At 37.0% G+C, this 144,179-nt stretch overlaps 3 protein-coding genes across 7 annotated transcripts in view; 1 reads left to right on the top strand and 2 right to left on the bottom strand.

The window, feature by feature from the left end:
- nt5c1aa (5'-nucleotidase, cytosolic IAa) overlaps positions 1-22,294 on the bottom strand; it is a 37,937-nt gene extending 15,643 nt beyond the window's left edge. The window contains exons 1-4 of one of the 2 annotated variants that reach the window (XM_028461867.1): positions 21,970-22,294; positions 8,628-8,675; positions 8,310-8,477; positions 851-980 (exon numbers count right to left, since the gene is read on the bottom strand). In XM_028461867.1, coding sequence (XP_028317668.1) covers positions 851-980; positions 8,310-8,477; positions 8,628-8,675; positions 21,970-22,098 — 475 coding nt within the window. In that variant the 5' untranslated portion in view covers positions 22,099-22,294. Of the gene's footprint in view, positions 1-850; positions 981-8,309; positions 8,478-8,627; positions 8,676-21,966 lie in introns of both variants that reach the window. The other variant, XM_028461866.1, reaches the window with a different exon arrangement.
- Positions 22,295-36,024: 13,730 nt separating this feature from the next.
- Positions 36,025-75,203, top strand: slc66a2 (solute carrier family 66 member 2). Of its 3 annotated transcripts, none has more exons than XM_028461869.1 (6): positions 36,025-36,047; positions 36,707-37,193; positions 39,167-39,300; positions 43,314-43,364; positions 51,437-51,653; positions 72,009-75,203. In XM_028461869.1, the coding sequence occupies exons 2-6, from the start codon at positions 36,991-36,993 to the stop codon at positions 72,217-72,219; spliced, it is 816 nt and encodes a 271-aa protein (XP_028317670.1). In that variant the 5' UTR covers positions 36,025-36,047; positions 36,707-36,990; the 3' UTR covers positions 72,220-75,203. The 3 variants fall into 3 exon arrangements, with proteins under 3 accessions (XP_028317670.1, XP_028317669.1, XP_028317671.1); XM_028461868.1 differs by lacking the exon at positions 36,025-36,047 and adding an exon at positions 36,481-36,547; XM_028461870.1 differs by lacking the exons at positions 36,025-36,047; positions 43,314-43,364 and having other exon boundaries at positions 36,506-37,193.
- Positions 75,204-76,903: 1,700 nt separating this feature from the next.
- kcng2 (potassium voltage-gated channel, subfamily G, member 2) lies at positions 76,904-142,468 on the bottom strand. Of its 2 annotated transcripts, XM_028461944.1 has the most exons (4): positions 142,172-142,468; positions 121,520-122,372; positions 77,740-78,567; positions 76,904-77,617 (listed from the first exon to the last, which is right to left on the bottom strand). In XM_028461944.1, exons 2-3 carry the CDS (start codon positions 122,294-122,296, stop codon positions 77,761-77,763), a joined length of 1,584 nt encoding a protein of 527 aa, XP_028317745.1. In that variant the 5' UTR covers positions 122,297-122,372; positions 142,172-142,468; the 3' UTR covers positions 76,904-77,617; positions 77,740-77,760. The 2 variants fall into 2 exon arrangements, with proteins under 2 accessions (XP_028317745.1, XP_028317744.1); XM_028461943.1 differs by having other exon boundaries at positions 77,603-78,567.
- Positions 142,469-144,179: the final 1,711 nt, after the last annotated feature.

Below are 144,179 nucleotides of genomic sequence, written 5' to 3'. Positions count from 1 at the left end.
TGTGTATGTGCATTTCTGATGGATCGTAAGCTGAGGCGACTTTCAGAGGATATGAAGGTTCTCCGAAAGAAGAAGAACTTTTTGTTTGGAGAGTTGGAGGAACGTAAACAACGACTGGAAAAGAAAGCCCGAGGAGATACGGAGAAAAAGGACAGTGAAGAGGAGTAACAACAGGAACAATGACTGCAGACGAGAACACATCACATAAAAAGGACAAAAAAAAAAACGTTAATGAAAAGATGAAATTATGAAGAAGATGAGAATGTTTGACAAGGGAAGAAACGAGGTTTGATGTAAAATTATCTGTGTTCAAATCAGGGGACAGATCTGGATAAGTATAATGCTTTTTTCCGTCGCCCTTTCTGGCATGAAAAAGGAAAAAAAAAAAAAAAAAAAAAAAAAAAAAAAAACAATGATGTGATTTTGCTCTGAATGTCAAAATGAATTTCTGTGATTGCAACCATGTCGGAAATGAACTGAATAAATAAAATAAAAAAATAAAATGATCTGATGCTGCATACTTGAAAAAGTGACCCTAAACACCCCCTGAAGTCAGATCTAACCTTCTATTGGTCGGCCATGTTGGAGATATTAAAAACGAGCTGCTGCTAAACTCGGTTTAACTCAGAGATCAGGATTTTCAACTGGGAAAGAGTTTCGAGTTTCCTTGAACGCAGCATTCCCTGTTTTTCAGTTGGCCCCACCCCTTTTCAAAGAATATCAGGTCAGATTCACTAAACAAACCTGAGGATCATCTAATAGGATCATCTTATGAGAGCAAGATAATCTGGAGTTGACTGTGTGAGGGAAGCACGGAGTGAGCTAAGCTAAGCTAATGAGCAGGACTCACTGTGATGGTTGATGGTGTTGATGAGACGAACACCAACATGAGCGTGATTATACGTCACCAACACCAGATCAAAGAGCTCCTCACTCTGTGGGTAGAGGGCCCTCAGACGACCGTTGACGGCCTCCAGTGCCTGTGAAAAAGAGATGCTTTTATTTTGAAAAGAGGATGTTTGACTGTTATCTTGAAGCCGGTCCGAAGACCATTTTACATTCAGCTCCCATTGCATCATGGGACAGTTGAGTATGACTAGTGTGCCCTCCATGTATACTCAAAAAATGTCCCCATATAGTATACATCCTGGTATTTCTCACATACTCAATCTATTGAATATGTTCTAATGTAAACACTATATACTAATTTAGACACCACACTTAGTATAAGTAGTACGTTAATATGAGTAGTACGTTAGTATGAGTAGTATGTTAGTACGAGTAGTACTTTAGTATGAGTAATACATTTATATGAGTAGTACGTTAGTATGAGTAGTACGTTTGTATGAGTAGTACGTTAATATGAGTAGTACGTTAGTATGAGTAGTATGTTAGTACGAGTAGTACTTTAGTATGAGTAATACATTTATATGAGTAGTACGTTAGTATGAGTAGTACGTTTGTATGAGTAGTACGTTAATATGAGTAGTACGTTAGTATGAGTAGTATGTTAGTACGAGTAGTACTTTAGTATGAGTAATACATTTATATGAGTAGTACGTTAGTATGAGTAGTACGTTAGTATGAGTAGGACGTTAATATGAGTAGTACGTTAGTACGAGTAGTACTTTAGTATGAGTAGTACGTTAATATGAGTAGTACGTTAGTACGAGTAGTACTTTAGTATGAGTAATACATTTATATGAGTAGTACGTTAGTATGAGTAGTACGTTTGTATGAGTAGTACGTTAATATGAGTAGTACGTTAATATGAGTAGTACGTTAATATGAGTCGTACGTTTATGAGTAGTACGTTAGTATGAGTAGTACGTTAGTATGAGTAGTACGTTAGTATGAGTAGTACGTTAGGATGCGTAGTACGGTATGAGTAGTACGTTGGTATGAGTAGTACCTTAATATGAGTAGTATGTTAGTATGCGTAGTACAGTATAAGTAGTACGTTAGTATGCGTAGTACGTTAATATGAGTAGTACGTTCGTATGAGTAGTATGTTAATATGAGTAGTACGTTAGTATGAGTAGTACGTTAATATGAGTAGTACGTTAATATGAGTAGTACGTTCGTATGAGTAGTACGTTAGTATGAGTAGTACGTTAGGATGCGTAGTACGGTATGAGTAGTACGTTGGTATGAGTAGTACGTTAATATGAGTAGTACGTTAGTATGAGTAGTACGTTAGGATGCGTAGTATGTTAGTATGAGTAGTACGTTAATATGAGTAGTACGTTATTATGAGTAGTACGTTAGTATGAGTAGTTTGTTAGTATGAGTAGTACGTTTGGATGCGTAGTACGTTAGTATGAGTAGTACGTTAATATGAGTAGTACGTTAATATGAGTAGTACGTTAGTATGAGTAGTACGTTAGTATGAGTAGTACGTTTGGATGCGTAGTACGGTTTGAGTAATACGTTAGTATGAGTAGTACTTTAGTATGAGTAGTACATTAGTATGAGTAGTACCTTAATATGAGTAGTATGTTAGTATGCGTAGTACAGTATAAGTAGTACGTTAGTATGCGTAGTACGTTAATATGAGTAGTACGTTAGTATGAGTAGTACGTTAGTATGAGTAGTACGTTAGTTTGAGTAATACGTTAATATGAGTAGTATGTTAGTATGCGTAGTACAGTATAAGTAGTACGTTAGTATGCGTACTACGTTAATATGAGTAGTACGTTAGTATGAGTAGTATGTTAATATGAGTAGGACGTTAGTATGAGTAGTATGTTAATATGAGTAGTACGTTAGTATGAGTAGTACGTTAATATGAGTAGTACGTTAGTATGAGTAATACGTTAATATGAGTAGTACGTTAGTTTGAGTAATACGTTAATATGAGTAGTATGTTAGTATGCGTAGTACAGTATAAGTAGTACGTTAGTATGCGTAGTACAGTATAAGTAGTACGTTAGTATGCGTACTACGTTAATATGAGTAGTACGTTAGTATGAGTAGTATGTTAATATGAGTAGGACGTTAGTATGAGTAGTACGTTAATATGAGTAGTACGTTAGTATGAGTAATACGTTAATATGAGTAGTACGTTAGTATGAGTAGTACGTTAGTATGAGTAGTACGTTAGGATGCGTAGTACGTTAGTATGAGTAGTACGTTAGTATGAGTAGTACGTTAGTATGAGTAATACGTTAGTATGAGTAGTACTTTAGTATGAGTAATACGTTAATATGAGTAGTACGTTAGTATGAGTAGTACGTTAATATGAGTAGTACGTTAGTATGAGTAGTACGTTAGGATGCGTAGTACGTTAGTATGAGTAGTACGTTAGTATGAGTAGTACGTTAGTATGAGTAGTACGTTAGTATGAGTAATACGTTAGTATGAGTAGTACTTTAGTATGAGTAATACGTTAATATGAGTAGTACGTTAGTATGAGTAGTACGTTAATATGAGTAGTACGTTAGTATGAGTAGTACGTTAATATGAGTAGTACGTTAGGATGCGTAGTACGTTAGTATGAGTAGTACGTGAATATGAGTAGTACGTTTATATGAGTAGTACGTTAATATGAGTAGTACGTTAATATGAGTAGTACGTTAGTATGAGTAGTACGTGAATATGAGTAGTACGTTTATATGAGTAGTACGTTAATATGAGTAGTACGTTAATATGAGTAGTACGTTAGTATGAGTAGTACGTTAGGATGCGTAGTACGTTAGTATGAGTAGTACGTTAATATGAGTAGTACGTTAATATGAGTAGTACGTTAGTATGAGTAGTACGTTAGGATGCGTAGTACGGTATGAGTAGTACGTTGGTATGAGTAGTATGTTCGTATGAGTAGTACTTTAGTATGAGTAGTACATTAGTATGCGTAGTACAGTATGAGTAGTACATTAGTATGCGTAGTACAGTATGAGTAGTACCTTAATATGAGTAGTACGTTAGTATGAGTAGTTTGTTAGGATGCGTAGTACATTAGTATGAGTAGTACGTTGGTATGAGTAGTACATTAATATGAGTAGTACGTTAGTATGAGTAGTACGTTAGGATGCGTAGTACGTTAGTATGAGTAGTACGTTAATATGAGTAGTACGTTATTATGAGTAGTACGTTAGTATGAGTAGTTTGTTAGTATGAGTAGTACGTTTGGATGCGTAGTACGGTTTGAGTAATACGTTAGTATGAGTAGTACTTTAGTATGAGTAGTACATTAGTATGAGTAGTACCTTAATATGAGTAGTATGTTAGTATGCGTAGTACAGTATAAGTAGTACGTTAGTATGCGTAGTACGTTAATATGAGTAGTACGTTAGTATGAGTAGTACGTTAGTATGAGTAGTACGTTAGTTTGAGTAATACGTTAATATGAGTAGTATGTTAGTATGCGTAGTACAGTATAAGTAGTACGTTAGTATGCGTACTACGTTAATATGAGTAGTACGTTAGTATGAGTAGTATGTTAATATGAGTAGGACGTTAGTATGAGTAGTATGTTAATATGAGTAGTACGTTAGTATGAGTAGTACGTTAATATGAGTAGTACGTTAGTATGAGTAATACGTTAATATGAGTAGTACGTTAGTATGAGTAGTACGTTAGTATGAGTAGTACGTTAGGATGCGTAGTACGGTATGAGTAGTACGTTAGTATGAGTAGTACATTAGTATGAGTAGTACGTTAGTTTGAGTAATACGTTAATATGAGTAGTATGTTAGTATGCGTAGTACAGTATAAGTAGTACGTTAGTATGCGTACTACGTTAATATGAGTAGTACGTTGGTATGAGTAGTATGTTAATATGAGTAGGACGTTAGTATGAGTAGTATGTTAATATGAGTAGTACGTTAGTATGAGTAGTACGTTAATATGAGTAGTACGTTAGTATGAGTAATACGTTAATATGAGTAGTACGTTAGTATGAGTAGTACGTTAGTATGAGTCGTACGTTAGGATGCGTAGTACGTTAGTATGAGTAGTACGTTAGTATGAGTAGTACGTTAGTATGAGTAATACGTTAGTATGAGTAGTACTTTAGTATGAGTAATACGTTAATATGAGTAGTACGTTAGTATGAGTAGTACGTTAGTATGAGTAGTACGTTAGGATGCGTAGTACGGTATGAGTAGTACGTTGGTATGAGTAGTACGTTAATATGAGTAGTACGTTAGTATGAGTAGTACGTTAGGATGCGTAGTATGTTAGTATGAGTAGTACGTTAATATGAGTAGTACGTTATTATGAGTAGTACGTTAGTATGAGTAGTTTGTTAGTATGAGTAGTACGTTTGGATGCGTAGTACGTTAGTATGAGTAGTACGTTAATATGAGTAGTACGTTAATATGAGTAGTACGTTAGTATGAGTAGTACGTTAGTATGAGTAGTACGTTTGGATGCGTAGTACGGTTTGAGTAATACGTTAGTATGAGTAGTACTTTAGTATGAGTAGTACATTAGTATGAGTAGTACCTTAATATGAGTAGTATGTTAGTATGCGTAGTACAGTATAAGTAGTACGTTAGTATGCGTAGTACGTTAATATGAGTAGTACGTTAGTATGAGTAGTACGTTAGTATGAGTAGTACGTTAGTTTGAGTAATACGTTAATATGAGTAGTATGTTAGTATGCGTAGTACAGTATAAGTAGTACGTTAGTATGCGTACTACGTTAATATGAGTAGTACGTTAGTATGAGTAGTACGTTAATATGAGTAGTACGTTAGTATGAGTAGTACGTTAATATGAGTAGTACGTTAGGATGCGTAGTACGTTAGTATGAGTAGTACGTTAGTATGAGTAGTACGTTAGTATGTGTAGTACGTTAGTATGAGTAATACGTTAGTATGAGTAGTACTTTAGTATGAGTAATACGTTAATATGAGTAGTACGTTAGTATGAGTAGTACGTTAATATGAGTAGTACGTTAGTATGAGTAGTACGTTAATATGAGTAGTACGTTAGGATGTGTAGTACGTTAGTATGAGTAGTACGTTAATATGAGTAGTACGTTTATATGAGTAGTACGTTAATATGAGTAGTACGTTAATATGAGTAGTACGTTAGTATGAGTAGTACGTTAGGATGCGTAGTACGTTAGTATGAGTAGTACGTTAATATGAGTAGTACGTTAATATGAGTAGTACGTTAGTATGAGTAGTACGTTAGGATGCGTAGTACGGTATGAGTAGTACGTTGGTATGAGTAGTACGTTCGTATGAGTAGTACTTTAGTATGAGTAGTACATTAGTATGCGTAGTACAGTATGAGTAGTACCTTAATATGAGTAGTACGTTAGTATGAGTAGTTTGTTAGGATGCGTAGTACGTTAGTAAGAGTAGTACGTTAATATGAGTAGTACGTTAGGATGCGTAGTACATTAGTATGAGTAGTACGTTAATATGAGTAGTACGTTAATATGAGTAGTACGTTAGTATGAGTAGTACGTTAGGATGCGTAGTACGGTATGAGTAGCACGTTGGTATGAGTAGTACGTTCGTATGAGTAGTACTTTAGTATGAGTAGTACAGGCTTCAGAAAAAAGCACATCACTATCACTGCTACTATGAAGGTGATAAATGACATTATTGCAGCACTTGATAAAAACAGTACTGTGCTTCACTCTTTATTGATCTCTCTAAAGCTTTTGACACTGTAGACCATGCTATTTTAAAACGCAGGCTACATCTCATTGGACTGTCAGAGCACACTGTCGCTTGGTTTTCAAATTATTTAGAAAACAGGACCCAGTGTATTAAATACGAGGGCCTTTGTTCTGAATTTGTTACTGTTCACAAGGGGGTGCCGCAGGGATCTGTTTTGGGGCCCCTCTTATTTATCTTGTACATTAATAATGTCGAAGAAAATGTTTCTGATGCTAATATGCATTTTTATGCCGATGATACAATTATTTATTGCTTCGGATCATCTCTTGAACAGGCTGTTAATTCCCTGCAGAAAGCCTTTGTTTCTGTCCAGCATTCACTGATTAATGTAAAACTGGTTCTCAATGCTGAGAAGACAAAGCTAATGTTGTTCTCTAACCATAAGAAGGTGCCTCTAACTCCACTGGTCGTGTCCACTCTTGAAGGAAATGTCATAGAAGTGGTACATGAATATAAATACCTTGGTGTTGTAATTGATGATTCCCTCACTTTTAAACTTTTCATTGACAAACTTGTGAGGAAATTAAAACTTAAATTGTGTTTCTTCTTCCGCAACAAGACATGTTTTTCTTTTGGTGTAAAGAAGCTCCTTGTCTCTGCCACATTCTTATCTGTGTTAGATTATGGTGACCTTTTTTATATGAATGCTTCTTGTACATGTCTTCTGATGGTGGACTCTGTTTATCATTCTGCTCTGAGGTTCATCACAAACTGTAGAGCCAAGACATCACTGTGAGCTGTACTCTAGGGTGGGATGGCCATCCCTGTACACTAGGAGGCAGTGTCATGGGTTTACTTTTATTTATAAGGCTCTTCTTGGATTACTGCCCTCTTACATCTGTACATTACTTACTAAGAGAAGCACAAACACTTATGCACTGAGATCCAATGATCAGCTGTTGCTCACAGTTCCTTTTGCCCACACAGAGCTGGGGAAAAAAGCCTTTGCACATGCAGCTCCTTGTGCTTGGAACACACTGCAAAGAGACTGGAAGTTGACTGAATTTTTATCCTTGAATGCTTTTAAAATGAAACTGAGAGAATTTGAGACTGCCTCAGTCTGTAATTGTTTTATTTGATTCTTATGTTATCCTGTCATTTTAATGTAATGTAAATGTATTTCTGTTCAGTGTTGTAACTTTGCTGCCTCTTGGCCAGGACTCCCTTGAAAAAGAGGTTTTTAATCTCAATGGGATTTTTTTCCTGGTTAAATAAAGGTTAAATAAATAAAATAAAAATAAAAAAAATTAGTATGAGTAGTACGTTAGTATGAGTAGTTCCTTAATATGAGTAGTATGTTAGTATGCGTAGTACAGTATAAGTAGTATGTTAGTATGAGTAGTACGTTAATATGAGTAGGACGTTAGTATGAGTAGTATGTTAATATGAGTAGTACGTTAGTATGAGTAATACGTTAATATGAGTAGTACGTTAGTATGAGTAGTATGTTAATATGAGTAGTACGTTAGTATGAGTAGTACGTTAAGATGAGTAGTACGTTAGTATGAGTAATACGTTAATATGAGTAGTACGTTAGGATGCGTAGTACGGTATGAGTAGTACGTTAGTATGAGTAGTACGTTAGTGTGAGTAGTACGTTGATATGAGTAGTATGTTAGTATGAGAAGTACGTTAGTATGAGTAGTACGTACACGGTCCATGTCTCACCTTAACAAAGGAAAAAGCAGGTCCTGGAGCAAAGGGTTTGTTCTCATGCTGGATCTGGTAGCTCAGATATTCTTCTATTCCTTTCTGTTCATAAACCTTCTGCTCACGATCAGTACGAAACAGAACACGAGAGGAAACAGCAACAGTCACTGCGTTCTCAGGCTTTGGCTGTAACAAAAAGACCAAGAGGAGAAAATATGAAGTATGTATTTTGTTACCAATCCATGATATACTCTAGGATCCTTACTTTAGTCTGATTTAAACACTCTCTGGATTGTTTAAAATTTTAGTGTGTGTGTGTGTGTGTGTGTTACTTACAAAGAACACTCCTCCCTCCACTTTTCTACTGCGTCTCGCTGACGTCTCCTGAGAACAAACACAAACAAAGTTTGTTTTAATCATAAACAATAATTATGATTTTTTTTGTTAAAAAAATCTTTTGATACATTAAAAAAAATGAATAATCATTTATTATTTACATTCAAGATTCTAAAACACAGGACAAGATGTTCATCCCCTTTTTGTGCGAGCACGTACAAAAGTTGATGAAAAGAGCTTGACCCAGGGAACAGAACACCCATCCCCCCACAGGGCAAGCAAGGGCCTAGGATGCATCATCAGTAGTGTTCCTCCAGATCATTGGGTGTTTCGGCCATTCACCCCAACCCGCTATTTGGGGGCCCAAGAGGTATCGTTCCTCTTCAGCAAGAGCCACTGGCTGCTTCTCTCTGCTGACTCTGATGCAGCTTTGATGGCTGCGCGCTGGCTCTGGCCCTTGACTCCCAGGTCTCTGAGTAGTTTGGTGGTAGATGTTGCTACAAACCCTCTGCATCCAACCTCCACTGGGCGTACTTCTGTATTCCAGCAGCGATGTTGTGCTTCTGCTGCTAGTTCGGCATAGCGCAGGTGTTTTCGCTCATATGCCTCATCTATGGAATCCTCCCAGGGTACCGTGAGCTCGATGATGTAAACCTTCTTGATGGAGCGGTACCAAAGCACCAGATCAGGCCTTAAGGTGGTGGTGGTGATCTCTGCAGGAAACGCCAGTTGTTGGCCAATATCTACCAGCATTGCCCAGTCACGTGCTAAGCACAGCTGGCCTCTCTCTGATGGTGCCGAGCTGCTCCTGGTTGCTTTCACTCCTTCACCGACAAAGGCAGTTGTCCATGTGGGGTTGGATATTGGCAGTGGTAGGGAGTTGATGGCAGATCTTTTGCCCTCAAAGGTGGCCGCAAGGCTCTTTAGGACTTGGTTGTGGCGCCAAGTGTACCGTCCTTGGGTGAGACTGGCTTTACATCCTGTTAGAATGTCCCGGAGCATAGGGTACAAGCTGGGTTCTCCCCAAACCACTGATGGAGATTGACAGGTGTTGGAAGGACATCATAAGTAGCCCTGATGGTGAAACGCAGACTCTGTGCTTCCATGGCCCACACCTCTCTCCAGCTCAGCCTCCTCTTCTCCACATTGTCCCACCGTTGTTATTGTATGAAATCTTTTAATAGACTGGTTGATAATGTTAATGTATGTTTCCTGTGTCCTGACCTCTGACCCTAACCCATCTAACCAGGTTGAGAACCTCCTCTATTGTTAATATTCCAGGGCAGGTCCACCATAGTCAAAGTTCTGCTAGTGAGACAGAGGCTCAGTTCAAAGCTAAGATGATCTGCTGCTCTAGGTTTATGAAAGACAAGTCAGGCCTCGCCTGGAAATATGGAAACTAGTAGTGAAGTAGTGAACAAAGTAGTGAAGATACAAAGTTCTCCTTCAGTTTTGAACAAATAAAAGATAAACACACATTATATTTTCATTTTCTGCTGAGTCATTAGAGGAGGACCCGAGGTTTGTTCCAGAACCTGATGATTTACACATTAAACTCTGGTAACATCTACACAAACCGTCTCTGGAAACGGCGTTCATTGATGAATGATTTATTGATACGTGCATATGAGGTGATGAATGTATAAACTCAGTCAGTTTCATAGCTGGCATAATTTGAACATTTAGCTCATTTTTCTTTCATTTGAGACAAATTCATGTAAAACAGCATTTTCTATATCATTGTTAAAATGTGAACGTGGTAAATATAAATGTTAAATCTAAATGCAATGTTAAATTTAAATCTAAATGTTAAATCTAAATGTAAATGTTAAATCTAATTGAAAACTTTAAATCTAAATGTAAATGTTAAATCTAAATGTAAATGGTAAATTAGCCACCAACTGAAAGCTAAATCTATCTATAAAAAGGAAGGAATCTTTGTCTATCTGTCTGTGGCTCAAATATCTCAGCGGTTCAAGGACAGACAGAGCTGAGACTTTCAACATGGCTGCTGCTTGGTTCAAGAGTGTGCAACGTCTGATTTGTTTGGACTGCAATGACACTGTTAATAAATAATTTTTGAAAATTTAAAATTGTCTGCTCCTGGTGGACAATTTTATGAAATTTTAGAATTGATGACATCATCACTGTAGGTTGAGCCCTTGCTGGCTTTGATCACACAGCACAGTTGGCCAGGTTAGAGGGAGCCTGTGGGTGCACCAGAGCCAATCACTGTGTTGGCAGTGGGGGAGAGGGCGGACTGTGTCCCAGGCGGAGGCACCGCGGAGGCCTGGGGTTGGGGCACCTCTCTCTGTGTGTGTGTGTGTGTGTGTGTCTTGCGAGCAGAGCCGGCCCTACCACTAAGCAGATTAAGTGGCTGTTTAGGGCCCCGCGGCCACCAGGGGCCCCCCACACAATGGCTGTCACACTTCTTTAAGCTGTTATTTACTGCAAACAAAAACCACCGCCAACGTCACTATGATGCTGAATCAGCATTTATACTTGAAGTCCTCCATGACATAAAGAAAGGCTTAGTGGACGACCAGTCATCAGGATTAACCATGTGGTTGGAAGGCAGATTTCCTATGATGACGTTATAAAATACATTGATAATCAAAAAATAAGACAAACAAACATATCATTATTAAGAAGAAACAAAATAAAAAAGTGGTTGGCGATAATAAGCTGAAATGTTTTTCATATAAGTTCTAAACAATAATTTAATTTATTTTTTTCATTTGGATGGTTAGACTTGAGTAAACTAAGGTAGGGGTCTTTCTTGTCTTCTTTGGCTTTTGTTAAGATGCGTTTTGTGGTCTGCAGTTTTTTCTGTTAAGCCGTTGCTTTAGGGGTAGCGCGGGCTTGATGTTATTTGTTGTTCTGCGAAGCTCCTGAACTCTTGTGAACTGTAGCGTGGTCTGTTATCACTTATAACTTTCTTTGGGATACCATGTCTGGAGAGGGTTGTCTTTCATTTTGTGAATCACGGCAGCAGTGATGTCAGGTAAGCGTTCAAGTTAAAAAAAATCTGCTCAGGTAGTCGCAGATGATGACGTAGTTCTCTGAGTTCCAGGAGAACAAATCTGTTCCAACAGTTTTCCAGGGATTTTCTGGGATTTCTTGCAGTAGCATTGGCTCTTTTTGGTTGGAGCTGCGGTGTATTTGGCAAACATCACATTTCAAGACTTGTTTGCTCATACCCGACAAGAACATTATGTCTCTTGTCCTGTGTTGGCTCTTTTCCACTCCAAAATGTCCTGTATGTATGCGTTGCAGCATGTCAGTACGTGAGGAATAATTATCCTTTTGCCCTTTAGGAGAAGTCCATCAACCTCTGTGATCTCATCACGGTGGTTCCAATACTCAGTGGTGAATGTGGGACATTCCTTGTGTGTCTCCGGCCAGCCTGACCGAATGATGCTCTTGAGGCTGAGAGTTGGTCATCTTGAGCCGTTGCTGCTTTGATGTCCTCCAGTCTTTCTGCGCTGACTGGTGCTGCTCTGAAAATGGTGTGCACTTGTGTCGCCATTGCCTCTTTACACAGTGGGCTGTCGCTGTCATCCATTGATTTTCTTGGCAATGTATCAGCCACTGGGATTTTTTCTGGGTTTGTGGATGAGTGTTATGCTGTACTTTTGTAGTGCAAGTAACATTCGTTGTAAACGTGGTGGTGCAAGGGCCAACGGTTTTCGCAGTATGCTTTTGAGTGGCTTGTGATCTGATTCCTTGGTGATGTGGCGTTCATAGACGTAGTCATGGAACCTTTTGCAGCCATAGAGAACAGCATAGAGCTCCTTCTCTATCTGAGCGTAGTTCTGTTCTGTTGGGTTGAGTAGTTCTGAAGCATATGCAACCGGCTTTCCGTCCTGCATGATTGTTGCACCAAATCGATTTTTTGATGCGTCAACCTGTAGCGCTACCTCTTTTTGTGGGTTGAAGTAAGCCAACACTAGTCCAGGTTCAGTTGTGAGCGTTTCTTTAAATTGTTGGAATGCCTGCTCGTGTGCTTGGTCCCATTTGAACTCTGCGTCTAGGCGTAGTAGTTGCCTGAGTGGTGAGCTCATTTCTGCCAGGTTGGGTGCAAATCTGGCAAGGTAATTCACCATACTGAGGATTGTCTCCAGTTCTGCTGCTGTTTCAGGCGGTTTCATGTTTCTGACAGCCTCTACCTCGTGGAGGTCTGGCTTCAGTCCTTTGGCTGTGAGCTTGTGTCGGAAAAAACTCACTTCAGTAACACAGGTGCGGCACTTTTCTGGATTGAGATTTAAACCTCTCTCTCTGGTGCATGGCCCTGAGGTTTCTCTTGTGTTCTTCCTTTGTCTGTCGGAACACGATGATATCATCAACAATGCCTGCCACTCCATCCAGGCCCTCGTATGTCTCATCGATCTTCCTCTGGAACTCATCCTGGGCAAACACAATTCCGAAGAGGAGTCTGAGGAAACAATACCTGCCAAAGATGGTGTTGAAGGTGGTCAGAAAAGGATGACTCAACTTGATGGCCCAGTAGTCTGACCGTGCATCGAGGATGCTGAAAAACTTTGCTCCAGCTAGTTTGTGAGTTACATCCTTGAGACTGGGTAGTGGGTAGTACGGTCGCAGTATGGCTTTGCTCAGTGGGCGCGGATTCTTGGCACAGGCGTAGTTTATGTGTTTTTGCTTTTTCACAGATCACAAGTGCGTCAATCCATTTGGTGGGCTCTGTAACTTTGTGCATGATCCATCTCTTTCCATATTTGGCAGCTCTGTTTTGAGGCGGTCTCTGAGGGTAAATGGCACTCTCCTTGGTGGACATACGACTGGTGTGATGCTCGGGTCTACTTTGAAACTGCACTCGCCTTAAAATACACCAATGCCTTTAAGAACGTCTGAGTATTCACTTAGAATGTCCATAGCTCTGTCTTTTTTACATCTGTGACTGCATATACTACTTTGATGAGGCCGAGGGCTTTACATGCTTTGAAGCCTAGTATTGGTGGTCCATGGCAGTCTACAACATGAAATGTCTGTTCAGTTTGTTATCTTTGTATCTGCTCACTAGTTCACAGTGGCCCTTGACTTTAAGTGGGTGTCCTCCGTATTCAAACAGCTTGTCTTTGTCTTTCTTTAATTGTGTTAAACTTTTTGAAAACTTTTGCTGGTATAATATTTGCTTGTGCTCCAGTGTCTAATTTGAAGGTTAGTTTTACCTTGTCTGAGTCTAGCTGTATATCAGCAAATGCACTGTCTTTGTTGTGTCTATGAACAGCTCGGGATCATAGTCAGTTGTCTCTTGGACAGTGTGCACATCCCTGTGTCCTGTTTTCCTCTGGTTGCTGGGTTTTGTTCTGCACACTTTTGCCAAGTGGTAAAACTTTCTGCATTTCAGACACCTTTTGCTGGACACTGTTTGTTTATTGTGGTTTCCTCCGCATGCCGTGCAAACTTTGTCATTTGTTTTGTATGTTTGCACCTAGGGGGCTGGCCCCTTGCCCCTGCGACGCACCGCATGCACCTCGTGGTTGTTGTTAGCCATGGCCTTAAGCTGTGATTTGGCTAGCTCATGGGAGAGGGCTATGTCTAAGACTTTGTGTAGCGTTAGCTCCGGTCCCTGGCTGAGAAGCTTTTCTCTCACGTGGGGAGAGTTGGTTGCAAAAACTATGCGATCTCGGACCATTTCATTTCTTTTATCATAGGCACAGTCTTTACGAGGAGCTTTAGCTCTGTGACAAAATGTTCAAATGACTCACTGCTGCCTTGCGTTTTCTCGTGGAACTTGTATCTGGCGAAAATGGGGTTAGCTTTTGGGGTGATGTATGTTGAGAAGCCATTGTAATACGCTTTAAGTAATTTAGCTTGGTCATGTCATTAATTTGGTTCTTAATAGAATACGGTATTGGCCTTTATGTTCCATAACTGTCCATGGTTGACAGTGTGGGGCCCTCAAAAGTTATCCCGCTTAGGGCCCCAATTTGTGTAGGGCCGGCCCTGCTTTTGAGCACACATGCAGTGGGCCGGCAGAGGCTCTGTGTTGGGGTAGCAGAGCCGAGACAGGGGGGCTCCAGGAACTGTGCTTCATGGCCGCCCCGTGGCGTCCCGGCCGGCAGAGCAGCCAACGCTGGGTGAATCGTGTGTGTGTGTGTGTGTGTGTGTGTGTGTGTGTGTGTATAATTCAGAATTAAATTTGCATTAGGAGTGTTTACAAGGTCAGTTTAAATAGGATTTAACTTTTATTCTGAATTAAAGAGGACTTAAAGCTCCCATGTAAACCATCCATGAAAAAGCTACTTAACCTCCCACATACTTCCATACGTCCTCCTACCTGTGTGTGCGTGTGTGTGTGTGTGTGTGTGTGTGTGTGTGTGTGTGTGTGTGTGTGTGTGTGTGTGTGTGTGTGTGTGTGTGTGTGTGTGTGTGTGTGCGTGCGTGCGTGCGTGCGTGCGTGCGTGCGTGTGTGTGTGTAGGGCAACTCTATGAATACACACAGAGTTGTAATGTGATAGCTGGTGATACGTGCCTGGCCTTTTTCAACAGCTCAGTTACTGTTAACTCATAAATCAACGTAGATCTTCAACAATAAATACATAGATTGAGGTTTTATTCCTTCATGTGATGAGAGATTTTTGACCAATTATTAAGAGCAATAATGACATTTCATAGGATTGATCCACTAAGTTTATTGTCACTTCAAGGCTATGACACAGCGGGGGGGCGCGCTGGAGGGCGAGCACAGAGACAGGATGGTGAACAGGTATTAATAGATAAGGTAAAGGTCAGTGCGAACTCTGGACAAGGAGACGTGGCCAAAAAAACATATTATTACACGTCTATATTACAGCATCAGTATATCAGCTTTATTTAATATGTGCACCACACGGAAGGTTTCAGACATTAGTGGAGATATTTACAGATTAGTGCAGCTGATATTAGTAAATAAACATGTTTAATGCTTGTATATATATATATATATATATAAAAAATAGAATATACTGTATATATACTTTAGTTTATTCTTTAGTTTATTTTAGCTTGACCAGGGTCTCAGTCCCTTTTATTTTGTTCTGTTGGTACTTTTAATAACTTTGTGTTAATAAATACTTGTTGTCTGGTCAATTTTTATTTTCAGAATGTCTGTTGATCATTAATTTACTCGGTAACAGTTGGGCGTAGAAATTTAACTAATTACTTTACTTCTTTAAAAAAAATATTTAAGTACAAGTAAAATTACTCAGATACAGCAAGGCACGGCAAATTTATTTGTATAGCGCATTTCATACACCAGGCAACTCATTGTGCTTTACAATTTCAAAAAGTGCAACAGAAAACATTCAACGGCTTAAAATCAATAAGAACATTTAAAATCATCAGTAAAATCATTCCCTCTCTATCAATCATATACAGTAGAGAAAAAGAGTTCATTTAACTTTGATTTAAAAATGTTCACATGTGATGCTGACTTCAGCTCTGCTGCAGTTTGTTCCACTTCTTTGCAGCATAACAACTAAACACAGCATCACCATGGTTACTGTGAGCTCTGGGCTCCACTATCTGACCTGTGTCCATAGATCTCAGAGACCTGCTGGGTTCATACCTGACTAACATCTCACTGATGTATTCTGGACCAAACCCATTCACACATTTATAACCAGCAGCAGAACTTTACAGTCTCCTCTGAGGATGACTGGGAGCCAGTGCTTTTCAATTACAGAAAACAATGTGCGAGAATTGTTGACATTTTTAGCAAGAATTTCAAAAAAGTTTTGCTGCTTCGCTTTGAACAAGCCATCATTGAATTTACGTAGACTTATTTTGTACAGTTCTAGATGAATTTAGAGTTTTGTTGATCTCCATTTACGCTCAGCTCTTCTACAGTCAGATTTCAAATTCTGCATACTAAAAACAGAACTCGGTAGTTAAAGGATTTAGATATTGGCCAACGTTGCGTGATAATGATAAAAATAAGGTTAATTTATTATCATAAGCTGATAGCCACTTGACTTGTGGACTCATTTTACTCATTTGAGTATTATTTATTTGTTTATTGATGGCTCATTTAGGTATTGTTTATTCTCAGCAGGTAATAATTAAAGTCACACGTGTAACTTTTGGCTACTAGGAACTAGGAGCGCTAGACTGGTAACTTTCACGCAAGCGCCCCTAGTGGCCATGAGCGCCGCAGCACTGTCGTAAAAATCAACAGTCAGTCAGTCAGTAGGGCCAGCCACCCTCTCCTCGGGCGACCCCGTGCACGCTGGTTTGACCATCCCCTCCGACTCCCGGCGAAGGGTCGACAACAGCGGCGAGGTCAAGGACTAGGGGGGAAATGCCACCGACGCGGCAAGGTGGGCCTGCTTCTCCGGCGGCGGGGAGAAGAGTACGCCGGTGGCGGCTGCTCCTCCAGCCCATAGACTGTAGCCAGCCCTACTTTGCACCCCAGCCCTGAGAGCCAGTCCTTATCCCGAAGTTACAGACCTGACATGCCGACTTCCCTTACTAAAGAATCCACGTTTAACTGAACTATCACAGTGATTAGTGAACCATTAACCCAACACTAAACTACCATGTTGTGCTCTTTTGGCTGTAAACAGAGACTAACTCGTTTCAGCAGCCCACAACAATGGCGCCGGGTTGGGAAATGTCCGTATGTTGTGACATCACGTGGGAACTACATACAGTATATCCAAGACTGTGGTCACGTGACTGCCGTAAAGTGAAACATTCTCCAGGCATTTCCCAGGTCACATGACCTCTCCAAACTTACATAGTCAGTATTTCCAGAGAGAATCTCTGCTCAGAGCATTGATACTGTCACTGCTGTATATTGGTCTGAGGAATCATTAAGGGTGAACTCACACTGGTAAGTGGGCAGTTCCAAGCTCACAGCAGGAATCCCCCCCCCTCCCTGTCCCTTTTCTGACACGGTAGAACGGACGTGATCACCAGCTCAACTCGGTTCCCACAGAGAAACATATCATCACGTTAATTTATGACACACGTATGGCGTTACGTCACCATTAAGCGACTCTGGGTTTGTTGTTGACAGTACATTCTGTTGATTTCATATTTTCTGTTGCGTAGGGTAACTATAAACCAAGATTTACCCAGACACGTGCTCTTTTCACGGACTGGGTTTCCCAGGGCCCCTGAACGCATCACGTTAATTTAAATGACTGTAATTCTGCTCATATTTGTTCTATCGGAGAAATTCCACCAGTTTATGAAAGATAAGAAGTTGCTCTTTACAGCCAGTGTTGGTACATTGTGGTAATTTTACTCACACGTAACGGAAACATTAAAGATGCCGCTTTGTTTTGACAAAATCGACACAAGGAACAGAGAGAACCAAGTGAGTGAGAAAGAAAGATTAAAACAGACCAAATAACGGTGGATTTATTAAAAATGAAAGACTCTCTGATGATAAAAACCACCATGAATGGAGGTTCAAATGGATTTAAAAACAAAGGAGGAAACTGAGCCTATAAAGGTAAGATCAGTTTAATTTATAGATCAATAAATGTCGTTCTGATTTTGTGGAGCTAGTCTTTGTGTACATTAATATAAGTGTAAATAGATGATTTTAATGTGTGAGACAGTTTAGGACAGAGTATTTGTGTGTTTGTTTAAACTTTGTGTGTGTGTGTCCATCTGATCATATTTATCTCCATCACTTTCAGTTTTCCTTTTGATGAACATGACATTATCTAACTCTTCTTTTATTTCTTCTTCTTTAAGTCCATACAGAGTGGCCACGCCCCTCCCTGGATATTAAAACCATGAGCTGATCCTAGTTTCATCATCAGGTCTAGACCCATCACTTCTACAGACAACAGACAGAATGGGATGCACTTATTTATTGAAATGTATATTAAATGATTATTTCATTTTCTGTCATTTTATTTTTTAGGAGATGTTTTTAATTGTTTCAATAATTTACAGACTTAAGGAACAGATTGTTATAATGCATAATAAAGGTGATTTACTGAGTCAGCACTAATTTCAGATTGTTTTTAAGTCTTTGTATAAAAATACTTTAACAGGACAACAATGATGTGCAGAGCTGCAGTAATGTTGGCTTCATACAATAACAATAATAATAATAATAATAATAATAATAATAATAATAATAATAATAATAATAATAACAACTGCACACACCACCAGAGAAGCTTCCAGTGAATAATTTACAAATAAAAAAAAGTTCACTGATGACATTGAGATGTCAATGTCATCAGTGAACTTTATTTATTTATTTTTTTGTAAATTATTCACTGGAAGCTTAGATATTGTGTGACAAAGATATCAAAGTTTGTTGTTTTGAGAAGAGTCATATTTATGATTAAAAGTTATGATTGTATTATATTCTAAAGTTTATAATTATCTGGCTCGTCTTCCTTTCTTTCTGTTCACATCATAACTTTATATTTAGTTCTACAAAATGTGTTTACAGCTAATTTTACTGATTATTGTTACACATCATCCTGTATGTGTATTATATACAGTATAAATGTGTAGATTTAACTGTTAGAGAAACTATTTTATTAAATACAAAGCAAACGACATGTAAACAGAAAAACAAAGGTAGAAATAGTTTATTTAAATTATGAAATTAGTGAGTTGTTAAAGTGCTGAGGTGCAGTGGAGGGTCTTCTTCTGCAGAGACGTGATGATGAGGGGTTTGAGTAAAACACAAAATTCCATGGTAATGTTGAGGGTATAAACATGCATATAAACACATTACTGGTATATTAACCCATATAAACCAAAACATATAGAAATGGGACATTTTACGGCTGTAAATGTGTAACATATTACTGGTATTATGAGAACAGGACACGTGTAGATTTCTGATCAATTCATTATAGTTGTGCAGGACTAACAGGAACTCCACATACTGATAATTGGTATTATCACATGTTCACTAACACGACACGACCTAAGAAGAGAAATAAAATAAGATTAAAAATAAATAAATAGTTTACAGTCTTGTTCCAGGTTCTGCTGTCATAATATTCCCATCCTTGTACTTCCAATGTTTAAATGTTTTGTTTTTAAGGTTCATGTTACATTTTGCAAAAGGTTGCACTTTATTTCTGGCTTATTGATTTTTGTTTGGAAAATTATGACCTTTCTTTCAGACATTTCATTTATTTGGGCTTGTATTTGTGATGTTCTGTTTTTGGTTACATTTAGATGAATAAATTACACTACACTTTGCTCCTCAAGACAGTGTGTTTGTTTTCATTCTACAGAGTTAGTGAGTATGTGTCCCAGAACACTGAAACACCATATATATATATTTATATTATTTATACATTAGCAGCAGTACAATGTACCATTTCCATTTTTTTCTGGGTTATATAATAACCAACCACATGTGTCCTGTCCACAAAATACCAGTAATATGTTACACATTAGCAGCAGTAAAATGTCCCATTTCCATATTTTCTGGTTTATATGGGTTAATATACCAGTAATATGTGTTTATATGTATATTTATACCCTCAGAAATACCCGGACCTGATGATGAGCTGCTACACTCCGTTACTGTCCCGCTGTCGGCTGAACAAAGAGAAGTCCTGACGGTCATGTTGTCCTCTTCCTCCATGAGTTCTCTGTGGTGTTGTTCATATATATCAGGAAACGAGCACTTCTGACACCGCTATCATTGTGGAATGTGGATGTTTATGTGCCGTAAAGCGTCGTGCGGTACCAACGTCATCACATTTTGCGCACGGGTCGAGTCGAGTTGTGTGTGCACATGCGCGGCCAACCGTGCTAGTCTAGCACGGTGTTTGGACCACCTCTTCTAGCAGGACCATCGGGCCGTTACCCCCCCTGTGGTGCAGTTCACACCTACGCAGGCCAGACAATGGCCCCCCATGGTTTCACACATGTACAGAGCTGGTTAGGAACGGCCCTGGTTGCCAGTGTGAGTACACCCTTAAAATAACTCTTTACGTCACAAAGTCCACAATGTGCCTTTAAGATTTATATTTATGAACCTGATATTTATTTTAATAAACCAAGCTGTATTCTTTTTCTGTACTCATGTACCACTTGTTTTTCAGCCTATTTGGGAATCGATAAAAAACCAGATCGATAAGCAGGAATTGATAAAGCAGTAACATGAGTTACTGTCACAGCTCTGATTAGTTCATCTTTACACCTCAGCTTTACAGGCTTGTGTTACCATGGAGATAAAACCTGATCTACCCCAGTTACACACACACACACACACACACACACACAGTATTTATAATAAAAATATACTAAATGATTAAAATAAAACTAAAAACTAAACAATATTTGTACATAAAGTACACAAAATGACAACAGAAATGCACAAAACTACACCAAAAAACATACAAAAATACACAAAAATCACCAGAATCACTACAATGGCAACAAAAACAATAATTATACAAAAAATGCACAAAAACACAACAGAAAGATACAAAAATACTCATATTGACTCCATAAAACATACATTACAGAAAAATACATCAAACAAAAAATATATAAAAATGAGTAAAAAACAAACACATTTATCATATTCATGTCTCATAGAATTAAACCAGATAAATCACACACACTATTTTATTTACACCCATAAATAAACCCTTTATAACACCACAGAGTACAGTATGTACACCTCTATGTACATCAATCTTCACACACATACTCATTTGGTCATAATTGAATGCATACTTCAGACGGGGACTGTACTCGTGTTAGTAAACACAGAATAAAGCACACACACACACACACACACACACACAGTATTTATTTTTCCATATATCAGCTATTCTCTGCCCTAACATCATTACCTAAGAAGAGAAGCTAACATTAGCATGCTAACTAGTAACAAGTAACATCGTGTAATCTATTGATTTTAACAATGTACCTGTAATCTGATTACCAACTATTTAAACTGTATTAAACTGATTACAGTTACTCATAATTTGTAATCTGATTATGTAATGCCGTTACATGTAATCTGTTTCTCCCCAACACTGTTTATATATATATTATATATTATATATAACTGTTGCTCTGAGATCACGTTAGAGTTTAGGTCATGTGACTCAGTTTAAACCAACCAGTGGAACCAGATGTTCTCCACATGTGAACCTGGTTCTAACATAGATTTATTCTTCATTTTTTCACTAATTTGTTCATGTGGATTCGTTTTTTCTTATTATAGACTTTATATTTTATATTTTATATTTTCTATGACATGACTTTGTTGTAATTTTCGTTATATAAATAAAGTTGAGTTGAATATAATTGAGTTTAGATGAATGATTGTTAGCAATAAAAAAAACATTTTACAGACATTAGTGAAATATCTCAGACTCACCACCTGTAGTTTGGAGCTCAGAGCGTCCTGGTCCTCCCATGATCCTCTGCTGTCCCTGATGGATGAAGGAGCGTTGGATGAAGCAGTGAGCTGGACGTGTCCACTCATCAGCTGCAGTGCGTCCATACTCATGGTCACATAGAGTTCCTCAGAGTCCTGTTAGATCCAAAGATCCTGAAGTAGATCCTGAAGGACCCCCACCACCTGCCCCCCCCCTCCCCCTGAGTATCACCTATCTACAGCCCTGCACTGACTCATCAATCTGATCTGATCTGATCTGAACTGATCTGATCTGATCTGATCTGGTTGTCACTTGTCCAGTGTTTCCTCTGGGAGTGAATACAGTAGCAGTAACAGGCTGAGCTTTGACATCAGCTGCTACCCCCCCCCCCCCCCCCCCCACGACCCCCGTCCCTTTCACAGCTTCACTCCCTCAGCCAGTCACAGCCTCGCTTCCTGACTCCTCCCTCCCTTCTATCGTTTACCCCAGAGGCTCATGGGACGCATCATAATGAGAGATTTAATCTGCAGGAAACACTATTACATCTATCTCTATTCCTTTAAACCAGTGGTTCTCAACCTCTGACCCCCAAAATAAAGGTCCCAGAGAGCGGGGACCCTCCAAAATAAAGGTACCAGAGAGTGGGGACCCTCCAAAATAAAGGTCCCAGAGAGTGGGGACCCTCCAAAATAAAGGTCCCAGAGAGTGGGGACCCTCCAAAATAAAGGTCCCAGAGAGTGGGGACCCTCCAAAATAAAGGTCCCAGAGAGCGGGGACCCTCCAAAAATAAAGGTCCCAGAGAGCGGGGACCCTCCAAAATAAAGGTCCCAGAGAGTGGGGACCCTCCAAAATAAAGGTCCCATAGAGAGTGGGGACCCTCCAAAATAAAGGTCCCAGAGAGTGGGGACCCTCCAAAATAAAGGTCCCATAGAGCAGGGACCCTCCAAAATAAAGGTCCCAGAGAGCAGGGACCCTCCAAAATAAAGGTCCCAGAGAGTGGGGACCCTCCAAAATAAAGGTCCCAGAGAGCGGGGACCCTCCAAAAATAAAGGTCCCAGAGAGTGGGGACCCTCCAAAATAAAGGTCCCAGAGAGTGGGGACCCTCCAAAATAAAGGTCCCATAGAGAGTGGGGACCCTCCAAAATAAAGGTCCCAGAGAGTGGGGACCCTCCAAAATAAAGGTCCCAGAGAGTGGGGACCCTCCAAAATAAAGGTCCCAGAGAGTGGGGACCCTCCAAAATAAAGGTCCCAGAGAGTGGGGACCCTCCAAAATAAAGGTCAATGTAAAATGTCACTGTTGTCATTTTCTGAAACTTGGCAGCCCTGCACACACACACACACACACACACACACACATCACATGATGTTTTATTTATTTATTTTTATCAAACAGTAGTTTTATTTCTAACATTATAGATGTAGATCATTTAGTGAAACACACTGAGAGGTTGATCTACATTAAAACATCTACTGACGTCTGTAGTAAAGTTCACTGAATACAAACCTGTAGATAATATAAAGTAGAAGATGATCATTTAAATTAATACACAATTAAAGATTCGATTATTGTTTTATATTGTTATACAGTTAAATCTGTAGATCATACATCTATGAAGATATGATGTCACAGTGAAGTGTGACGCTGCTCTTGAAAGCGATGTGTCACTGTTTCGTGTCCCACTTCAGTGTTTATTATGACATATTTTATGACGTATAGATGAATCTGGTGATAATATTACATTAAAATCAATATAAATGATTAGATATGAAGCATCAGTCACTGTGTTTATATCCAGTGTAACAGGAGGACTCTCTATACAGACATCCTATGATACTGACACGTCTCCTCAGACACATTTTATTATTATTATTCACCACTCGTCACGTCACTGAAGAGATAAAGTGATCATAAAGTGTTATTAATTACAGGTGATTTAATCACTATAATCACTGAAGACTGAACACACCTTTAGAACAGGATCATATTCATCAAACACAGGATTATTTCATCATCAGGGTGAATAAATCACTATTTTCCGGGTGGTTGCCATGGCAGCTCGAGTCATCTTCGTTCCAATGATGATGGTTTTTTATCATGCGTACACGTCAGTAACCCAAGGTTTACATACTCAGGGTTTATTAACCCACTTCATACCAATTGTAATGAATCAGATACACAGAGTTTACCATGGAGGGTATGTTGACCTAGAGTTTATGGATAGACTCAGAGTTTGTTAAACCTCCTTTATGGAACACACCTCTGGACAAACCAAACTATCTACTGTCACTAAATCAATATTTCACAAACCCTCTGGAGTCAAACTTTAGATTTGAGTTTTTTTTTAATTTGACAGAGAAAGAAAAAACAAATCAGTTCAGGAAGGATTTCATTTGAAAATAAAAAAAAATAAAAAAAATCAAAACAACGGCTTAATGTTAAAAAATAAAAATAAACACCCTGAAAAGTTAAAATAACAAATTAAGTATAATTGGTAGGATAAAAGTTTGATCTAAAGTTTATTTTTATTGTGATTTGGGCTTTAAAATGAATAAAACACACACTCTGTAGAGCTGTGGAACTAAATCAGAACAGCTGATCTGTGGCAGGTGGTTTAATTAACAGTTAAAATAAGTAATGTTACATTATATAGTTAAAATACAATTTTAAAAGGATGGACAATTTATTTAAAATATCTGGAAACCAAAAACATTTTCAGTAATGATGAGACGAATGGTTGGTAAAAAGTTTAGTTAAGAAGACTGAAAATATTGATTCATTATAATTCATTAATGCTATTTATTGTTAATTGAATAAGGTATAATAGAATATAATAAAAAATAAAATATTGAATTGAGATTGAATAAGTTAAAAATTATTTAATAGATGTTGAAATGTTAAAAGTTGAAATATTTTCTTTGATGTTAATATTGTATTGAAGAGAAATATTTAGTTTGGTGATTTATGTCTATTTTATGTTTCACCTGCCACAAATAAATATATAAATAAACCGTTCATTAATTAATACAAAGTGTCAATAATTAATTAAATCAATTTTACATTTAATTAATTATTAAAGTTAAGTTATATAAAGTTGTATCATAATAAAATTGTAATTTTATTAGATTGAAGTTGTAATATTTCAGTTATAACTGTTGGAGTATGTTTTCAATCAGTCTTGTCTGTGTGATGTTAAATGTTTCTTTATGCACTTTATTTTGATAGGCATGGAACGTGGTTCTAGATCCTGCTGAGTGTGTTTTTACTTCCTTTTGTTTGTAAGTGTTTCCAGTTCCGTTTGAACGGGAGGGAGGGAGTGAACTTCCAGAAATGTGTTGCAGTGATGTTCTGATGAGGATGCTAAGCTAAGAATAAAAACCACTCAAACAAGGAACGTGTGGTTCATTGAGAGAATGAGTAACGAGGCTGAACGCACAACAATAATGTCCTAATATTTTGAGATTGAAATCGTATTATTTCAAGATTAAAGTGTTAATTTTCTGAGAATAAAATATAAATCCAAAAAGGATGTTGTGTGTGTTGTTATGGAGAATGTGGAACATTTAGTGAGATTCTATTAGTCTTTTTTTTAATAATAACAGGTGACTTAAATATTCATGTAGACAATAACATGGACAATACTGCCAAAGAACTGTATGCTTTAATGGATACTTTTGGTCTTACACAACATGTGACTGGTCCGACACACACTCAAGGTCACACTTTGGATCTGGTTATCTCTAAAGGTGTTGATATCTCTGCTGTTGATGTAAGAGACTTAGCTCTATCTGATCATTTCTGTGTCTTTTTTGACCTAGAGACTGTAACATCTGTTCCCCCTAGTTATGTGTGTTTAAAGAAAAGGTACATAAATGACAACACGTGCACAGTTTATGGAAGCCATAGCAATGACACCAACATTGAGTGCTGAGACAGTTGATGATCTTCTGGATGAGTATAATAGAAACGTCTGTAATGTCATAGATGTGGTGGCTCCAATCAAAACTAAGAGAAAACCAAACACACAGAAAACACCTTGGAGGAGGACTGAGATAATGCAGAATTTGAAATCTGACTGTAGAAGAGCTGAGCGTAAATGGAGATCAACAAAACTCCAAATTCATCTAGAACTGTACAAAATAAGTCTGCGAAAATTCAATGATGGCTTGTTCAAAGCAAGGCAGCAATACTTTTCTGAAATTATTGCCAAAAATGTCAACAACTCTCGCACGTTGTTTTCTGTAATTGAAAAGCTCACAACCCCCCCAGATCAGATAGCCCCTGAATTACTGTCAGCTGGAAAATGCAATGAATTTACTGTATATTTCAATGAAAAAATACAATCAATAAGGTCAAACATCAGAACAAACCAGCAAAATAACAAAAAGCTTGAACAGCTTCAACCACTGAGGGAGGAGTCAACTACAATGTTAGAGTTTATTACAGTGAACCCAAAAACAATAGAGGAAACTGTTCAGCATCTGAATCCATCATCGTGTTGCCTTGACACAAAACCCTCAAACTTCTTTAAAACTGTTGTAAAGTCATTTATCACTGATTAGTGTCAGATAATTAACTGATCATTCCAATCAGGCACCGTACCAACATCCCTGAAAGTAGCTGCTGTTAAACCTCTGTTAAAAAAGAGAACACTGGATGCCTCTATACTGGCTAACTATAGACCAATCAGAACCTTCCATTCATGGCCAAGATCATTGAGAAAATGGTCTTCAACCAACTGAGTCAATTCTTAACATTCAACAAAATATTTGATAAATTTCAGTCAGGTTTTGGTTCTCATCACAGCACAGAAACTGATCTGATCAAAGTGATCAATGACATAAGGTTGATTCAGGAAAAGTATCTGTTCTCATTCTATTGGATCTAAGTCTACATTTGACACTGTAGATCATACAATTTTGTTGCACAGATTGCAAACATGGGTCGGACTAAATGGAAAAGTAATGCAATGGTTTAAGTCATACTTGGAGGAGCGAAGCTATTTTGTAAGCATTGGAAACTTTGAATCTGACAGATTACCAATGTCCTGTGGGGTTCCTCAGGGATCTGTTCTTGGACCTCTTCTGTTTAGCCTTTATATGCTTCCTTTAGGACACATTTTACACAACTGTAAGGTTGATTATCAGAGCTACGCAGATGATACACAACTATATCTATCACTGAACCCAGATGACTATGGTCCCATTGAGGTGTTGTGTGACTGCTTAGAAAAAGTAAACTGATGGATGAGTGAAAACTTCCTTCAACTAAACCATGACAAGATGGAGGTGATTGTCTTTGGTAACAATGAAAAGAGGACTGCTGTCAGCAAGTATCTGAGTCTGGATCTTTAGAAGATAAAGACCAAGTCAAAAACCTTGGTGTTCTGATTGACTCAGATCTGACATTCAGCATTAGATCAAATCTATCACAAAAACATCTTCTACCACCTAAAGAACATCTCCAGAGTGAAAGGTTTAATGACTCAGAAAGATCAGGAGAAACTGGTCCATGCTTTTATCTCCAGCAGACTGGACTATTGTAATGGTCTTCATCAAACATCTACAGCTGGTTCAGAACGCTGCAGCTCAGGTCTGAACCAGAACAAAGAGGTCAGAACACATTACACTGGCTCCCAGTCAGCCTCAGAGGAGACTGTAAAGTTCTGCTGCTGGTTATAAATGTGTGAATGGGTTTGGTCCAGAATACATCAGTGAGATGTTAGTCAGGTATGAACCCAGCAGGTCTCTGAGATCTATGGACACAGGTCAGATAGTGGAGCCCAGAGCTCACAGTAACCATGGTGATGCTGTGTTTAGTTGTTAATGTAACCAGGTTGAAAACATATATTTGTTTTATGTTTGAAATATCACCAAATCCTGATTAATATGGTTTTATATGGTTAAGAGGTTTTTTATTGCCAGTAAGTATGTATAAATGTTGTTTTCAAACTAAAATGTTAATCTCTGTACTGTCACTTTAAGAGGCTTCAGGCCTACTACCGACATCCCCAGGCTCCTCCCAGTCTGTGCAACACTGAGCTGAGAGGAGGTAGGTTAATATTTTACTCGTCAGTTTTGAACAATTATTTTGGATTTATAATGATGTAGACTTTGTTTTATCCATGTACAAATGTTGGTCTTTAGGTTATGAACATGTAGTTAATGTGTCAGTTGAATTTAAACTTTGTAAATTGACTTTTTTTGTAAGTTTTATGGTGCACATTTCCACGTGTTAGCTTACAGATTCTCTTGTGCATCTGCTAACAGGAGCTTGAGGCCTGTTTGCTGTCACTGTGTGGAAGAGACTGCATGTTACAGAGCCTTATGTGTTTTTCTGTTCATTTGTACAGACTACATCACTCTGCCTGTATTAAAAGACCAACCAGCAGCTGATTGTGGCTCTTCTTGATTTCACCACAACACAGAACACAACGCAGAATAGACAAAGGTTAACGGATGTGCATCGAACTTAAATGAAAAACTGATAAAGACTAAGCACACCCGTTACAATGGTGCCGTGACTTTTCAAGGATTGGTCTGAAGATCGACGTCAGCTCGTTCGCCGTGGGAAGCTGCAGTCACTCACTCTTTTTTTGTGGTCAGGTATTTTTTTTTGGATTGCTACTGGTGGTGTTTATCTACATGTGTGATTATCCACTTTATTATTTTCACCCTTCCCTTTTGACTTTTCAGATTTAATTTTATTGTTTTTTTTCCATATTTTTTTTGTGTGTGGGGTGACTGAAATATGGCAGAAGGTCACACATATTTTGTGGAGGGTGGAAGTGTTGATGCTGAAGATGGTTCTCTGGAGTACCAGTTTGGTGTGGGGAGGGGTATGTCTTTTCGACACTTAGAGTCCAGAACACCAGGGCCTAGTAATGCAGTATTACACACCCCACAGCTTACCTCCACATGTTATGTAGATCGAGCCATGTCAAACGAAGTTGAACAAAATCCAGATTTAGCCTCACTCCTTACAAAAGCTGACAAGCTAGGTGAATCCATAACGGCTAAGCTACTCTCTGACAGAAGCACACACATCAGTACTCCTGTTCAGCCCTCAGAGGTGACGTTACCTAATGTCACAGTACTCATGCAATCAGATGCAAAGGAGCCTCCGATATTCAGAGGTGATGGCTCAGACAAGTTTACAGTTCGTGAGTGGGAAAATCTTATGACTCTGTACTTAAAGAAGCGAGCTCTTCCAATTTATGAGCATTCACAAGAAGTTCTGGCAAGGCTTATGGGCAAAGCAGGGGATGTGGTGAGGATTAAACTGCGTAATGATGCATCCATTGACCACATTGCGTATCCCCATTTGATTTTTGATATCTTGAAACGTCACTTTAGTGAAGTAACATACTCCAGCATGCCTTTGGCTGACTTTTACAACACACTGCCCATGCCAGGTGAAGATCCTATGGAATACTGGATAAGGCTAAACAAAACTGTGGAGGTAGCGTGTGAATGTCTTAAAAGACAGGGACGAAGCATTGATGACCCAAGCCATGAGGTCAGCATGATGTTCATTAAACACTGCCCAGACCAGTCACTTGCAAGTGTTTTCAAGTTCAAGTCTGCGGAGAAGTGGTCGGCATGCGAGATTCAGGAGAGGCTTGATGAGCACATGCAGGGAAAGAAAATTCGAGCTGCATCTGTTAGGCCACCTTAGTCGAACATAACAGAGCACAAAGTTAATTCCCAGTATCATGTGCCTATGTCTGATAATACAATAGTCTCAAACACCACTGTATCATCAGCATCATCTCCATTACCCATGACTACTGCATGCGTTGACAATGACTGTATGAGGAGTCTGGTGAACTTGTTAGACAGACTGGTTACGCAACATACACAGGTGCCAGCTAATGTCAGGGCTCAAGCTACAGTTCCTCACTTTTCTCAAAAGATGTGCAGGGTTTGTGGGGCTTCTGATCATTCTACACTATCTCACTGCAGGCGAGAGAACAAATGTTTAAAGTGCCTAGCGCCTGGTCACTGGAAGGACTGCCCTGATCGGACCAACCAGCGCCGCTCTCAACCTTCTAACAGTGTTGGTGAGCAAAACCAGCAGTTAAACTAGAAAACCCAGACCACAAGAGGGGCGGTGTGGGTAATTTGGATGAATCCCTCTCTACACATGATCCAGCTCGTTTATATGAGGACTGCTGTGCTAGATCACCTGTGGGGACCCGAATAGTCATTCAAGCTACACAGAGAATCGAAGCTTTCAGTGAGTTGTTTTATGCTTCTGTCCTTGTGAATCACGGTGTGCAGCTTAAAGGCATGTTAGACTCTGGCTCCATGGCATGTAGTATCGGTGAACATGCAGTAGAGAAACTCACTAAAGATGGTGTTTTGCCTGAGAAAAAGCACCCTCAAGAAAACATTGTTTTAATTGGCTGTGGTGGTCTGCAGACTCGACCGGAGGGCTTTTATGACTTGGAGATACAGCTTTACGGTGTTCCTTGTGTGGTACCCACCTTGGTTGTACCTGGTCAGCACGACAATCTCATCTTGGGCTCAAATATCATCAAACATGTAATTTGTGTCCTGAAAGGTGAAGATGACTATTGGAACATGGCACACAGACCTGAACATCCGTCTGATCCCAATGTTGAGTTTTTTTTGTCAATGTTCACCAATGTTGAGCGCTGGAGAGGGAGTATGGTTCCTGACAAAATAGGCACCATCAAGCTCACACAAGCAGTGACTCTGCTACCCAGACATGAACACTTAGTGTGGGGCAGACTCCCTGCTAACGCTCCAATGTCACCTGGAAGCACTGTTGTTGTAGAACCAACCAACTCTAAAGCCATGCCACGAGGTGTTCTGGTGGGTCGTGTTGTCACACCTCTCTGGGGTGATAGATGGATGCCGATGACAGTTGTGAATCCATCTGACAAAGTCGTCACACTGAAGAGAAATTGCAAGTTGGCTGATGTGTTTCCATGCTTGGCAATCGAAGATTTAGATGCTTTCCAGGGTCTACACGTACTCTCAGAAAAACAACCAGACACAGACATTAAACGATCAGACAAACTAAACCGGCAAACCGACACCCTGCTTAGTGCCTGTCCTGTTGATCATTTGGCAAAGAACCTGTCAGAGTTAGGTTTAAGCGACATTGACATAGACTCATGTCAGGTCAGTGAAGACTGTAAGTCTCAGCTCACACAGCTACTAAATGAATACCAAGACATCTTCTCTAAGCACTCATTAGACTGTGGTGAGGTCAAGGGGTACACACACCGCATTCGTCTCACTGATGATCGACCTTTCCGCTTGCCATACCGAAGAGTTCCCCCCACCCACTATCAGAAACTAAGGCAGGTTATCACTGATATGGAGGAGAAAGGGATCATAAGGAAGTCCTCCAGTGAGTTTGCTTCGCCGCTTGTGATGGTGTGGAAGAAGGACGGCGGGTTGCGGATTTGTACTGATTTCCGGTGGCTGAATGCTCGAACCATGAAGGATGCTCATCCCTTGCCGCACCAGTCTGACTGTCTAGCCGCTCTCAGCGGCAATTGCCTCTTTAGTACAATGGACCTCACTTCTGGCTTCTTCAACATCCCGATGCATGAAGATGACAAGAAATACACAGCTTTCACGACTCCCCTGGGACTGCATGAGTACAATCGCATGCCACAGGGACTGTGTAACAGCCCAGCGTCCTTCATGAGGATGATGATTGGAATCTTTGGAGACATGAACTTCACAAAACTCCTGTGTTATCTTGATGATCTTCTTGTCTTTGCACCATCAGAGGTTGAGGCCCTGTCCAGACTCCACGCTGTATTTCAGAGGTTGCGAGAGAATAACTTGAAACTGGCCCCTAAAAAGTGTCATCTGCTTCGGAAACAAGTAGAATTCCTTGGCCATGTTATTAGTGGTGAGGGTGTGGCTGTTGATCCTGCCAAGGTGGAGGTCATCACACAGATGACAGTACAAGATCTCATGGAGGATGATGGATGCACGCCTTCTGTTCGGAAAATCAAATCATTCCTTGGCATGGTGTTTTACTATCAGCATTTCATTCCAAACTGTTCCTCTATAGCGAAACCCTTGTTTGCACTCACAGCTGGACAGAAAAGACGGGGGCGGTCAGCTAAAGACAAAAAACCTTTAGGTGCCTATCGTAAACTTACAAATGCAGACTGGTCGGTGGAATGTGCAAATGCTTTTGACCAACTGAAGACCATGTTGGTTGAATGCGTGGTGTTGGTCCATCCAAACTTTGACGAGCCATTTATTCTGTCAGTTGATGCATCATTAGATGGACTTGGAGCGGTGCTCTCTCAAGTGCCACAAGGAGAGTCCAAAGCCAGACCGGTCGCTTTTGCAAGCAAGACCCTCAGTGCATCACAACGAAGATATCCAGCTCACAGACTGGAGCTCATGGCTCTGAAGTGGAGTGTATGTGAAAAGTTTAGCCACTGGCTGAAAGGTACGAGCTTCACCATCTGGACGGATAATAATCCGCTCACCTACCTCCTCACAAAGCCAAAGCTTGACGCATGTGAGATCCGCTGGGTGTCTAAACTTGCATCCTACTCTTTTGATCTAAAACATCTGCCCGGAAAGAGCAATGTGGTGGCTGATGCTTTGAGTCGTGACCTTTTCGCAAAACCCATTTGTCAGAGGCTATTGCAAGAACCATATCCCACCCTGGTTCAGGAAGCTAGTGAAATAGAGGGTGATTCGGTACAGGACGTTTTCAGAGCCAGCTGCCAAACTCAAAACTGCAGATTGGGTGATCATTCAGAACCAAAGGTAGCATGTGATTCAGCCGAGTTCAAAGCTCTTTATCAGGCACACTGTGACTGGACTGATGCAGCAGAGCTCAGAGCGGTCTGTCTTTCCCAACATGTTCAACAACTGTCTGGTGGTCAAGATGTTTCGCCCACATTCTCCATCCAAGAGTTGCAGCTGAAGCAAGAACAAGACCCATGCATCTCTAAGGTGTTGCCCTTTGTTGCAGCCAGAAAACGACCATCTAGGCGTGAAAGGCATGGTGCTGACTCAAAGGTCCTCAGGTTGTTGAAGCAATGGGAGAAGTTGGAAATTCATGATGAAGTGCTGTATCGGGTGACGAAAGACTTGTTGTCCAAACAGAGAAGATTTCAATATGTGTTACCTCTGAGTCTAAAGGAAAAGGCGTTGTTAGGCATTCACGATCTGGCAGGTCATCAGGGTCAAGATCGTACTCTCTCACTTGCAAGACAGCGATTTTACTGGACTGATATGGAGAGAGATGTGAGGGCACATGTCAGATGCTGTCAGAGATGTGTGCTTGGAAAGTCGCCGGAACCTGCTGCTCGTGGGCCTCTGGAAAGCATCAAGAGTTCTGCTCCAATGGAGTTAGTATGCATAGATTTTTGGTCGGCCGAAGACAGCAAGCAACGGTCCGTAGATGTCTTAGTGGTCACCGACCATTTTACCAAACTTGCCCATGCATTCCCGTGTGTCAATCAGACAGCAAAGCAGGTCGCCAAAAAGCTCTGGGACAACGTGTTTTGTGTGTATGGTTTCCCTGAGAGGATACATTCTGATCAGGGCACCAATTTCGAGAGTAAATTGATCGCGGAACTTCTACATTTGGCTGGTGTTTCAAAATCTCACACAACGGCCTACCACCCCATGGGAAATGGAGGAACAGAGCGGTTCAATCGCACCTTGGGCAGCATGCTTCGTACCCTTCCCCTCAAAGAAAAACACCATTGGCCACAGCAAATTCAGACCCTCACATTTGCTTATAATGCAACCATTCATGAGACTACAGGCTATGCACCCTTTTTTCTGATGCTTGGGCGAGTACCTAGACTGCCTGTGGATATTCTGTTCAAGCAAGTTTTAAATGACCCAGGAGTTGTTGACTATAACTCTTATTCAAAGTCCCTGCTTGTTTGCCTCAAAAATGCAATGGAAATTGCTCAGAAACATTCCTCTGTTGAGCAGCAGCACCAGGCCCGGCAATATAACAGACGTGTCAAGGGTACTTACCTGTCAGTGAGAGATCGGGTTTTGGTGGCGAATAAGGGAGAGCGAGGGAAGAAAAAGCTGGCCAACAAATGGGAGGATAATGTGTACACAGTTGTTGGTGTAAATCCCAATATCCATGTCTACAAGATACAAGATGCAGAGGGACGCTCGCGAGTTGTGCACAGGAATCTTTTGCTGGAGGTCAACTTCTTGCCACTCTCTGGGATGGATGTGCTCCAGGATGCCCAGACAGATGATCAATCAATGACCGGCGAAGAATCTGACGAAGACTGTAACAGTGTTGATACAGCCTCGGTGTCTGAGTTAGTGATTCAAGATGACGGTGCACAGAATCTGTCAAGTTCCAGAGATCCGGGGAGGCTTGCAGTTTTGTCTCCCGAAGTTCCACCTGATTCTGAGTCAACTATTTCAGAGGAGCTGGTCCAGCCAAGTTCAGTACCCTGTCCTGTTAGCGCCATTGCTTGTGACCCACCCACTCCATCTGCATCACACTCTGATACTTCACGCTCACCACAAGCGGACGCATTGGTTCACACTGATTCACACACGCGCACTGCAGCTGATGATCATGTGAGAACACGTGCAGGGAGAGTAGTGTAGTCCGTGAACAGACTGATAGAATCTATGGTCCAGAAACCATTTTTGAGACGTTCAAATGTTTTATTTGGGAGCCGATCTCAGTCTCTCCTTGCTTTGAAGTTTTGAGCACGTATATATGTTGATAATTATATTGGGATATGTTGTGATTTTGTTTTAGTTTTTTGGGGGGGGACTGAATTATGAGCATTGCAGTGTGCATGTGTCTGTAGGACGAGTTTTTATGCCAAATGTGGCCATTTGTGCCTAATACAAGTGTCAGTAGTAGACAAATTGTGCAATCCTTGCAGTCCTGAGATTTTTCTTTATCAGGATGTTGGTGAATTTCAGGAGAGGTGAATGTAACCAGGTTGAAAACATATATTTGTTTTATGTTTGAAATATCACCAAATCCTGATTAATATGGTTTTATATGGTTAAGAGGTTTTTTATTGCCAGTAAGTATGTATAAATGTTGTTTTCAAACTAAAATGTTAATCTCTGTACTGTCACTTTAAGAGGCTTCAGGCCTACTACCGACATCCCCAGGCTCCTCCCAGTCTGTGCAACACTGAGCTGAGAGGAGGTAGGTTAATATTTTACTCGTCAGTTTTGAACAATTATTTTGGATTTATAATGATGTAGACTTTGTTTTATCCATGTACAAATGTTGGTCTTTAGGTTATGAACATGTAGTTAATGTGTCAGTTGAATTTAAACTTTGTAAATTGACTTTTTTTGTAAGTTTTATGGTGCACATTTCCACGTGTTAGCTTACAGATTCTCTTGTGCATCTGCTAACAGGAGCTTGAGGCCTGTTTGCTGTCACTGTGTGGAAGAGACTGCATGTTACAGAGCCTTATGTGTTTTTCTGTTCATTTGTACAGACTACATCACTCTGCCTGTATTAAAAGACCAACCAGCAGCTGATTGTGGCTCTTCTTGATTTCACCACAACACAGAACACAACGCAGAATAGACAAAGGTTAACGGATGTGCATCGAACTTAAATGAAAAACTGATAAAGACTAAGCACACCCGTTACAATGGTGCAAAGAAGTGGAACAAACTGCAGCAGAGCTGAAGTCAGCATCACATGTGAACATTTTTAAATCAAAGTTAAAGGAACTTTTTTTCTCTACTGCGTATGATTGAGAGATTTATGGTCATGTTGATGATGTCATGTGTTTGTTGATGATTTTACTGATGATTTTAATTGATTTTACTGATGATTTTAAATGTTCTTATTGATTTTAAACAATTGAATGTTTTATCATGTAAAGCACATTGAGTTGCCTTGAGTATGAAATGCGCTATACAAATAAATTTGCCTTGCCTTTATGTTTCACACACTATCTGTGTTGTCACTTTAAGGACATTAAACATACTTTGCACATGTTTGTGTTTGTTCCAAAGAACCACAATGATTTGGAGCTAATAGCCTCTTTTATTGTGGAGGAGGAAGTGGCAGGAAGTGGTCAACTTCAGGGATATCAAGGTGAGTTGGGTTCACTTTAACTGGGAATTCTGAGTGCTGAAACATTACCAGATTATTAAAATACGTCTTTAACCTCATAAAATTATGACTTTATTCTCATGAAATTGTGACTATAACCTCGAAATATTACAACTTTAATCTCGTATTTCTCAGATTTCTTTTTATTTTCATGTAACACTAATAGTTGTTGTAGTAATAACATCCCTGGAGAAGTTAAAGCAGCTCGTTACGTCAGAGAATTTAGTTTGTCACACAGGAACATACATGATTAAAGTAAAACAGTCGATTAAAGATTGGATACAAGTGCATTATATACACTTATATTATTTAATATTTAAAAGAATATGAATAAACATGTTAAATAGTGTTGAACTAAACCCAAAATGAGCGGTTGGTAACAATAACTAATGCGGGGAAACGTTTTCAGTGTTTGGCAACTTTCAATGAACGCGTTACGTTTACGGAAGTAAATCTGCAGCGGAAACCAAACACAGGAGCCGGTAATGAAAGTGTTACAATGTTAGCTTTTCCTCCTCATTTACACTGATTTGTTGATTTAATTTACTTCGTTTGACTGAAGACGCTTTTTATACACTAGAAATAAAACAGAACTGGAGTTTGTTTAACGGGTTGTCGTCGCTGTGTGTTGTCCGCGGAAGGTTTAATGGTCCCGGTGTTAACACCGGTAACACCCGGGATGGGTCCGCACTGACGGATGAGCGTCTCCGGTCACACCAGGCATCCTCACAGGGAAGCAAAGAGCTCCAGGGACCGGGGACAGAGATCCACAGGCCGGGGATAGAGATCCAGAGGCCTGGGATAGAGATCCAGAGGCCGGGGATAGAGATCCAGAGGCCGGGGACAGAGCTCCAGGGACCGAATACAGAGATCCAGAGGCCGGGGATAGAGCTCCACAGGCCGGAGACAGTCCGCTGACCGCAGCATGGAGGAGGAGCTGATCATTCAGATCGTGTCCATCGTGAACACGCTGGTGTCGTGGGTGGCCGCTGGGGCCATCATGTTTGGGGGGGTGGTCCCCTACATCCCCCAGTACAGACACATCAGGAGGAGCCAGAACGCAGAGGGGTTCTCCACCTACGTGTGTCTGATGCTGCTGGTGGCCAACATCCTCAGGATCCTCTTCAGGTGGGTGACGTCATCATTCACTCACCTGCAGTCATGGGGGGTCAGAAGGGTGGGTGACCCTGTTTTATCCATACGTATTTATATAATGCATTTTAAAATATTTTGATATTGTTTATATGTGATTGTTTTAAATAAGATGGTTCTTAAGAACAGTTTTACACTAAAGACAATGATTTCTGCTGCATCAGGGCCCTAACTACACCCCCCCCCCCCCCCCAATCAGTGAGAATGGTACAACCCTGGTGTGCTGCTGCTGTGACAGATAGAATAATTTATCTATCTATCTGTCTATCTATCTATCTATCTATCTATCTATCTATCTATCTATCTATAATATCTATCTATCTATCTATAATATCTATCTATCTATCTATATATAATATCTATCTATATATCTATAATATCTATAATATCTATCTATCTATAATATCTATCTATCTATATATCTATAATATCTATATATCCATAATATCTATCTATAATATCTATATATCTATAATATCTATATATCTATCTATCTATAATACCTATCTATCTATATATCTATAATATCTATATATCCATAATAGCTATCTATAATATCTATATATCTATAATATCTATATTTATTTAGTGAACTGTGGATGTGACAGAGAGTGGGAGATAGACAGCAGCTGGAAACCATGTCTTTACTCAACAAAGGCGTAACTAGCTGTAAATGCTAGTTTTCACTAGTTCCACTGTGAGTTTAGCTCTACTTCTGCTGTGCTGAGATTGAAAATTCCATTTCAAAGCTACTGTTATTTAACGAGTGCTGAAAGGCTCATTTCATGGGGGAAAATGTTCAACTGCTGAATATACGAGGCAGGAGATGTTCCAACATCACAAAGAAAGGATAGACTTCTTCATGGTGAAGGGTTATTTATTTTCCAATTAAAATATGATGATAATGTACATTGCAATAAATAACAGTTAACTTAATGTAACTTTACAATAATAAGCTGTTGTATTCATAAAAATCTGATCATAACAATCATATTTTTTTATTATTATTGGTCAATGCTTTATCTGGTTAGGGTTCTATGTTTGTATTTTCTACAGTCTATGTATGTACCGGTGAAAGCCCCGCCCCCACCCTCTGTCTGTGTTTATAAAGCAGCATGAGCTCAGCTACAGAGTGGGTGGGCCGTCCTCTGGCCCTACGTCACTGTAGGGGGAGGAGGAAGTCAGTGTCCCATCTATAGACACGCCCACTCATGAATATGCATAAGTTGGCCATAAATCAGCCTGTTTCTGGAGTTGGTCAGAAAGTGACTTTTCAGAGGCTAAAACTGTGGAAAACAGGAGAGTTTGTGAAAATGAAATTTAAATATGATGTTTTTGGATTCTTAGAACAAATGGAGATGGTGAAAAATAACATGATATGGAACGTTAAGCATTTTGAACAATCTCTGTGCACGGGTACATCTCAGTACGTAGCAGTGACGTACTGAGAATATCAAACACTCTGTCCCCCCCCAGTGGCAGGTCAGCAGAATGCAGTGGTTTAATGACCCTTAAGTCATTGTTAAAAAACAACAAACATCATACCATACATACACACAGGAGGGAAAAAGGTACGAAAAAATCAATTATGGAGAGAAATAACGATTTTTATCAGGGTTTAAAAGGATTTTATTATATAATAAACTATATATAATCTATTCTTTGAAAATGTCTATCTATGAAAAGAAATAAATATTTATTTAAATTTTCTTTGTGTCATTTTTAAAATGAATATAATTATTATTAAACTAATGAAAGAAGTAAATATTCCCTCTTGTTTATTACTAGTATTGAGTGTTATTTCTAAATAGGTTTTTGTTGTATCATTGTATTCCTATATAGTCACTGTGTGTGTTTACTGTATGGACTGTATAAAGTCATGCTCAGAGGTTGCTTTGATATATGAAAGCGTACAGTAATGCTGATGTTTCTGCTGCTCTGCTCTTCAGATTTGGCCGTTACTACGAGACGCCGCTGCTGTGGCAGAGCATCATCATGATCTGCACCATGCTGGTGATGCTCAACCTGTGCACAGACGTACGCTCAGCCAATGAGATCAACACAAAGAGGCGGGCCTTCATAGGTCAGACAAGCAGCATCATCATCAAACACTACATTTATTTACTCAGCAGTTCTTCCAATATTTATTTAAATATTAAATAAGAATACATGTCTGTAATAATTACATGTATTATTACGTTACATGTATTATTCTAAATCCTACGTGAAACAGGACGTGTCGTTCCTGTAAGTAACTGAGGAAGTTTTTAACTGTGTGCATGAGCCCCACCCACCCCCACCCCCTCCTCATGCGTGTGTTACTACATACTTACACGAGGCTCCGCCCCCTGTAGTGGGCTGGTTCTACTGGGAGACAAAGCAAACTCGTGAGTCCTTGAATGCACCATGTGTTTTAAAATGAGCTCTACTATGACCTCTTGTGGTGGAGCTGCAGAAAGCATCTATAGAGGAAACGTGTGCACGCTTTCTTTGATGAATCATCATTTCTTTGTTATTGCCTCAGATTAAAATACATTTATAGAAAGTAGGGCTGGGCGATTAATGGAAAACTAACCCACGTAAAACAGCAGTTGGTTTCTTCCCTTTGTAATAGAACTAAATAATCAGACACTTGTTTAGTCTTAAAGGATCCTCCACTTTTTACAAGTTTGGTCTAAAACCTTCTAATTGTCTTTATTAGTAGATTTATGTCTAACTAAACACATTATTATACTTTACAGTTTAAAGCCTGTGTTCCTGATTACTTGCTAACTTCATCCACCAGAGCGTGTCAGCACACTGTTTAAGGGAGAGTAAAGTCCCCGAGGAGAGCTCTTTTTCTCTGCTTCACTGTCTACTACTGAATCTCAGAGTTGGTTGTAAGAATGTGCGATATGTTGTCAGAATCAGAATCAGAAATGTTTAATGGCCAAGTACAGTTTTAAAGACAGTACAAGGAATTTGTCTTGGTAGATGGTGCACGAAACAAAACAACAAAACAAAGAACAACCCAGCAACAATAATAATAATAATAGTGATAAATATAAAGGATGGGGGATAAATAAAGGATAAATAGGATATGTGTATATATATACTGTATATATATGTATATACAGTGCAGCAGATAATGTCATCAGAATCAGAATTCCTTTATTAAAGGTGCAGTCCGCAACTCTCCACTGCCTACAAACTTTCCAAAGGCCCTCCCTCAGAGGAGCTAACAAGCTAACGTTAGTCAGACAGCAACATCACAGTAATATAACATTCTCTGTTAAAAGCATATCACTGCAGTGCTTCTCTCTCTATGTGCACACACCTCAGCAGCATTATCACCAACACAGTGTCACTTACAGCAGCCAAACGGAGGCTGCTGCGTACACATGTGGGTGGGGGGACATAAGCCTGTTTTTTTCACACAAACTACTAGTTTGATGTAAAGCTGTCCTTACATAGTTACAGCTTTAGAAAATATGACAAATAGTTACTTTTATGAGAGTTGCAGACTGCACCTTTAATCCCAGGGGGAAATAGCTTTTGTTACAACAACAAAATCACAAATAAAAGAATGAAATGTTTAATAAAGACAAAAGAAAGAATAAACATTAAATAACTGTTTAATTAAGTAAAAGAGATCAGATACACACACACGACAGTAGTAGTAAATAAAGTAGGATAGATAATACTAATAATAATTATATTAATAATAATACAAATAATATACAAATATGATACAGATATTTACAACAATCAAGCTATGAGGTTACAGTGATCAATTATACAGACAGACAGACAGACAGACAGACAGACAGACATACACACAGACAAACAGACAGACAGACAGACACAGACAGACAGACACACAGACAGACAGACACATAGACACACACACACACACACACACACACACACACCCACACCCTGTAGCAGCATTTGTCTGACTCACAATCACAACAGTCTCCTAAATATCCCAAAAATAGCAGAATACTGGACCTTTAACACGTCGTGTGAAATAAATGTTAGCATTAAGCTAACGTCACTATTCATCCGTCCCAACTTGTCAAACGCAATATTTTTAATTATATTTTACGTGTTCACAGCTGGTCCCATTAGACAGTAATATAAATATTGTAATTATTACACTATTAGTTCAGCTCTCAGTAATTAATGATTAAATCATCAAGTCTGATCTAGTTTAATTATATGAGAGATATTTATCAACCATAACTTAATGTAACTCATCACATATAAAATAAACAGTGGTTTATATTAAACAGTAAAAACACTATTGGAGTTATTCTTGCTTTTCATGTAGTAATTTGATTATAAATGAGGAAATAAATGAATTACATACAATAACACTAATAGTGACCCATATGCACTAATATATGGTATAAAATATCAGCCCATATAGAATAGCTCTGAGTCAGCAGATATTGTAGCTTTTTAATGTATAAATGTGTTACTGCAGCACATTCTAGTGTTGATTTAATCAGTTTAATTTGTGTTTGTAGTGAACCTGTTTGGACTTTAAGTTGGCAATTGTTTTATTTATTTAGTCATTGTTTTTATTAATTGTAATTTGTATTGTTACCGTGATAAATACCAGAAGTTATGGTGAAACATTTTTTAGTCTATATCATCCATCTCTAGTTGGAACTGTCGCTCCCTGTGGTCACAGATTATTTTATGTTCTTTCTGTAAACAAAGAGGTTTACATCGACATCTTTAACACTTCCTGGTTTTTTAGAGCAACCACAAGCAGAACAAGTTGGTATTGTGACTGAAAAAGCTGCTAAATAATCTAAAATGTTACTAAATAATCTAAAATGTTACTAAATGATGTAAAAAGTTACTAAATAATGTAAAAAGCTACTAAATGATGTAAAAAGTTACTAAATGATGCAAAAAGTTACTAAATAATCTAAAAAGTTACTAAATAATCTAAAATGTTACTAAATAATATAAAATGTTACTAAATGATGTAAAAAACTGTTAAATTGTGTAAAATAGTTAGTAAATGATGTAAAAAAATAAATGATGTAAAAAAAATAAATGATGTAAAACGTTCCTAAATTATCTACAAAGTTACTGAATGATGTAAAAAGCTACTAAATAATCTAAAATGTTACTAAATGATGTAAAAAACTGCTAAAAGATGTAAAAAGCTACTAAATGATGCAAAAAGTTACTAAATAATCTAAAATGTTTCTAAATGATGTAAAAAGTTACTAAATTATCTAAAAAGCTACTAAATGATATAAAAAGCTGTTAAATTGTGTAAAAAAGTTAGTAAATGATGTAAAAAAATAAATGATGTAAAACGTTACTAAATAATCTACAAAGTCACTGAATGATGTTGTTACCTTGATCAATACCAGAAGTTATGGTGAAACATTTTTTAGTCTATATCACTATCTCTAGTTGGAACTGTTGGAATTATCTAAAAAGCTACTACATGATGTCAAAAGCTGCTAAATTATCTAAAAAATAATAATGATGTAAAATGATACTAAATGATGTAAAAAAAAAAATCTGTAAAATTATGTAAAAAAGTTACTAAATGATGTTAAAAAACCTAAATGATCTAAAAAATTAGTAAATGATGTAAAAAGCTGCTACATTTTGTAAAAAGTGTAGCAGCTTTTTACGTAAAAACATACAGTAACCCTAACATAGATTTAAACTGGAAAAATATTGCATCTTTAGTAAAATATTGTTATGATATTAATTTAGATGAATTAATTACAAAGTCTAATTAATTAATAGATCATTTTAATGAAGTCCCACCACTAATAAATATACACAGAATGAAGTGAGCGTAGAGAGGGACAAACATGGATATTGTTTATAATAGCTCAGCCTTAATACAGAGAGGTTGTAGATTAAACCTGGCATGCTTTATGTTTACATGACTCACAGTTTGGTCATTGAAACATTGACTTTATTGATCAACCTGAGATAGTTGTGTGTTCTCTGGCTTTGTGGTGTCTATTGATTCATTTAGTATTTTCACACCTTGGTGTTTCACTTCAATATTCTCTGAAGAAGTTTAGAAAACACTTCTTTTCTTTTTCCTCCATTGTTCTCCGTCTGTAGCGACAGATGGTAAGGACCACGAGGTCAGAACCCCTCAGAGGCTGTTTCTGGGTACGTACGCACCTGTCTGTCCTCCGCTAGCTCCTCCCCCTCCTCATCCACCACTAACTCATGTTCCTCCTGTTTAACACCAAGCATGTACTCGCATGTTCTTATAACACGTTGATCCTTTGACTCCGCCCACTGCATGCACCGCCATGTTTGTGCTTTATTTCACACACATGGAAACTGACTCAAACATTTAAAGGATTTTCAACTGTTTTTATGAATGTGTCATAAAACCTTCTAAATGTCCTTATTAGTAGATCTATGTCAAACAAAACACATTATTATGCACCATATTTATTTATTAACTTTAGTAAAATAGGACTACTTTATAGTTTTAGAGCCTGTGTTCCTCCAATAATGTGTTTTATTAGACATAGATCTACTAATGAAGACATTTAGAAGATTTATAAAAACAGGGGAGGATCCATTAAAACTAACATCTGACCAGAAATAACGTGTGTTTTAGGAACGTTGATGCTGATTGATCTCATACAGCGGAGCATTACAAATCATCATTAATGTAGGGAAAAACATTTTTACAAAGCATATATTAGAAGATCTTTCAGACTATAGAGCTCGTCTGTGTGACTCTGGAGACGTTTCTGCTGGCAGTCACTTTGTTTTTAAAGGTTGTGTTTATTGTTTCCAGTGTGATTTTATTTGTTGATGATTTGACGGATCATTTAGTCTTGGAACACATCCTGAAGCTTAAAATAGCAGATGTTTCAGTTTGGAAACTGAACCATGAAGGAACGTCTGTCAATGTTTTTTAATGGATGTTTTAAATCAACGTGTGCTCATTCCTGACCTTTAGACAAACACACAAAACAACTATAACTAAATAAAATGTTCCTGAATGGATTTATCATGGAACAAGCTGCTGAACAATGTGAGTTCACGCTCAGTCATGGCAGAAAAAAACAAGGAGAAAGTGTTTCAGAAGGGGGGGTGGAGCTTAGAGTGATGGGTATCGTATGAGATTAATCAGGCTTCATTTCCCCTAATCAACAAAATCTTTATTATTTTAATGCTATGTTTATTTTGTAAATCACAAAGTTTGCGTGGAAAGTGTTGTGCACATCTTTCAGGCCCTGTTTTGTGTGTGTGCACTGGTTACAAATGAAGCACGTCATGTGTAACACGTCATGTGTAACATACGTCATGTGTAACATACGTCATGTGTAGCACGTCATGTGTGTAACACGTCATGTGTGTAACACGTCATGTGTGTCATACGCCATGTGTAACACACGTCATGTGTAACACGTTGTGTGTAACACACGTGTAACACACGTCGTGTGTAGCACGTCATGTGTAACACATCATGTGTAACACACGTCATGTGTAACACACGTCATGTATGTCACACATGTAACAGACATGATGTATGTTACACATGATGTGAACATATGTTTCTCAGTGGGTCCAGTTCCCAGTGTTGATGCTGAACCAGTGTAGTACCATGTTTAGTCTCTACTAGTTAACTAGTTGAACCAGTGTAGTACTATGTTTAGTCTCTACTAGTTAACTAGTTGAACCAGTGTAGTACTATGTTTAGTCTCTACTAGTTAACTAGTTGAACCAGTGTAGTACTATGTTTAGTCTCTACTAGTTAACTAGTTGAACCAGTGTAGTACTATGTTTAGTCTCTACTAGTTAACTAGTTGAACCAGTGTAGTACTATGTTTAGTCTCTACTAGTTAACTAGTTGAACCAGTGTAGTACTATGTTTAGTCTCTACTAGTTAACTAGTTGAACCAGTGTAGTACCATGTTTAGTCTCTACTAGTTAACTAGTTGAACCAGTGTAGTACTATGTTTAGTCTCTACTAGTTAACTAGTTGAACCAGTGTAGTACTATGTTTAGTCTCTACTAGTTAACTAGTTGAACCAGTGTAGTACTATGTTTAGTCTCTACTAGTTAACTAGTTGAACCAGTGTAGTACTATGTTTAGTCTCTACTAGTTAACTAGTTGAACCAGTGTAGTACTATGTTTAGTCTCTACTAGTTAACTAGTTGAACCGGTGTAGTACTATGTTTAGTCTCTACTAGTTAACTAGTTGAACCGGTGTAGTACCATGTTTAGTCTCTACTAGTTAACTAGTTGAACCGGTGTAGTACCATGTTTAGTCTCTACTAGTTAACTAGCTGAACCAGTGTAGTACTATGTTTAGTCTCTACTAGTTAACTAGCTGAACCGGTGTAGTACTATGTTTAGTCTCTACTAGTTAACTAGTTGAACCGGTGTAGTACTATGTTTAGTCTCTACTAGTTAACTAGTTGAACCGGTGTAGTACCATGTTTAGTCTCTACTAGTTAACTAGTTGAACCAGTGTAGTACCATGTTTAGTCTCTACTAGTTAACTAGTTGAACCAGTGTAGTACCATGTTTAGTCTCTACTAGTTAACTAGTTGAACCAGTGTAGTACTATGTTTAGTCTCTACTAGTTAACTAGTTGAACCAGTGTAGTACTATGTTTAGTCTCTACTAGTTAACTAGTTGAACCAGTGTAGTACTATGTTTAGTCTCTACTAGTTAACTAGTTGAACCAGTGTAGTACTATGTTTAGTCTCTACTAGTTAACTAGTTGAACCAGTGTAGTACTATGTTTAGTCTCTACTAGTTAACTAGTTGAACCAGTGTAGTACTATGTTTAGTCTCTACTAGTTAACTAGTTGAACCAGTGTAGTACTATGTTTAGTCTCTACTAGTTAACTAGTTGAACCAGTGTAGTACTATGTTTAGTCTCTACTAGTTAACTAGCTGAACCAGTGTAGTACTATGTTTAGTCTCTACTAGTTAACTAGTTGAACTAACTGATTCACACTAGTACTCTAGTAAAGCAAATGCAAAGGATGGAGGGAATTTATAACCAAACCAAGCTCTTTGATTGGTTGTAATATTTTAGGAAGCCAATGGATATCCAGACTTTACTATTCCCCGCCTCTTTAACCCTTTGGTATTTAAAGTGGTTTCCATGGTAGTTGTATTAACATCCTTTGATCTTAAAGTGGAAGGAGACACACGTACATTAACGTAAACATTTAAAACCTTAAACTATAATCTGTAGTTCACAGGATCAATAGTTTGTGACTGAACTTAAACCTGACGCATAAATAATAATGTGGTTAAAATCTAGAGTTTGAATCATTGACTTTGTTCTTTTTCATATTTATTATAATTATGTTCTAGTTGTTCTGTGTTCAGACACCAGGTGGCAGTAGAAACCAGTGATTGGAGAGTTCATACTGTGGACATGTAGCATCAGTTATTAATCAGTCATTGATCAGTTATTAATCAGTCATTGATCAGTTATTGATCAGTTATTAATCAGTCATTGATCAGTTATTAATCAGTCATTGATCAGTCATTGATCAGTTATTAATCAGTCATTGATCAGTTATTAATCAGTCATTGATCAGTCATTGATCAGTTATTAATCAGTCATTGATCAGTCATTGATCAAACATCTGCTAATTACTTAATTACGTTATTACTCAGTCTGTTTCACTTTATATCAAGTTTAAATGATTTATTAACTTAACATTATTCATTTCTCCAGAGTAAGTTCATTAGTTAATATAGTTTATATTTTATAATAAGTGATGCTAACAACATGATGCTCTATTGCACATGTGTCAAACTTAAGGTCCGGGGGCCAAATTTGGCCCTAAAGTAAAAATGTCAGATATCATATCTCAGTCCGTTAATATACACACATTCAATGAAGCTCCACAACATTTACAGCTCACAGTTTTCTTATGATTATATATCACATGATGAAGTCATTTCAATCACTTTGATAAAATAACTAAATTATTCTAAAATCCTGCAGTTTTTCTCAAATTATTCCACAGAATTCCCCTAAATTACAACCAAACTAAGTATTTGTAAGTAAAACTCCTGCAAAGAATGAAATCTGTCAATTATAGTTTGGATATTGTTACATATTTTATATCATTTATACGTGCAAGGACAAATCTGACGTGAGATCAAATGTTTAACTTTCAACATTTAATTTAATCAAAAATACATTAGAATTAAAAACAACCATTTACATTCAAAGAAAAACTAAATGTTTTTTTTGTGTGTTTTATTCTTTTGGAATTTAATAATAAAAACAAAGCACAATATGACCCAAATCAAAAACATGATTTTCAATAAATTTTAATTCACTTGAATAAAAAAAAAAATACAAAAAATAATGTCAGTCAAATAAAAAAAATGTTCAAATGCAATTATTTGGGGTGTCAAATATATTTGTTTGCATTCAAACAAAAATAGTTTATTTGATCTAAATAAAGTTGTGTTTTTGGTTAAAGCTGTTTTTCTATGAAATGAAAAGATAAAATCTCTTCACATTTTGTTCTACTGTAATAATATTGTTTGTTGTCCAAGCCTTTGATATTTGATAATGAATCTCACAGCTTTGCATCACAATAATGTGAAGTTTGTGGCTAATTTATTCAAGTTTTTTTAAATTTTTGGTTTGAAATTAGAACACAGAGCTAACAAACTTTATAAAAGAGGTCATTTCTTTAATTGTAGTTTCTATAGTTTTAATCCTGTATTAAATTAGATGAAATGTGTAGACCTGTGATTAGCATGCTAATGTAAAATGACTACTGTGTAATTATGTGATCCCAATGGAACACAGATTCTTTAAGGTCAACATGAAAGGAGGATTTAAAATGTTAGCATAATGCTGCCTTTGATGTCATTACAAAGTTAGCACGACATGCTAAAGCGTCTCCATTTGTGTTAAATCCAAACGTTCACCATGAGAGGAAACTTTTTGTATTTGCTCCACTTCTTGTCACGGTTCTTTGAGCAATGATGTGCCGTGTTACCATGGTAACGACATCACTATATGATGTTAGGACTCAGGCTCACTCATTCAACCCCCTTAAGTTAAGATTATTTTATACATGATGACAAAGTTAAGCTAATGTTAGCTTTGTTAGTGTAATAGTGAAGCTAACAGGGTGGAGCTAGTTTTCAGTCTCACACACTATAACATGCACGTTCATTGTTGAGTTCCAGGAAGAGCAGCAGGTGCTTTTCACGTACACGATGTGAGAGCACAGAGCTGTTAGTGCTGACTGCAGCTTTATTTATCACCCTTTGTTTTCACTAAACTCTAATCAATGCTCCTTTGTTCCCATAAAGCACCGTGTCGTTATGATGACTGACAGATCCTCAGATAACACATTGTTTTATTTATAAGGTTACTATGGTTACATGGGGGCACAAGGTTTCTGGAATATTCCAGAATATAAACCTTAGATGGGAGTTATTCATTGGAATTAATCAGTTATTGTGTTTAATTTTAAACAACTCTATCATAACTATTAGCTTCCATGAAAAATAATATAATTTAAATACATAGCGTATTTCTGTACCTGAGACTTGATAGTTTGTAATGATGGGAGTGCAGTGCAGAATCTAGAAAAACATGAATATATCTGAGTTAAATGTAAGTTAGTGCTTTGTGAACAATGTAATCATAATATTATTTATTAATATTACACATTATGTTAGCACTCAGTGATAGAAATAATAAACACTATTTAGTTGTTTAAGATCATTTCTTGTTTTCATTGATTCAGTCATAAACCAACATACATTTAAACTGGAAAACATTGCTTCTCTTGTCAAATATTTTTAGGAAAATAATTTATATTCATTAATTACAAAGTCTCTAATTAATTAGATTTTTTTTTTTTTAATCTAGTCCAAACTCTAATTTCTATATTTGCATTTTGCATGAAGTCCTGTGATTACACAGTGTTTGACATATTGGTCCATTTATACACTAAACAGTGTAAATGTGTGATATTGTCCTAAAACATGCATCTGAAGCATTTCTGTGTCATGTTTGGGCCTCATTTATAAACAAAAATAAAACTTCAGATTGTTTTATTCAAAACGTGAATTCTAAACTTTCCGTCTGTTTTCCGTTTTATTTATTTAGTGTTTTTTAAGTCATTGTATGTGTTTACCTTGTTTCCCAACATGTCTGCTGTAGAACAAATCATCTTAAATACTGTATAATCACTGTTTTTATATTGATCCTGATGTTACTGATCAGTCAGAGGAACATTGTGACAGGTGTAATTCTTCTTCTTCTATAGATATTAGTGACAGGCTTTAACAACGCAACAACCAACAGTGTGTGTGTATATAAACAGTCTTCTAAAGGAGGAACTATAGCTTTAGAGCTACACAGTGACATTTCATCTTCATGACATCCATTGTTGGTGACGGTGCTACCTAGGTAGAACGGTCTCTCCATGGTTTTATTTACAGTATTATCACTGGTCCCTGATGTAAGGGGTGGGGGGAGGGGAGGGAGGGGGTCCCAGACTCATCATCAGGCCAAACCGTGACATGAAGATAAAAGGTAGTAGATGTTATCATGGCAGGATGACTGCATGTCATAGATGTTTTAGGTAGTGATGTAGTCCTTCACCACCCTCACTGCTCCATAGCTACAGGTTCTACCACGTGTGTTCACTGGTAGAATTATAAACACTTTTATGCATCGTTGACAGGACTACGCCTCCCACAATGCACTGCACCAAACTTTACAGTGGAGATGAAAACTAACATTTATTTAAGTAAATAGTGTTTGATGCTACACTGAGTCTGTATTTACACACACACACCTCCAGGCCTGGTTCTGTCTCTAACACAATAAACCATGTGATCACTGAGCAGCTCTGGGTTTGTCTCAAACCATCAGGGATGTTGATCCTAATCTTCTCTGACATTGATTGTGCATGTGTTCCTCTGTGTGCTGTATGAGGTCCTCTCTGGAGGCCATGGATGTGCTTCACAGATAAGGAAACGCTTGGTTTCAGCATAATTGAGTGAGTGGGCTCCATGTGTTGTTTAGCTGTGAGCCATGATTACATTCCATGGTTTACTCTTTCATCTTCTTCTTCTGTGTAGTTTTACAGCGTTTGGCAACCAAAGCAAGGAGCACCACTGTCCACACTCTAACATCTCATTCAGCTCAACGTATTTATGGGCCTTTCTCAGCATCTCACCCACAACCATCTACTGCATGTAAAATCAGAGGAAGGAAGCCTTAGCATCACTGGCGCTACATGTGTTGAAGTGTTGTAGATTAATGAGAACCTGTAAGTTCACCTCACATACCCTGAGCCATGATTCATTGATTTCCTTCCGTTGTGAACGTGGTGTGAAACGTCTCAGCTTCAGTGTGAAGTTAGGTTAAAAAATAGAGTTTTGGCTTTGCTTCGTTAGTGCAAAGAAGGAGATGTGAAGTGAGAAGTTTGGTGCCTCAGACTTTGTTAGCTGCTCTGGAACTAGCATAGTAGCATAGTAGCATATTTAGCTGTGACCGTATTGATAGAGAGCTGAATTATGTCTGACTGTTTCATTCACTCAGCCTTTACTGAGGATCAGTTGGAACAGGGGCCACATGTGGCCCTTGTGTGGTGTGCTCCAAAAACACACAATATTACAGAAAAATACACAAAAAAATACACTAAACACAACATATAAAATATAATAACAAAAATTTACAAAATGACAACAAAACCACTCAGATATTACAGAAAATTTCACAAAAGGACAACAAATATATGCAAATGAAATTCACTAAATTACACTTACAACACACCCGATGACAACATAACACAAAAATACACAAAACCTAGAAAAGGAGCAGAAATTTACAGAATGACAACAAAAATGCACAAAATGACACTAACAACTCACCAGTCAACAACATGATGAAAAAAAATAATGTGAAAATATACAAAACAATAAGAAAAATACACAAAATGACTCCAGAAACACAAAACAACAACAAAAACAAGAGCTAAGCGATGACAGGTAAAAAAAAAATACACACAAAGCTCTTTGTAGTTTCCTGTTAATGCTCTGATTGGTCATTCATCTAAATGTTTACATGAATGTTGATCATGTGACCCTCAGATCAGATTCAATCATGTTTGTGGCCCCGCCCCTGTGATAAACAAAAACTATTTTTTTTCTAATTTATATCTAAAGTCTTCTTCTCTTCTTTTCTGTGCGTGTTCAGACTTTGACTGGAACTACTTCTGGTCATGGAGCCACTTCCTGGATTACGTCCAGTGTGTGTTGGCCTTTACGATGGTGGCGGCGTACATCACCTACATCCTCCTGGACTCAGCGGTCTACGTGGAGGCGTTGGGTTTCCTGGCTGTGTTCACTGAGGCCATGTTGGGTTCACCACAACTCTACTGTAACTACCACAACAAGTCTACTGAAGGAATGAGGTACACAACCAACCTCTACACACCTCCTAGCATTAGTCTAAACACCACCTAGCATTAGTCTACACACCTCCTAGCATTAGTCTAAACACTACCTAGCATTAATCTACACACCTCCTAGCATTAGTCTAAACACCACCTAGCATTAGTCTACACACCTCCTAGCATTAGTCTAAACACCACCTAGCATTAGTCTACACACCTCCTAGCATTAGTCTAAACACCACCTAGCATTAATCTACACACCTCCTAGCATTAGTCTAAACACCACCTAGCATTAGTCTACACACCTCCTAGCATTAGTCTAAACACCACCTAGCATTAGTCTACACACCTCCTAGCATTAGTCTACACACCTCCTAGCATTAGTCTAAACACCACCTAGCATTAGTCTTAACACCACCTAGCAATAGTCTAAACACCTCCGAGCATTAGTCTACACACCTCCTAGCATTAGTCTAAACACCACCTAGCAATAGTCTAAACACCTCCTAGCATTAGTCTAAACACCTCCTAGCATTAGTCTAAACACCTCCTAGCATTAGTCTAAACACCACCTAGCATTAATCTAAACACCTCACAGCATTAGTCTAAACACCACCTAGCATTAATCTAAACACCTCACAGCATTAGTCTAAACACCTCCTAGCATTAGTCTAAACACCACCTAGCATTAGTCTAAACACCTCATAGCATTAGTCTAAACACCTCCTAGCATTAGTCTAAACACCACCTAGCATTAATCTAAACACCTCATAGCATTAGTCTAAACACCTCCTAGCATTAGTCTAAACACCTCCTAGCATTAGTCTAAACACCACCTAGCATTAGTCTAAACACCACCTAGCATTAGTCTAAACACCACCTAGCATTAGTCTACACACCACCTAGCATTAGTCTACACACCACCTAGCATTAGTCTACACACCACTAGGGTTGGGCGATATGACGATATAAAACCGTCTTACGATCTCCAAAGCTGACGATCTGTATTTTTTGAGAGATCGTAGGATCGTGATATAAGCATATATTTGTGAAAGCCGAAGGCGCTGCTCTTTTCCTTCCTCTCCCTCTCCCCCTCCCCCTCCACTCTGGCAGTGGTGACATGTGACCTTTAACCAATCAGAGTGATCGGTGCACGTAATCCCCTCCCCTGTGTTTCATTCATCAACAAGCACGGAGCATGGCGGTCGCAGCGGAGAGCGGAGATTATGTCCCGAAAAGAAACTCCACGTCCATAATTTGGAACTGGTTTGGCTTCGCCCCACACGACAAAGAGCATAATAATATAATATGCAAAGTGTGCACGGAGACGGTAAAGGCAACAGACGGCAATACCACGAACTTGTTTAACCATTTGAAGCGAAAACATAATAAACAGTATAGTGAAAGTCGAGCTGTACAAGCAGCTAAATCACCCCCCGCAGCGGCCGCTTCAAAACTACAGCAAAAGATATCAGATGCCTTCGCTAAACTTACACCTTATGATAGAGGCAGTCAACGCTGGAACACTATTACAGATGCTGTGGCTCTTCATATAGTAAAGGATATGTGTCCGCTACAAACGGTGGAAGGAGTGGGCTTTAAGAAGATGGTAGAAGTTTTGGATAAGCGCTTCCAACACCGTCATCCCACGCATGTATACAGACTGTCGAAGTAAAGTTGCTCAAAAAATACTAAATGTGCAGTTCTATGCCACAACAAGTGATCTATGGTCCAGCAGAACATTTGAACCATATTTGAGCATAACAGTTCATTACATCGACAACTGGGTGCTGCGCAATGCGACTCTGCAAACTACGTATTTCCCAGAGGATCACACTGGTGAACTAATAGCTGCAGGATTAAGAGAGGCTCTGGAGTCGTGGGACATGGATGAAAAAAAAAATGACGTGCATGACGACAGACAGCGGGGCTAATATGGTGAAAGACTTGCACTTTCTTTTAACCAAAAGTTCATTTGTGCACTAAAATTATTTTGCCTCATTGGATGAGCCCTTATACGATTGTTGTCATTGCAAGTTGCACTAATTTACACTTAAAAGTATTACTTGAAAACTTGACAGTAAAAAACTAGACTGTGAATTTTGTTAGTTTATATGTAATCTTATAGTTGATGTGAGTTTGTTTGTGTGTTCATAAGTTGTACAACATTGAAATAAATTGAAAAAAAAAAATGTTTTTGCTTGTTTCAACAAAAATTAGCATGTTAATTAAAAGTGTGCTTTATTAAAAAAAAAAAAAAAAAACCGTGATAAAATCAAAATCGTGAGTTTGACTTTGAAAAATCGTGATATTAATTTTTTTCCATATCGCCCAGCCCTACACACCACCCAGCATTAGTCTAAACACCACCTAGCATTAGTCTACACACCACCTAGCATTAGTCTACACACCTCCTAGCATTAGTCTAAACACCTCCTAGCATTAGTCTACACACCTTCTAGCATTAGTCTAAACACCACCCAGCATTAGTCTAAACACCACCCAGCATTAGTCTAAACACCACCTAGCATTAGTCTACACACCTCCTAGCATTAGTCTACACACCACCTAGCATTAGTCTAAACACCTCCTAGCATTAGTCTACACACCTTCTAGCATTAGTCTAAACACCACCTAGCATTAGTCTAAACACCACCTAGCATTAGTCTAAACACCACCTAGCATTAGTCTACACACCTCCTAGCATTAGTCTAAACACCACCTAGCATTAGTCTACACACCTTCTAGCATTAGTCTAAACACCACCTAGCATTAGTCTACACACCTCCTAGCATTAGTCTAAACACCACCTAGCATTAGTCTAAACACCACCTAGCTATAGCATACACCAGTGGTTCCCAAACTGCGTGGTCCAGGTGTGCAGCAGGATTTTGGTACAACAACCAGACATTATATTATTATTATTTGGTGCTCTATAAAATCCTTGTTAACAGAATTGACCAATGAAAACTGAATACACTGTTGAACGCGGAGGATAAGGAACGTTTTTTTTATGGGGAAATGTTTCCGGGGACGGTTTATTAGGTAGAACATGAGCAGTTTCACTGAGTCAGAGCGTTTACAACATCTGTGCTACACAACATCTGTGGATAAAGTTGTTTGTTGCTGAGGACGAGCTCATCCATTTGTTGTTGTTTAATTATTACGGCCCGGAATGATGTCATTAGGATCATTTGAATTAGTGAATTTAAATTAAGTTGATCAAAACTTAATCAATAAGCCTGATCTGAGTCAGTAAATCATTGATCCCTGAGTGGAATTTGCAATTATGTGACATTAATGTTGCTCTCATATATATTTATATGACATATAAATATAATAGTGTAAATAATGTGAATAGTGAGAATAGTGTAAATAATGTGATTAGTGTAAATATAATAGTGTAAATAATGTGATTGGTGTAAATAGAATAGTGTATATAGTTAGATTAGTGTATATAGTGAGATTAGTGTAAATAATGTGATTAGTGTAAACAGAATAGTGTGTATAGTGTAAATATTATAGTGTGTATAGTGAGAATGGTGTAAATAGTGTGTATAGTGTAAATATAATACTGTGAATAGTGAGAATGGTGTAAATATAATAGTGTAAATAGTGTCTGGTTGAAACTGGTTCATTTTAAAGAGACAGTGTCTTCATTCTGGTCAGACGTGTTCATGTCGTGTTGTTCAGATTAAAGATCTTCTCCTGCTGCTCATGGTTCAGTGTCTGAACCAGAGACCGTAATGTCTAAACAAGCGTCCCTAAAACAGTCCCAGCACCCCCTTTTGTTTAATCAGAGTATTGTGTTGGATCCATTTTTATCCACTGATTATTCTCCACCACAAAGTGTGAAGGAGGACATAGGTTTGAGCTCCAACTGTTTCAGATATGATAATCAGTGTGTTTCAGGGTATCAATACTTTGATAGTTTTTATTGTCCTTGTTCTGTTTCTTTTTATGATTGATCCTTCCAGCACGTTTCCATTACACAATGACTCACTGTCATTATGAACATTGATTCTGTTGCATCACATTAAGCCATCATAACCCATTAGTGATGTTCATCTCAAACAGGAAGTGGAATATTTATTATCTACCAAGTTAATGACAATGGGATATTGAGTCATTTTCTAAAGTGGAAGACAGCAGCAGTCGTGTTAAAAAAAAAAAAAAATATATATATATATACAGTATATATATATATATATATATATATATATATATATATATATATATATATATATATATATACAGTATATAAATGAATAAAGTGACATGTCCTCCCTTTGGAATCTGTTGTTTGGTAGAAGACATGTTTTTTTTGTTTGTGATGTGTTTGGCCCTTTAAAGCATATATATTTTAATGTTTAGCATTAAAACACAGATGTTAAATATTGGTAAATAAAGTGCTGGGCTGGGATAGGAGTGTTGTGTTAACAGCAGGATGAACTAAGCTATACAAGATAAATCACATCGAAACCTGTTCTTTCAGCTCTTTATGTCTGTGATATTATTTATTTATCTCTTAAATAAGCACCTCATGTTGTCTGCTGCTGATGATGTTGCAGTTAAAGTCACACTAACACTTTATTCATCATTTAACACATCAACACAAACACTATTAAACACTTTTCAATGAAATATAAACCAATAACTATACTGTATGATGAACGTCCTACTGTGTATAATTCTATACATTATAGTTCCAAAGCAGCCCAGTGTGGATGTTGTTCTGACATCACACACACCAAAGTAAACACACACAATGACTACAAAAAATATATATATATATATATATATATAAGAAAAATATACAAGATGTCAACAAGAGTACACAAAAATAACAGAACATTATCTACTAAAACCTACAAAATGTCTAAAAACAACAATAAAAACACAGAATAAGAGAACAATTATCTAGACACAAAAACACACAAAAACACAAAAACTCAAAAAGAACAACATGAAATGGAGAAAAAATGCACAAAATGCCAAAAATAAATCACAAGATGACTACAAATATACATGAAAATAAGAGAATAATTTACAAAATGACAACAAAAACTGAAATCCATCCATCCATCCATCTTCTTCCGCTTAGCCGTTTCTGGGTCGCGGGGCAGCATCCTCAGTAGGGAGGCCCAGACTTCCCTCTCCCCAGCCACCCTACGGAGGAAACTCATTTCGGCCGCTTGTACCCGTGATCTTGTTCTTTCGGTCATGACCCAAAGTTCATGACCATAGGTGAGGGTTGGAACGTAGACCGACCTGTAAATCGAGAGCTTTGCTTTTTGGCTCAGCTCCCTTTTCACAATGACGGACTGGTGCAGACTCTGCATCACTGCAGACGCCGCATCAATCCGCCTGTCGATCTCTCGCTCCATCCTTCCCTCACTCGTGAACAAGACCCCGAGGTACTTGAACTCCTCCACCTGGGGCAGAACCTCATCTCCAACCCGGAGAAGGCACTCCACCTTTTTCCGGTCGAGAACCATGGACTCGGATTTGGAGGTGCTGATTCTCATTCCGGCCGCTTCACACTCGGCTGCGAACCGATCCAGTGAGAGTTGAAGGTCACGGTATGTTGGAGCCAACAGGACCACATCATCTGCAAAAAGCAGTGATGCAATACTGAGGCCCCCGAACCGGACCCCCTCAACGCCCTGACTGCGCCTAGAAATTCTGTCCATAAAAGTTATGAACAGAATCGGTGACAAAGGGCAGCCCTGGCGGAGTCCAACCCTCACCGGAAATGATTTCGACTTACTGCCGGCAATGCGGACCAGACTCTGACTCCGGTCATACAGGGAACGAACAGCTCCTATCAGGAGGTTCGATACCCCATACTCCCGGAGGACCCCCCACAGGAATCCCCGAGGGACACTGTCAAATGCCTTTTCCAGGTCCGCAAAACACATGTGGACTGGTTGGGCAAATTCCCATGACCCCTCAAGGACCCTGCTGAGGGTGTAGAGCTGGTCCACAGTTCCACGGCCAGGACGAAAACCACATTGCTCCTCCTGAATCCGAGGTTCAACTATCCGGCGGACCCTCCTCTCCAGTACCCCTGAATAGACCTTACCGGGGAGGTCAAAAACTGAAATAATGAGAAAAATATTTACTGAATGAGATCAGAAAGGCTTTAAACAACAACAAAAGTACACAAGACATGACAACGCTGACTTTAGATTAGCATGTAAATGTTGATCACACGAATGTTGATCATCATGAGTAATGATGATGTTTTTTGGCTCTGATGTGATGAAAGTCCAGTAAATGGTCATTCTGTAGATTTCCACCTTTTAAACTAAATGTTTATGGTTCTCTTGTGTGTTTGTCCTCAGGTTAATATCTGTGTTAGAATCTGTTAGTATATGTCTGTAGACCATCTGCACACAGCTGTGTCTTTGAACCGTACGGTTGTTCCTGCTGTGGGAGTGTGACGAGGGTCTTGATCCAATAATGTTTCTTTAGGGCTCTGTGACTATCATCCTAGTGTAAATAGACAACATGTCACATGAAAGTGTCTATGATGATTACATGTGTTCTGTCTGGTCAAAGGTCATGATGTCCATGTGTGGTCAGATCAGTAGAAGGTAGATCTATTACGCTATCCTCTCTAGAACGTGTAGAACATCTGTAGACTTTTTCTACACGCTTCTCCATCAGCTCTTACTTTCTTATTTATTTACTTCAATAGTTACAGTTACTTAGTCAGCAGAAATGCTGGCTCCTGATTGGTGGATGACTTGTCATCATCACTTTTATTTATTTTAATATTGTAGTGATGATTGTTTCCAGATGGTGAAAACTTATTAATATTCCTATTAAAAATCAACCTGATCAGACAGACACATAATAATAATAATAATAATAATAATAATAATAATAATAATAATGATGATAGTAATAACAAATAATAGTAATAATAATAGTAATAATAGTAATAGTAATAATAATAATAATAATAATAATAGTAATAATAATAATAATAGTAATAATAATAATAATAATGATGATAGTAATAACAAATAATAGTAATAATAATAGTAATAGTAATAATAATAGTAATAGTAATAGTAATAGTAATAATAATAATAATAATAATAGTAATAATAGTAATAATAATAATAATAATAGTAATAATAATAATAATAGTAATAATAATAATAATAATAATGAGGAGGTTATTTCTCTATCATTTATTGAACATTGAGTTAAAACTAAAATCCTGAACAATGAGCAGAGCCTCATGGTTTATTAATTATTCAGATATTTCTTTCTGCCTATTAGTCAGCCACTATCCTTCTTTTATACACACCACCTAAAATAATAATAAGAAACAAAGGGCTCCTCAGGGACTTCCCTCTCACACAAATGTCCTGTCAAAGCTGCTTCTAATCTTCCAAAGTTCTTGTTGTGTTTAATGAATCATAAAGTCCAGCTGAAGAGTTCTGAATTATTGAAATCAAGGACATTCTTCCATTTCTATTCCCTACGCGTATAATTAACTGTTTTCTGTGCTTTGGCATCAGCATGTTTGTTAGAGTACAGTCACAGTGTTATAATATATATATATTTATATATATGTGTGTGTGTGTGTGACTAGAATATATAATACTAGTAATCTATATAAACCAGGAGGATGGTTTATCTATTTATTTCAGTAATAACGGGACACATTTCATTTTACTGAACAAATCTTTACTAAACATCAGAAACATTAATAATAATCATAATAATAATAATAATAATAGGCTTAAATCACACTTTACTGTTGCACTGAGGAAGAGATTTAAATGGTGCTGCTAATTATAAAATCATTATATAAACTAGAATATACCAACAGAAACAAACTCACCCCGTACTGTATATGTTTGTTCACATTGTCTTCTTAATAAGTGATGTTTTAATCCTAAAATCCCTGAGTCATGTTTACTGAGATCTCTATCTGTGTAACGTCCTCTGTTGTATTCATCTGTAATACATGTTCTTTAATGTGTCTAAGAACATTACAGATAGGTATAGTTCAGTGACGTGCCGTCAGGGTAGGCAAGGTAGGCAGTGCCTACCCGAGGGTGAATTGATATTTTGATTATTTAATTATAATTAATTAATTAATTTTTTTTTTTAATTAGAAATTATTTATTTTTCCATTTTCAATAGCCTACAGTACCTATAAGTTTGACAGTGTCCGAATTTTGTGCGTTTCATAGCCCAAATTACTAAACGGCGCTATTTCCTGGAACAGCTGCAGTCTTTTTTTTTTTTTTTTTCGCTCCGCTGTAAGACAGAGGGAGGCCACGCCCCCTCCCAAAGGCACGTCGCTCCTCTGCCTCCGTTCCCATTGCGTGATTTTACGTGTTTGCGCATGTGCAGTCAGGTCCCCAAGATGACAACCATTTACGCGTAAAGGCATCGTAGAGAGCTGCCTTTGGACGTAACAGTGCTATGCTAAATGCTATACGTAAGTTCACAGTGCATTAGTGAATAGATGATACGTGACCGCTGCTGCTACGTTCTCTAGCTAGTGGGCGGGATAACACTACAGTCATGATGACAGCGCTAGAGATGATAGAGAAACTTTGTTTTGAGGAAAAACGACATCTTTTAAAAGATGGAGACCAACACCTGAGTTACCCTAACCCTAACCCTAACCCCAGCTAAGGTAAGGTCAGAACATGTTTCATACTTTTCACAGTGAATGGAACAAAAGGAAGGATTGACTTTGTGGATGCTCCTCACTGGAAGTTGTCATTTTCTCCATGTTTCTGTGTTTCCAACACAAACAACAGATGTGCTGTCGTGTCATGAGATATATGTTGTTGGAGAGTATGGAGGCTATATTAAATAATGTTTATGTTAATTTAATGGTGTTTATGATGTTGATTTTGTTAGATGGCTTTCTTATTATGAATTTTATATTTTGTGGGTTAGGGTTAGGGTTAGGGTTAACGTTAACCCAAGTGCATTGAGATGACTTTGTTGTAAATTGTTTTATACAAATAAAATTGATTTGAATTGAATTAACACTTGACAGCAGAAACATATGAAATTGTCATTGGTGGTCTGGATTTGCAACGTGCCTACCCAACCCTAGTGGTCACGGTACGTCACTGGTATAGGTATAATGCTTTGGATCAATAACTATAGACAGCGTCTAGCTTTAGGGTTGTTGGTCAGATGCTGACTCAGCATTTATCATATCAAAGGGTTCATGGACGTACAGACGGTCTGGGGGTCAGAGGTTAACCACCTATCAGTCTCTCAGTGTTACATGTGTGGCTGATAGCAGTAGTCATAACATAGCAGAGCCTCCTCAGGCAGAGACCCTGGTGAGTGCTATCAGTGTGCTGTGGTATCTGGTCTGCTTAGGACAGTCTGGCCATTAGATAGTTATGTAATTACATCCTGTACCATGTTGATATGTTGCTTTTAGTGGAACAAAGTCCTCAACCAATGAGAATATTTTTAACTCTTTTTCTCTTCACTTTTATTCCTTTTACAGTAGATTTTTAAACTGTGTATAAATCATACTTTTATAGAAATCCTGATTTTATCATTTCTTTAATCATTTTAAGCTTTTCATATGAAACATAAACAAATGTTGCCTTTCAAACTAGATAAAGACATGAAGCGTTATACAAACAGATACAATGTAAGGAGTCACTAAACCTTTATTTAGACGTGGAACAACGCTACTTTCATTTAATGCTGACAAAGGGAAAATAAACTGAATCGTGACTGAAGCAGTTCAAACGTCTCAGCAGTTCCTTTCATGTTGGTTCTCGTTGTGCTGACTTAGCACTTTAACATCCTGGAGCCTGAACCACAGCAAACAACAAACCTGAGTTAAAGCTGCTTTTCTTTCCTCTGCTCCAGCTGGACCTCGCTCTCCTTCCATTAGCTCAGCTCACAGTGTGTCTTGGTGTCACTTAGGGATAAAGTCTGTGCTGAAGGAAATACAATCCCACGTTTTCCACTTGTTTACTGTAAATATCATGTCCCAGGCTCAGCATTATATTACATTTATAAATGGAACGCTCCAGGTTTTTTCACTATTTCACTTGTTGTGGCAAATTCGCAATTTCCTCCTCCCTGAGCTGCAAATTACATTCTGCTGACCTGATTAGTTTCTGTGGTTATTGTGCGCTCCAGGTGACCAAAGTGAATTGATAAATGCATTGCAAAGCCAGATGTAAATGTATCTAATGTATCTTTGCCTCAGTTCAGTGCTGGCAATAGGGATTTTCTTTTTTTAAACAGCAGAGGGTGCTATATATGTATCCCTCTCTTGTCCAAATGCTGAAGCGGCGGGCGGAATCTGCTACTACTTTCTTTTTGTCCGCCTTCATTACCCCTTTAGCACTGAAAGAATATCTGTAGTATTACGTGAATGTCTGTAAAAGTCATGTTTTTCTATTAGCTCTGTCTGCTAGCATAGCATCTCTTCTTCACTGCACAGATTAGCTGCATCCCAACTGACCACTGGGTTTCCAGCGCCCTCTGCTGGTCCAAACAAATATCTGACGTAAATACAATGCAGACTGGTTCTTTTTTTTTGTAAAGTCCAATTGTTAAGGCACAAAATACATTTTCAGTTGCACTTTTAAAAAGAAAAATACTATTATGCAGTTTTGCATTGTTTACTATAGAACCAAAATCTAAATTAATTGGTTTCTTCTTCATCTGTATTATTCCTTTATTTATTTCATTCAAGATTTATTTTTAGTTGAATTACATTGTTTTGAATAGTTTATGAAAGGATTCTTTTGACAATGAAAAATAAAAGGAAAATATTACAGTATTTTCTAGTTTTTTTCCCCAAAAAAATATTGGAATATTTTTCAGTCATCATTTGTCTACAGTTCCATTTTGTAAAATAAATCGTGAGAGAATCGTATCGTGAACCCAGTTTCATGAATCGAATCGTATCGGGAGTTGAGTGAATCGTTACATCCCTAGCTGGCACATTTACTACGTTATCACTTGTGATCTGGGATTGGTTTCATGCCAGTAATTCCTGGATCTACAAGTGTTTTTGCTTTTGGACATTTTTGTTTATCCTCGCTCTGTGTTCTTAGTTTTGCCTTTTGTGTGTTTTTTTATACCTCTGTCTCCCTGGACTGATCACCCGTGTACCAAATCCCCGTTTGTCTGACCATGCCTAAGAGAGCAATAAATATTGGTTTAATGCACCTGAGCTCCGCCTCCATCCCTGCATTTGGGTCTGCACCTGCATGTGACAGATTCAAAGTGTTTGTCATTTTCACAGTAAAGAAACATGTTGAAATGTGGCGTCGGGAAATGCTCCAAGTCTCACCGCTTGTTGATCATGTTCTAACACGATGGACACACCCCTAATAGTCCACCTAGAGCCACACCCGCTCTGATCTGAGTGTGCGCTGATTTAAATCTACCTCCTTCTGTGCTGTTTATAACCATCGGCTAATCTCTCAACCCAAAGTACGGTGCTGCCATCTACAGGGCAGGAGTTGGTCACTACACCACAGCAGAAGTCTGCTATATAATGGGAGACCTCCGCCACAGTGTTTCCTAGCAACCCCTGTGAAAAAACACAATTGACGTATAATTACGTCAATGGCAGTGAGTGAGTTTACAGTGATGAGGCATATCTAACAAGAGGACAAATGCGCTAAAATATACATAATGACTCTAAAAAAACATACATTACAGAAAAATACACCAAACGACAAAAATCACCAGAATCACTACAATGGCAACAAAAACAATAATTATACAAATGATGCACAAAAACACGAGAAAGATACAAAAATGCACATAATGACTCCAAAAAAACATAGATTACAGAAAAATACATCAAACAAAAAATATATAAAAATTAGTAAAAAACAAACACATTTATCATTTATCATATTTATGTCTCATAGAATTAAACCAGATAAATCACACACACTATTTTATTTTACACCCACAAATAAACCCTTCATAACACTACAGAGTACAGTATGTACACCTCTATGTACATACAACCTTATAACACATACTCATTTGGACATAGTTAACTCTACTTAAGCTCCTCCCACTATATGAATACATACTTCTGACAGATACTGTACTAGTTCAATCAAACACAGCAACACTGATTACTGAGAAAAATGAGGCACTAAACATAGTTTTCTGTGTTGATTTAAACGAGCTTCATTCATGGTTTGATCCAGTTATTGAACGTTATTGTACGTTATTGTACGTTATTGAATGTTATTGTACGTTATTGAATGTTATTGTACGTTATTGAATGTTATTGTACGTTATTGTACGATATTGAATGTTATTGAATGTTATTGTACGTTATTGTACGTTATTGAATGTTATTGTACGTTATTGTACATTATTGAATGTTATTGTACGTTATTGAATGTTATTGAATGTTATTGTACGTTATTGAATGTTATTGTACGTTATTGTACGATATTGAATGTTATTGAATGTTATTGTACGTTATTGTACGTTATTGAATGTTATTGTACGTTATTGTACATTATTGAATGTTATTGTACGTTATTGAATGTTATTGTACGTTATTGTACGATATTGAATGTTATTGAATGTTATTGAACGTTATTGTACATTATTGAATGTTACTGTACGTTATTGAATGTTATTGTACGTTATTGAACATTATTGAATATTATTGTACGTTATTGTACATTATTGAATGTTATTGTACGATATTGAATGTTTTTGAACGTTATTGTACGTTATTGTACGTTATTGTACGTTATTGTACATTATTGAATGTTATTGAATGTTATTGAATATTATTGTACGTTATTGAATGTCATTGTACGTTATTGAATGTTATTGTACGTCATTGTACGTTATTGAACGTTATTGAATATTATTGTACGTTATTGAATGTTATTGTATGTTATTGTACATTATTGAATGTTATTGTACGTTATTGTACGATATTGAATGTTATTGTACGTTATTGTACGTTATTGAACGTTATTGTACGTTGTTGAACGTTACTGTACGTTACTGAATGTTACTGTACATCATTGTACGTTATTGTACGTTATTGTACGTTATTGAATGTTATTGAACATTATTGTACGTTATTGTACGTTATTGAACGTTATTGAACGTTATTGTACGTTATTGTACGTTACTGAACGTTACTGAACGTTACTGTACGTTATTGAACGTTACTGTATGTTACTGAACGTTACTGAACGTTACTGTACGTTATTGAACGTTATTGAACGTTATTGAACGTTATTGTACGTTATTGAACGTTATTGTAGGTTATTGAACGTTATTGAACGTTATTGAACGTTATTGTACGTTATTGAACGTTATTGAACGTTATTGTACGTTACTGAACGTTACTGTACGTTATTGAACGTTACTGTATGTTACTGAACGTTACTGTACGTTATTGAACGTTATTGTACGTTATTGAATGTTATTGTACGTTATTGTACGTTATTGTACGTTATTGAACGTTATTGTATGTTGTTGTACGTTATTGTACGTTATTGAACGTTATTGTACGTTATTGTATGTTATTGAACGTTATTGTATGTTATTGAACGTTATTGTATGTTATTGTACGTTATTGAACGTTATTGTATGTTATTGAACGTTATTGTACGTTATTGTACGTTATTGTACGTTGTTGAACGTTGTTGAACGTTGTTGAACGTTATTGAACGTTATTGAATGTTATTGAACGTTATTGAATGTTATTGAACGTTATTGAACGTTATTGAACGTTATTGTACGTTGTTGAACGTTGTTGAACGTTGTTGTACGTTATTGTACGTTATTGAATGTTATTGAACGTTATTGAACGTTATTGTACGTTACTGATTGTTACTGAACGTTACTGAACGTTACTGTACGTTACTGTACGTTACTGTATGTTACTGAACGTTACTGAACGTTACTGTACGTTATTGTACGTTATTGAACGTTATTGAACGTTATTGAACGTTATTGTAGGTTATTGAACGTTATTGTACGTTATTGAACGTTATTGTACGTTACTGAACGTTACTGTACGTTATTGAATGTTACTGTATGTTACTGAACGTTACTGTACGTTATTGAACGTTATTGTACGTTATTGTACGTTATTGAACGTTATTGTACGTTGTTGAACGTTGTTGAACGTTATTGTACGTTATTGAATGTTATTGAACGTTATTGTATGTTGTTGAACGTTGTTGAACGTTATTGTACGTTATTGAATGTTATTGAACGTTATTGTATGCTGCTTCACATTAAACGTGTTCCTGACCACCTCATTGTTCTAATGCTGAGTAGAGAACTCAGATCTACTGAGGATGGTGTAAACGCTGTAGGATCTGTTTGGTCTGATTGGACTAACAGACCTGTGAACACACCCTGAGACAGATGAACTGGAAGTAGAACACATGTATTATCTAATATTGTTGTACTAATGTCCATCATGAGGATGTGATGACTTTGATTCATAATATTCTGCTTTCATTTCATAAAGAAACTCATAGAACATTTCATTAGCCTTGTTTTCTGATCCATGTGATTTATTTTATAAAGATGTGAAATCATTTAAATATGATCAGATGATAAAAGGACCTTTGCTACAGGGCTGTGATATAGTTAATATGTAATAGAACCTATTGATGTTCTGTTACTGTGGCGACTTTCATTTAGTTTTCCAAAAATGTTGCCGGTGCTGAATATTTACAGTGGAACATAAATATTTACATCAAGAGAAATAAAAACCCAACCTGGTCCCAGCTCTACTTCCAGCTGAGAGGCTTTCAGAAATGTTCAGGTACATTGGTCCACATGCACCTCCAGAGAAACACTGCTTTTAACAGGTTAGCCCCTCCCATGGGTGTGGTTTAAATTAAACCAAAAACAATATTCACATCCTTTTCAAATGATAACTGATTTTATAATAAACAAATGCATTTTTCAAATCACATCCTAAATTAATCCCCAAATAAATGTAAAAACAATTAAGACAAAATAACCCCTGATCACATGATCTCCCACCCTGCGCTACTGCCTTACATAATCCCTGAGTTAACTCCGCCCCGTTTTGTCCGTCAGCTGCTTAGAGACGTCATGTGACCGGTAAGAGTTTCCGTGTGTGTGTGTGTGTGTGTGTGTGTGTGTGTGTGTGTGTGTGTGTGTGTGTGTGTGTGTGTGTGTGTGTGTGTGTGTGTGTGTGTGTGTGTGTGTGTGTGTGTGTGTGTGTGTCTGTGTGTGTGTCTGTGTGGTGTCTGTGTGCGTGTCTGTGTGCGTGTCTGTGTGCGTGTCTGTGTGTGTGTGTGTGTGTGTGTGTGTCTGTGTGCGTGTCTGTGTGCGTGTGTGTGTGCGTGTGTGTGTGTGTGTGTGTGTGTGTGTGTGTGTGTGTGCGTGCGTGCGTGCGTGTTGCTGCTCGGTTAGTGACGGTGCTGCTCCGTCACAGTTACTGAACAGTAACAGCTCAACAAAAACCTAAATCCTGTCACTGGATGCTTTTCATTTCACTGAATGAATATTAGATGAGATGTGTTCCAGATCACGGTCAGAGGAAGGTCGTATCCCATCACTGTGAGCTCTGCTTATTGTAACTAAACACACTTCTGTTCCTACATGAGCTCACGTTTATCATCAAAGCGTTTATTCTAGAGATGGACGATATTTACCATCAAAAATAATATCAGTCAACATTCATGTTGGTTTTTCCACAATTTCCTGTCAAAACAGGAAGTAGTGGAATGTTTTCCTGACAAGATAAACCCTTCTAAACAATGGATTAACATGGAACTCTATTCTCCCGTGTGTAAGTCCAAAAAGTCACACAGCAGCACTGTTTCTGGCTGTATGCTATTCTCTTACTGTACTTAAGTCAGTCACTGCACGCCTTCATCACAGTTACACACTGTGGGTGGAGCCTCCCTGAAATGTGGGCGTTCCCATTCAAATCTAGCTTTACGCGCATTCTCCGGTGTGTTTGTAAGTCCTTTTCCTCTTACGTTCTTCTAACTCTGGAATAAGTGCAGCGCCCCCATAAGGTGAAACATTATATTACACTAGAAATATGGACTTAGTTACATTTGAAGCCACACAGACTTGTGTGTCGTGCAGCAGCAGCTGTGATCACTCAGCTGCTGCTGTGTGATTAATTAACTCTTTTTATTTTATTTTTTTATTTTTTCACTTTGTCTGCACATGATTTCAAAGGTCAACACTACTAGAAGTGTAATCTTTTTTAGACAGTAGGGATTTAACGATTCACTCAACTCCCGATACGATACGATTCTCTGGCGATTTATTTTACAAAATGGGACTATAGAAAAATGATGACTGAAAAATATTCCTTCATTTTTTTGGGGGAAAAAAACTTTACTGTTTCCTTTTTATTTTTCATTGTCAAAAGAATCCCTTGACAAACTATTCAAAACAAAGCAATTTAACTAAAAATGATTGAAATAAATAAAGGAATAATACAAATGAAGAAGAAGCTTATTAATTTAAATTCTGGTTCTATAGTAAACAATGCAAAACTGCGTAATAGTTATTTTTAAAAGTGCAACTGAAAATTTATTTTGTGCCTTAACAATTGGAAAAGTAATTTCACTGATTTATGTCAGATATTAGTTTGGACCAGCAGAGGGCGCTGGTAACCCAGTGGTCGGTTGGATGCAGAAATTCTAGCAGTGAAGAAAAGATGCTATGCTAGCAGACAGAGCTAATAGAAAAACGTGACTTTTACAGATATTCATGTGATATTACTGATATTCTTTTGGTGCTAAAGGGGTAAAGAATCATTTATGAACATGTTTAAAAGTAGAAGGTGGCCAGAAAGAAAGTAGTAGCAGATTCCGCCCGCCGCCAACACTTCTAGATGGTTAAAAAACCTCTGCTGGTTAAAAAAAGTACTGCAATTCAGTTTTCACAGTATCGATGTGAATCGTGATACTTATGAATCAATTTTTAACTACGTTATGATTAATCGTTACATCCTTATTAGACAGTAATGCATGTTTTGTCATTGCAATTAAATAAATGAATTTATTTTATTGTATAATTGTGACTATGACCAGCCCTCCCTAAGGAAGGGTAAGAAACATTTTATTATAGGGAGGATATAAAAAGGGAGAGCAGTGTTACACATGGGTGAGGGGGTGGGGGGAGCAGGGAGGAGAGACTCAAGGTAGAAAAATGGAAGAGTTGATTATTGGGTTAGAATTAAAACTGTGACAGACACAGACTTCTGTCCACGTTGGTCACAGTGATTCAACTATTTTATGTCCAACGTAAAGTCACAGTTTGATCCACTACAGAGTGAAACATGCTGTCATATGCAGATGAGGATGGAACACAAACTGTTCCCACACATATTTTAATGAGGCTCAGGTCACTTTAAAGTATTTATATTTAAAACTGTGTATTATAGAAGTTAATAATTCTGTTTCACTGTAAACATCCCTCTGTATTAAAGCAGGACGATATGTGGACACGTTATTACATCATATCTACATCATCTAACTCTGTCACGCTTTACAGTGATGATGATGATGATGATGAAGAAAATAGATTTTAACTGTGACTCAGTCACACTGCTATAATTTGATCAATAATTTGATCAATAATCTGATCAATAATCTGATCAATAATCTGATCAAATCAACCTGTTACATTGTTCATCATTGAAGGCGTTTCAAATTAAAAGTGAATTTTATCATTTTCACAGATTTCAATAACATTTACAAACGTTGGTAAAACTCCAGGTTCTGTGATTTCTAGACAGCATAAAAAAATGACATCACCGCCTCCTTTCCTTCAGCCCGCCTTCTTTCACACATACACACTACATCACACCTGGACCAGAGAATACACATAGGAGAGAAGTGTGTAACTGCTGGTGCACAAAAAGTGCTTAAAGGAAACATTTCATGCTTTTAAATCCTTTCTTTTTACATATAAATCATACAGTTGTGGTCTATATAAAGCAGAACTACAATGCTTGGGTCTGAATTCCTCATTATTATAGCTCCACCCCTTTTCTGATGTGCTTCTGAGAGCAACTCGTTTTGGTGCTGTCTCTTTAAATGCAAATGAGACACTTCATACCCCGCCCCCTCTTCAGGTTGTAGAGGTGACACTTGGTTCAACTCCACCCTGTTCGGCCATTTTTGTAGTTTGATAGAAGAGATACGGCTATGTAGCGGAGCATAAACTTTTTATTCAGAGGTTATTTACAAAATGTCAACAACGTTAGACTTGTCCATCCAGCCTTACATGTTCCAGCCAGAGTCTGACCCAGTGGAGCGAGATGAAAATGAAGATGATGAACCTGCAGAACCCTAACAAGTGAGCTAACACAAGCACCGAGCTAACGCTAGCGCCAAGCTAACGTCACGAAATGCATTTTAATACAGTCTTTTCAAAGACAAAAACGTCAAAATGAAATGACTAATGAAAACTTTAGACTTAAATTAAATCACGTAGGCCACATCATCAAGGATCTAAAACGAGCACACAGCGCTAACATATGAAGACGGTGCAACTGCTAATGCTAACAAAACAATGACAGGGACGTATTATCATCACACTTTTTAGCGTTATTTACAGCTTACCGAAGTGCTCTGTTCATCGTCTCCAAAGATAGAAGGAATTGAACCCTCAATCAGACAAAGTCTTTCTGTAAATCCTTCTTTATACTGGTGGAGGTTGATGAAGCAGTCATCATTGAAGTGCTTCACACACACAAAAATGACCTTATCCACAGATGTGGTACATTTCTATAAAAAATAAAACTCAACCAGACACTTTGAAAAGGTTCTGATGCTGGGAGACGGTGTAATGAAGCGTGTGGGTTACTACATCCAACAACCCAACATTTAGACTTATCCTCTCGTAACTTCTGCATCCTGGAGCTTGGACTACAAAATAAAAGCCAGAAATAAAAATGGTGGATTGCTCGAAGTGTTGGACCTGGAGTTGATGAACTAATTTCTGCTGACGTTATTGTTCAAAAAACATAATAGAGAATAGAAAAATCTAAACAGATTGAAAAATATGAGCAAAACAGAATATAAAGATATCTACGGAGCACCTGAAGAGATTAATTTGAACTTTTCTGTACTTCTAAACAATCTAAATATACAACAAAATGCATTTAAGGGCTAAAAAAGTGGATTTAACATGATATGTCCACTTTAAGTCCAGATGAGAGAATAGAACCCATAGTGACTGACTTTACAAACACTTTTGTTATTGGTGAATGAAGTAAAACACGTGGCTACTTAAGCATCTATTCAGATTATGAGTCAGACAAATGCTATGTATGTTTATCACAACAGCAGTAAGTCATAAAGTCAGCGGTTTGAAACCCTCACCAAAGCAAAGTATTAGTACAGTGTGTTTCATAAACAAAGTAATTCAATGTGCTTTACATGATTAAAAAGTGCAACAGAAAACATGAAACACTTTAAAAATCAATAAGAACATTAAAATCAGCAGTAAACACATTAAATCAACAATAAAATGATGATAAATCTTCCTCTCAGTCGTACGCAGTAAAGACTGTGATTTTTAAATGTGATGCTGACTTCAGCATTATGCAGCATAACAACTAAAATGTTTGCTGTGAACTCTGGGCTCCTCTATCTGACCTGTGTCCATATACAGTAGTAGATCTGATTATCAACCTTACAGTTGTGTAGAACGTGTCCTAAAGGAAGCATATTAAACAGAAGAGGTCCAAGAACAGAGCCCTGAGGAACCCCACATCTGTCACATTGTTTCCTCCTCCTCCAGGGTGGGGTTATCAATGATGATGTAGCTGTAGCTCCTCTTTGGTACAACCTCCACACTCCATCCACCTCCTCACCCACACCCCCATCACTCCTGTCCTCCTGAACCTCCACTGGCTCCTTGTTCCTCAGTGTATCAAGTTTAAACTCCTCCTTCTGACCCATACAGCCCTTCATAAGCCCCTCCCCCTCTGTTTCCTTCCTTTTTTACTCATTCATGTTTCTTTGTTTCAATCACTGTTTTTGCTGTTGTTGTTTTAACTTGTAAAGTGTCTTTGAGTGTCCTAAAGAGCCTTTTTAAATAGTGTATTATTATTATTATTATTATTATTATTATTATTATTATGTGTGTGAACCCAGAATCCACAGTGTTTGTTGCAGAATATTGATTGTTTCTTTTCTTCCAGTTTCCTAGTAAATCTAGTTTGTTCTGGAGTTCTTCCAACAGTTGAACTGTTTATAATCAGTCTGGACCACGACTGGGGCCCAGACCACAGATTACAAACCAATGTGTAACTTTAACTATTACTGAACATAAATAAAGTGTGAGCTCTGTGTGTGTCTGTTTCCTCTCTGGCAGCATTAAGATGGTTCTGATGTGGACCAGCGGTGACACCTTTAAGACCGCCTACTTCCTGCTCACACAGGCGCCCGTTCAGTTCTGGACGTGTGGTTTGCTGCAGGTGTGTGTGGACGTGGCCATCCTGTTCCAGGTCTACTACTACAGCCGCTACCCACAGAAGCCTGTGTCGCACGCCGTGACCCACACCAGCAGCGCCAAAGCCCTGTGAGCGCTGTCACCACGCCCACACTGACCACACCCACTAAGCTAAAGACGCTGTGGTGCAGGTGGAGAACAGAACAAAGTGAATACATGATGAACCAGGAGTCTTCATGGTCCATGACACACAGTGTTGGGTGAAGCTGCTGCTGCTGCTGCTCAGATCGACCAATAGAAACACAGATGAGCTCAGAGCCAATCAGCAGCTTTAGAGAAAGACTCACTAACAGGAAACAGGAAGGAAAGGTTTCTGCTTCTTTTTTTTTTACCTGCACGATTTGAAGCTCAAAGAAAAGGAAAAACAATAATAATAATAAAAATAGTTATTAGTATTGTTATTGTGATTATAATCTCTCACCACTGAATTTAAACGTAATAACCATAATATGTCGATCAGATCAGGTCAAAGTATCATCTGCACGCTTTAGAAGATAAAAAGATGACTTTATGTTTTAAATGTCAGCAGCATCAACTCTTCTGTTTCTTTAGAATCAAACAAATATTGGTCATAAATGTTAATGTTTCTGAACAAAAGGTCAATATTAATGTTTTTACAGATGTTGGTGTAAACGTTGAGGGCAGGTTGTTGTTGTTGTTGTTGTTGTTGTTGTTGTTCGGACTCCGTCCACCAGAGGCATTAGAGGTGGGAGGGGCCTCCTATAGAGGGCGTGTCCTTAGATGGAATTTAAGGTAAACAAACATTTGAAACATTCAAAGTTCTAAAAAATAATTTAGTCCAAGTTTTGGATTTTTACGTTTAAAAGAAAATTCTCAAATTCAGCTTTTCTTAAAAATGTAAATGAGTTTTTGAGGATTTTGTGACGTTTGTGATGAAATATTACAGCAGTCGTGTCACATGGACTTTTATTTTTTTAGAACTTTTCATTTAAATGTTTACAGAACATAAATCAGGATCAGTGATGTAACATAAATAAACATAAATATTATCAATAATCAGGTAAAACAGGAAGTGTTTCTTAAATAATTCACATTTTCAGCCTCAACCTCACATTTAACATTCTCACATTTTTCAACCAATAATAAAATATATTCAAACATGTTAATAATAATGAAATATATTTGCTCAACATTAAAAATGTTAATAATAATAAAATGTGAAATAACCAAAGGATTCTGAAAAAATCTGGTTTTGAGTTGAATTTGTTCCACTGTTAATTATAACTGTTCATATTCCTATTTCTCTTTAACATTATACGTATTATCATAAAGTATTTTATAGAGATGGGAAACATGTTTACATTTAAAAAAAAACGTTTTTCCCAGATTGTAATAAAATATAGTTTTATACTATTTGGGTTTTTGCCAATCACTCTTTTTCTTTATGATTAATAATGTAGTGCCTGATTGTAAATACGTGTAAAATAAGTTGAGGGGAAATAAAAAATGTCTATTAAACATATTTTTAATATTTTATTCATTTATTTCATTGTGGTGTTTTGTTGAATTTGGAGAAAGTGAATTATGTGATTTATTTTTTACTTTAATAATGCTCTGGGGGCCAGATTAGGGCCGCACGCCTCCAGTTTGACATCCGTGTTTTTAAAGTGTTGTTGTACTGGGTGAACAGGTCCATTTATTATTGATCACAATATGTAGAAACATTCAGCCCTAACGAAACAACCAATCAGAGGCCTTCATGTCTGGTCCAGGAGGGGGGAGGGGCCTGGAGTTTGTTTTGTTTTACTTTGGCGGGGTTTGTTCTTTTTATATCGGCTGGACGTTGAAGCTTATGAAGGGCGTGGCTTAGGACAGAGCCTTGATTGGAGCATACAGGAAGAGCGGGCGGAGCTTAGATGAGGTCTTCCAAACTCAAATTTTGTTCGTTTTCCTACGTTGAAGAGTTTACTTTTAAAACCAGAAACATCAAAGGCTTTAAACCATCCAGACCTAAACACGTGGTAGTGCTCAGTGCTGCCCCCTGGTGACAGGGAGGAGGAGGAGCTAAACATTTAGTACACACGTGTTGTGATGCTTCCAATAAGTGTTTGTGTGCGTTTGTGTCTCTGATGCAGTTTGACTCACAAACATTTTGTTTTTAAACCAATGTCGACTCACGAGAACGAGTCGTAAGGCTTTTAATTATTTAGTGTGTGTGTGTGTGTGTGTGTGTGTGTGTGTGTGTGTGTGTGTGTGTGTGTGCACACGTCACTGCCCACAAACCAAGCCATGTTCACTGATTATTGCTGAGCTCCTCCTCCTCTATGTTCTATGTTCCACGTCTAGTTTCTGTGTGGAGGAAGGGGGAGGAGCCTAAAGATGTAGTCATTAAAAACAGGAAGGATTGAAAGTGTTTCCTTCCTCTGTGTTTGGTTCCTCTGAGTGATGATGATGTTTACATCACTTCCTCCTGTAGTTTGTCACAGTTTAAAGTGTGTGTGAAGCTGTTCATAGTGTTTATACACATGAAATACACCAGGAGAGAAGAATGGAACATCTACTAGTATCACATTTAATGAAATCACTACGAGTACACTCTACGTCTCACTAGTAGAGCAAATGTAAATGAAGTAGGAGGAGCCAGAACCAAATCCAGCTCTCTGATTGGTTGGCATACTTTAGAAAGACAGGCCTCCTTATTAGCATATAATGCTATCTATAAAAGCAAGGAACTGTGTGTGTGTGTGTGTGTGTGTGTGTGTGTGTGTGTGTGTGTGTGTGTGTGTGTGTGTGTGTGTGTGTGTGTGTGTGCGTGTGCGTGCGTAGCGAATATCTCCTCGACACTGTGTCTGTTCGACCTGAAACTTTGTCGACGTCTTCTAAATACGTTGTTCATTTTAAAACCAGTTTGAAACCAGTTTGAAACCAGTTTGAAATGACCAATTCACTGTGGAAACATGGTTTTAGGACACTGATGATGTCATCAACAGTGACTTCATCATCAGTGTTCTATTCTATGCTAATGCTAAGCTAATGCAGTGCTATGTACACGATAACTTGAGAAGTTTTAAATGGATTTTGATGAAATTTTCAGGAAATATTGATAATGGGTCAATGAACAGCTGATTACATTTGGTGATGTTCTGGCTCCCAAAAGAAAAAAAACCAATATATATGTATATGTATATATATCCAAACATTGTACTCATACAGTACTAATGATACCTTTTAGATCATTAGTAGCTTTAAATGTGATACTAGTAGTAATTTATCTAAGGGTTAAAGTTACTTTACAATCATGATCTATTATTATATTATTATGAAGTATTTCTCATGTATCTGTTACTTCTTTGTACTTTTATTCATGAAAACTTGATTTTGTACCAAATATGGTTTTACAAAATTGTTCATTTTTTTATTTCCTTCATGTTGGTTTGTGTTTATTTTATATTTGGGATCAAATAAATGTGTTTTATTTCACTGGAGGGTGTGTGTGTGTGTGTGTGTGTGTGTGTACATTAGTAAACATTCATGCACGTTCATTATGTTCAATTTTTCACACCATTACCCATAATGCCTCTGTGCGAGGGATTAAATGTGCTTTTCAAAGCAATCGTTGAGTGTTGGATGTGAATTAATGAAGTACACACACACACACACACACACATAACCAATGCTTTACTTCTTTATAAATAAACATTTATTCTTTATTTAACCTTAAAAAGATGAAAAAGTGAGGTGAACTTCTTTTCTACACATTTATCCTAAAACATCTTTAATACAACTTTCCTCTCATTTTAAATCAAACAACTTGTTCAACCAATGACATCATGTCAAAGATCAAAGGCCAACCAATCAAAACCAACTAACAAGAAATAAAGTGATGCACGTTAAACACACACAGGTGAGGGGGCGGGGCTTCACTCTGTCTCTAACATCTGTGTTGTAAATGTCCCACTAGCGTACTATAGAGCAGGGCTTCTCAACCTAAGCGTCAGGACCCATTTGGGGTCACGAGATACTGTGAGGGGTTCGCAGATCATTCAAGAATCTAAGGATATTTTCTGAACAATTTGAGCAAATTTTTGCTTATTTTTAACATTTTTCTGCAACTCCACCAAACTCACCATATTTTAACCTATTTTCATCACTTTTTATTGTCATATTTTTCTTCTTTTAATGTATTTTTGCTACAATACTCACATTATTCACTTTTTTAATGTATTTTCTACACATTTTTTCCACTTTCAGACATGTTCATCACTTATAAACCCTTTCTATCACTTTTACACCTAATGTCACATATGTTGATCCATTATTGTCACTTTTAACCTCTTTTCACCAGATTTCATATTGTTTTGCCAATTTAACCACATTCACCATTTGTCGTGCCTATTATTTGCCAGTTTAAACTAATTGTTTCAATATTGACACTTTGAACCATTTTTATCACTTTTTCTGTCTGTTTTTATCCACTTTAATTTACAACTTTTTACTAATTTCTGTGGTTTTTAAAATCCACCACTTTTGGTCACTTTTGACCCATTTGATGGGTTCAGTGTGTTTTGGTTGTTGTTTTGTGTGTTTTGGAGTTAGTTGTGTAATTGCATTGTCATTTAATGTAATTTCTTGTCCTTTTTGTGAGTTTTTCTGTCATTTTCTGTATTTTTATCATCATTCAGTGTGTTTTAGTTGTTGTTTTATCCATTTTTATTCACTTTGAACCATTTTATTAGTGATTAAAACCATGATTTCCATCTTTAAGATGACTATAATAATAATAATAAATGTTCCTGGATAACAGTGGATATTATTCAGATGAATAAATAAATGTGGTTATCACAGATTCATAGAACAATGGACCATCATTTTACTGACTTTATGGATGGACCCCAAAAATCTCTCCTTTATTCCCTTTATATAGGACCAGTAAATAGTAGACAGTTACAGTACAATATTTTTGAAAAAACAGATTTTTTTGTGTACTCATATATTCACACATTAAATGTGTTCTAACAATTTGGAGTATGAACTTAATGTGACCCTGAAGTGACCCGTAAACAGTAAACAGTGCTATCACCATCATCATTGTGTGATGTTTTGGACATATTTCTATCTTATATTAAACTTTATTAGAGGAATAAGATTAATCAATATTAATTATTGATCCATTATTGTTAATTCTTCCTTAATGTTGGTGGCGTAAAGTTCTATAAAAGTCTTTTTATCAAATGTGTGAAAGCTCTGTTACAGTTTAAAACTGTGATGTCACAGCGGTGCGTTCAGGGTCACAGTTTAAACTGTGATGTCACAGCGTTGCGTTCAGGGTCATAGTTTAAACTGTGATGTCACAGCGGTGCGTTCAGGGTCACGGTTTAAAACTGTGATGTCACAGCGTTGCGTTCAGGGTCATAGTTTAAACTGTGATGTCACAGCGGTGCGTTCAGGGTCATGGTTTAAAACTGTGATGTCACAGCGTTGCGTTCAGGGTCATGGTTTAAAACTGTGATGTCACAGCGTTGCGTTCAGGGTCATAGTTTAAACTGTGATGTCACAGCGGTGCGTTCAGGGTCATGGTTTAAAACTGTGATGTCACAGCGTTGCGTTCAGGGTCATGGTTTAAAACTGTGATGGCACAGCGGTGCGTTCAGGGTCACAGAGCTGAATCGTACACTCCAGGTCTGGTCTCTGTGACCTGAGCAGCCATGGACCTCCTTCTGTGGGCGGGGCCCCCGTGGTAGCTGTCCGTCTCTTCGTCGCTGTTCTGGGACTTTGTGCTGTCCTGGGAGTCGGGGCGGTGGGCGGAGCCTCTATTCAGCTCCTTCAGCTCCAGGTAGGAGCGAGAGAAGGTGTGAAAGATGGAGGTGACGGGGAACGCCATGAGGAGGATCCCACTCAGGATGCTGCTGAGGGCCACCACCTGGCCGGGGATGCTCCTGGGAACCATGTCCCCGTAGCCCACCGTCGTCATGGAGATGACGGCCCACCAGTAGCTCCCTGGGATGCTGGTGAACTCCTGCTTGGCCCCCAGTTCGCTCTCGGCGAGGAAGACGAGGGGTGAGAACAGAGCCATGGCGACGCAGAGGAAGAGCAGCAGCAGGCCGAACTCCCTGGTACATCTCCTCACGGTCAGCCCCAGGGTCTGCAGCCCCAACGAGTGGCGGGCCAACCTCATCACGTAGAAGATCCTCAGAGCTCGCAGGACACGCAGAACCAGGCCCACCTTCTCCAAGTAGTTGTTCCCCGAGCCCGCCGGCTTCTTCCCTCCCGACAGAGCGTCCACCACCAGGGTGACGTAGTACGGGAGGATGGCCAGCAGGTCGATCAGGTTCAGGGGCGTCCGCAGGAACCCCCACCTGTTCGGGGTCTGGATGAAACGCAGAAGAAACTCCAGGGAGAACCAGCCCACGCACACCGTCTCTAGGACGAAGATGTTATGGCACCGCTGGGAACATTCACCCTGCACACAGGAAGCAGGAAGTTACACACAGGAAGCAGGAAGTTACACACAGGAAGTAGGGAGTTACACACAGGAAGCAGGAAGATACACACAGGAAGTAGGGAGTTAAACACAGGAAGCAGGAAGTTACACACAGGAAGTAGGGAGTTATACACAGGAAGCAGGAAGTTACACACAGGAAGTAGGGAATTAAACACAGGAAGCAGGAAGTTACACACATGAAGTAGGGAGTTACACACAGGAAGCAGGAAGTTACACACAGGAAGTAGGGAGTTAAACGCAGGAAGCAGGAAGTTACACACAGGAAGTAGGGAGTTATACACAGGAAGCAGAAAGTTACACACAGGAAGTAGGGAGTTAAACACAGGAAGCAGGAAGTCACACACAGGAAGAAGAGAGATACACACAGGAAGCAGGAAGTTACACACAGGAAGTAGGGAGTTAGAGTCACACACAGGAAGTAGGGAGTTACACACAGGAAGTAGGAAGTTAGAGTCATACACAGGAAGTAGGAAGTTAGAGTCACACACAGGAAGTAGGAAGTTACACAAAGGAAGTAGGGAGTTACACACAGGAAGTACGAAGTTAGAGTCACATACAGGAAGTATAAAGTTACACACAGGAAGTAGGAAGTTAGAGTCACACGCAGGAAGTAGGGAGTTAAACACAGGAAGTAGTAAGTTACACACAGGAAGTAGGGAGTTAAACACAGGAAGTAGGAAGTTACACACAGGAAGTAGGGAGTTAAACACAGGAAGTAGGAAGTTACACACAGGAAGTTGAGAGTTAGAGTCACACACAGGAAGTAAGAAGGTATTTATTTTATTTATTTATTTGAACAAACAAAAAGAAAATGGATGAAAACAAAAGCAAATAAACAAATCATAACACATTTGTTTCGTTCAACAATGGACAGGAAGAAGTTTGTCCTCGTTCTTCTTCACTAACAAATGCAAAATCCAATGAAATAAAATACAAATAAACAGTCAAATCGAGCTATTGAGAAAAACAGAACAAAAACAATAAGAACTAGAACTGCAAGCAGTTATGAAAGGGGGCCAAGCCTTCCCGCGCGACTCTACCCCCAGGTTTCGCGGAGCCCGTGGAAGTATGTCATGAAGGATGACGGGCTCGTGGTGAGCGTCAACGTGCCATTTGCTGTGAAGTTTTGGAAGATGTGATTTAAAGTGTGAAAGTTAAAGGCCAAAATGCATTTGCACCCATTATAGCGCCACCTAGTGGTTCACTTTTTGGTATGGGTGATCTGTGTGGTCTTCTATAGTTACCCTGTAAATTTCACTGCCCTCAACATAATAATTCAGCAGAAATAAATGTTTGTTTATTTGTGTTATGATGTAAAAAGCCACGCCCACTTTGACCAATCACGAATAACTTTGAGATATCGCCTCAGGAGGGACCCAAGATCATACCCTCCAAATTTGGTAAAAATTGGTCGTGCCATTTAAGAGATATAAATATTCGTTATTTGTAGCGCCCCCTAGTGGCCTACCTCATTCAAATTTGGCGCATTTCTTCACAGTCACATGTCAACTAAGGATCTCAGATTTGGTGTTGTTAGCATTTATTTTGATCGAGATATGCGCCAGTTTGCGTTTTCATAGCTAGATAGAAAACTTTACTCGTTAATAATTTGTGCATAATTTACCCGAACAAACTTATTTTGATAACTGTATATCACGTCCAACTGAAGTTTCACGCTGATTGGACAAAACCCCAAGGAGGACTTCGAAAAAGTAGGTTTTCCAGTTTTTGCAATTTTGCTCCGAGAAAAGTTCAGGCGGAAATGGGCGTGGCCTAGCCCAGGTGATTCAGTGCTATTCAAGGAATCTGTGAATATGAAGGTTTTAAATTTGCAACAAACGGTGTTGGAGTTATTGGCCAAAACGCATTGACTTTGGTTATAGCGCCACCTGCTGGCAGACATATGTGAATTGTTGCATCCAAGGTACACGGGGTGGTCTGGACCCAACCCCCAAAGGGCACCGCCCTACCTTGTACGGTTTAGCCTGCAGCAAACAGGGTAAACATAATAATAATAATAATAATAAATATAATAAAAATTACAATAGGGTTCCACTAGTTCTACTGGCACCGCTGGTCCTAGACGTGGTTCCCTAATGAACATCTGTGAGATTTACGTTCTCCTTCTTTATTGCTTTACTTTTCAAAGATATATTTTTTGTAATTTTTTTAACTGCATTATATTTCTACTTAGTTTAATTGTTTCATCAACATTGTTCCACAAAACACAACTTTTTAAATGAGTCTGTGCGTACGATAGTTTCATGTTTAGTTTCCCTCTGAACGTATAATAATATAATAATATAACCACTGTCTGTCTGTTTCTGTATGTTTGTACCAGACTTTAAAAACAGTAAACAGTGTGTTTATAATATCCTACATTGTGTACTATACGATGGCTCTTTTCTTTACTTCATACCTCACTAATTTAAATATGGCAACACAGGTGAACTATAGAGAATATAATCAGAATCAGAAATGTTTTAATGGCCAAGTACAGTTTTTAGGACAGTAAACAAAACAAAACAAAGAAAACATGAACAAAGAACAACTTAGCAACAATAATAATAATAGTGATAAATATAAAGGATGAGGGATAAATATATTTATAAATATACTGTATACAGTGCAGCAGGTAATGTCATCATGGAGGTGGTGATTGGGTGGTTGGTGGTGGGGGGGTGGGTTCAGTGGGTGACTGGGGGTGTGGTCATGTGGCAGAGGGAAAGAAGCTGTTTTTTTTGTCTGGAGGTTCTGGTCCTGATGGACCTAAACCTCCTTCTAGAGACTGAAACAGTTTATGACCGGGGTGGGAGGAGTCAGCCTCAGAGTCCTGGAGGGGTACAGGTCCTGGAGGAGAACAGGTCCTGGAGGAGAACAGGTCCTGGAGGAGAACAGGTCCTGGAGGGGTACAGGTCCTGGAGGGAGGGCAGATTGCAGCTGATGACCTTCTCTGCTGAGTAGATGATACTCCGCAGTCTGGCCTTGTCCTTGGCCGTAGCTGCAGCGTACCAGATGGTGATGGAGGAGCAGAGGATGGACTGGATGATGGAGCTGTAGAAGTTCACCATCATCTTTGTTGGCAGACTGAACTTCTTCAGCTGCTACAGGAAGTACATCCTCTGCTGAGCTTTTTTGATAAGGGAGCTGATGTTCAGCTCCCACTTGAGGTCCTGAGTGATGATGGTCCCCAGGAAGCAGAAGTTCTCCACAGAGCTCACTGTAGAGTCTCCCAGGGTGAGGGGGGTGAGGGGGGCTGGGTTCTTCCTGAAGTCTGCTATCATCTCCACTGTCTTTAAAGCGTTGAGCTCCAGGTTGTTCTGGCTGCACCAGGACACCAGCCGGTCTGTCTCCACCTGTAGTCAGACTCGTCTCCATCAGAGATGAGACGATGATGGTCGTGTCGTCTGCAAACTTCAGGAGTTTGACCGACTGGTGAGAGGAGGTGCAGCTGTTGGTGTACAGGGAGAAGAGCAGAGGAGAAAGAACACAGCCCTGAGGAGATCCAGTGCTGATGGTCCTGGAGCAGAGATGGTTTTTCCCAGCTTCACGTGCTGCTTCCTGTCAGACAGGAAGTCTGTGAGCCACCTGCAGGTGGAGTCTGGCACGTTCAGCTGGGAAAGCTTGTCCTGAAGGAGAGCTGGGATTATTGTATTAAAAGCAGAGCTGAAGTCCACAAACAGGATCCTGGCGTAGGAGCCTGGGGAGTCCAGGTGCTGGAGGATGAAGTGGAGAGCCAGGTTCACTGCATTATCTACAGACCTGTTGGATCTGTAGGTGAACTACAGGGGGTCCAGGTGGGGGTCAGTGATGTCCTTGATGTGGGAGAGCATGAGGCTTTAGAAGGACTTCATGACCACAGATGTCAGAGCGATGGGTCTGTAGTCATTAAGTCTTGTGATCCTCAGCTTTTTAGGGACAGGAACGATGGTGGAGGCCTTAAAACAGGCTGGTACGGTGCATGTCTCCAGTGAGGTGTTAAATATGTCTGTGAACACTGGAGACAGCTGATCAGCACAGTGCTTTAAGGTAGAAGGAGAGACAGAGTCCGGTCCATAAGGGGAGGCGGGGGGAGGAGCTTCTGTAAGCAGCTGTGGTGAGACTCTAGCTGTGATGTGGGGGGTGAAGGTGTTGGAGTGAGGCTGGTCAGAGGGGGGAGGAGTCAGGTCTGTCCCATTGTCTATCAAATCTACAATAGAAGTTATTCAGACTGTTGGCCAGGCAGAGGTCGTTAGCAGCCTCAGGGGCTCTGAGCTTGTAGTTTGTTATTTACCTGAGCCTCTCCAGACAGAAGCAGTCGTTAGCAGAGAACTGATGTTGTAGCTTCTCTGAGTACAAACGTTTGTCTTTTCTCACCTCCTTTCCAAACGTGTACTTCGACTCTCTGTACCTGGCTCTGTCTCCACCCCTGAAAGCGTCCTCTTTGTCTGCCCTCAGCCCTCTGAGCTTAGCTGTGAACCAGGGTTTGTCATTGTTATAACTCACCCTGGTCTTTGATGGAATGCAGCTGTCCTCACAGAAGCTGATGTAGGACGTCACAGCGTCTGTAAACTCATCCAGAGAACTGTTCACAGACCTGAAAACATCCCAGTCAGTCCAGTCCAAACACTCCTGGAGTTTCTCCACTGCTTCACTGGTCCATTGTTTAGATTACTTCACCACAGGTTTACAGAGCTTCAGCCTCTGTCTGTATGAAGGAATCAGGTGGACCATCACATGGTCTGATAGGCCCAGTGCAGCGTGGGAAACAGTGTGATAAACACTGCTTAGTGTAGTGTAACAGTGATCCAGTGTCTTCTCCTCTCTGATCAGACATTTAATGAACTGTCTGTATTTGTGGAGCTGGTGTGAGAGGTCCCCTTTATTAAAGTCATTAAGCACAATGATAAAAGAGTCCAGGTAGGTCTGCTCTACGCACAGAATCTGATCTGTGAGTGTGTGCTGTGCCTCACACACATCAGCTGATGGTGGGATGTACACACCAACCAGGATGGATGAAGTGAACTCACGGGAGAATAGAAGGGTTTGTTGTTGATAATAAAATATTCCAGATGAGGAGAGCAGTGCTGGAGGATCACTGTCACGTAGTTACACCAGTTACTGTTCACATCAAAGCAGATTCCTCCACCTTTCATCTTCTCTGTAGCTCCATGTCTCCAGCTACTGTCAGTAACCGTCCCCTCCCCTCCATCCCCGCACACACACCATCAAAACCAATCACAACTGCTAGCTAACGAGCTAAACATGAGTGAGTCCGACAGTGCGGACACACAGAGAGGTCATTAGAGCTGGAGGACTTTTCACCTCCAGAGGCTCCTCCCACCAGTCACAACCACGAGGGTCCGGAGCCAGATATGTTTAAGCCTTTAGCACAGACAGGAGGGAGGGGGGGGGGTGTTTCAGAGTGGTAGATAATGGCCCCACCAGCAATATTTTATTGTTGTGATTAATAAAATAACCCTGTTTTGGGCGGGGCCAACAGTTAAAGTGATGACTTAGGGTTTTCAAGAGCTTACCGTTCAACCAATTGCAAAATGCAGTTGTAATAGCAGCGTTCAACCCTTAGTGGGCAGTATACCGGACATTTTACAGCTAAATATGCAAAATTAAAATACTTTTACTAAAATGTGAAGAGTGGGACTAGGATCAATCAACAGCACTATTTAATACTCAAATACACATATATTCAGCAGAAAAAAGTTGGTTTGGGGTTTAGTTACTCTTTAAAAAAGTTATTTTATTTTTAGAAGATAATGTAAATAAATGTAAATTTATAATAACTAAATCCATATTTATAAATGTATACAAAGAATTCCATTCATGTAATTATTCACTCCTTTAACTGAGCAACTCTGAGTTAGTGGAAGTGGAACGCTGTCCTGGATATAATCCTGTTCTATATTGTTTTGTGAGTCGCCTTGTTTTATTGTTGTGATATTTTTTACATCCTCCTGTCTCGGGACAACAGATGGAAATTAGCCTTGTTGTATGTTCATATGTTCTGTCCCTACTCAAATAAATAAATAAAATAAAAATAAACAATGTTGGATAAGATGTTAAACTGCTATCCTGCTCATGTAGTTTGTGTGAATGAATCAGAAATATTCTATAACATCTCATTGTCACATTAATACCACGCGTCACGTCTCCTTTAGAGATATTTTATAAAGTGAGACCATGAGAAACAAAGTCTGTGGAAACCAGGAACCGCTCACCACCCTACAGTGAAGCATGGTGGTGGCAGCATCATGTTATGGGATGTTTTAGAGGAAAGATGAATGACATAGTGGATGAAAACCTGCTCCTGAGCTGGAGCTGTATTACTATGTTTCTTTTGTGCTGCAGTTCCTGAAATATTACAAACTGAAAATGGTAAAAAGTCTATTGAGAGATAATATGTAATAATATGTAATGATCCAGTGATTGGAGGAGGGTTCAGCTCTTATTTGAAGATATTTCAGACGTGGTTTGAAACTCGTGCAGGAGGACATTTGAGGCCGACTCCAGTGTTTCACTCTGACTCATGTATTTTTTAGCTTCTACACACAGAACACTTTAACTCATGGGACTGGGAACGAGGGAAATCCATTAAGGAGGATGCAAAGGACTGATGGGTGGAGCTTATTCTCACAGCAGCATCAATAAACAATGCTGAAGTAGAAACATGACAAAGTCAAAGGTTTGAACCTCAAACGATGGGAGCGACTGGTTTCACTGGAACAGCATTAACGTACTGGTACAGGAAGTCTCATCTAGTGTTCTTCTATTAAAAGTCCTTTCAAATGTTGCTTACATTAAAAAAAAAAAAATTTTATGCAACCCCAGAATGAATATTAATACATCATAATAAATTCATATAACACTTTATCATAGACACCCAAAGTCGCTTTACAGAATTAAGACATTATTCTTTCACTCCACACTTAGTGGTGGTAAGCTACTGTTGTAGCCACAGCTGCTCTGGGGCAGACTGACGGAAGCGAGGCTGCCATAGTGAACCATAGGCCCCTCCCACCACCAACACTCACTCACACACTACATTCATACTAGACAATGTGGGTGAAGTGCCTTGCCCAAGGACACAATGACAGATACCACTGGGGGGACTGTCCCCCACCCTGGAACTCTCAGTGGTCTCCATCATCTACTGACCAGGACCAGACCTGCTGATCTAACCAGATCTAACAGGACCAGATCATCTAACCAGATCATCTAACCAGATCATCTAACCAGATCATCTAACCAGATCATCTAACCAGATCATCTAACCAGATCATCTAACCAGATCATCTAACCAGATCATCTAACCAGATCATCTAACCAGATCATCTAACCAGATCAGCCAATCACAGGCTGGGATGGACACAAGAATGCACCACTCGTCGACCCAAAGTGTTTTTTAAATGATTATTTTGACATCCATCAGACGCTGATGTGGGTGGGGCAAGTTTCTACATTTTCTCCTATTGGTCAACCTGCCACTCATCATTGGCTATCACATATTATTGGTCCATCAATCATTGGCTGATTAGCTGTCAATGACTACCTCAGCCAGGCTGGGGGCGGGGGCTCATGGCCAGGACAGGTAAACAGTTTACTAAGTTAGTCTGCTGCTGACCAGCGATGACCACGAGAGTCTATAAACATTTACAGACCTTAGAGTCACTGTTAGCTTATCAATAAACAGGTGTTATATTTATAATAAGTGCTGACTAGGCACTAGGAGTGAGGTCTAAGACCAACACATGATGACCTGATAATAATGTATCATGTTTTTCTGCAGTCAGTGTCTTCTCCTCGTTCTTCTCTCTCTGCTCTGTTTCAGGTGAAGCTGATGATGTCACTTCCTGATCTGTGGTTCACGACTCAACTAGTCTGGAACACTCTGATGTTCTATCTCTCTATCATGTTCTGTTGGTCCTTCTGTCTACTAACCACAACCAGTCCACGCAGATGGCTGCCACCTCTGAACCTGGTTCTAACAGAGATTTATTCCTGTTAAAGGGACTTGTTTCTTCTCATTGTCACTAAATACTTGTTCATGTGGATCTTGTTGGTTTTTTCTTTCTTATTATGAATTTGATATTTGATATATATATATTTATTGTTTATTCAGTCTAAATGTAATTTTTTGCCTCCAACAAGGAGTTGATATTTTCATCAGCATGTGTTTGTTTGTTAGCAGGATTGTATCAAAATGTTAATATAAACCTCAAAACATGGAAGATTCCATGAAATGTTGGAGAGGATCTGGATCAATAAACTGATTCTTATTCATTATTGACTGATCATCAATTAACTCATTGAGTTTCAACCCAAACTGTTTCATCCTGGCTCTGCAGAGAAAGGCTGTGTGTGTTTTAGAAACATAATATATATGATATATATAGATAATGTATATATGCGCTGTATAACAGTGGATGAGCCAAAATAGGCTCCGCCCCCTGTGACCCGAATGTTTGCACTTATTGATCACCACTTCTCATAGGAAGTGATAAAAGATGATGGATGGAAGTGTTTCATGTTGCCATGGCGACACCAGCACATTGTATCCATGTCCTTCATGGTGTTATTGACAGTAACCAGGATTCATCTGAAAATAAAGTCATAGAAATGATTTTCATAAAAACAACATAAAATACACAAAACGACAACAAAAATAGACAAAATGAGAGAAAAATACAAACAAACCCTTTGTGTATTAATGCTCATTTTTCTGTGATAATGATAATAATAATAATAATAATTATTATTATTATTATTATTATTATTATTATTATTATTATTATTATTATTATTATTATTATTATTTTTAATAATCAGAATCAGAATCAACTTTATTGACCAAGTAATGTATGTTATACACACAAGGAATTTGACTTGGTGAACTATGCTCATTCTAATAGTGTAAACATTAAATAATAACAATCAACTAGAAAAAATAATAATAAATATAAACAGTAGTTAGACTAGAATGTGCAAAACTAAATAAAATAACAAGATAATAATAATAATAATAATAATAATAATAATAATAATAATAATAATAATAATAATAATAGTATAAAAATAAAAAAATTCAAATAATAATAAAATATAATAATATTAAGATAATAGTGCAGTAGTGCAGGTGAACATTTAAATATTATATGTTTATGTACATGAACATTTACAGTGTCAGGTTGATCCAGGGTTGTTATGTTAGTTCCAGGTTATTTCACAGTAACAGAAACAGGTCTGACTCTCTATGACTGTTTAGTATTGATCACAGTCACAGCCTGGAGGAACAAACTGTTTTTATGGCGTACAGTGATCTGTAGCGTCTGCTGGAGGGGAGGAGTTTAAACAGATTGTGTGCAGGGTGGGAGGAGTCTGCAGTGATGTTTCCTGACCCTGGACAGATTTTATATCATGCTTTTTCATAGAAACTTTAAACGCTTTATATTAATGTGCGTTATTCCTTCACACACAGTGGTAGTAAGCTAGTAGTGTAGCCACAGCTGCCCTGAGGCAGACTGACAGAAGTGAGGCTGCCATAGTGAACCATAGACCCCTCCCACTTACTGGCCCCTCCCACCACCACCACCACTCAACTTCATACTAGACAATGTGGGTAAAGTGCCCACAATGATCATGTGACCATCAGATCAGATACAATCACATGTGATGACAGTTGTCCATCTGTGATACTTACAGTAAACACATATTTACATATACTGTACTGTAAATTACTTTTACTCTTTTAAAAATCAGCTAAAAGGTATTTTAGGACATGTGGGAATGATTACATTTACAGTAGCAGCTCCAGGAATGAGGTCATGAGGTGACTTTCTCAGAGCTCAGTCTACTAGTACAAGGGTTCTCAACCTTGGGGTCAGGACACCATTTAGGGCGTGAGACACTGGGAGGGGTCGCCAGATGCCTTCAAGAAACTAAGAATATATTTTTTAACAATTTGCTTATTTTTACCCGTTTTCTGCAACTCCACCAACCACATGTTTTATTTATTTAAAGATGTTTCAGTTTTACACAAACAAACATATCAAGACTCAAACTTATTTTACACCACAATGTCAACCAGCGGCACATGAAAAATTAAACACATACACAATACACCACACCTCCTCAACCATTGAATTATGCATTATTCATCCATTACAAGGCAACATATGCAATGACCATGTCCTATGATATTTATTTATTGACCCACGTAACTGTAACTTAGATGTTTGATTTGCAAACACATCTCGTACCCACTGAATAAAGGAAGGAGGTTGTGCATCTTCTACTTTGTTAAAAAGAGTCTGTGGGCCAAAAGTGATGATAGGGCGATGGTACTGATCTGGTACGAGGTCAATCACGTCCAAACACGACAGTAATCGGGTTGGGATCAATCGTTCTGCCACACATGTGAAAAAGCATCAAATATAGAACCCAAAACCTGCCCAATACCATATTTTAACCTATTTCATCACTTTTTATTGACATATTTTTGCTCCTTTTAATGTATTTTTGCGACATTTCTCCCATTTCTGACACTTCTACATCACATTTTAATGACTTTTTTACACAGTTTTTCCACTTTCAGACATGTTCATCACTTATAAACCATTTCTACCACTTTTACACCTAATGTCACATATTGACCCATTATTGTTTTAACCTCTTTTCATCATATTTATGATTATATTTGCCACAATCACAATTTTAAATGCCCAAATGTTGCTAGTTTAAACTAAATATCCTTACATTTCTAAATGCTATTACACACGATTTACAATTTTTAACCAATTTCTGTGGTTTTTAAAATCCCATTTCACCTCCTTTTCTACCATTTTTGGTCACGTTGAACCATTTTATTAGTGATTAAAACCAGGATTTCCATCTTTAAGATGATTATAATAATAATAATAAACGTTCCTGGATAACAGTGGATATTATTCAGATGAATAAATAAATGTGGTTATCACAGATTCATAGAACAATAGACCATCATTTTACTGACTTTATGGATGGACCCCAAAAATCTCTCCTTTATTCCCCCTTATAGATGGTCCTGTCTCCACATGACTGTTCTTCAATGTTCATGTCTGTGTTCAACCACCTTCAGCTACAGTGGGGGTCCCTGCTCTCTGGACCTTTATTTTGGAGGGTCCCTGCTCTCTGGAACCTTTATTTTGGAGAGACCTCGCTCTATGGAACCTTTATTTTGGAGGGTCCCCGCTCTCTGAGACCTTTATTTTGGAGGGTCCCCGCTCTCTGGGACCTTTATTTTGGAGGGTCCCCGCTCTCTGGGACCTTTATTTTGGAGGGTCCCCGCTCTTTGGGACCTTTATTTTTGAAGGATCCCCGCTCTCTGGGACCTTTATTTTGGAGGGTCCCCGCTCTCTGGGACCTTTATTTTGGAGGGTCCCCGCTCTCTGAGACCTTTATTTTTGGAGGGTCCCCGCTCTATGGAACCTTTATTTTGGAGGGTCCCCGCTCTCTGGGGCCTTTATTTTGGAGGGTCCCTGCTCTCTGGACCTTTATTTTGGAGGGTCTCCGCTCTCTGGGACCTTTATTTTGGAATTGGGCTGAAAAGTTTGAGAACCACTTGTTTAGTAGATATTGTAGTGATACTATTAGTGAGGACTAGTGTGACTCTCGTTTAGCTCATTCACACACATTAACTTCTCTCTGTCACAACTCATTTATCTACACACGTGTGGCTCAGTAACAGACAGAACATGTCCATCTGTCCATGATGATCTATGGATGGATGGACACCTGTCAGACATCTGTTAGACATCTGTCATACATCTGTCAGACATCTGTCATACATCTGTTAGACATCTGTTGGACATCTGTCAGACATCTGTTAGACATCTGTCAGACATCTGTCATACATCTGTTAGACATCTGTCAGACATCTGTTAGACATCTGTCAGACATCTGTCAGACATCTGTTAGACATCTGTTAGACATCTGTCAGACATCTGTCAGACATCTGTCAGACATCTGTTAGACATCTGTCAGACATCTGTCAGACATCTGTTAGACATCTGTTAGACATCTGTCAGACATCTGTCAGACATCTGTCATACATCTGTTAGACATCTGTCAGACATCTGTTAGACATCTGTCAGACATCTGTTAGACATCTGTTAGACATCTGTCATACATCTGTTAGACATCTGTTAGACATCTGTTAGACATCTGTCAGACATATGTTAGACACCTGTTAGACATCTGTCATACATCTGTTAGACATCTGTCATACATCTGTTAGACATCTGTTAGACATCTGTTAGACATCTGTCAGACATCTGTTAGACATCTGTTAGACATCTGTCAGACATCTGTTAGACATCTGTCAGACATCTGTTAGACATCTGTTAGACATCTGTTAGACATCTGTTAGACATCTGTCAGACATCTGTCAGACATCTGTCATACATCTGTCAGACATCTGTCAGACATCTGTCAGACATCTGTCATACATCTGTCAGACATCTGTTAGACATCTGTTGGACATCTGTTGGACATCTGTTGGACATCTGTTGGACATCTGTTAGACATCTGTCATACATCTGTCAGACATCTGTCAGACATCTGTCATACATCTGTCATACATCTGTCAGACATCTGTTAGACATCTGTCAGACATCTGTCAGACATCTGTTAGACATCTGTCAGACATCTGTTAGACATCTGTCATACATCTGTTAGACATCTGTTAGACATCTGTCAGACATCTGTCATACATCTGTCAGACATCTGTCAGACATCTGTCATACATCTGTCATACATCTGTTAGACATCTGTTAGACATCTGTTAGACATCTGTTAGACATCTGTTAGACATCTGTCATACATCTGTCAGACATCTGTTAGACATCTGTTGGACATCTGTTGGACACCTGTTAGACATCTGTCAGACATCTGTCAGACATCTGTCATACATCTGTTAGACATCTGTCAGACATCTGTCAGACATCTGTCAGACATCTGTCAGACCTCTGTCATACATCTGTTAGACATCTGTCAGACATCTGTCATACATCTGTTAGACATCTGTTAGACACCTGTTAGACATCTGTCATACATCTGTTAGACATCTGTTAGACATCTGTCATACATCTGTTAGACATCTGTTAGACATCTGTCATACATCTGTTATACATCTGTCATACATCTGTTAGACATCTGTTAGACATCTGTCATACATCTGTTAGACATCTGTCAGACATCTGTTAGACATCTGTTAGACATCTGTCAGACACCTGTTAGACACCTGTTAGACATCTGTTAGACATCTGTTAGACATCTGTCAGACATCTGTCATACATCTGTTAGACATCTGTTAGACATCTGTTAGACACCTGTTAGACATCTGTTAGACATCTGTTAGACATCTGTCAGACATCTGTCAGACATCTGTTAGACATCTGTTAGACACCTGTTAGACATCTGTTAGACATCTGTTAGACATCTGTTAGACATCTGTTAGACATCTGTTAGACACCTGTTAGACATCTGTTAGACATCTGTCAGACATCTGTCATACATCTGTTAGACATCTGTTAGACATCTGTCATACATCTGTTAGACATCTGTTAGACATCTGTCAGACATCTGTCAGACACCTGTTAGACATCTGTTAGACATCTGTTAGACATCTGTTAGATATCTGTTAGACATCTGTTAGACACCTGTTAGACATCTGTTAGACATCTGTTAGACATCTGTTAGACATCTGTTAGACATCTGTTAGACATCTGTTAGACACCTGTTAGACATCTGTTAGACATCTGTCAGACATCTGTCATACATCTGTTAGACATCTGTTAGACATCTGTTAGACACCTGTTAGACATCTGTTAGACATCTGTTAGACATCTGTTAGACATCTGTTAGACATCTGTTAGACACCTGTTAGACATCTGTTAGACATCTGTTAGACATCTGTTAGACATCTGTTAGACATCTGTTAGACATCTGTTAGACACCTGTTAGACATCTGTTAGACATCTGTCAGACATCTGTCATACATCTGTTAGACATCTGTTAGACATCTGTCATACATCTGTTAGACATCTGTTAGACATCTGTCAGACATCTGTCAGACACCTGTTAGACATCTGTTAGACATCTGTTAGACATCTGTTAGATATCTGTTAGACATCTGTTAGACATCTGTCAGACATCTGTCAGACACCTGTTAGACATCTGTCAGACACCTGTTAGACACCTGTTAGACACCTGTTAGACATCTGTCAGACATCTGTTAGACATCTGTCAGACATCTGTTAGACATCTGTTAGACATCTGTTAGACACCTGTTAGACATCTGTTAGACACCTGTTAGACATCTGTTAGACATCTGTTAGACACCTGTTAGACATCTGTTAGACATCTGTTAGACACCTGTTAGACATCTGTTAGACATCTGTTAGACATCTGTCAGACATCTGTCAGACATCTGTCATACATCTGTTAGACATCTGTTAGACATCTGTTAGACATCTGTTAGACACCTGTTAGACATCTGTTAGACATCTGTCAGACATCTGTCATACATCTGTTAGACATCTGTTAGACATCTGTCATACATCTGTTAGACATCTGTTAGACATCTGTCAGACATCTGTCAGACACCTGTTAGACATCTGTTAGACATCTGTTAGACATCTGTTAGATATCTGTTAGACATCTGTTAGACATCTGTCAGACATCTGTCAGACACCTGTTAGACATCTGTCAGACACCTGTTAGACACCTGTTAGACACCTGTTAGACATCTGTCAGACATCTGTTAGACATCTGTCAGACATCTGTCAGACATCTGTCAGACATCTGTCAGACATCTGTCATACATCTGTTAGACATCTGTTAGACATCTGTCATACATCTGTTAGACATCTGTTAGACATCTGTCAGACATCTGTCAGACACCTGTTAGACATCTGTTAGACATCTGTTAGACATCTGTTAGATATCTGTTAGACATCTGTTAGACATCTGTCAGACATCTGTCAGACACCTGTTAGACATCTGTCAGACATCTGTTAGACATCTGTCAGACATCTGTTAGACATCTGTTAGACACCTGTTAGACACCTGTTAGACATCTGTCAGACATCTGTTAGACATCTGTCAGACATCTGTTAGACATCTGTTAGACATCTGTTAGACATCTGTTAGATATCTGTTAGACATCTGTTAGACATCTGTCAGACATCTGTCAGACACCTGTTAGACATCTGTCAGACATCTGTTAGACATCTGTCAGACATCTGTTAGACATCTGTTAGACACCTGTTAGACACCTGTTAGACATCTGTTAGACATCTGTTAGACATCTGTTAGATATCTGTTAGACATCTGTTAGACATCTGTTAGACACCTGTTAGACATCTGTTAGACATCTGTTAGACACCTGTTAGACACCTGTTAGACATCTGTTAGACATCTGTTAGACATCTGTTAGACATCTGTTAGACATCTGTTAGACATCTGTTAGACATCTGTCATACATCTGTTAGACATCTGTTAGATATCTGTTAGACATCTGTTAGACATCTGTTAGACACCTGTTAGACATCTGTTAGACATCTGTTAGACATCTGTTAGACACCTGTTAGACATCTGTTAGACATCTGTTAGACATCTGTTAGACATCTGTCATACATCTGTTAGACATCTGTTAGATATCTGTTAGACATCTGTTAGACATCTGTCATACATCTGTTAGACATCTGTCATACATCTGTTAGACATCTGTCAGACATCTGTTAGACACCTGTTAGATATCTGTTAGACATCTGTTAGACATCTGTTAGACATCTGTTAGATATCTGTTAGACATCTGTTAGACATCTGTTAGACACCTGTTAGACATCTGTTAGACATCTGTTAGACATCTGTTAGACACCTGTTAGACATCTGTTAGACATCTGTTAGACATCTGTTAGACATCTGTCATACATCTGTTAGACATCTGTTAGATATCTGTTAGACATCTGTTAGACATCTGTCATACATCTGTTAGACATCTGTCATACATCTGTTAGACATCTGTTAGACATCTGTTAGACACCTGTTAGACATCTGTCATACATCTGTTAGACATCTGTTAGATATCTGTTAGACATCTGTTAGACATCTGTTAGACATCTGTTAGACATCTGTTAGACATCTGTCAGACATCTGTTAGACACCTGTTAGATATCTGTTAGACATCTGTTAGACATCTGTTAGACATCTGTTAGACATCTGTTAGACATCTGTTAGACATCTGTTAGACATCTGTTCCAGCTGCTGTAAGGTGGGAGGCAGCGTTTATCGTGAATATAAGAAGCCCAACGAGCCCATGCTGAAGCTAATTAAAGTGACGACTTTAGACCGTGGGAGTGAAGTGGAGCAGCTGTAGAAAACCCACACAGCAGCTTCAGACTGGATCCTTCCCATAATGCACCACTTCATCACTTCATGGTTATTATCCATGCTGTATCATACTCAGAGACAGACACATGCTGCAAACACTGGAAAGAAGAGAAAATGTTCTAGAGGTGACATCATCATCATCATCATCATCATCATCATCATCAGTCGTTTCACAGCAGAGCTAAGCTAAATGCTAACACATTGTTTAAGATCTGTATGAACAACATGAAGTTTATCTAAACTAAGTGATGATCAACTTTTACCACAAATGTGATCGTATCTGATGTCACATGATCAATATTCATGACATAGCAAATTTATTTGTATAGCACATCTCATACACAAGGCAACTCAATGTGCTTTACATGATCAAAAAGTGCAACAAAAAGAACATTAAAATCATCAGTAAAATCAATTAAAATCATCAGTAAAATCATCATGACATCATCAACATGACCATAAATCTCTCTCAATCATACACAGTGGAGAAAAAAAGTTCCTTTAACTTTGATTTAAAAATGTTCACATGTGATGCTGACTTCAGCTCTGTTGCAGTTTGTTCCACTTCTTTGCAGCATAACAACTAAAAGCAGCATCACCATGGTTACTGTGAGCTCTGGGCTCCACTATCTGACCTGTGTCCATAGATCTCAGAGACCTGCTGGGTTCATACCTGACTAACATCTCACTGATGTATTCTGGACCAAACCCATTCACACATTTATAACCAGCAGCAGAACTTTACAGTCTCCTCCGAGGCTGACTGGGAGCCAGTGTAATGTGTTCTGACCTCTTTGTTCTGGTTCAGACCTGAGCTGCAGCGTTCTGAACCAGCTGTAGATGTTTGATGAAGACCATTACAATAGTCCAGTCTGCTGGAGATAAAAGCATGGACCAGTTTCTCCTGATCTTTCTGAGTCATTAAACCTTTCACTCTGGAGATGTTCTTTAGGTGGTAGAAGATGTTTTTGTGATAGATTTGATCTGATGCTGAATGTAAGATCTGAGTCAATCAGAACACCAAGGTTTTTGACTTGGTCTTTATCTTCTAAAGATCCAGACTCAGATACTTGCTGACAGCAGTCCTCTTTTCATTGTTACCAAAGACAATCACCTCCATCTTGTCATGGTTTAGTTGAAGGAAGTTTTCACTCATCCATCAGTTTACTTTTTCTAAGCAGTCACACAACACCTCAATGGGACCATAGTCATCTGGGTTCAGTGATAGATATAGTTGTGTGTCATCTGCGTAGCTCTGATAATCAACCTTACAGTTGTGTAAAATGTGTCCTAAAGGAAGCATGTAAAGGTTAAACAGAAGAGGTCCAAGAACAGATCCCTGAGGAACCCCACAGGACATTGGTAATCTGTCAGATTCGACCTACGTAGGTCGCTGTTTCGTGAGGAAGGCGAGTCCTAGCACGGCTTGTCTGAATGTGGATTTTGACGTTTATGTGTTGATTTTGAGACATTCTGCTCATTTGTGCTTTCTTACATGATGTGGGAGGGAACAGTGCTTCATTTGGCCATAATTTGGCTTTTGATCATGACTCTATTACACGTAAATGGACAATGTTTGAAAACGCTGACAAGACCAGCATTCACTAAACCAGGAAAGCTCATCTACTCCCGGGACCTCCTGCTTCTGCTCCGTGGCGTGGCATCAAAGCCAGAGGAGACGCTCCTCCAAAGTTTACCCTCAGAATTACATCACAGACAAAGGCAAAGCAGGTAAGAAGGAAGAGGGGTTCCAGAGGAGGAGTACGCAACAGGTTAAAGAGAAGGGCTTTTTTACCAGCTGTCACCTTGTCAAACGTACAATCGCTCCAGAATAAGACAGATTAACTTTCGGCACTAATAAAGTCCGATCCGGATTACCAACGGACCGGTCTCTTTTGCTTTACAGAGACCTGGCTCACAGGAGACGTGAGAGGGGTCCAGCACATGCCCCGGCCCGGAAGCTAACTCTCCATATATGGGCTCCTGCGCAGCAGCTTTTCTCCTGAAGGTGGCAGTAATGCAACACTTTGGGTGCCAAATGCCGTCAACGACCAAAGAAGAAGAAGCTACTCTTCTTCTGCTATTGTTAGATGAGACAGTAGTGGTACATGTGTGTTTTTTCTCAAATCAACCTTTCTTAGAACATGGTAGGTAAAGAGTTTTGTTTATGTTAAATTATCGATAAAATTATTAATCCTCAACGTTCACAGTGTTCAGACCTGAGTGGTCCAGCTGTAGATTATTACTATTAGTTTCTTCAGATGATCTGTTGATGTAAAATACAATCACAACTTTAGCACAAAGCATATTTTTTAAATGAGGCTGAGCTAACGTGGGCTATTTTTCTTTAAAATAGGTAAAATTTTAAAGCTTTCTATTATGTCATACCATTGAAATTAGTCACAAGGGTTAATTTTGATACCAGTAGATTGTAATAACAGTCATAATCGAGTGTGTTTTTATAATAACGGTTTCACAGTTTACCCTGGGAAATATAAAAATATCGTTTGAGTTATTATTGTATTTGTGTTCATTAAAAAATGATGGCATGGTTTGTCTTATTAAGCAGAGGTTTCATTATAATGTAAATTAAAACTGTACACGTTTTTAATGTAGATTTGAAGGTTTTGTGTCGATTGTTACATAGAAATTATTCTGAGCTCTGAAATCAGCTTTTTGTTTCTTAAACTGTAGAAACCTCTGTCAGTCTGTGGACCCAGGAACCTGGAAAGAAATGACTGGTTTGGACATAAAGGTAATTTTATACAGTTATTTCATAATATGCCAATGCAAACTACAGTAGAACCACTAATTAATTTGTTTTTTTATACTCAAGGACTTTCCAAGACAACCATATGGGGTTGACTGTGGAATCTTCATTTTGATGGTGGGTTGCATTTAATTTATGTAGCCCATTCACTGTAATTGTTGACCATAAAATATATTTTCATATACAGTAGACCCTTTACACGGTACTGGAAGCACCCCATGACTTCACAGAGGTAAGTTCATTTGCTCTTTCAAAGTTTTCAATAGATGAAAAGTTAAACAATTTACTACAGTTAAACTTCATTTACTTTTGATTTGACCGCCTGATTTAAATATATATATATATATATATATATATATATATATATATAGGCTGATATGCTGGCTTTGAGAAAATGGTGGTGTGTCATGTTGATGGAGAATTTTGATCTTGGAAGTTAAAGTTTAAGAAAACCTCATTTATTTGACAACAAAATTGATTTACTTGAGTGTCAGAATGAAAAAGAGGAGACTAGAAGCCAGCTCTGAGGTTTGTCATTTACATGTATATATTCCGTATATCATTACCTACATCAGTGTGGCCGGCTTCTGAATGACTCTACACATGAGGACATTGACGACAATGAAAAAGAATTGATTTTGGAGCCATTCAAGTTTGTTTTTCAAAACACGTTTTAGTGTTATATATTTCTTTCCTTTTTCAATTTTATTTGTGTGTTTTGTCATTCATGGACAGCACCTTAACTCACTCAGAGCCATTGATGAGATAACTCGTCATTTGTGTTTTTTCACGGGGATTACTAGAAAACACCCTGGCGGAGGTCCCTCATCAATATCTAAGATGTGGGGTGTTGTAGTGACCAACTGTACCCTGAAGATGGCAGCAGTGCACCTTTAGATGAGAGATTAGCCACTGATGTTACCATTAGCTGGGGAGGAGAAGCAGGAACGAGTGAGATTATGGCGCTACAGAGTGATATTGAGACGTATCCATCAGCTCACAGCTCTACATACTAACACAAAATACCCCCAGCCTGTGAGCCAGATAGCAAAATAATAGGTGACATATAGGAGGTAGCAGAGCACCTTTGGATGAGAGATCATCCATGCTCAGCAGAGCTCAGAGGGAGAGGAGGAAAGGTGTTTACGAGACAGAAAATCGCGCTACGTACAGAGTTGACGTTCCCAGTAGCGCACACTGGACCAGAGCATGTGTGGAACTCATGGATAATGTGGCGATGGTGAGATAAAACAATTAAAAAAACGGGAACGCAGTGACTCTCTATGTCGGGGAGGAAGAGGAAGTTACGTGTGTGCAGACTGACGGGAGAGAAAGTTGGAGGAACGCCAAAATACAGTAAGAAATACATTCAACTCTGACCCAGATAGATAAATAATAATAATTTGGTCTGTGTTTTTTTATGTTTTATATAAGGAAACAATGTTCAGATGTTAGAGTTGTCACTAAAGCAAAAAAATAGCTTTAAAGTCACTGACAGGATTTTTTTGCTCTGAAACTGAAGATTTGTGTAAAACTTGCTCTATTCAATGACTGATTACAAAAAATGAAATGAGCCAGAAACAAATTCTTTCTTTTTTGATGAAAGTAGAGGCTTTGAGCATTTTTGAGCAGTCAAAATGCTCAAAAACGGCTGGCACTGAGGGGGGTAGAAAATCTGAAAATGGTTGGCACTGAATGAGTTAAAGTCTTTGTACATCTGTACAATGACAATGTTTTAAAACTGCTTGTATTATAAAAGTGAGGATTTTTCTTCTCCCCACTGTAACTGATGCTTGTTTATGCAGAATTGTTTTCTTCTTAATTTTATATTTGGTTATGAGCACTATGATTCTTTTAGTTGGCTTTTTATTCTCCATGCTACTTGCTTATATCTTCAAAAATACTGACGTAATACTTTGGAACAAAATTGTCCTCAAGGTTCTCTGTAACATTTACTGTTAGTGCTCACCAAGGTAAGTTTTAGTGGTTTAAATGTACTGTATTTGTATCTGGCATTGTATTATTAAGCTTAATAACAGTGTGCCTAAGCACAATTGTAACACAATGTACGTTTCATATTTAACTGATATCCTCAATATTAGATTTATGATATATATCACAGTGACTATATTCCTTGAGGTCTACTTATACGAGATCTGTGCTTTTACTTAAAAACAATATTTGATTATCAAGCCATGTGATTCTACATATGGGAACTCATTTCTTGTGTAGTTTAAATGCAGATGTTTATAAATTATGAGCACATGAGAGACCATATATCTATACTGTAATTCAAGGGAGGTCTGTGTGGATGTGTGTGAGTGTGGGAGTGTGTGTGTGTGTGTGTGTGTGTGTGTGTGGAGCAAATATCTCCCGACGCGATGCCAGTTCGACCTGAAACTCGGTCGACGGGTTCCAAATACCCCGAGTGTGTGTATCTGTTATTTTGGATTAATTTGGTCATTTCAAAATGTTTATTTTAATATTATTTCACTTCTGGACGGCCCCGAAATGAAACCTATTCAACTTTTGACCTCAGGGTGTGAGGGGGCGCTAGCGCACCATCTATTGAGAGATGACTTCCGGCATCCATTTTGAAGGCGAAACAGATGAACTGTGAATCAACTGCTATTCATCCACGTTCCAAATACCCCGAGTGTGTGTATCTTGGTAACGCAAAACGGTCAAAACATTAATTTTATAATTACGGCTCCCTCGGTAAGAGCGCACCACTTCCGGTTCTGGGTTCATGACGTCACCGTGTCACCGGGTTAAAAAAAAAAAGGTCGATATTAAAAAGGTTTTTGTAACGCTAAAAGTCATTTAAGTTAATATTTCATGGTTATTTAATATTATTCCCGTGATTCCAAACTTACTTTAAATCTCGGTTCACAGACGTCACTTCCTCCGTCTCCATGAGTGTGGGCGGTGCCTGTGCTGATGGTCATTACCTTATCACAAACATTCTGCTTCTTCAGACAGAGGAATGTAACGTTATTGTGAGCGGATGGGTCCATTATAATTATTGTTTGTTCTGCACAACGGTGAGTGTTCCTTCTCATATTCTACTATGTGCTAAGAAATATGCTAGCAGCTACAATGTAAACAAGCACACACACACGGCTGATGCGCGTGCGTGTGTGCACTACATCGGGATGTACATGGTGAACTCACACAGAGCCGTTGAGAGAGATTTGCGACTTTGGTGTTGAAAAACGTTTATTTTTTGTGGTACTTTCGGGTCTCTCTTTTTTACACACACACACACACACATTACTTTTATTACTATTACTACTTTAACTATTAATATTATATCAACATATTTATTATTATCAGGGCTCTACACAAACTTATCCAGTGGGGGCACTGGTGTGACAAACTGCCTCTGTTAGACGAGGGGTTGTACAGTATAGACATATATGCTGATGATTAGTTGACTTAACTGGTTACCGTAGTTACCGTGTCTCTCTTAACGACCTGCGATGGTTTATGTGCAAGAAGCGCGAGTGTGATAGATAACGCACGGAGGAGATGGCTGACACACACACACACACACACACACACACACACGCACACACACACGCACACACACACACAGTAGTTATAATAAAAATGTACTAAATGAGTAAAATAAAACTAAAAACTAAACAATATTTATACAAAAAGTACACAAAATGACAACAGAAATGCATAAAAATATACAAAATGGCTCCAAAAACACACAAAATTACTCCAAAATACATACATTAAAAGAAAAATACACCAAACAACAACAAACATATGAAAATGACTCAAAATACACAAAACTAAATATTTATACAAAAATACACAAAATAACAACAGAAATGTACAAAACTACACTAAAAAAGATACAAAAATACACAAAAAGATTCCAGAATCAAACTGCAATGGCAACAAAAAACTATTATTTTACAAAAAATGCACAAAAACGCAACAGAAAGATACAAAAATACGCAATTATAGCCCTTATGCTCCCACATGAATGCATACTTCCGACGGGCAATGTACTAGTCTATACTATAATTCAAGGGAGGTCTGTGTGGATGTGTGTGTGGATGTGTGTGTGTGTGTGTGTGGAGCAAATATCTCCCAGACGCGGTGCGAGTTCAACCTGAAACTTAGTCGACGGGTTCCAAATACCCCGAGTGTGTGTATCTGTTATTTTGGAGTCATTTGGTCATTTCAAAATGTTTATTTTAATATTATTTCACTTCTGGACGGCCCCGAAATGAAACCTATTCAGCTTTTGACCTCAGGGTGTGAGGGGGCGCTAGCGCACCGTCTCTATCTATTTCACTGCACTCACGAGCAAGAGTCACGTGTGCAGCCAGAGCCAATCGCTGCGCACACAGCCAATCAGACACAGACTGTAGACACCAGTGAGAGAGAAGAAGATAGTTTTATACGGAGAGGAACGTCTGAGCAGCTGTGTTTACACTGATAAACTAGCAAAGCTCTTAAGTCTCACTTATTGGGCCTGATGTGAGTCACTGATGTTTGTGTGTGTGAGCTACTGCAGACTCCACTTCCTCCTGTGTCATGCTATTGTTAGCTTCTCAAACACGGAGCTCTCTGAATAGATGATTTGAAACCATCAGCCACTGGTGAGTCTTTTACAGACACGTTTACCATTGTATAAACTATATAACTGTTGTTCAATAACGCGCTGTTTCACTAGAGTCGGTTTTGACCTCAACCTGTTCAATTCTCCATCTGATAAACTACAGATTCTCTGTGGTGCCGTGCATGGAAGCTAAGCTCTGACCACTCGGTTCGAAGGTAAAAAATGATTTTTGTTTTTTAAAAAAAGACAGCCGAATTGTAGATAATACTTTAATTTAATTACTCACTCATGTAGTTTGGAGCTTTAAGTTTTGTTTTGCAAAGTTTTGTTACTTTTCTGATTTGCACTACAATGTCTATGGAGTTTGGTTATTAGCGTCTCAAACATTCACGGGAACACACACACAGTATTTATTTATTTGATGCGCGTTCACGGAGTCCTATGTAGACACACACACGGTTGATGCGCGTGCATGGAGGAGATGGATGTAGACACACACACACACACACACACACACACACACACACACACACACACACACACACACACAGTATTTATAATAAAAATATACTAAATGAGTAAAATAAAACAAAAACTAAACAATATTTATACAAAACATACACTAAATGATTCCAGAATCACTACAATGGCAACTGTTATGGCAATTATTATATTCATCATCATATCATCAAATGTGTGTTCATGTGTACAATTTGTCATGTTTTAATACATGATGACTGCATTACTCTTTGCACTTTTGAACAGCTGAGTCATGTTAGATTACACAGTACAGATCGTATTGTATCCACAGTGCAACTCACAGTCTCTGCTGAAGGCCAAACTCAAACTCACATGCAGCTATACACGCACACACACTATCAAGGACAGATAAGAGTGGCGCCCAATTTTCCTCATAATATACACATCTTCATCATCCTCAAACGTTTCCACTGTTGGGCATCTGACTCCCTCCTTCTCCTCACCTCAGGGTGGAACTTTTTCTGTTATCTGTATAAAAGCTTAAGCTGTGAAACTGTTAGTTAGAGTGGGTCTTGCCTTTTTGCTCTGCCACGAGCCTTTTGCCTTTCATTCTTTCAGGATGGAAGCTTCTTTTTTACTCCTTTTTTATTTCATTTTATAATAAATCTTTTTTATAAAATCATCAATGCTTCGACTGGACTCCATCATTCAACCAGAGCAATAAATCATGTCTCCAAATGAGGTCAACTGCAAATTTGCCGTGACACAACAAAAACAATAATTATACAAATGATGCACAAAAACACAACAGAAAGATACAAAAATACACATAATGACTCCAAAAAACACACAATACAGAAAAATACACCAAACAAAAAAATATAAAAGTGAGTAAAAAAAAAAAAAAACAACAAACACATTTATCATGCTCATACCCCATAGAATTAAACCAGGAAAATTGCACCCACATTTTGCACCCGCAAATATGCACCTTATGCTCCCACATAAATGCATACTTCCGACGGGCACTGTACTATTTATACAAAAATACACTAAAATGACAACAGAAATGCACAAAACTACATAAAAAAAAACACACACACAAAATGACTCCAGAATAACACTACAATGGCAAGAACAAACAATAATTAAAACAAAAAATATAAAAATGAGTAAAAAAAAACCCAACACATTCATCATACGCATGTCTCATAGAATTAAACCAGGGAAATTGCACACGTTATTTTACTTTGCACCTGCAAATATACCCCTTAATAATGCTACAGAGTATGTTATTATTATGCCCGTAATTGACAACTCTCCTTAAGCGCCCACTATATGAATGCATACTTTCGACGGGTACTGTACTAGTCCCAGTAAAACCTTAAAAAGTAGAACATTTAGCTCTGGACTGTAACAATTACTTTAATCACAATAAAATAATATATATAAAGATACTATACATGACTGTGACAGTTACAAAACAGACTTAATGAAATATTTTACAATGCTGTGAATCTTTAAACATTGAATTTATCCTACATTTATCCCCGTTTTAAGGTTAAAACAAAGAGGTTGTGATAGAACTGCAGCACAAATAAAACCATTGTGTCTCTACAGGAAATCCAAACCATCGAAATCATTCACGCTGATCAATTTATATGTTGTTGATGAGGTGATTATACTTTTTCAAGATACAATTTATCTTTAGTGTACACTTCAATCATTGAATCCATCCTCACATACAATATATCTTCCTGGTTCAACCTTCTCACCCTCAAACACAAAACCAAACTCAAAAGAATAGTAAACCAGCCTGTCATTGCCCGATCCTGTTAGATCTGTGAAGATCAGCAGGTCTGGTCCTGGTCAGTAGATGATGGAGACCACTGAGAGTTCCAGGTGCCACAGTGGGGGACAGTCACCTCAGTGGTATCTGTCCTTGGGCAAGGCACTTTACCCACATTGCTTAGTATAAATGTTGTGTGTGTGAGTGTTGGTGGTGGTGGGAGGGGCCTATGGTTCACTATGGCAGCCTTGCTTCCGTCAGTCTGCCCCTGGGCAGCTGTGGCTACAATAGTAGTTTAGTACCACTAAGTGTGGAGTGAAAGAATAATGCCTTAATTCTGTAAAGAGCTATATAAAATTATTATTATTATTATTATTATTATTATTATTATTATTATTATTATTATTATTATTATTATCAATCCTTACAAAATAACTTTGATCCTCCAAGTAGAACTTAAACCATTGCATTACTTTAACATTTAGTGTTATGTTTAGTGTATGATGTACAGTGTGAAATGCAGCACTTAGATGTAATAGGATGAGAACAGATACTAAATAATTCAGATAATTCACATCAGCATTAGAATAACGACCAATCAGAGCATTCACAGGAAACTACAAAGAGATTGTGTTTATGGGGACTGTACTACAAAACTAGATTTCCTCTTATCATGTTAACTTCCACTTCACTTAATCAGTGTATGCTGTACTACAACATTGGCTAACTTTTTAGCGAGCTAAATCACCATGGTAACTTAGGCTAAATCAATCACCATGGTAACGTAGGCTAAATCACCATGGTATCTTAGGCTAAATCACCATGGTAACGTAGGCTAAATCACCAGGTAACTTAGGCTAAATCAATCACCATGGTAACGTAGGCTAAATCAACCACCATGGTAACTTAGGCTAAATCACCATGGTAACGTAGGGCTCTATTACATTGGTGTGTAAATGAGTGGGATTATTGTGGGACTATTTCAGTGAAGGCATAAAAGTCCGTTTCCACGCCTCTATTGTGCACCAACTATGTGTTTACAGTTGAGATCAAAACAAACTTTCAAGCATAAATGTCAATCTTTTCTCTGATTTATCATTATTTATGAGTGAAGCTCAACTCAAACACAGTTTTTGAGCTTGTGATGAAAGCTTAGTCTGCAGAGACTGAAGCCTCAACACATTCTGATTCCATTTGGCACAAATGCATCATCATCATCATCATCATCATCATCCTTTCTTCACCACTTCCACACAGCAAAGTGCTTCCTTCATGGTTTACTGACGTATGGAAGCTTTCAACAGATCTGCTCTTTCTGTCTGACTGAATACTTTATAATGTATAACAGAACAGGGACGTGACACTAAGGAAAAAACATACAATAAACTGATTTAAATGTAACGTTTGTCCTCTGATCTATTCATTTACATTAACTCAGTAATTTGGAAGAAATGTGGCGAAATACGGAAATGCAAAGAAATACAGAGGTGAAGCTCACACAGTGAGCCTCAGATTGAACAATCACTCAAACATCACTGCTGCTCTCTGTATTTCACCAACATATTAAAAGTAGGGCATTCATTACAATTAATTATTTAAGAGAACAAACGCACTAAAAACAGAGAGAATTGGGGTTTTCTTCACTTCAAACATTGTGGAACCCTTTTATTTAATGAGTTCCCGATATACCCATAATACTGATGCACAGATCACAACACAAAAAACAGGAGAACTAGAGGAGAAGAAAATAGTTTCAATAAAAACTAAAGCCCAGTTGGGTGAAAATTGTTTGAGAAAGACTTTGTGGATCAGTGGAGCACTGCTAGCCTCAGCTAGCACCTCAATGCTAAACATATGGCAGCTAGCACCTCAATGCTAAACATATGGCAGCTAGCACCTCAATGCTAAACATATGGCTGCTAGCACCTCAATGCTAAACATATGGCAGCTAGCACCTCAATGCTAAACATATGGCAGCTAGCACCTCAATGCTAAACATATGGCAGCTAGCACCTCAATGCTAAACATATGGCAGCTAGCACCTCAATGCTAAACAAGTAGCAGCTAGTACCTCAATGCTAAACATGTAGCGGTTAACACTCAATGCTAAACATGTAACAGCTAGTACCTCAATGCTAAACATGTAGCGGTTAACACTCAATGCTAAACATGTAGCAGCTAGTACCTCAATGCTAAACATATAGCAGCTAGCATCTAAATGCTAAATATGTAACAGCTAGCACCTCAATGCTAAACATGTAGCAGCTAACACCTCAATGCTAAACATGTGGCAGTTTAGCATAGAGCCCCTGTGGGACAGGACTGTGATTGGCTTTAAACAAACTTTAGCCATTCTTTTCTATATTTATTCTTTTCTATATTTATTGTGCTGTTTGCTGTTGGCCCCGAGAAACAAATGTTGTTTTAATGGAAACATGAAAATAACAATGAAAAACCTTGAATCAGAATCAGCTGAAAACAGCAGATAAAATGATTCCAAAGATTTAAATATTACACTGTGATTCGTCATAGATACAGTATTTGGTTCTAGTTCTCAGTGTGATTATTGTTTGGTTAACAGAGGAACTGTGAATATTTTAAAATCTAAAACAATGTTGGATTGATTTGTTTATGACAGCATTATATCAGATTATATTACTAATATGTTCTCTGTACAAATAAATAATTGTTTATAAACTAGCTGCTGTACATTATGGACTCATGGGTTAAGAACCAGTGTTTCAACCTCAGTTAAACTCTACAGTTCCACATTAGGAGAACGTTCTCACAGAGGATGACATGTGTTTGGTTCCTCTCTGGTTGAGTGATGATGATGTTTACATCACTTCCTCCTGTAGTTTGTCACAGTTTAAAGTGTGTGTGAAGCTGTTCATAGTGTTTATACACATGAAATACACCAGGAGAGAAGAATGGAACATCTACTAGTATCACATTTAAAATAGTGCACTAGTGATGTAACAGGTATCACTATTACTACAAGTTAGCATTATATGTTAGTAGTAGTGAGATATTAACTGTACTAGTCATAGTGAGATATTAACAGTACTAGTCATAGTGAGATATTAACTGTACTAGTCATAGTGAGATATTAACAGTACTAGTCATAGTGAGATATTAACTGTACTAGTCATAGTGAGATATTAACTGTACTAGTCATAGTTAGATATTAACAGTACTAGTCATAGTGAGATATTAACTGTACTAGTCATAGTGAGATATTAACTGTACTAGTCATAGTGAGATATTAACTGTACTAGTCATAGTGAGATATTAACTGTACTAGTCATAGTGAGATATTAACTGTACTAGTCATAGTGAAATATTAACTGTAAACTGTACTAGTCATAGTGAAATATTAACTGTACTAGTCATAGTGAGATATTAACTGTACTAGTCATAGTGAGATATTAACTGTACTAGTCATAGTGAAATATTAACTGTACTAGTCATAGTGAAATATTAACTGTACTAGTCATAGTATAATATTAACTGTACTAGTCATAGTGAGATATTAACAGTACTAGTCATAGTGAGATATTAACTGTACTAGTCATAGTATAATATTAACTGTACTAGTCATAGTGAGATATTAACTGTACTAGTCATAGTGAGATATTAACAGTACTAGTCATAGTATAATATTAACTGTACTAGTCATAGTGAGATATTAACTGTACTAGTCATAGTGAGATATTAACTGTACTAGTCATAGTGAAATATTAACTGTAAACTGTACTAGTCATAGTGAAATATTAACTGTACTAGTCATAGTGAGATATTAACTGTACTAGTCATAGTGAGATATTAACTGTACTAGTCATAGTGAGATATTAACTGTACTAGTCATAGTGAGATATTAACTGTACTAGTCATAGTGAGATATTAACTGTACTAGTCATAGTGAGATATTAACAGTACTAGTCATAGTGATATATTAACTGTACTAGTCATAGTGAGATATTAACTGTACTAGTCATAGTGAGATATTAACTGTACTAGTCATAGTGAGATATTAACTGTACTAGTCATAGTGAAATATTAACTGTACTAGTCATAGTTTAATATTAACTGTACTAGTCATAGTGAAATATTAACTGTACTAGTCATAGTGAGATATTAACTGTACTAGTCATAGTGAGATATTAACTGTACTAGTCATAGTGAGATATTAACTGTACTAGTCATAGTGAGATATTACTGTACTAGTCATAGTAAGATATTAACTGTACTAGTCATAGTTAAATATTAACTGTACTAGTCATAGTGAGATATTAACTGTACTAGTCATAGTGAGATATTAACTGTACTAGTCATAGTTATATATTAACTGTACTAGTCATAGTGAAATATTAACTGTACTAGTCATAGTGAAATATTAACTGTACTAGTCATAGTGAGATATTAACTGTACTAGTCATAGTGAGATATTAACTGTACTAGTCATAGTGAAATATTAACTGTACTAGTCATAGTGAGATATTAACTGTACTAGTCATAGTGAGATATTAACTGTACTAGTCATAGTGAAATATTAACTGTACTAGTCATAGTGAAATATTAACTGTACTAGTCATAGTGAAATATTAACTGTACTAGTCATAGTGAGATATTAACTGTACTAGTCATAGTGAGATATTAACTGTACTAGTCATAGTATAATATTAACTGTACTAGTCATAGTGAAATATTAACTGTACTAGTCATAGTGACATATTAACTGTACTAGTCATAGTGAGATATTAACTGTACTAGTCATAGTATAATATTAACTGTACTAGTCATAGTGAAATATTAACTGTACTAGTCATAGTGAGATATTAACTGTACTAGTCATAGTGAGATATTAACTGTACTAGTCATAGTGAAATATTAACTGTACTAGTCATAGTGAGATATTAACTGTACTAGTCATAGTGAGATATTAACTGTACTAGTCATAGTGAAGATTACTGTAACTGTACTAGTCATAGTGAAATATTAACTGTACTAGTCATAGTGAGATATTAACTTACTATCAGTGAATATACTGTACTAGTCAGTGAAATATTAACTGTACTAGTCATAGTGAAATATTAACTGTACTAGTCAGTGAAATATTAACTGTACTAGTCATAGTGAGATATTAACTGTACTAGTCATAGTGAAATATTAACTGTACTAGTCATAGTGAAATATTAACTGTACTAGTCATAATGAGATATTAACTGTACTAGTCATAGTGAGATATTAACTGTACTAGTAATAGTGAAATATTAACTGTACTAGTCATAATGAGATATTAACTGTACTAGTCATAGTGAAATATTAACTGTACTAGTCATAGTGAGATATTAACTGTACTAGTCATAGTGAGATATTAACTGTACTAGTCATAGTTAGATATTAACTGTACTAGTAATAGTGAGATATTAACTGTACTAGTCATAGTGAAATATTAACTGTACTAGTCATAGTGAGATATTAACTGTACTAGTACTAGTGAAATATTAACTGTACTAGTCATAGTTAGATATTAACTGTACTAGTAATAGTGAGATATTAACTGTACTAGTGAAATATTAACTGTACTAGTCATAGTGAGATATTACCTGTACTAGTCATAGTGAGATATTAACTGTACTAGTCATAGTGAGATATTAACTGTACTAGTGAAATATTAACTGTATTAGTAATAGTGAGATATTAACTGTACTAGAAATAGTGAGATACTAGTTGTACTAGTAGTAGTGACATAATGGTTGTACTAGTAGTCGTGAGATATTGGTTGTACTAGTAGTAGTGACATATTGGTTGTACTAGTACTAGTGGGATATTGGTTGTAGTAGTGACATATAAGTTGTACTAGTAATAGTGACATATTGGTTGTACTAGTAAAAGTGACATATAAGTTGTACTAGTAATAGTGACATATTGGTTGTACTAGAACTAGTGACATATTGCTTGTACTAGTAATAGTGACATATTGGTTGTAATAGTGACATATTGGTTGTACTAGTAATAGTGACATATTGGTTGTATTAGTAGTAGTGACATATTGGTTGTACTAGTAATAGTGACATATTGGTTGTACTAGTAGTAGTGACATATTGGTTGTATTAGTAGTAGTAAAATATTGGTTGTACTAGTAATAGTGACATATTGGTTGTACTAGTAGTAGTGACATATTGGTTGTAATAGTGAGATATTGGTTGTACTAGTAATAGTGACATATTGGTTGTACTAGTAGTAGTGACATATTGGTTGTAATAGTGACATATTGGTTGTAATAGTAATAGTGACATATTGGTTGTACTAGTGATAGTGACATATTGGTTGTACTAGTAGTAGTGACATATTGGTTGTACTAGTAGTAGTGACATATTGGTTGTACTAGTAATAGTGACATATTGGTTGTACTAGTAGTAGTGACATATTGGTTGTACTAGAAATAGTGACATATTGGTTGTACTAGTAGTAGTGACATATTGGTTGTAATAGTGACATATTGGTTGTACTAGTAATAGTGACATATTGGTTGTATTAGTAGTAGTGACATATTGGTTGTACTAGTAATAGTGACATATTGGTTGTAATAGTAATAGTGACATATTGGTTGTAATAGTGACATATTGGTTGTACTAGTAGTAGTGACATATTGGTTGTACTAGTAATAGTGACATATTGGTTGTAATAGTGACATATTGGTTGTACTAGTAATAGTGACATATTGGTTGTATTAGTAGTAGTGACATATTGGTTGTACTAGTAATAGTGACATATTGGTTGTACTAGTAGTAGTGACATATTGGTTGTAATAGTGAGATATTGGTTGTACTAGTAATAGTGACATATTGGTTGTACTAGTAGTAGTGACATATTGGTTGTAATAGTGACATATTGGTTGTAATAGTAATAGTGACATATTGGTTGTACTAGTGATAGTGACATATTGGTTGTACTAGTAGTAGTGACATATTGGTTGTAATAGTGAGATATTGGTTGTACTAGTAATAGTGACATATTGGTTGTACTAGTAGTAGTGACATATTGGTTGTAATAGTGACATATTGGTTGTAATAGTAATAGTGACATATTGGTTGTACTAGTGATAGTGACATATTGGTTGTACTAGTAGTAGTGACATATTGGTTGTACTAGTAGTAGTGACATATTGGTTGTACTAGTAATAGTGACATATTGGTTGTACTAGTAGTAGTGACATATTGGTTGTACTAGAAATAGTGACATATTGGTGTACTAGTAGTAGTGACCTATTGGTGTTATAGTGACATATTGGTTGTACTAGTAATAGTGACATATTGGTTGTACTAGTAGTAGTGACATATTGGTTGTACTAGTAATAGTGACATATTGGTTGTACTAGTAGTAGTGACATATTGGTTGTACTAGTAATAGTGACATATTGGTTGTACTAGTAGTAGTGACATATTGGTTGTACTAGTAATAGTGACATATTGGTTGTAATAGTGACATATTGGTTGTACTAGTAATAGTGAGATATTGGTTGTAATAGTGAGATATTGGTTGTACTAGTAATAGTGACATATTGGTTGTACTAGTAGTAGTGACATATTGGTTGTAATAGTGACATATTGGTTGTACTAGTAATAGTGACATATTGGTTGTACTAGTAGTAGTGACATATTGGTTGTACTAGTAATAGTGACATATTGGTTGTACTAGTAATAGTGACATATTGGTTGTACTAGAAATAGTGACATATTGGTTGTACTAGTAGTAGTGACATATTGGTTGTAATAGTGACATATTGGTTGTACTAGTAAGAGTGACATATTGGTTGTAATAGTGACATATTGGTTGTACTAGTAATAGTGACATATTAGTTGTACTAGTAGTAGTGACATATTGGTTGTAATAGTGACATATTGGTCGTACTAGTAATAGTGACATATTAGTTGTACTAGTAGTAGTGACATATTGGTTGTACTAGAAATAGTGACATATTGGTTGTACAAGTAGTAGTGACATATTGGTTGTAATAGTGACATATTGGTTGTACTAGTAAGAGTGACATATTGGTTGTAATAGTGACATATTAGTTGTACTAGTAATAGTGACATATTAGTTGTACTAGTAGTAGTGACATATTGGTTGTAATAGTGACATATTGGTTGTACTAGTAGTAGTGACATATTGGTTGTAATAGTGACATATTGGTTGTACTAGTAATAGTGACATATTGGTTGTACTAGTAATAGTGACATATTGGTTGTAATAGTGACATATTGGTTGTACTAGTAATAGTGACATATTGGTTGTACTAGTACTAGCGAGATATCGGTTGTACTAGTAGTAGTGACATACTGGTTGTACTAGTAGTAGTGACATACTGGTTGTACAAGTAGTAGTGAGATATCGGTTGTACTAGTAGTAGTGAGATATTGGTTGTACTAGTAGTAGTGACATATTGGTTGTACTAGTAGTAGTGACATATTGGTTGTAATAGTGACATATTGGTTGTACTAGTAATAGTGACATATTGGTTGTAATAGTGAGATATTGGTTGTACTAGTAATAGTGACATATTGGTTGTACTAGTAGTAGTGACATATTGGTTGTACTAGTAGTAGTGACATACTGGTTGTACTAGTAGTAGTGAGATATCGGTTGTACTAGTAGTAGTGAGATATTGGTTGTACTAGTAGTAGTGACATATTGGTTGTACTAGTAGTAGTGACATATTGGTTGTAATAGTGACATACTGGTTGTACTAGTACTAGTGAGATATCGGTTGTACTAGTAGTAGTGACATACTGGTTGTACTAGTACTAGTGAGATATCGGTTGTACTAGTAGTAGTGACATACTGGTTGTACTAGTAGTAGTGAGATATCGGTTGTACTAGTAGTAGTGACATATTGGTTGTACTAGTAATAGTGAGATATCGGTTGTACTAGTAGTACAACCACTTATAAATGAATATAAGTGAATATAATTGAATATAAGTGAATATAAGTGAATATAAGTAAATATAATGAATATAAGTGAATATAAGTGAATATAAATGAATATAAGTGAATATTAATGAATATAAGTGAACATAAATGAATATAAGTGATTATAATTGAATATAAGTGAATATAAGTGAATATAAATGAATATAAGTGAATATAAATGAATATAAGTGAATATAAGTAAATATAAATTAATATAAGTGAATATAAGTGAATATAAATGATTATAAGTGAATATAAGTGAATATAAATGATTATAAGTGAATATAAGTGAATATAAATGAATATAAGTAAATATAAATGAATATAAGTGAATATAAATGAATATAAGTGAATATAAATGAATATAAGTAAATATAAATGAATATAAGTGAATATAAGTGAATATAAGTGAATATAAATGAATATAAGTAAATATAAATGAATATAAGTGAATATAAATGAATATAAATGAATATAAGTAAATATAAACGAATATAAGTGAATATAAATGAATATAAGTAAATATAAATGAATATAAGTGAATATTAATGAATATAAGTGAACATAAATGAATATAAGTGATTATAATTGAATATAAGTGAATATAAGTGAATATAAATGAATATAAGTGAATATAAATGAATATAAGTGAATATAAGTAAATATAAATTAATATAAGTGAATATAAGTGAATATAAATGATTATAAGTGAATATAAGTGAATATAAATGATTATAAGTGAATATAAGTGAATATAAGTGAATATAAATGAATATAAGTAAATATAAATGAATATAAGTGAATATAAATGAATATAAGTGAATATAAATGAATATAAGTAAATATAAATGAATATAAGTGAATATAAGTGAATATAAGTGAATATAAATGAATATAAGTAAATATAAATGAATATAAGTGAATATAAATGAATATAAGTGAATATAAATGAATATAAGTGAATATAAATGAATATAAATGAATATAAGTAAATATAAACGAATATAAGTGAATATAAATGAATATAAGTGAATAGAAATGAATATAAGTGAATATAAATGAATATAAGTGAATATAAGTAAATATAAATGAATATAAGTGAATATAAGTGAATATTAGTGAATATAAATGAATATAAGTGAATATAAGTAAATATAAATGAATATAAGTGAATATTAGTGAATATAAATGAATATAAGTAAATATAAATGAATATAATGAATAGAAGTGAATATAAATGAATATAAGTGAATATAATGAATATAAGTGAATATAAATGAATATAAGTAAATATAAATGAATATAAGTGAATATAAGTGAATATAAATGAATATAAATGAATATAAATGAATATAAGTATATATAAATGAATATAAGTGAATATAAGTGAATATAAGTGAATATTAGTGAATATAAATGAATATAAGTGAATATAAGTGAATATAAATGAATATAAGTGAATATAAGTAAATATAAATGAATATAAGTGAATATAAGTGAATATAAATGAATTAAATGATATAAGTAAATATAAATGAATATAAGTGAATATAAGTGAATATTAGTGAATATAAATGAATATAAGTGAATATAAATGAATATAAGTGAATATTAGTGAATATAAATGAATATAAATGAATATAAGTGAATATAAGTGAATATTAGTGAATATAAATGAATATAAGTGAATATAAGTGAATATAAATGAATATAAGTGAATATTAGTGAATATAAGTGAATATTAGTGAATATAAGTGAATATAAGTGAATATTAGTGAATATAAGTGAATATAAGTGAATATTAGTGAATATAAATGAATATTAGTGAATATAAGTGAATATAAGTGAATATAAGTGAATATAAATGAACATAAGTGAATATAAGTAAATATAAGTGAATATAAGTGAATATAAGTGAATATTAGTGAATATAAGTGAATATAAATGAATATAAGTGAATATAAATGAATATAAATGAATATAAGTGAATATTAGTGAATATAAGTGAATATAAATGAATATAAGTGAATATAAGTAAATATAGGTAAAGATAAATGAATATAAGTGAATATAAATGAATATAAGTAAATATAAGTGAATATAAATGAATATAAGTGAATATAAATTAATATAATGAATATAAGTGAATATAAGTGAATATAAATGAATATAAGTGAATATAAATGAATATAAGTAAATATAAGTAAAGATAAATGAATATAAGTGAATATAAATGAATATAAGTGAATATAAATGAATATAAATGAATATAAATGAATATAAGTGAATATAAATGAATATAAGTGAATATAAATGAATATAAATGAATATAAGTGAATATAAATGAAAATAAATGAATATAAATGAATATAAATGAATATAAATGAATATAAGTGAATATAAATGAATATAAATGAATATAAATGAATATAAATGAAAATAAATGAATATAAGTGAATATAAATGAATATAAATGAATATAAATGAATATAAGTGAATATAAATGAATATAAATGAATATAAATGAATATAAGTGAATATAAATGAATATAAGTGAATATAAATGAATAATATAAGTGAATATAAATGAATATAAATGAATATAAATGAATATAAGTGAATATAAATGAATATAAATGAATATAAATGAATATAAGTGAATATAAATGAATATAAGTGAATATAAATGAATATAAATGAATATAAATGAATATAAATGAATATAAATGAATATAAATGAATATAAATGAATATAAGTGAATATAAATGAATATAAGTGAATATAAGTGAATATAAATGAATATAAGTGAATATAAGTGAATATAAATGAATATAAGTGAATATAAGTAAATATAAATGAATATAAGTGAAAATAAGTGAATATAAATGAATATAAATGAATATAAGTGAATATAAATGAAAATAAGTGAAAATAAGTGAATATAAATGAATATAAATGAATATAAGTGAATATAAATGAATATAAGTGAATATAAATGAATATAAATGAATATAAATGAATATAAGTGAATATAAATGAAAATAAATGAATATAAATGAATATAAATGAATATAAATGAATATAAGTGAATATAAGTGAATATTAGTGAATATAAATGAATATAAGTGAATATAAGTGATTATAAATGAATATAAGTGAATATAAGTAAATATAAATGAATATAAGTGAAAATAAGTGAATATAAATGAATATAAATGAATATAAGTGAATATAAGTGAATATAAATGAATATAAGTGAATATAAATGAAAATAAGTGAAAATAAGTGAATATAAATGAATATAAATGAATATAAGTGAATATAAATGAAAATAAGTGAAAATAAGTGAATATAAATGAATATAAGTGAATATAAATGAAAATAAGTGAAAATAAGTGAATATAAATGAATATAAATGAATATAAGTGAATATAAGTGAATATAAATGAATATAAATGAATATAAATGAATATAAGTGAATATAAATGAATATAAATGAATATAAATGAATATTGTCAGGTTATGTTGTTTTTTATCAGTTATTCTGTCTGTTTATTCTGTGTGAGTCTGATCTGCTGTGTTTAACTCTTGTCTGTGTTTCAAGGATTCCTGCTTGTGGCTCCTCCCCCCAGTGATGTCTGTGTGCTTGGTTTGTGACTGATTAGCTCCCTTGTGTTTCCACCCAGGTGTGGCCTATTCTCCACTATTGAGCTGCTGAGTGCTGGTTCATAGTGTTGTCTACCCTCATCGTGTCCTGCTGTGCTTTGTTCCCAGTTTTTCTGGTGCTTCCTTGTGTTTTTTTGGGTTTTATTATTAAAAGTATGAACTATTACCATTTGGGTCCAAACCTACACCCAACCCTGACAATATAAGTGAATATAGTCCCTACGCTCCGTGAATCACTGAGTGTGATGATGAACAGATCTTAGTCTGTTCAGCGTCAGCAGAAATAAAACAAACACAGTCATGTTCTTCATTTCCCTGAAGGTGGAGATGATGGAGTCACTGACAAACAGACCAATGGTTAAAAACATGCTGTTTGTCTGTGTACACAGATGCATTAAAGTTAGATTTAAATGTGTTTTCCTGAATATAAACCACTGAGTGGATTAGGAGGAGAAGATAAGTGCTTTCATCACAGAAACCACTAAGTTATCTTAAAGTTTAGTTCCATTGTTTACACACTAACACAATGAGCACAAATACTAGTGCTCACTTTGTGCTTTGACTTCTCACAGCCTCTCAGAGACTATGCTAATGCTAATGCTAATGCTACACTGCGTGTCATTAGAGGAAAAGCTTACCTGTTGGTAGTTTGAATGATGAATTTATTCTCATTTATTTAGTAACTAAACCCCAAACCAACTCTTTTCTGCTGAATACACATTTATTTGAGTATTAAGTAATGCTGTTTATTAATCCTAGTCCCACTTCTCACATTTTAGTAAAATATTCTAATTCTGTGTATTTAGTTGTAAAATGTAAGTTACTGCCCTCTATGGGTTAATGCTGCTATTACAATAGAATGTTTCTATTGGCTGAGACAGATTATTTTCCCCTGCATCATCACTTTCACTGTTGGCCACGCCCCTCCTATAAAAGCTGAGAGGAGGGTTTCCTCCAATCACAGCCCTCAGTGAACATTGATCGACAGCCAATGAGGAAGTCCACAGTGTTCCGTGTGTGAAACAGTCGCTGTCGCGGTGACGTTTGTGACTCTGAACTTCTATAAAGATCATATTCTGGTCTAATCAGAGGATTCATCAATCTATGTATTTACACACACACATCTATGCTGTGTGTGTATTTACACACACACACATCTATGCTATGTGTGTATTCACACACACACACATCTATGCTGTGTGTGTATTTACACACACACACATCTATGCTATGTGTGTATTCACACACACACACATCTATGCTGTGTGTGTATTTACACACACATACATCTATGCTATGTGTGTATTCACACACACACACACACATCTATGCTATGTGTGTATTCACACACACACACACATCTATGCTGTGTGTGTATTTACACACACATACACATCTATGCTATGTGTGTATTCACACACACACACACATCTATGCTGTGTGTGTATTTACACACACATACATCTATGCTAAACCTTGACTCTATTAACCTTCTCTCTACTTAATCCCGACACTAAAGGATGGTAAATATTAAAAGATGCTGTTTTGATGCTGAGAAGAAGTCAAACCTGACGTGATGTTGTGAAGGTTAATGATGGAGAAGGTTTGACACCAAAGACGTAAAGTGTTTGGTTTATTAAAGCTTTTATTGTCTCCAGCTCATTAACAGAAGAAGTTCTGTGGATTCTCTTCTGATCAGACATTTATGATCCTCACATGGTTTCATTGGTTTTCTCACAATCATGTGAACATCAACACAATTAAAATGAGGACTTTCACTTTTTAAACATCTGCTACTTTTCTCCTACTTTGTTGTTTCCTAATCAATGATTGATAAAAACAGACTTTTCAAATAAACTCCATGTTGGTGATGCTCTTTAAAAAGTTACAAAATGTAGGAACTTTATCTGGTTATTGGAGTTTTATCATGTTTTAGAGCTGGCATCATTCTGTAGTTACTGTCCCAACATAAGCCCCTCCCCCATCTCAACGTGAGCCCCTCCCCATCTCAACATAAGCCCCTCCCCCATCCCAAAGCACTCACAGGTCAAAGCAGACCCACACTATCTCTCCACCTTGGATATGCTTCTCTAGGTTTACACCTGATTTATCGTCTGTTCTCCTCTGACACCAGGGCGTGGGGGGCGGGCCCTGACACCAGGGAGTGGGGGGCGGGCCCTGACACCAGGGCGTGGGGGGCGGGCCCTGCACACAGTCACAGACGTCCACTTTGAGTCCACGGACCTACGTTGTTCTTTTGGTGTTTTTGTGTATTTTTCTTGGGTTTTTGTTTGTGATATTGTGTCTGTTGTCATGTTGTGTATTTCTGCTGGTGCGTCTTTGTGTATTTCTTTTCTTTTTCTGGTGTAATTGTTTATTTGTATTAACATTAAATGTAATCTCTGAATACTTGATTTATTGTTATTTTTACAGTTGAAATGTCAGTGATTATAAACACGAGGATTGTAAAAAAAGAAAACATTTCTTACACTGATTGAAAGTCAATGATTTATTCTTCACTATGCTAAGCTAGGCTAACACATGCCACTGCTTGGACCGATGCTATGCTAACACAGACATGTAGCAGTAGCATCATGACTGAACACACACTAAAAATAAAGACATTATCACCAGCGCTCACAGACCAACACGGATATTTTATCTAGATGAAACGCTCTGTGGCTCCGCCCACCAACTTACTGTCAGTGTCGTGAACGCACCATCAGACCTTGTAAAACGACCTTTTTAATCCTCTTCTGTAGGGAAAGACGAGGAAACAGAAAGAAAACGGATTGTAATGAGTAAACCCTGAAACAATATTTAACTGTTATAAATGTTATGTGTGATTGTCTTTTCATGTTTTCATGGACAGGATGAGTTTTTCACTCTTTAACCTTCCAGTGTTGTCGTAATTTGCTGATTATGCAAAAACACCTGGAGCGTCTGTCACTATGGCAACAAAACACCGTAAGAACTACGTATTTACCTTATTGGAATGTGTGATTATCAGCATTGATACATAATGTTAAACTATTTGTAGGTGTCCACTGAGTGCACCCTGAGAGAGCTAAGAGAGAGAGGTCAAAAGACTGTGTGGCTCCACCCTCATCCGATTTTAACTAACACCACGGTGACTCCACAAGCCCCTCCCACTCACAGACCATTCAACCAAAATAATTTCTAACAACCATAACATTAGAACAATGAGCAATATGGCTCCTACACTACTGATTTGTTGTATAAATGCATTGCTACTGACATTAGCATTGTTAGCTTCCCGCTGTTCTACGGACATGTTTTTAATACAGTGGAACCGGACTGAGTTTACCACGTACTGAGATCGATTATGAGCATAATGCGCATGCAACCCTAACTCTAACCTAATCCTAATCCTAATCCTAATCCTAATCCTAATCCTAATCCTAATCCTAATCCTAACCCTAATCCTAATCCTAATCCTAATCCTAATCCTAACCCTAATCCTAATCCTAATCCTAATCCTAATCCTAACCCTAACTCTAACCTAATCCTAATCCTAACCCTAATCCTAATCCTAATCCTAATCCTACCCTAATCCAGTAAACTAATAAAACACGTGTTTGTTCACTTTGAAAACAAAAATAATCAAAACTCAATTATTTTTTTGCAAAAATTCTTTTTTCTGGAGTGAGCCTGTATGCTGATGATCCACCTCAATACGTGGTCCCATAATAAAAAATATAATGTGATGATGTTTATTATATAAAATATCTGCTCACATTAAACATCTACAAGTGAAAGGTTTATTTTAATAAACTACAGACATCTCAGAGGCTACACTTCCAAAATAATTATATTAGTATCATATTATTCGTATTAATATTATCAAATAAATGTAAGAATAAAAAATTTAAATTATTATAATATTATGAGATGTCTGTAGTATATTAAAATGAATATAATTATGGTGTTTTCTACTGTAAATATTCATGAGCTTTTTCTTTCTCCTTTTTACAGTAACAGACAAAAATAAAACCAGAGAACTTTCACACACCAGGAGGATATTATAATTCTACTTTAGTTGTGCAACGAGCTGCAAAGTAGTGTTTAAATAGAGAAATGTTTAATAAATGTTTGAGATCCTTATTGTATGAATATTAACATTGAATAAGAGATGTTAAATAATCGTTACCTGAAAGAAAAAACAATGATTATCATAATAAAGGACTAGAACTCACCCTCTCCTCCTCCTCCCTTAGGTCAGGCATGGTGCTGACACACAGCGTGACGGCGGTAATGGCCACAAACAGAACCGACAGGAAGGCAAACATCTTCCCTGGTAGTCCAGAGTGGGGGTTGTCCACCATGTCCCTGAGCCCGCGCATACACCCTGCCCCCGGCGTCTCCTCGGGGTCCAGGGGGCTCTGCTGAATCTCCTCACAGGATGGAGGAGGAGAAGTCAGCTCAGAGTCCTCCTCCTCTAACCTCTGCTGCTCCTTCAGCTCCTCCTGCCTCAGGCGAAGCTTCCTGAGGCAGCACCAGTCCAGGTGGTTCTCCTCCACCCCCCAGTACAGGAGCTCCTCCTGGAAGGACAGTGCACACATCTCCCTGAGGAGACGTAGCTTTCCCGCCGCCAGGAAGGACACAATGACGCGGAACGCGGAAGGGCTTCGGTCAAAGAAGAACTCGTTAGAGCTGATGTCGTAGTCGTCGCACACGTCCATGATCTCCTCCTCGTTGCTGCAGCTACGCAGCTTTCCCAGACGCGTGAGGGGGAAGTCGTCCAGCGTGGACCAGGGGATGTGGTACTTTATGCCCCCCACGTTAATGATGGCCGCCCCCTCAGCCAGGCCCAGCTCCTCCGCCTTCTTCTGAGGCTGGAGCAGGAGCTGCGCTCGTTTGTAGAACAAACCCTTCTTGGACGTGACTTCCTGTGGTTTGGCCACTCGTTTGAAGTGGACGGTGGTAAATTGGTGGTCTGCGCTCCCTGCCAGGAACGCCACCTCCTGGTACATCCCTACGACGATATCGGGGGACCCAGTCCTGCACGGTGAAATAGGAGCGGCTTTTCAGGGGTTAACCATTCAGTCTCTGTAGGACAGAACACACACACACACACACACACACACACACACTGATCAGTGACTCTTGCTGTGTTTCCATTAGTTTTTCTCACAATCAAAGTAATATTTCTAAAGTTTCCACAAAGTCTAATGTGTGTTTAAAGGTGTTTCCATTGAAGGTTGTTTTGGGGGCGGAGCCTGGTAATTCTGGTGAAATCTTATACTGTGAGACTTCTCTGTAGGAAGATGTACGTTTAGAACCTCCTTAGAACATTCTGTTCTAATGTGATTGTCAAAAACTACAGTAAATGTAGCAGTCTCACAGGTGCCCACTAGATGGAGACACCAGGGGACAAGAAGCCACACCCAAGAGAGAGAGAGAGAGAGAGAGAGAGAGAGAGACTACTAATAGGCACACCTGAGCAGCACCTGCTGTTCTCCATGCTGTTGCTCATGCGTCCTTTGTTTGTTACAAATGTAAGAAACCTGCAACCAAATGTTGTATATTGTTTAACCTTGTGTATTATATATTGTTTAATATTATTGAATGGAATATACTTTACATAACTTTGGAGATTAAACTACTGTAAACTGCATTAACTGTTTCCTGATGGTCTGTGGCTCCAGTAAGAACATTTATACATAACAGTGGTACTAATCATTATTAAGTCTAATAATCACTAATCATTATTAGTCTAATAATCACTAATCATTATTAGTCTAAAAATAAATAATTATTATTAGTCTAATAATCACTAATCATTATTAAGTCTAATGATCAATAATTATTATTAAGTCTAATAATCACTAATCATTAAGTCTAATGATCACAAATCATTATTAGTCTAATAATCACTAATCATTATTAAGTCTAATAATCACTAATCATTATTAGTCTAATAATCACTAATCATTATTAAGTCTAATAATCACTAATCATTATTAAGTCTAATGATCAATAATTATTATTAAGTCTAATAATCACTAATCATTAAGTCTAATGATCACAAATCATTATTAGTCTAATAATCAATAATTACTATTAGTCTAATAATCACTAATCTTTATTAGTCTAATAATTAATAATTATTATTAGTCTAATAATCACTAATAATTAAGTCTAATAATCAATAATTATTATTAGTCTAATAATCACTAACCATTATTAAGTCTAATAATCACTAATCATTATTAAGTCTAATAATTAATAATTATTATTAAGTCTAATAATCACTAATTATTATTAAGTCTAATAATCAATAATTATTATTAAGTCTAATAATCACTAATCATTATTAAGTCTAATAATTAATAATTATTATTAAGTCTAATAATCACTAATTATTATTAAGCCTAATAATAACGAATTATTATTAAGTCTAATAATCACTAATCATTATTAAGTCTAATAATCACTAATCATTATTAAGTCTAATAATCACTAATTATTATTGAGTCTAATAATCACTAATTATTATTGTCTAATAATCAATAATTATTAATAAGTCTAATGATCAATAATTATTATTAAGTCTAATAATCACTAATCTTTATTAGTCTAATAATCAATAATTATTATTAGTCTAATAATCACTAACCATTATTTAGTCTAATAATCAATAATTATTATTAGTCTAATAATCACTAACCATTATTTAGTCTAATAATCAATAATTATTATTAGTCTAATAATCACTAATTATTATTAAGTCTAATAATCACTAATCATTATTAAGTCTAATAATTAATAATTATTATTAAGTCTAATAATCACTAATTATTATTAAGCCTAATAATAACGAATTATTATTAAGTCTAATAATAACGAATTATTATTAAGTCTAATAATCACTAATCATTATTAAGTCTAATAATCACTAATTATTATTGAGTCTAATAATCACTAATTATTATTGTCTAATAATCAATAATTATTAATAAGTCTAATGATCAATAATTATTATTAAGTCTAATAATCACTAATCTTTATTAGTCTAATAATCAATAATTATTATTAGTCTAATAATCACTAACCATTATTTAGTCTAATAATCAATAATTATTATTAGTCTAATAATCACTAACCATTATTTAGTCTAACAATCACTAATTATTATTAAGTCTAATAATCACTAATCTTTATTAGTCTAATAATTAATAATCATTATTAAGTCTAATAATCACTAATCATTATTAAGTCTAATGATCAATAATTATTATTAAGTCTAATAATCACTAATCATTAAGTCTAATGATCACAAATCATTATTAGTCTAATAATCAATAATTACTATTAGTCTAATAATCACTAATCTTTATTAGTCTAATAATTAATAATTATTAGTCTAATAATCACTAATCATTAAGTCTAATAATCAATAATTATTATTAGTCTAATAATCACTAACCATTATTAAGTCTAATAATTAATAATTATTATTAAGTCTAATAATCACTAATTATTATTACGTCTAATAATCAATAATTATTATTGAGTCTAATAATCACTAATTATTATTGTCTAATAATCAATAATTATTATTGTCTAATAATCAATAATTATTAATAAGTCTAATGATCAATAATTATTATTAAGTCTAATAATCACTAATCTTTATTAGTCTAATAATTAATAATTATTATTAGTCTAATAATCACTAATCATTAAGTCTAATAATCAATAATTATTATTAGTCTAATAATCACTAACCATTATTTAGTCTAACAATCACTAATTATTATTAAGTCTAATAATCAATAATTATTATTAAGTCTAACAATCACTAATTATTATTGAGTCTAATAATCACTAATTATTATTAAGTCTAATAATCACTCATTATTATTAAGTCTAATAATCACTAATCATTATTAAGTCTAATGATCAATAATCATTATTAGGTCAAATAATCACTAATTATTATTAAGTCTAATGATCAATAATTATTATTAGTCTAATAATCAATAATTGTTGTTAGTCTAATGATCACTAATCATTATTAAGTCTAAAAATCACTAATCATTAATAAGTCTAATAATTACTAATTATTATTAAGTCTAATAATTACTAATTATTATTAAGTCTAATAATCACTAATTATTATTAAGTCTAATAATCACTAATTATTATTAAGTCTAATAATCAATAATTATTAAGTCTAATAATCACTAACCATTATTTAGTCTAATAATCAATAATTATTATTAGTCTAATAATCACTAACCATTATTTAGTCTAATAATCACTAATTATTATTAAGTCTAATAATCACTAATCTTTATTAGTCTAATAATTAATAATCATTATTAAGTCTAATAATCACTAATCATTATTAAGTCTAATGATCAATAATTATTATTAAGTCTAATAATCACTAATCATTAAGTCTAATGATCACAAATCATTATTAGTCTAATAATCAATAATCTTTATTAGTCTAATAATTAATAATTATTATTAGTCTAATAATCACTAATCATTAAGTCTAATAATCAATAATTATTATTAGTCTAATAATCAATAATTATTATTAAGTCTAATAATCACTAATCATTATTAAGTCTAATAATCACTAATTATTATTGAGTCTAATAATCACTAATTATTATTGTCTAATAATCAATAATTATTAATAAGTCTAATGATCAATAATTATTATTAAGTCTAATAATCACTAATCTTTATTAGTCTAATAATTAATAATTATTATTAGTCTAATAATCACTAATCATTAAGTCTAATAATCAATAATTATTATTAGTCTAATAATCACTAATTATTATTAAGTCTAATAATCAATAATTATTATTAAGTCTAATAATCAATAATTATTATTAAGTCTAATAATCACTAATTATTATTAAGTCTAATAATCACTCATTATTATTAAGTCTAATAATCACTAATCATTATTAAGTCTAATGATCAATAATCATTATTAGGTCAAATAATCACTAATTATTATTAAGTCTAATGATCACTAATTATTATTAGTCTAATAATCAATAATTGTTGTTAGTCTAATGATCACTAATCATTATTAAGTCTAAAAATCACTAATCATTAATAAGTCTAATAATTACTAATTATTATTAAGTCTAATAATCACTAATTATTATTAAGTCTAATAATCACTCATTATTATTAAGTCTAATAATCACTAATCATTATTAAGTCTAAAAATCACTAATCATTAATAAGTCTAATAATTACTAATTATTATTAAGTCTAATAATCACTAATCATTATTAAGTCTAATAATCACTAATTATTATTTAGTCTAATAATCACTAATTATTATTAAGTCTAATAATCACTAATTATTATTAAGTCTAATAATCACTAATTATTATTAAGTCTAATAATCACTAATCATTATTAAGTCTAATAATCACTAATCATTATTAAGTCTAATAATCACTAATTATTATTAAGTCTAATGATCAATAATTATTATTAAGTCTAATAATCACTAATTATTATTAAGTCTAATAATCACTAATCACTATTAAGTCTAATGATCAATAATTATTATTAAGTCTAATAATCACTAATTATTATTAAGTCTAATAATAACTAATTATCATTAAGTCTAATAATCACTAACTATTATTAAGTCTAATAATCAATAACTAATATTAAGTCTAATAATCAATAATTATTATTAAGTTTAATAATCACTAATTATTATTAAGTCTAATAATCAATAAATATTATTAAGTCTAATAATCAATCATTATTATTAAGTCTAATAATCACTAATCATTAAGTCTAATAATCACTAATTATTATTAAGTCTAATAATCAATCATTATTATTAAGTCTAATAATCACTAATTATTATTAAGTCTAATAATCACTAATTATTATTAAGTCTAATAATCACTCATTATTATTAAGTCTAATAATCAATAAATATTATTAAGTCTAATAATCAATCATTATTATTAAGTCTAATAATCACTAATCATTAAGTCTAATAATCACTAATTATTATTAAGTCTAATAATCACTAATTATTATTAAGTCTAATAATCACTAATTATTATTAAGTCTAATAATCAATCATTATTATTAAGTCTAATAATCACTAATCATTAAGTCTAATAATCACTAATTATTATTAAGTCTAATAATCACTAATTATTATTAGTCTAATAATCACTAATTATTATTAAGTCTAATAATCACTCATTATTATTAAGTCTAATAATCACTAATTATTATTAGTCTAATAATCACTCATTATTATTAAGTCTAATAATCACTCATTATTATTAAGTCTAATAATCACTCATTATTATTAAGTCTAATAATCACTAATTAGTATTAAGTCTAATAATCACTAATTAGTATTAAGTCTAATAATCAATAAATATTATTAAGTCTAATAATCACTAATCATTATTAGTCTAATAATCAATAATCATTATTGACACTGTATCTAGAGAACCTACTTTTGACATGGTCTATCAGCTCACCTAATGTTCTCGCAGGAGTTCTTATTTTTCTGCAACTCCTCTTAGACTATTAATGCAGCACTAATGGCACGTACTGTAAGTCATCTCATAGGGACAATGTCAAGGTCAATGTCAGTGTCAAAACCAAAATGTTCCATATCCAAATATTTATTGTACAAGTTGGATGCAAACATTTCTGAGAAGCTTTATTTATTAGGACCAAAGCTGTGGGACCTCCCAGTAAAAAGATCAGTAGGGGTCAAAGTTCATGACGTCACAAAAAAGAAAATTCTTATAACTTGGCCACAAATAGATCCAGTTCTCAGCCTGGTACCATTGAACAACATTTCCTTTCAATGTGTGACCTTTGCTCAAGGTCATATTTTAAGGTCAAGGTCAGTCTTCAGTTTTTCCTGCATTATTTTTTTCAATTTCATCAGTAAAAAGAACAACATTGAGGAACATGACTCAACAACACAATAACATGTCTTTCACATGAACCATTCTTACAATTCAGAAATATGTAAAACATTTCTTTTCCACAAATTTTGCATTTTAATTTTTCAATTACTAAATACATATTCACGTTGTGTTTACAGGTGTTAGCTAGTTTAAATTAAATCCATACAGAACTTTTTGAGATATCATGCTTAACAGACAAACAAACACACGTGGAAACATGACCTCTTTGGCAGAAGTAATCAAGTAAAAACACTTCTATGATCCATCTACAGGACTCCACATCCCACAATGCAATGCACCAAACTTTTCCAACAATGTCAATAAGCGAGTGTTTACAGTTTACAAAACTTACTTTCTAACAGCAACTAGAAATATATTATTTAGGTTACTTCTCTTTACTTCTTTGAGATATTCCAGAAAAGAGGTTGAACAATCTATCTCTCTAACTAGTCTATCCATAAACTCTGAGTTAACAAACTTTGAGGATCTGATTCTATTACAGCTGGTATGAAGTGAACCAATCAACTCTGAGTATGTAAACCTTTGGTTTCACGAGCGCCATAAAAAGCCATCATCAATGGAGCAAAGATAACACGAGCTACCATGGCAACCAGCCAGAGGACAGTAATTTATTTCAGAATGAGGAACATTGAGTGAGATTCTATTAGTCTTTATGTTTCACATAAGGTCTGTTGTCACTTTAAGGACTTTAAAAACACTTTGCACACGTTTGTGTTTGTTCCAAAGAACCAGACTGATTTAGACCTAGTAACTTCTTTTATTGTGAAGGAGGAACTGGCAGGAAGTGGTTGACTTCAGGGATATCAATGTTAGTTGTGTTCAGTGCTTAATTTGTAAATCATCAGGTCTCGGACCAAACGCAGGGTGTTGTTCCGGCACCAAGAGAAGGACAAAACTAACTAAACCAGCCAATAATATCATGTGAACACAAACAACCAATCAGCGTTAAAGAAGTGCAGACGTTATAGAGCATCCGTCTCTCACTGAGTGACATCTGTCACATCTGCCATGTTTCAGCACCAAGGACAGCGTTAAATTACTGCTAATTTAGCCCCAAAGTTCAAAAAGCTTTCAGAACACAAAACCCCACAAATACTAAATAGTTACAAACGTTTACACCCATAACATAAGGCCATAACTCCTCTAATGAATCAGAAAATTTAAATAAAATGCATCTTTACCTTTTATTTGTCAAAACAGCCAAAAAAAAAAAAAGTCATGGAGAACTTTGTATCCTCACAACTTGTTTCCATATTTCCAGCCGAGGACAGCCTTGTCTTTCATAAACCTAGAGCAGCAGCTCATCTTAGCTTTGAACTGAACCTCTGTCTCACCCCAATCACCACTGGATGTGCTGCGTTATGTCACCATCGCTGCAGCTGATCTCCATTTTAGTCTGTGTTCATTTCCAGCAGGTCTGCTGCGTGTCTCCCACCAGATACACACAGGACTTCTATTTCTGGTGGACACCAGAGGACAACGCATCAATCAGACAGAAACTAATGCTGAGGTGTCACTAACGCAAAAAATAATAGCTTCAAAGTCACTAATAGAGTTTTTTCTCAGCTTTTTGTCACAAACTGGTGATTTGTGTGAAACTTTCCTCTTTCAACTGATGATTACATTACATCAGTCAAAAATCAGTCAAAATGCTCTAAAATGTCTGGAACTGAATGAGTTAAAGACCAAAAAGTGAAAAAGTGGTTGTTTTTGTTTTTAATGAGATGCTGGTTGTGTTCTGGTCACTGTACCATTACCAGTTTATAAAGATATACATGACTGTACTCTATGTGCTCAGTGACGATGGGCCTCATACACGTGTTATTTATAATAAATCATGATCTGTATTAAAATATATTTGGTAAATATAACATAGTCTATTCTAACCCTTTAAATATTAGATAATAAAGATAAACACATGAATTTACAGTTGTTCATCTTAGTGTCATAATGACATTAGCATCATAGAAATGTCAGGAACATTATTCATCTTCATAATATTCACCACAGCCATGTGGACACATGTATGAACACATCCCAGATAAACTCTATCCTCACTGATAACCTGCTGTTCTCTCTCCCTGATGAAGCTCTTTAGGGCTGAACAAAGTGTTACTGACAGTAGATCATTGGGTCTGACCCCAACAATAAGCTCATTGTCTTATGGAAATAATGTTTAGCCTTTAGGGTGTTTCACCACAGCCGCTTAGTCGTTAAATGATGATCTGATCACTAATACAGCAGGAATCATAAAGTATAGAAGCTTCAAACCAAAACTCTATATTTGGTTTGCTGATTAAAAACGTTGACAGATCAATTCTCTATTATTGGCTGATAAAGAACCTGTGGCTCAGTCACAATAACATTATTTATATTTACATAAATCTCTGCGTCATCCACTACATCTTTATCTGTGCACATCACATGATCACCTGATGAATCCATCACCACGACCACATCCTTAATCTGATGTAAACCAAAGAAAACACACAAATTACATCAAAAATCAATCAAAAACAAACACAATGATTAAAAAAAGGCACAAAAGAACAACAAAATATGCAGAATGACAGAAAAATGACTCCAAAAACCCAAAGTGACAACAAAACAACACAAAACTGAAAAATACACAAAAAAACAACAAAAAGTACACAAAATAACTGCAAAAAAGACAAAAATGATTTCAAAAACCAAAAAAGACCACAAAACTGACTCCAAAAAAATGCACAAAAGGACAACAGAAGTACACAAAATAACTAAAAAAATATCAAATGATGCTAAAAATATCATCAGATTTAGTCCAAATGTCATTTATTCATATATTCTACGTGTAATGTTGTAGTTTATTCCAGCTGACCTTCAAAAAAAGGGTAAAATAAGCAAAAATGGGCTCAAATATAATTAATATATTCATTAATTAATTTCTTGGAAGCATCTGGAGACCCCCACCTAGTGTCCCCACCTCAAAAGAACAACAACAATAGAAACATCCAGACTGAACTAAATGAGCTACAAACAATATATGAATCCTATCATCAGCCAAAAAATGATCCATCATTAGTTCTGACCTCATCATCTGATTGGACGACAGACATTGTCTGAGTGCTGATAGAGAGACATTTTAATAACAGTTAATATCTGTTTATGTGTTGCCATGGCAACAGCCTTGTCTCATTTCCAGTTGTGGACCTGTTTGTGTGGGCGGAGCCAAATAAATGATGAAATAAACCAATCATAGCCTGTTGTCTCTTCACACTGTTGACTAATAAAATGTGTTGATAAAAGATAAATATCTCTCATGTGATATTTATTAAATATGTCTCAATGTTGACAAATGAGGTAAAAAATCACATTTTTGTAATTAGTAATTGTTTTAATTAGACGTATGGAACGTACTGAGAAACGTTTAGAGAATGTAATCAATTTACCCCATACAGTCACTGTGTGTGTGTGTGTGTGTGTGTGTGTGTGTGTGTGTGTGTGTGTGTGTGTGTGTGTGTGTGTGTGTGTGTGTGTGGTTCACACAGGCTGGGGGAGTCAAAGCTGCTGCTGCAGGAAAGGAAGCGAGAGGCTCAGACTTTAGTTTCTGAGTGTGTGTTTCTCCTACACACACACTCACACACACACAGGATTGTTTTTAACAAACCAGGATATCTGACATCTGCTCTGCAAGAGTTCCAGTTTTCTGGAGTTTTTCATATCATATCCATAATCCATGTTCATACGCATAGCGTTACTTTAGCATAAAAAATGATCTTTTTTAAAATGGTTTCTTTAATGTTTTTCTGTTTAGAAATGAAACTGCTAGCTCTAGTGCAACATATCAATTATTAATATTAATGAGTGCTATAGTTCTATATTAGTGAGGAAAAGCACAAGTATGAAGACAATTAAAGACGTTAAACAGGAGTTACATTAAGAAAACTTTCTAGATTCATTCAAATAATTAAGGTTGTTTAAAGAGTAACAGTAACATAGTAGGGCGGACCCTGTGCACATGGAAAATAATAATGTGTACAGTGTGAGGTAAATAAATCCTGAGCTTTACTAGTTTACTGATGTTTATTATTAGGGAATCATCTATAAATTATTAATAAACATAAACAAACAAGTAAACAATATTTTATTTGAATTAAGTCTAACCAGCACTTCAGTTTAAATGGATGTTAACATTATACTAAATACACATTAGGTTTACCTGACTCTCCTGATTGTTTTATACATTAAAATATTCCAATATTAATAACAATAATGAGGTTAAATGAGCTTCTGCAGAGCTAATGCTAACGAGCTAACGCTACACGGTGGTGTACGGTGGACACAGTGAACCACAGCTTTAGAATATTGACATTGATAGTCTTTGGTCTTTGGAGAGAGCAGACGTGTTTTCATTCGCTCCGATAACACGACCTTGGCTACAGCTGAACAGCCTGAAAAACTGGGCCCAAGACTGAAGGAAAATGGTGAAAAAACCCTTCAGGCCCTTCAGAACCCAATTCGGGTTTGGAAGAGGTCAAGGAGATGATACGCGAGGGTCTACGAAACCTATCTGCCGAGATAAAGTCGTTGGAAAAGACGCTGGAAAACTCACTGGAAAACCTACAAAGCGAAACAAAGGTACTGAAAGAAAAGAATGAAAGAAATGCTGAAGAGATAAAATTGTTGAACGCTAGGGTTGAACAGCTGGAACAAAAGGAAAGAGAGAAAGATGTCATCATCACAGGCCTAAAGATAAAACCCAGGAGTGACGAAGAAACAAAATCGATTGAACAACAGGTCATTGACTTCCTGAAGTCGAAGGACATTGTCCTGAACCCTGACAACATCAACTCCTGCCATCTACTGCCAAAGAAAAATGATAACAGAGCTGTAAAAATAACCTTCACGAATAAGAAATTCAAAGGAGAACTACTGAAGCAAGGAAGAAAGCTGAAGGGAACGAAGGTGTACATCAATGAAAACCTGACGAAACAAAATGCAAGCATCGCATAGAAGGCACGCCAAATAAAAAAAGAAGGAAAAATTGTGAGGACGTGGACAAGGAACTGCAGGGTTTACATCACACCACTGGGAGAAGAGAACGGAAAACCAATCCTCATCAAAACGATGGAAGACTTGGGAAAATACGAAGGATCCACCTAAACAACAACATTACTGATGGTAATCATGGATATGGACCCAGATCTATATAAACACTGGAAACAAAACTCAGACTGTGATTATTTTACGGAGACTGAATTAAATTAAATTCATTTCAATTGCTAGGTGGTGGGGTGATTAAGGATTACATTAAATTTAAATTCAAAGTGTTTATTGTCATATGTGCAGTTAGAAACACGTTTTCCTGTACAATGAAATTACTACCTTGCTTATGAACTAAGATATAATAATGTGTTTATACAAGTTAAATCTAACAGTGGAAAATACAACACTGCCAATAGAACTAACAACAGCTGGATTAACCTTGATGTAGAGACAAAACAAGCTGCAAACTTGTGTGTCCAAAAGAGACATTCCCGAGTGGTAACATTATGGATGAAAAGGGAAAAACCTTCCAAACACCTTCGAAAGAGGAACTGTTCTTGAACTGGAGGAATGCTAACAACGTCTGGCAGGGAACAAGGCCAACACGAACAAAGATAGAGGAGGAGGACAACACAGATGAGAATACACAAAAAAGGACTGTTCAGAACAACTCAAGAATGTTTGACCAGAGAGACATGTAAACCCATGTAAATTTGCGATGGTAAAACAGGGGGCGGGACCCAGATAAGCAAACTGCTTCTCTCGTCTCCTTTTTCGGCATGTACAAAAAAAAAAAAAAAGTGAATGTAACCATGTCGGAAATAAACTGAATAAATAAAAAATATAAATAAAAATAAATATCTCTGTCTGTGTTTCACACACTAAACCCAAAGGTGGTTCCATCACATGTTTAATTATCTGCTGGGGGCGTGGCCATGACATCACACACACACTTTATTATTAAAAGAGCTTTAAAACACATCCATATAAAGTCTGCTGTGATTAAATCATATCAGTTATTATCTTTATAAATACAATCAATTGATTAGCTTTATAAAAATATAATTTAGTTATTTTTTTAATGTCTTTAGGTTGCCAGAACATCACCAAAATAAATCACCTGTTCCATGTCCCATTATCAACATTTCATGTACATAATCACACAAACACACAATCACACAATTCTGAAAACCGTTTTTCTAAAGTAATAAAACAATGAGTTTAAAAAGGATCATCGTTTGATACGACAGCATTTATCATATGATTATGAATCAGAATCAGAATATGATTATGATTATGAATATGATTATGATTATGATTATGATTATGAAAATGAATATGAATATGAATATGAATATGAATATGAATATGATTTTGATCATGAATATGGTTATAAAAATGAATATGCTTATGAATGAAAATGAAAATGAAAATGAAAATGAATATGATTATGAAAATGAATATGCTTATGAATGATTATGATTATGAAAATGAATATGAACATGAATATCATAATGATTATGAAAATGAAAATGAAAATGAATATGATTATGGATATGATTATGAAAATCAATATGAATATGATTATGAATATGAATAACAGTCAGTGATAACTAGTCGTACAGAGGAGAACCTTTAATATTAGCTTTTCAATGTCTGACTTCAACTCGTCTGATTCCATTGAGAGGATTTATCAGCCTGTGCTAGTTTTACATAATCACTAACAGTTAGCATTAGCAACACATCACAACAAAGTGATTGGGTGACTGTGAGCATCAATGCTAATGCTAATGCTAATGCTAATGCACTAAAACACCATGACATCTCATCATTGAACATTAAAGTAGAACATCAAGGCTGACACTGTGTCATCATGTGATTCACAGCTGAGTTTGTCCAACGTGAGACGGCACTCAGAGATGATGAAGATGATGAGGATGATGAAGATGATGAGGATGATGAAGATGATGAGGATGATGAAGATGAGGATGATGAAGATGAAGATGATGAAGATGATGAGGATGATGAAGATGATGAAGATGATGAAGATGAAGATGATGAAGATGATGAGGATGATGATGAAGATGATGAAGATGATGAGGATGATGAAGATGATGAGGATGATGAGGATGATGAGGATGATGAACATGATGAAGATGATGAGGATGATGAACATGATGAAGATGATGAGGATGATGAGGATGATGATAAATAGACATGATTTATATAGAGCTTTATCACCACTGAAACAGTCTCAAAGCTCTTTACATATCAGCTCATTCACCAGTGGGACAGGACTGACATACAAGGCACTAGTCGACCACTGGGAGCAACTTAGGGTTCAGTGTCTTGCCCAAGGACACTTCGACACATAGTCAGGTACTGGGATCGAACCCCCAACCTCTAGATCAGAAGACGACCCTCTACCACCTGAGCTATGGTGGAGATAAAACACTGAACAATAATGTGTTTTACTGATTAAAGATTTTACTGAGACAAGGTTCACCAAGAAATCTAATTCAATTAAATTCATCATGGACGTTAAAAATTAATTTAACTCAGTTTTAATTAAACAAAGACAAATCTGCTCTCGTCTTAATATTTATATATATATTTACATTTCCTGTAGACTGTGGCTCTACTAATGTGTTCAGAACATATAAAGTCTATATAAATGTAGACTTTATATGTAATACAGTGATGCTCCCAAATTACAGCCACAGAAAATTTCCTTCAAAAAACCCTTTTCTTACAAAAAACATCGAATGAAACAGGATGTTGTGATGAACATGTTCTTCTGAGCGTCTGTATTTCATACATCTATACACTAGTGTGTAGTGAGTGTGTTCATGTTTCTGTGTCACATAGACACTGTAGTTATACAGACTGACACATGCTGATCTACATCACTACTGTACTAGCTCTATGTTCTAAACATCATTACCTGATGGATTAAAGTAACACTGGAATCTTTTCTCTCTGATCCCTCCCTCCTTATCTGACATGCTGCTTTGTCTCTCTACATCTCTATCCATAAACAAAAATGATGGAATTGATCAGCTGGTCTCAGTAAAATCAACCAAATGTTTTTGACAAAAAGAGAATGAACAGAGGTGAGCCCGTCTGTCCTGGAGGAACGTTTACGGCGGTATACGCGATGGCCTCATGGGAGAAGTGGAGGGTCGTGTGTCTGTCCATCCTTTCCGTTGAGGACGTGAATTATGACAACAGTTATTCTGCTGATTTTCTGACCTATCGCAAAGTCCGGATTACAATGGATTGCGTAGGGCTCTCAACACTCAGACTCATGCGATAAACAAACTCAAAAGTAGGCAGGATGTTACTTTGGAACGTCTACGTGGGTTGGAATCCAACATGGAGAGGTCAACTGCTCAGCTTCTGAGATAAGGCCACCATATTGGAGTTACTGCTTGAGAGACGGACCCCAAGGCTGAGGAAAAATTGTGCTCAGCCGTTAAAGTCCAGTTTATCTATTCTCCAGGATGTTTGTGTCAAATGACACTTCATCCGTTCCTCTTCTTCCTCCTCCTCCTCCTCCTCCTCTTCCTCTTCCTCTTCCTCTTCCTCCTCCTCTTCCCACCTGTGAACTTTATTTCTGAACTCAGATCTACCCAGTATCATTTCATATTATCTGCACCAGGACTGTACAGAACAAAGCGAAAGGGATCACGTTTCAACGCATTCTTTGGCCCACCGCCCCCCCTCCCTCCCACGTAGTGGCAGCAGGAGGGGCGCTGCACATGCACATCTGCTGGCTGCAATCTTCCGCTTCACGGGTCCCCTCCCCCTGACCATGCGTGCTCTGTCCTCAAATTTTGTTGTAACTGTGTTTCATTGCTCATGTGCTGAGGAGTTTTTCCTGCTCCTGCACTGTGCTCCCCTTAGGGAACATAGTTTAGGATCTGCCTTTTTCCCCTCTTCTTTCCTCCTGTTTTACCATTTTTCACCTAAACATGATACGGGGCGCTGCCTTAGTGGTGACCTACAGTTCTAGTCCTCCTGTGTCCCAAGTTCTATGTGATTCTGAATCTGAATCTAAATCTAATCAAAGCTGTGCATCAACACATTTAACCTAGACTTGTTTTTCTGCTCAGACTTTATTGAGTTAAAAATATCTAGATTTATATTACATTTTGAGAAAATTATTGAGCCAAGAGTTTTGGTTCACATAGTCCAGCCCTAGTGTATAGAATGTTAAAGTCACTTTGACCAATAGGAACAGAGAACTACTAGAACATGTCCAAAGCTCTCTTGACTCCTTAGTGCAGGTCTGCACACCTCCAGTAAGCTTCTCCATAGGTTCCCTGTGTCTGACATAGAATGAAGAATAAACACATCTACAGGTTAACAATCATAGCTCACACATGTTTTATAGACAATCCATGAGTAGGAACCAGCCTGATAGACTAATCTAATCTAATCTAATCTAATCTATCTTGTTTTACCAAGATGGCGCCGCGGATGGTCGCCTCGGTACTGCGCTCTCTCGTAGTTGTTGTGTTTTTCTTTATTTTTGTAGTTTCTTGCTCCCCTTCTCTGGTCTCTTTCACCAGAGAAGAACTAATAAACGTAGGACAGTCCTCTGCTGATCTTTTTTCACCGGTTCTCATTGAACCAGAAAGTTATGCAGAGATTCTCACCAGAGGAGCAGCAGCTCTCTATGGAATTTGCAGGAGACGCCGCAGACGCAGACGGGGTAAACGAGCAGGCGCGCTCGTAAAACTGAGGCAGCGGGGTTTACGCACTGAGCTTCCATCCATTCACCTGGCAAATGTCCGCTCTCTGGTAAATAAAATGGATGAACTGCTGCTCCTAAACACTAGAAACTCGGACTTTTGCAGATCTGCCGCCCTGTGTTTTACTGAAACCTGGCTCAGTGAACTCATCCTGGACAGCTCTTTACATCTACCAGACTTTCAGCTCCTCAGAGCGGACCACGTAAAAGAGCTGTGGGAAGACGAGGGGAGGTGGAATATGCTTTTACATTAACCAAGGTTAATGTACAGATGTTACAGTGTTGAAACAGACGTGTAGCCATAATCTGGAGAGTTTTTTTATAAACTGTAAACCGTTTTATTCTCCTCGTTTGTTATGGTCGGTGTTTACATCCCACCTCAGGCTTGTGTAACAGAGGTGTTACAGCACCTGGTCGACCAGATAGCAGACGTGGAGAAACAACATCCAGACTCTTTGCTAATCATTCTAGAGGATTTTAACAGAGCAAATCTAACCCACGAACTCCCTAAATACAGACAACATATAAAGTGTCCCACCAGGGGGGCTAACACACTGGACCACTGCTACACTGTAATAAAGGATTCATATCACTCTGTTCCCCGTGCAGCTTTGGGGCTCTCTGATCACTGTCTGATTCATCTCATCCTGACCTACAGGCATAAGTTTAAATCTGCTAAACCTGTAGTAAGGACTGTAAAGAGGTGGACAGAGGGGGAGGAGTTACAGGACTGCTTTGACTGCACTGATTGGAGTGTTTTTGAAGCTGCATCAGACCAAGATGAACTGACTGACACTGTGACATCTTACATCAGCTTCTGTGAGAACATGTGTGTGCAGACCAGGACCTTCTGCACATACAACAACAACAAACCCTGGTTCACACCTCAACTTAGGATGCTACGTCAGGCTAAGGAGGAAGCCTACAGGAGTGGGGACTGGGTCCTGTTTAAGCAGACTAAGTACACACTATCCAGGGAGATCAAAGTAGCCAAGAGGTGCTACACTGAGAAGCTAAAACAAAGCTTCTCAAACAAAGTCCCTTCAGAAGTGTGGAAAGGCCTGCGTGAGGTCACTAACTACAGGAAACCCTCCCCCCACCCTACAGGTAACAAAAGACTGGCTGAAGACCTGAATAGCTTTTACTGCAGGTTTTCTCACCCACCCCCCAGCTCATTAGCATCAGCCCATCACCTGGACTCTGCCCTTCCTGCTCCCCCCACTTCCCCCCCCTACCTCACCCTCTGACCCCCCACCTGCCCTGAAGATCAATGACAGAGATGTGTGCCAGCTATTCAAGAGACAAAAGATCAAAAAGGCTCCAGGACCAGACGGAGTATCTCCCTCCTGCCTGAAAGCCTGTGCTGAGCAGCTGGTCCACATCTTCACACGGATCTTCAACACATCACTGGAGCTGTGTGAAGTACCATCCTGCTTCAAAAGTTCCAGCATCATCTCAGTCCCAAAGAAACCTGCCATCACAGGACTTAATGACTATCGACCCATTGCTCTGACGTCTGTAGTCATGAAGTCCTTTGAGAGGCTGGTACTGAGCCACCTGAAGGACATCACAGGACCCCTGCTGGACCCCCTGCAGTTTTTCTATCGGGTAAACAGGTCTGTGGAGGATGTAGTCAACATGGGACTGAACTACATCCTGCATCACCTCCACTCCCCAGGGACCTACGCTAGGATCCTGTTTGTGGATTTCAGCTCTGCGTTCAACACCATCATCCTGGACATCCTTCACCAGAAACTCACCCAGCTCACAGTGCCGGCCTCCACCTGTCAGTGGATCACCAACTTCCTGTCTGACAGGAAGCAGCAAGTAAGGCTGGGAAGTATCACATCCATCACCTGGTCACTCAGCACTGGCGTCCCCCAGGGGTGTGTTCTCTCCCCACTGCTATTCTCCCTCTACACCAATGACTGCACCTCAGGGGACCCCTCTGTGAAACTCCTGAAGTTTGCAGACGACACCACCATCATCGGTCTCATCAGGGATGGGGACGAGTCTGCCTTCAGACGGGAGGTGGAACAGCTGGATCTCTGGTGGAGTCAGAAACATCTGGAACTGAACCCACTCAAGACTGTGGAGATGACAGTGGACTTCAGGAGAAATCCCCCCCCACTCCCCCCCCTTACCATTCTGAATAGCACAGTGTCTACCGTGGACTCCTTCAGGTTCCTGGGATCCACAATCTCACAGGACCTGAAGTGGACCTCCCACATAGACACAACCAGGAAAAAGGCACAGCAGAGGAAGTACTTCCTGTATCAGCTGAGGAAGTTCAACCTGCCCCAGGAGCTGCTGATAATGTTCTACACCTCCATCATTCAGTCTGTTCTGTGCACCTCCATCACAGTCTGGTTTGGATCTACAACCAAACTAGACAAACACAGACTACAAAGGATAGTCAGGACTGTAGAAAAGATCATTGGTGTTGATCTGCCCTCCATCCAAGACTTATACCTGTCCAGGGTCAGGAAACGGGCAGGTAGCATCACTGCAGACCCCTCCCACCCTGCACACAATCTGTTTAAACTCCTCCCCTCCGGCAGACGCTACAGATCACTGTACGTCATAAAAACAGTTTGTTCCCCCAGGCTGTCACTGTGATCAACACTATACAGTCAAAGAGAGTCAGACCTGTTTCTGTTACTGTGAAATAACCTAGAACTAAACATAACAACCCTGGATCAACCTGTCACTGTGAATGTTCATGTACATAACTTTTTCATTTAAATGTTCACCTGCACTACTCATCAATGCACTACTGCACTATTATCTTATTATTATTATTATTATTGTATTCTTATTTTATTTCATTATTATTATTATTATTATTATTATTATTATTATTATTATTATTATTATTATTACTATTATTATTATCTTGTTATTTTTTATTTAGTTTGCACATATTAGTCTAACTACTCTTATATTTATGTTTATACTTCTTTTTTCATTTATTTTTCTCTATTTTATTTATTCTTCTTTATTCTAGTTGATTGTTATTATTTAATGTTATACTACCTGAGAGAGCACAGGTCACCAAAAGAAATTCCTCGTGTGTATTCATTCACCCCTGGCCAATAAAGTTGATTCTGATTCTGATTCTGATCTAATCTAATGATGATGAGAGGTGAGGAGGAGACAGAAGGAAAAGCCCTGAGGACAGATTTAAAGCATGGAACCATGTGTCCATCACTAAAAGTTCCCAGAGGAACCATAGAGATCACACAACGCAGCTGTTAGCACGTTAGCACGTTAGCTCAGGGCAGGAATCACATCATCATGAAGACAATACAGTTCATATAATGTGATTAGGAATCAGCAGCTGGAGACTTACACCTACATTAGAACACATGAATGATCCTAGATCAGGATCATTAACACATTAATCATCTCAGGTCAGGGTTGATCAATACTCTACTGTACACTACAGCACCTATTTATTCATGAGTGATTGATCAGTGTTTGTTCTTTTATATCTGACTCTAAATGTTACATTATGTCACAACATTTCTTTACTAAATACATTATTTACAACTAAAAACATTGATCAATAATGATGCAAAATACAAACCACTAAAGATTAACTTCTGTTGTTCCATAACTATATATATATATATATATATATATATATATATATATATATATATATATATATATATATATATATATATATATATAGTTATATATATATATGGAAATAACTAATAATTATGTTTCTTAAGCAAAAAAGTGTTGAAACAGACATTCAGTCAACACACACAGTGAGTGGACACACACACACACACACACAGTGAGTGGACACACACACACACACGTTAAAAGTTTTCACACTCAACTAGAACATTTGTAGAAAACAACGTTGTCCTCCTGCGTCAGAGCGGCTGGAGGAAACACATCAGACTGAGTTCTGACGTGTTCCAGAGGTTCCAGAGGTTTCAGTGCATGTGATAATCCATGAAAACATCACAGTGACATAAATGTGATCTAACAGAACCATGAAGAAGAAGAAGAAGAAGAAGAAGAAGAAGAAGAAGAAGAAGAAGAAGAAGAAGAAGAAGATCCCAGTGTGTCCCACTAACACTAACCTGCGTGTGCGTGTGTTCGCCCCTCAGCGCGCAGCTTGGCTCCTGGTCCTGCTCGGTGCACATGGTCCTGTGCTTCATGGAGGAAGAGGAGGAGGAGGAGGAAGAGCGGAGAACAGCTCACTCCATCCAGCGCGTCCCCGTGTGTGCGTGTGTGTCCGTGTGTGTGCGCGGCACTGCGCTCCGCTCCAGCCCTGCACACAGCAGCAGCTCCACTGACTGACTGTGAGCTGACACGGTGTGACAGAGAGAGTCATCATGATGGGAGGGATCTATGGATCCACGGTGCCACGTTTACGCAGCGCATAAGGAGATAAGGTGTCATGGTTTCTGCTGCTGTGGAGGAAATGAGACATGTGACACATCAACATCAAAGCTCTGACATTAAAGCTATGTTGGTCTTTTATTGTGAAAGTCACAGAGCGAAAACCACACACAATAAAGTAGAGGAAGAAGTGAACCTTCAGATGTGCTGCTAAACTAAAGGTTTTACTGGTATTACTGAGGTAATAAGTATTCAATTATACATTTATTCATTCATGTATTTATTTTTGCAATTATTTATTTGTTCAAATATTTATTTATTTGTTTTTTTCAATTTATGTCTGCATTTTTAAAAATCAAAAATCGACCTTTTAGGACATGGAAGATTCCATTAAATTTTAGAGGGGATCTGGATCAATAAACTGATTCTGGATCAGTTGGAAAATGAAAAAACTCTATCTCTCTTCATACTAATGCTACAGCGTTACTAATGTTACAGCGTTACTTATACTACAGCGTTACTAATGCTACAGCGTTACTAATGTTACAGCGTTACTAATGTTACAGCGTTACTTATACTACAGCGTTACTTATACTACAGTGTTGCTGATGCTACAGCGTTACTAATGTTACAGCGTTACTAATGATACAGCAATACTTATACTACAGTGTTGCTGATGCTACAGCGTTACTAATGTTACAGCGTTACTTATACTACAGCGTTACTAATGTTACAGCGTTACTTATACTACAGCGTTACTAATGTTACAGCGTTACTTATACTACAGCGTTACTAATGCTACAGCGTTACTTATACTACAGCGTTACTAATGCTACAGCGTTACTTATACTACAGCGTTACTAATGCTACAGCGTTACTAATGTTACAGCGTTACTTATACTACAGCGTTACTAATGTTACAGCGTTACTTATACTACAGCGTTACTAATGCTACAGCGTTACTTATACTACAGCGTTACTAATGCTACAGCGTTACTAATGTTACAGCGTTACTTATACTACAGCGTTACTAATGCTACAGCGTTACTTATACTACAGTGTTGCTGATGCTACAGCGTTACTAATGTTACAGCGTTACTAATGATACAGCGTTACTTATACTACAGTGTTGCTGATGCTACAGCGTTACTAATGTTACAGCGTTACTAATGATACAGCAAAACTTATACTACAGCGTTGCTGATGCTACAGCGTTACTTATACTACAGCATTACTAATGCTACAGCGTTACTTAAACTACAGCGTTACTAATGCTACAGTGTTACTAATGTTATAGCGTTACTTATACTACAGTGTTGCTGATGCTACAGCGTTACTAATGTTACAGCGTTACTAATGATACAGCGTTACTGATGCTACAGCATTACTGACGCTACAGCGTTACTAATGTTACAGCGTTACTTATACTACAGCGTTACTGATACTACAGCGTTACTAATGTTACAGCGTTACTTATAGTACAGCGTTGCTCATGCTACAGCGTTACTTATACTACAGCGTTACTAATGCTACAGCGTTACTTATACTACAGTGTTGCTGATGCTACAGCGTTACTAATGTTACAGCGTTACTAATGATACAGCGTTACTGATGATACAGCGTTACTAATGATACAGCGTTACTGATGCTACAGCGTTACTGACGCTACAGCGTTACTAATGTTACAGCGTTACTTATACTACAGCGTTACTAATGATACAGCGTTACTGATACTACAGCGTTACT

This window comes from Gouania willdenowi, chromosome 11 (assembly GCF_900634775.1).
Source record: "Gouania willdenowi chromosome 11, fGouWil2.1, whole genome shotgun sequence".
Lineage (NCBI taxonomy): Eukaryota > Metazoa > Chordata > Actinopteri > Blenniiformes > Gobiesocidae > Gouania > Gouania willdenowi.
Note: the sequence above shows the minus strand (reverse complement) of the source record. Positions and strands in the feature narration are given on the sequence as shown.

What these genes read in the sequence shown, in the direction of transcription:
- slc66a2 (XM_028461869.1), top strand. Translation starts at nt 36,991, where the DNA reads ATGGAGGAGGAGCTGATCATTCAGATCGTGTCCATCGTGAACACGCTG. An exon ending in ATCCTCAGGATCCTCTTCAG is followed by an intron (nt 37,194 to 39,166) that starts GTGGGTGACGTC and finishes TCTGCTCTTCAG; the next exon opens with ATTTGGCCGTTACTACGAGA. An exon ending in AAAGAGGCGGGCCTTCATAG is followed by an intron (nt 39,301 to 43,313) that starts GTCAGACAAGCA and finishes CTCCGTCTGTAG; the next exon opens with CGACAGATGGTAAGGACCAC.
- kcng2 (XM_028461944.1), bottom strand. Translation starts at nt 122,296, where the DNA reads ATGTACCAGGAGGTGGCGTTCCTGGCAGGGAGCGCAGACCACCAATTT. An exon ending in TAAGGGAGGAGGAGGAGAGG is followed by an intron (nt 78,568 to 121,519) that starts GTGAGTTCTAGT and finishes TCCTGTGTGCAG; the next exon opens with GGTGAATGTTCCCAGCGGTG.